The following is a 144179-nucleotide window of genomic DNA, read 5'->3' on the forward strand; positions in this document are numbered from 1 at the left end:
TGTTTGCTGATGGTTGTTTCCTGTTTGTTTTCGCTGTTTTCCCTATTTTAGTTATGGTTATTTGGGTTCTTTCGGGGTTTCTTTGGGGCTGTTGGTTATTTATTGTGATGCTTTTTTTTGTTTTATTCCACTGGTGGGTTGGGGAGTAGTTTGGGGTCCCGATGGTTCATGTGTCCGTCTTTTTCCCGCGTGTTGGGTCGAGGGGCGGGGCTCGGGTTGGAAGCGCGGGCTTTCTTCCCGTGCCGGAGGAATTGGGGGCGGGGCCGGCGCTGGTAGGGAGGGATTGGTGGCTGTGTTGCATCGGGAGGGGGGGGATGTCGTGGTCATGGCGGGAGTAGCCGGGGTCAGCAGAAGTCAGCTGACTCACGGAAGCATAATGTTGGGGGTAACGCAGCTGGGGGGGCCCTAGCTTGGGGAGGGGTGGGGGGGGGGGTGCCTGGTTGTTCCTGCGGGGACTGTGAGGGAATGGATGGTGAAGGGGGGTGTTGGGAGGGGGGTTTGCCACCGTGGGGAGCGGGCTTGGAGGGTTCCCTGGGAACATGGTGGGTTGAGGAAAGGCAATGGTTGATCGGCGTAGAGGGAAGAGGACGGCCCCTCGGGTTCGGTTGGTCACATGGAACGTGAGGGGGCTGAATGGTCCGGTGAAGCGATCCCGGGTCTTGGCTCACTTGAGGGGGCTGGGAGCGGATGTGGCTATGCTCCAGGAGACGCACCTCAGGGTTACGGATCAGGTCAGGCTAAGAAAAGGTTGGGTGGGACAGGTGTTTCACTCGGGGCTTGATGCAAAGAACCATGGGGTGGCAATTTCGGTGGGTAAGAGCCAGTCGTTCGTCGCGTCCAAAGTGGTGGCGGATAGGGCAGGTCGATATGTGATGGTGAGTGGGAGACTTCAGGGTGAGCGGGTGGTCTTGGTTAATGTTTATGCCCCCAACTGGGATGATGCGGGCTTCATGCGGCGCATGCTGGGCCTGATCCCAGACCTGGAGACAGGGGGATTGATTCTGGGTGGGGACTTTAACACGGTGCTGGATCCGGCTCTGGACCGCTCGAAGTCTAGGACGGGCAGGAGGCCGACAGCGGCCTCGGTGCTGAGGGGGTTCATGGATCAGATGGGAGGGATGGACCCTTGGAGGTTTTTGAAGCCGGGGGGTAGGGAGTTCTCCTTTTTCTCCCATGTTCATAAGGCGTACTCCCGGATTGACTTTTTCGGGCTTAGCAGGGCGCTGATCCCGAGAGTGGTAGGGGCGGAGTATTCGGCGATAGCCATTTCTGATCATGCTCCACATTTGGTGGACCTGGAGCTGGGGGACGGGAAGGATCAGCGCCCGCTGTGGAGGTTGGATGTGGGGCTTTTGGTAGAGGAGGAAGTGTGCGGGCGGATCCTTAGGGGTATAGAGGGCTATCTGGAAACCAATGACAACGGGGAGGTGCAGGTTGGGATGGTTTGGGAAGCGCTAAAGGCAGTAGTTAGAGGGGAGCTGATATCTATTCGGGCGCACAGGGAGAGGGGGGAAGAGGGTCGAGAGGGAGAGGCTGGTGGAGGAGATGGTCAGGGTGGATAGGAGATATGCAGACACCCCGGAGGAGGGGCTTCTGTGGGAGCGGCGCAATCTCCAGGCGGAGTTTGACATTTTTACCACCCGTAAGGCGGAGGTGCAGTGGAGGAGGGCACAGGGGGCGGTGTATGAGTACGGGGAGAAGGCAAGCCGGATGTTTGCTCACCAGCTCCGGAAGCGGGAGGCAGCTAGAGAAATTGGGGGAGCTACGGATGCAGGTGGGAACTTAGTGCGGGCTGGAAAGGACATCAATGGGGTGTTCAGATCCTTTTATGAGGGGCTGTACCGGGCGGTACCCCCCGGGGAAGCAGGCAGGATGGACTGCTTTTTGGATAAGCTGGAGTTCCCAAGAGTAGGGGACGAGCGGGTGGAGGGTTTGGGGGCCCAATTGAGTTGGAGGAGTTGGTGGAGGCGCTGGGAAGCATGCAGACAGGGAAAGCGGCGGGGCCTGACAGGTTCCCGGTGGAATTTTACAAGAAATTTTCAGATTTGCTGGGCCCGCTGCTGGTGAGGACCCTGAATGAGGCCAGGGAGGGGGGAGCTTCGACCCCCGATGATGTCCACGGCAATTATCTCTTTGCTCCTGAAGCAGGACAAGGACCCCCTTCAGTATGGGTCTTATAGGCCAAACTCGCTCCTTAACGTAAATGTCAAGTTGTTGGCAAAGGTGCTGTCCAGGAGGGTGGAGGATGTGGTCCCGACGGTGATTCATGAGGACCAAACAGGGTTTGTAAAGGGGAGACAATTGAATGCCAACGTGCGGAGGCTCCTGAATGTTATGATGATGGCGCCGTGTGCCTGGGGAATCAGAAATAGTGGGGTCCATGGATGCGGAGAAAGCTTTTGATAGGGTGGAGTGGAGTTACTTGTGGGAGGTGTTGCGGAGGTTTGGGTTTGGTGAGGGGTTCATTAGCTGGGTGAGGTTGCTGTACAGCTCCCAGGTGGCGAGTATGGTGACGAATGGGAGGAGGTCAGGGGACTTTCGGCTTTCCAGAGGGACGAGGCAGGGGTGCCCCTTGACTCCCCTGCTCTTCGCGTTAGCAATTGAGCCCCTGGCCATGGCGCTGAGGGACTCGATTGTGTGTGTGTGTGTGTGTGTGTGTGTGTGTGTGTGTGGGGGGGGGGGGTTCGGGATATAAGCTAAATGTGGGGAAAAGCGAGCTGTTTGTCCTTTCGAAGACGTGAGTCGGGGAAGGGAAGATCTCGGCTATTTACCAACTGATGCAGGATGAGGAGAATGCCTCAGTAGATGAGCTCAAAGCAAAATGGGAGGAAGAGCTAGGGGAAGAGATTGAGGATGGGACGTGGTCGGACGCCCTGGAGAGGGTGAATTCTTCCTCCTCTTGCGCACGGCTCAGCCTAATTCAACTGAAGGTGCTGCACAGGGCTCACATGACGGGGGCAAAGATGAGTCGGTGTTTCGGAGGGGAAGACAGGTTGTGGGAGGTGTTCGGGTGGCCCGGCAAACTACACCCATATGTTTCGGGCATGTCCGGCTCTGGAGGGGTTTTGGAAGGGGGTGGCGGGGGTTTTGTCAGAAGTGGTTGGGTCTAGGGTCAGGCCGGGCTGGGGGCTCGCGATCTTTGGAGTAGCTTCGGAGCCGGGAGTGCAGGAGGCGAGAGAGGCCGGCATTCTGGCCTTTGCTTTTCTAGTAGCCCGGCGCAGGATTCTGTTACAGTGGAGGGATATGCGGCCCCCGAGTTCGGAGACCTGGGTCAACGACATGGCTGGGTTCATCAAGTTGGAGAGGATGAAATTTGCCCTGAGGGGGTCGGTACAGGGGTTCTTTCGGCAGTGGCAGCCCTTTCTTGATTTCCTGGCAAAGGGGTAGAGCAGGGGTGGGCAAACTACGGCCCGCGGGCCGCATGCGGCCCGCCAAAGGTATTTCTGCGGCCCACCAAGTCATTAAAAAAAAAAAAAAAATTTTTTTTTTAAATTTTTTTTAAAGGTTAATGGGTGGGGGGGCTGTTGGGTTACTTACTGGTATAGGGTGGATACGTTGACTTGAGTAGGGTGATCATTGCTTGGCACAACGTCGAGGGCCGAAGGGCCTGTTCTGTGCTGTACTGTTCTATGTTCTATATGAGGCGCCCACAATCATAACCGGGTGAAGTAATTATTTTACTTAATATACTATACGGCCCTTTGTGAATTGTGAATTTCTGAATGCGGCCCTTGCACGGAAAAGTTTGCCCACCCCTGGGGTAGAGAGTGGTCGGTCTCGGCAGCAACCGGGGGGGGGGGGGTTTGGGGATGGTTGGGTGGTTTGTTTTTGCGGCGGTGGGTTTATGTTACGTTATTTTCTTCTTTCTTGTATTGCTATTTGTTATTATTTATTTTTGGGGGGGGGAGAAGAGTTCTTTTCTTGTTTTGGTGTGGAAACACACCTTGTTTGTTTTAAATTGCGGGGAGAAAATTTGTTAAAATTTGTTATTGTTATTGTTATTAAAAAACTTGAATAAAAATTATTTTTTTTTAAACTATGAGATCATTAATCAATCCTGTCATTAAACAGGACCAGATCTAGGACCGCTTGTTCCCTTGTGGGTTCCATTACATACTGTTCTAGGAAACTATCGTGGATACATTCTATAAACTCCTCCTCAAGGCTGCCTTGACCGACCTGGTTAAATCAATCGACATGTAGATTAAAATCCCCCATGATAACTGCTGTACCATTTCTACATGCATCAGTTATTTCTTTGTTTATTGCCTGCCCCACCATAACGTTACTATTTGGTGGCCTATAGACTACTCCTATCAGTGACTTTTTTGTCTTACTATTCCTGATTTCCACCCAAATGGTTTCAACCTTATCCTCCATAGCACCGATGTCATCCCTTACTATTGCCCAGATGTCATCCTTAAATAACAGAGCTACACCACCTCCATTACCATCCACTCTGTCCTTCCAAATAGTTTGATACCTTTGGATATTTAACTCCCAGTCGTGACCATCCTTTAACCATGTTTCAGTAATGGCCACTAAATCATAGTCATTTACGATGATTTGCGCCATCAACTCATTTAACTTATTCCGAATGACAAGCATTCAGGTAAAGTACACTTAAATTGGCTTTTATATGGAGGGATACGGACCCCGGAAGTGTAGAAGATTTTAGTTTAGACGGGCAGCATGATTGGCACAGGCTTGGAGGGCCGAAGGGTCTGTTCTTGTGCTGTACGTTTCTGTTCTTTGTTCTTTAAATCTCCTCCTTCCTATAATGTGGCACCCAGAACTGTATACAATATTCTAGTTGAGGTCTAACCTCTGTCTTGGATAAATTCAGCATAACCTCCTTGCTCTTATACCCCTATTAACTGCTCTCTCTATCTGTCCTGCCACCTCCAACGATCTATGCACATATACACCCAAGTCGCTCTGCTCCTCTAAGAATTTTACTCCTTACTATATATTGGCTTGCCATATTCTGCATCATCTCACACTTCTCCGCATTTACCTTCATCTACCACCTATCTGCCCACTCCACCAACTTGTCTATGTCTTTACACTGCACTCTTCACAGTTTACAATACTTCCAAGCTTTGTGTCATCCACAAACAATACACCGGATGTACTGCACGGCATAATTGGGCAAAGCGAAGAGTGGAGGGGTTTGCCTCCTCATCAACTCCTCCTCATCCTCGGAGGTGACAACCCTGGTGAACTACTGCTCCCCAGATCTGGAATACCAAACTGTGAAATGTCGCCCATACTACCTTCCACAAGAATTTACTTCTGCCATCACCATGGCGGTCTCCATCCCTCCCCAGGTGAAAGTGAAGAAGACACTTGATGAATTGTACACCACTATAAATAACAGTGAAACAGAATACCCAGAGGCCGGGGACTTCAACCAGGCCAACCTCAAGAGAGTGTACTGCCAAAATTCCACCAACACATCACTTGTCCCAACATCCTTGACCACTGCAACACAAAGATCAAGGACGCCTACCGATCCATCCCCCGACCACACTTCGGAAAATCGGACCATACGACGATGCTCCTTTTCCCGGCATACAAGCAGAAACTTAAGCTGGAGAATCCGGTTAAGAAGGTTGTGCAATGCTGATCCGAAGCAACAGAAAATCTCCTACATGACTCCTTGGAGTCAGTGGACTGGTCCATATTCAAGAACCTAAACAGGTAAGCCACCACTGTCACAGACTTCATCAGTAAGTGTGTAGAAGATTGTGTGCCAAAGAAGGTAGTACGTACATTCCCCAATCAGAAACCATGGTTTAATCGGGAGATTCACTCTCGACTGAAGGCCAGGCCTGAGGTGTTCAAGTCAGGTAATCCTGGTCTATACAAGAAATCCAGGTATGACCTCCGCAAAGCCATCAGGGATGCCAAGAGACAAAACTGGACTAAGCTAGAGTCACAGACTAATGACACAGACTCTCATTGTGGCAAGGCTTAAACATCATAACAGGCTACAAAGCAAAGCTGAGTAGAATCTCCAGCAGCAGTGCACCCCTCTCGATAGACTCAATGCATTCTCTGCTCATTTCGAGCAGGAATCCATCACAGTGCTGTCTACTGCCCCAGCAGCCTCGGACACACCCATACCTACCGTCACAGCTTCCGAAGTCAGATCGGCCTTCTTGAAAATGAACCCTTAGTAAGCAATGGGTCTTGACGGAGTCCCTGGTCATGCACTCAGATCCTGCGCGGACCAACTGGTGGGTGTGTTCGTGGACATCTTCAACCTCTCCCTATTTTGTTCCAAGGTTCCCGCCTGTTTCAAAACCACCATCATACCGGTATCAAAGAAGGACCAGACAACATTCCTCAACAACTACCGCCTGGTGGCCTTGACATCTATTATTATGAAGTGCTTCGAGAGGTTGGTCATGAGACATAGCAACTCCATACTCCCAGAATGCCTTGATTCACATAACACCACCAGTCCACAGCAGACGCCATCTCCCTGTCCCTACACCCATCCCTGGAGCATCTCAACAACAAGGACTCCTACATCAGACTCCTATTCATTGACTACAGCTCCGCCTTCAACACCATAATCCCAGCCAAGCTCAAATCATAAAACTCCAAAACCTTGGACTTGGCTCCTCCCCTACAATTGGATCGACTTCCTGACCCAGAGACCACAATCAGTAAGGATAAACAACAACACCTCCTGCCCGATAATCTTTAATACTGGGCCTCAGGCGCAGTGGGTTAGCACTGCGGCCTCAAGCGCCGAGGTCCCAGGTTCGATCCCGGCTCTGGGTCATTGTCCAGGTGGAGTTTGCACATTCTTCCCGTGTTTGCGAGGGTTTCGCCCCCACAACCCAAAGATATGCAGGGTAGGTGGAATGGCCACGATAAATTGCCCCTTAATTGGAAAAAACGAATTGGGTACTCTAAATGTTGTTTTAAATACCGGGGCCCCGCAAGGCTGCGTACTTAGTGGCGTGGTGTAACGACAAGAATCTCTCCTTGAATGTCAGCAAAACTAAGGAGCTGGTCATTGACTTCAGGAAGCAAAGTATCATACAAGCCCCTGTCTGCATCAATGGTGCTGATATGGAGATGGTTGACAGCTTCAAATTCCTAGGTGTGCACATCACTAACAATCTGTCCTGGTCCACCCAAGTCGACGCTGTGACCAAGAAAGCACCTATACTACCTCAGGAAACTAAGGAAATTCAGCATATCCACATTGACTCTTACAAATTTTTACAGATGCACCACAGAAAGCATCCCATCTGACTACTTCATAGCCTGGTGTGGCAAGTGCTCGGCCCAAGACCATAAGAAACTACAGCGAGTCGTGAACACAGCCCAGTCCATCACGCAAAACTGCTTCCCATCCATTCACTGTCTACATCACCCACTGCCTTGGGAAAGCGGGCAGCATAATCAAAGACCCTTCCCATCCAGGTTATTCTATTTTCCAACCTCTTCCATCGGCAGGAAATACAAAGTCTGAGAATGCGCACCAACAGATTCTAAAACAGCTTCTTCCCCGCTGTTACCAGACTCCTGAATGACCCTCTTATGGACTGAACTGATCTCTTCACACATCTTCTCCACTGAGTACTACACTCCGTATGCTTCACCCGATGCCTGTGTATTTACATTGTGCATTTATGAATATCCAATGTTTTTTCATGTATCGAACCACCTGTCTATTTACTATTTGCAGAGCGATACTTTTCACTGTACCTCGGTGCATGTGGCAATAAGTAAATCCAACTACGAAACTGCGTTTATCCTATATCAAGTTTGCTGTGTGGTTATTAATAAAACATTGGACCACACAAAACCCCAGAGGTTTGGGAAATATGCCAATACTAATAGAGGAAAACAAATCAAAACATCTTTCTGTTTACAGATAGGTGATGACAGGAAAAATTAGTGTGGTTTAAATTAACCTCGCTCCTGTCTGTAACATGCGGCAAGTGTGGAGAAAGAGAATTGGAAAAGGAGAAACCCGAGTGAGGTCAGTCTTCGTATTAGATGGGAAAGTTCCTAGGAAACAGCTTCTCTAGAACTTTAAAGTGTTTTTAATAAAAGACCAGGCATTCAGAGACAGCTATCCAACAGATCCAGAAAGAGAAGCTCCCAGTTATAACATAGACTGCACAAATGGCAACAAAAAAAGAATTGCTCTTGTGCACTACAGCAGGGAGCTGTCTGCATGAAAGCATCATCCCATACATTGCAAAATTGTCAGTAGCTGGCCATCTTCCTTAGGGCAGCACGGTAGCACTGTGACTTCACAGCGCCAGGGTCCCAGGTTCGATTCCCTGCTGGGTCACTGTGCGGAGACTACAAATTCTCCCCGTGTCTGCGTGGGTTTCCTCTGGGTGCTCCGGTTTCCTCCCACAGTCCAAAGACGTGCAGGTTAGGTGGATTGGCCATGATAAATTGCCCTTAGTGACCAAAAAAGGTTAGATAGGGTTATTGGGTTACGGGGATAGGGTTTCTCATAAAAGACCAGGCATTCAGAGACAGCTATCCAAGTCAGGATTGTTCTCTTAGTTGGAAGATCGGTTTTCAAAAAAAGAGTACAAGCCAGAGGACGGAACTAGTCACGGTGCCTGAAGGAATCATAAGAGGCATTTAGGAATGGCCATCTGTAGGTCTTGCACCTTAGTTTCAATGTTAGTTTCAGTGCCTGGTCCTGTTTAGGACCTTTAAAAATAAAAGATATATAAAATCAGTGGGCTGGATCGTGTATCCATTCAAAAATTATTTCACTTTTACAGATGGCGGAAGAACCCAGGGATCCTGATTTCTTTTTTTTTTTTAATCACAAAATTAGAAAAGGCTGAATAAAACTGTTAGTTCTGCTGTAAGGTCACACACTTGAAATAGTAACTGTTTCTCTGTCCACAGATGCTGCTGAATATTTCCAGTGTTTTCTGTTTATATTTCAGATATTAGGTGGTTTTACTTTCGCCACATGGAACCAGCTTGTACACTTTCTGGATCCCTTTCAAAAGACTGGTTCTTAAATGGGGCCAAAATCACATCTGATGAAATACAAGTGATTTAAGTTAATATAACATAAGCATGGTCAATGTGGACTGGTTTTGATTGCCTATGGGTGTCGCAAAGTTGCACCGAATTTTTATTTTGTTTTTGGCTCTTCCAGATTAGACGGCTGCTGGGGTGGGTACATTGGAATAGGAATTGTCTGGTCATGGTCCCCCAGCCATTCTAATTATGGGGCAGCTTAACAGACCAGTTGCTTGTTCCAGAAGAATTAGGGTAGTTTTTATTCAACTGAGGAAATTATGGAGCTACATAGGCCTTTGATGTTTTAAATTATGAATATATGGGACAGGAAAAGGTGAAGACATCAAGAACAGGAAGCTGTAGCTACAAGATGAAATGGAAGAGATATTGATCAGTGAGTTGAATAAACATTTGCAGACAGGTGATTGAGGCTGTGGGATAATAATAATCGCTTATTGTCACAAGTAGGCTTCAATAAAGTTGCTGTGAAAAATGTCACTAGTCGCCACATTCCGCCGCCTGTTCGGGGAGGCTGGTACGGGAATTGAACCCACTCTGCTGGGATTGTTCTGCATTATAACCCACTGTGCACAGCAAGGGGAGGTGGGGGATACCTTCACTTATTTTAAAAAAAATTTAGAGTGCTTAATTATTTGTTTCCAATTAAGCGGCAATTTAGTGCGGCCAATACACCTAACCTGCACATCTTTGGGTTATGGAAGGGCAGCACAGTGGCGCAGAGGGTTAGCCCTGCTGCCTCACGGCGCCAAGGTCCCAGGTTCGATCCCAGCTCTGGGACACTGTCCGTGTGGAGTTTGCACATTCTCCCCGTGTTTGCGTGGGTTTCGCCCCCACAACCCAAAAATGTGCAGGGTATGTGGATTGGAAACGCTAAATTGCCCCTTTTTGGAAAAAATGAATTGGGTACTCTAAATTTAAAAAAAAAAATCTTTGGGTTATGGGGGTGAAACCTCAGTGCTCTGAGGCAGCAGTGCTAACCACTGCGTCACCGTGCTACTCTGACACCTTCACTTAGGATGGGGGGGGGCCTTCACAGGGTGGGGGGGGGGGAAACCCCATCACTTATGGGGGGAAACCCCATCACTTATGGGGGGAAACCCCATCACTTATGGGGGGAAACCCCATCACTTATGGGGGGAAACCCCATCACTTATGGGGGGAAACCCCATCACTTATGGGGGGAAACCCCATCACTTATGGGGGGAAACCCCATCACTTATGGGGGGAAACCCCATCACTTATGGGGGGGAAACCCCATCACTTATGGGGGGAAACCCCATCACTTATGGGGGGAAACCCCATCACTTATGGGGGGAAACCCCATCACTTATGGGGGGAAACCCCATCACTTATGGGGGGAAACCCCATCACTTATGGGGGGAAACCCCATCACTTATGGGGGGAAACCCCATCACTTATGGGGGGAAACCCATCAGTTATGGGGGGAAACCCCATCACTTATGGGGGGAAACCCCATCACTTATGGGGGAAACCCCATCACTTATGGGGGGAAACCCCATCACTTATGGGGGAAACCCCATCACTTATGGGGGGAAACCCCATCACTTATGGGGGGAAACCCCATCACTTATGGGGGGAAACCCCATCACTTATGGGGGGAAACCCCATCACTTATGGGGGGAAACCCCATCACTTATGGGGGGGAACCCCATCACTTATGGGGGGGAACCCCATCACTTATGGGGGGAAACCCCATCACTTATGGGGGGAAACCCCATCACTTATGGGGGGAAACCCCATCACTTATGGGGAGAAACCCCATCACTTATGGGGAGAAACCCCATCACTTATGGGGAGAAACCCCATCACTTATGGGGAGAAACCCCATCACTTATGGGGAGAAACCCCATCACTTATGGGGGGAAACCCCATCACTTATGGGGGGAAACCCCATCACTTATGGGGAGAAACCCCATCACTTATGGGGAGAAACCCCATCACTTATGGGGAGAAACCCCATCACTTATGGGGAGAAACCCCATCACTTATGGGGAGAAACCCCATCACTTATGGGGAGAAACCCCATCACTTATGGGGAGAAACCCCATCACTTATGGGGAGAAGCCCCATCACTTATGGGGAGAAATCCCATCACTTATGGGGGAAACCCCATCACTTATGGGGGGGAAATCCCATCACTTATGGGGGGGAAACCCCATTACTTATGGGGGGGAAACCCCATTACTTATGGGGGGGGAGAGAGAATTCCATCACGTATGGGGGGAAAATCCCATCACTTATGGGTGGGAAACCCCATTACTTATATGGGGTGGTGGGTGACCAGAGGTGAGACCCCTTAAAACTGGATAGCCCGGATAACACTAGAATAGTTCTGTGTAAGTTAATTTATTAAGGATTGAGACAAGTCAGAAAATGTATGCCCAGTAATCATTAACCATTAAACATGTTTTTTTTAGGTTATAGCAATATTAAGCATTTACCTCTTGCTAAAAACAGTGGCCACAATGCACGATAGGATTTATGCTGGCTAACATGACCATGTTTTTAAATCAAACAGGATTAGACAGAAACAGTGTGGTTGGCAACAACACGGGCAGTTCAGTCAACAGTTCTTATCAGTGCCCCCAATATCCTGTCTCAGACACTCCATGGTGTAAAGAGGAACCAATTTTATAACAATATAATAATAACCTTTTATTGTCACAAATATGAAGTTACTGTGAAAAGCCCCTCGTCGCCACATTCCGGCACCTCTTCAGGCAAGCTGGGACGGGATTTGAACCCGCTGCTGGCCTTGTCCTGCATCAAACTGTCTAGCCCACTGAGCTAAATCAGCCCAATTAGCACCCTGCCCCGCAATGATCAATGAGGTGGATAGGAACTGACTGCGAAAACTAAGATGGGAATGGAAGAAAAACAACTTTATAACGGCTAAAGTATCCTGGTAGAAAGCAGGTAGCAGGATAGGTTTAATTAGGAGGTATTCATAGTCATTATGTTGCTTACATTAAATTTCACTGGTCAAAATAAAATTGACAGCTCCAAGGATTGGATCAAGTCCAACTGGGCCGCGCTATTGAATTGTGGGAAAACTGTAAATTGGGGCATCTGCACAAGTATACAGCAGAGTGGTTTTGGCATTAATCCAGTTCACTCTCCCACGTACGGGGACAAGCTTGGAAAAATAAAGCCGTCGTAACCAGAGTTGATGTGTCTGCAGGTCTGTATGCTGACCTGAACTATAACTGAGAGGGAGGAACCCCACCTAAAAGCTCAGTCCTTGGGAACGTGCCTACAGCGGAGGGTTCCCTCCATCACTTACCCGGGGGGGGGGGGGGGGGGAGCTGCATCATTTATGGGGAGTGGGGAGGGAGGGGAGAGAGCCCCACACTTATGTGGGGGGGGGGGGGGGGGGGAGAGGGGGAATTGCCCCATCACTTATTGGGGAGGAGGGAGCCCCATCACTTATTGGGGGGGGGGAGCCCCATCGCTTATTGGGGAGGGGGAGCCCCATCACTTATTGGGGAGGGGGAGCCCCATCACTTATTGGGGGGGGGGGGGGGAGAGCCCCATCGCTTATTGGGGAGGGGGAGCCCCATCACTTATTGGGGGGGTAGCCCCATCACTTATTGGAGGGGGGGGGGAAGAGCCCCATCACTTATTGGGGGGGGAGCCCCATCACTTATTGGGGGGGAGCCCCATCACTTATTGGGGGGGAGCCCCATCACTTATTGGGGGGGAGGGGAAGCCCCATCACTTACTGGGGGGGGGGGGAAGCCCCATCACTTATTGGGGGGGGGGGGAAGCCCCATCACTTATTGGGGGGGGAAGCCCCATCACTTATTGGGGGGGGGAAGCCCCATCACTTATTGGGGGGGGGAAGCCCCATCACTTATTGGGGGGGAGGAAGCCCCATCACTTATTGGGGGGGGGGGGGGAAGCCCCATCACTTATTGGGGGGGGGGGGGAAGCCCCATCACTTATTGGGGGGGGGGAAGCCCCATCACTTATTGGGGGGGGGGGAGAAGCCCCATCACTTATTGGGGGGGGTAGCCCCATCACTTATTTGGGGGGGGGGGGGGGGAGAAGCCCCATCACTTATTGGGGGGGGGGGGAAGCCCCATCACTTATTGGGGGGGGGGGGGAGAAGCCCCATCACTTATTGGAGGGGGGGAAGCCCCCACTTATTGGGGGGGGGGGGAGCCCCATCACTTATTGGGGGGGAGGGAGCCCCATCGCTTATTGGGGAGGGGGGAGCCCCATCACGTATTGGGGGGGGAGCCCCATCACGTATTGGGGGGGTAAGCCCCATCACTTATTGGAGGGGGGGGGGGGAAGAGCCCCATCACTTATTGGAGGGGGGGGGGGGAGAGCCCCATCACTTATTGGAGGGGGGGGGAAGAGCCCCATCACTTATTGGGGGGGGGAGCCCCATCACTTATTGGGGGGGGGAGCCCCATCACTTATTGGGGGGAGCCCCATCACTTATTAGGGGGGAGCCCCATCACTTATTGGGGGGGAAGCCCCATCACTTATTGGGGGGGGAAGCCCCATCACTTATTGGGGGGGGAAGCCCCATCACTTATTGGGGGGGGGAAGCCCCATCACTTATTGGGGGGGGGGAAGCCCCATCACTTATTGGGGGGGGGGGGGGAAGCCCCATCACTTATTGGGGGGGGGGGGAAGCCCCATCACTTATTGGGGGGGGGGGGAGAAGCCCCATCACTTATTGGGGGGGGGAAGCCCCATCATTTATTGGGGGGGGAAGCCCCATCACTTATTGGGGGGGGGGGGGAAGACCCATCACTTATTGGGGGGAAGCCCAATCACTTATTGGAGGGGAGCCCCATCACTTATTGGGGGGGGAGCCCCATCACTTATTGGGGGGGGAGCCCCATCACTTATTGGGGGGGGAGCCCCATCACTTACTGGGGGGGAAGCCCCATCATTTACTGGGGGAGGGAGAGCCCCATCACTTACTGGGGGGGGAGGAGGGAGAGCCCCATCACTTAATGGGGGGGGGGGGAGAAAGAGCCCCATCACTCACTGGGGTGGGGGGAGCCCCATCACTTATTGTGTGGGAGCACCATCACTTATTGGGGGGGGGGGGTGGCCCATCACTTATTTGGGGGGAAGGAGCCCCATTACTTATTTGGGGGGAGGGAGCCCCATCACTTATTGGGGGGGGGGGGGAGCCCCATCACTTATTTGGGGGGGGGGGGGGAAGAGCCCCATCACTTATTGGGGGGGGGGGGGGAAGAGCCCCATCACTTATTGGGGGGGGGGGGAGAAGAGCCCCATCACTTATTGGGGGGGGGGAAGAGCCCCATCACTTATTGGGGGGGGGGGGGGGGGAAGAGCCCCATCACTTATTGGGGGGGGGGGGGGGAAGAGCCCCATCACTTATTGGGGGGGGGGGAGCCCCATCACTTATTGGGGGGGGGGGGGTAGCCCCATCACTTATTGGGGGGGGGGGTAGCCCCATCACTTATTGGGGGGGGAAAGAGAGCCCCGTCACTTATTGGGGGGATCACTTATTGGGGGGGGCATCACTTGTTGGGGGGGGGGGGGGGGGGGAGAGCCCCATCACTTATTGGGGGGGAAGCCCCATCACTTATTTTGGGGGGGGGGGGGGGGAAGAGCCCCAACACTTTGGGGGGGGGGGGCGGGAGAAGAGCCCCATCACTTCGGGGGGGGAGGAATAAGCCCCATCACTTGGGGGGGGGGGGGGGGGGGGAGAGGAATAAGCCCCATCACTTGGGTGGGGGGATAAGCCCCATCACTTGGGGGGGGGGGGGGGAGAGCCCCATCACTTGCAGGGGGGAGGGAGCCCCATCACTTGCGGGGGGGGGGGGGGGGGGGAGAGAGCCCCAGCACTTGCAGGGGGGGGGAGCCCCATCACTTGCAGGGGGGGGGGGGAGCCCCATCACTTGCAGGGGGGGGGGGAGCCCCATCACTTGCAGGGGGGGGGAGCCCCATCACTTGCAGGGGGGGGGAGCCCCATCACTTGCAGGGGGGGGGGGAGCCCCATCACTTGCAGGGGGGGGGGGGGGAGCCCCATCACTTGCAGGGGGGGGGGAGCCCCATCACTTGCAGGGGGGGGGGGGAGCCCCATCACTTGCAGGGGGGGGGGGGGGAGCCCCATCAAGGGGGGGGGAGCCCCATCACTAGCAGGGGGGGGGGGGCCATCACTTGCAGGGGGGGGGAGCCCCATCACTTGCAGGGGGGGGGGAGCCCCATCACTTGCAGTGGGGGGGGGGAGCCCCATCACTTGCAGGGGGGGGGGGGGGAGAGTCCCATCACTTGCAGGGGGGGGGGGGGGGGGGGGGGGAGTCCCATCACTTGCAGGGGGGGGGAGCCCCATCACTTGCAGGGGGGGGGGGAGCCCCATCACTTGCAGGGGGGGGGGGGGAGCCCCATCACTTGCAGGGGGGGGGGGAGCCCCATCACTTGCAGGGGGGGGGGGAGAGCCCCATCACTTGCAGGGGGGGGGGGAGCCCCATCACTTGCAGGGGGGGGGAGCCCCATCACTTGCAGGGGGGGGGAGCCCCATCACTTGCAGGGGGGGGGGGGAGCCCCATCACTTGCAGGGGGGGGGAGCCCCATCACTTGCAGGGGGGGGGAGCCCCATCACTTGCAGGGGGGGGGAGCCCCATCACTTGCAGGGGGGGGGGTGGAGAGCCCCATCACTTGCAGGGGGGGGGAGCCCCATCACTTGAAGGGGGGGGACCATTACTTGGGGGGGGGGGCCATCACTTGGGGGGGCGGGCCCCGTCACTTGGGGGGGGGGGAGCCCCATCACTTGCGGGGGGGGGGGGGAGCCCCATCACTTGCGGGGGGGGGGAGCCCCATCACTTGCGGGGGGGGGGGGAGCCAGGGACCCCTTCTTGATTCCCCGTCTCCCCCTCCGCTGCCTTTATGTCCTCATCCCCACATGGCGAACCCTCCATCCCCAGTCTGGAGCAGCTGACACGAGTCCCGGGGTTGCGCGGGGCAACTGGTGCAGGCGGACGCACCTTGACGAGCCAGACGCCGGTGTTGAGCTTGACTCCGGTCAGATCCAGTTCCCCTCTCTCGCTCATCGCCGTTCCGTCACTGGCAGCTCGCGCTGTCCGCCGCCATCTACCCAGCAGCCTCTGCGCCACGGTGGCCGGCTGAGGACCTGGCGCTCCATTAAAATCAACGAGTTTGTCGAAATGTCTTACTACCTGCAACTGAGAGGCAAACAAACATTCAACCACACTATTTCTTAATTATTTATACTTTTAACATTAAAAGTGAGGATGTGTTGAACTAAACGGCTGATTTTAAGCTTTCAAGCTGCCCAGACCTACCACTTCAATAGGTATTGACTGTTTTACTACCCACATAACTGCCCATGTAAATGTTGATGGAATAAGGAATACAACTAAAGCAGAAGGCCCTAAGTTCTGCAATTCCCTCCCTGAACTTTTCCTCTTTCAACATGCTCCTTAAAGCCCTTCTCTTTGACCAAACTTTAGGTCATCTGTCCTGACCCCTTATTTGGCTGGAGTCAGAAATGTGTTTGATTCTTTCTTATTGAGCATCTCGGGACATTTGTTACGTTACTGTGATGAACAGTATTAATAACTGCCGTAAACGGTACCTGACCTTTAATACCTTGCCCATTTAAGATGCTTGGAACCCTGGGGGACTTCGCCTCTGGCTACGCCCCCAGGAAATGGTATATAGGATAAGGCTCCATGTGGTGAGCACACTTGTCTCGGATGCTGTTCAGTTCTCTGTAGATTAAAGCCTTTTGATTACCGACCTCGCTCTCGCGTCGTAATTGAGGGTGCCTCAGTTGCATATGCTTACTACCCAATTGCTGTTTTATCAAATTACTTTTGATCACTCCTGGGTTTTTATTTGTATCCTCATTGCTATGGGGGATTTAGATTCACCACAACATCTGCAACCGTGGTCACATGTACATGTGACAGATTCCATTTCCTGAATGGTATTAGTGAACTGGATGGATATTGAGAAGAATCTGGCAAGCTCAAAAAGCTACCAGATAGTTTTGATTTCAATTTCACAACTTGCCATGGTGGCATTTGAACCACGTTTTCTTTCATGAGATTGTGGCAAAGTGAGTGTGGTGATCCACCACTGTGTAAATATGTGTGTGCCTGTATTAGGGGATGTACAGCAGTACCTGTATTACAGGTTGGTTGGTAGCCCCTGCCGGCTTGCTCCGCCCACAGGGAGCAGAATAAATATTCATGAGTTCTCCTGAGCTGCCATTCTACCAGCTGCAGTCGGAGGATAAACATCTCACGGTAATAAAGCCTCTCTTGTACCGATTTGAGTCTTTGTGTGCAATTGTTAGCGCATCAATTTATTACCGTGAGATTTTCCGCATCATGGACATCAGAATAAAACCCGATCGCTTGCAGCTGGATCCGCAATCGCCAAACGGCAGAAAATACTTTAATCACTGGCTGGCTTGCTTCGAGGCCTACATCACCTCAGCGGACCCTGCACCGTCGGAAGCTCAGAAAATTCAACTCCTCTACTCAAGGTTGAGCTCCAGCACGTTCCCGCTGATACAGGACGTGCCGAACTACACACGCGCCATGGAACTTCTCAAAGAAAATTACGTCCAGTCGACAAACACTCTGTTTGCGAGACATGTACTCGCCACTCGCGTCCAGCAATCGGGTGAGTCGATCGAGGACTTCTGGCGGGCCCTTATCCCTCTAGTACGGGACTGCGAGTTCCAGGCCATCACAGCCACGGAACATTCCAATCTCCTCATGCGAGATGGATTTGTGACGGGGATTGCATCGGTCCCCATCCGGCAACGACTGCTGGAGGGGCCGCACTCGATCTAGCGGCGACAAAGACTTTAGCGCTATCCATGATGGTCGCTTCACGTAACGTACAATCCTTCCCGGCCCGCCGCCCGGCCCACCCATCCTACCCCTCGTGGACCCCGCAACTGACCCCCCCCCCCCCGACTAGGGCCGCTTCCATGCAATATGCCTGCGCTGCTTGCCACACCACGCACCCTGGGGGTCCCTGCTGCTACTTCTGCGGCCAGCAGAAGCACCCCCGCCAGCGCTGCCAGGCCCGCGCTGCGACCTGTAAATCCTGTGGCAAGAAAGGCCACTTTGCAGCGGTTTGTCAGGCCCGCGCAGTTGCCGCTATCAACCCCGACCTCTCCCCCTTTCCTCAGACAATCGCGCAATGGGCGCCGCCGTCCTCTGCTCCCGGGGCCACATGTAACCAGTGGGCACCGCCATCTTCCCCCCCCCCAGGTCGACGTGCGGCCAGTGGACGCCGCCATCTTGCCCCACCTCCGCAACGTGCGCTCCATGGTCACCGCCATCTTGCCCCGCCCCCACAACATGCGCTGCATGGGCGCCGCCATCTTCTTCCCCGCAGGTACTTCGGACGCCGCCATTTTGTCCTCCCCTTGGGACTCGACCATGGGACCCGGGTCGCTGCCGCTCCTCGTCGGACTCTTCGGACGATCGCCCGCTACTCGCCTCCATGACGCTCGACCAATCCCATCCTCACAACCTGGCTACCGCTTCAACGACAGTGCTCATCAACGGCCACGCGACCTACTGCCCACTAGACCCCGGGAGCACCGATAGCTTCATCCAGTCGGACACGGTAAGACGCTGCTCCCTCGCAGTCCATCCCACCCACCAGCGGATCTCATTGGCTTCCGGATCCCATTCTGTCCCGATCCGGGGTTTCTGTCTGGTCAACCTCAACGTACAAGGCGTTGAATTCAGCAGTTTCCGCCTGTACATTCTCCCCAACCTCTGTGCTACACTATTACTGGGCCTGGATTTCCAATGTAACCTCCAGAGCCTCACCCTCAAATTCGGCGGGCCCCTACCCCCACTCACCGTTTGTGGTCTCACGACACTCAAGGTTGACCCTCCCTCCCTCTTTGCCAATCTGACTGCAGATTGCAAGCCCGTCGCCACCAGGAGCAGACGGTACAGCACCCAGGACAAGGCCTTCATCAGGTCCGAAGTCCAGCGGCTGCTTCGGGAGGGTATTATCGATGCCATCAACAGCCCCTGGAGAGCCCAAGTGGTGACGGTTAACACAGGGGAGAAACACAGGATGGTCGTGGACTTGAGCCAGACCATCAATCGGTACACGCAGCTCGACACGTACCCCCTCCCTCGCATATCTGATATGGTCAATCAGATTGCACAGTACCGGGTCTTCTCAACGATTAACCTGAAATCCGCCTACCACCAGCTCCCCATCCGTAAATCGGACCGTCTCTACACTGCCTTCGAGGTGGACGGTCGCCTCTATCAGTTAACCAGTTCTTAAACACAAGGAAAAACGTAAACTTACTGTATTTACCTGCAACTAACTCCATTCCATTTAAGCAATCCAATACAGTTCAAATGTCACTTATAAATAGGGTTCACTTCGGCATCACTAACGGGGTTTCGGAATTTCAGAGAGAAATGGACCCATTTGACCCGGAATCGCAACACAATTTAAATTAATTAATATTTCTAAGAAAAAGTCTTTGGCTCTTAGCTGCCGATTAACTGCAGTCTCCAGGTTTGCAAATTCAAATACAATTAAGCTTATTAATTACAATAACTATAGGTAGATATTGCAGCAAATACTTTTTAAAAAATAAATTTAGAGTACCCAATTAAATTTTTCAATTAAGGGACAATTTAGCATGTCCAATCCACCTACCCAGCACATCTTTGGGTTGTGGGGGCGAAATCCATGCAGACACGGGGAGAATGTGCAAACTCCACACGAACAGTGACCCAGAGCCAGGATCGAACCTGGGACCTCAGTGCCATGAGGCACCTGTGCTAATCATTGCCCCACCGTGCAGCCCTAATATGCAGCAAATACAACAGGTTAACTATTATCAAATTCCTAGTCCCTCTACTTAAACCTACCCACCCTCTACACACACACATACACATAAAACAGACAAACATGCAGGGGAGAAGAGCGGGTAAAATAATAAGTAAAAGCGATAAAAGTCTTTTTTTCAGATGGTTGTCTTATAGCACACCTTCCTTCAATTTAGGCTTCCAGTTTGAGGTTTTCACTGCAGATTCATGCAGATTCTGTGTACAGCTATGCAGCTTTTCTGGAGAACTACCTGCGACTCTTCCCGATTACAGCAGGCCTACTACCTGCGACTCTTCCCGATTACAGCAGGCCAACTACCTGCGTCTCTTCCCGATTACAGCAGGCCTACTACCTGCGTCTCTTCCCGATTACAGCAGGCCAACTACCTGCGTCTCTTCCCGATTACAGCAGGCCTACTACCTGCGTCTCTTCCCGATTACAGCAGGCCAACTACCTGCGTCTCTTCCCGATTACAGCAGGCCAACTACCTGCGTCTCTTCCCGATTACAGCAGGCCTACTACCTGCGTCTCTTCCCGATTACAGCAGGCCCACGACCTGCGTCTCTTCCCGATTACAGCAGGCCAACTACCTGCGTCTCTTCCCGATTACAGCAGGCCAGCAGCCTGCGTCTCTTCCCGATTACAGCAGGCCCACGCCCTGCGTCTCTTCCCGATTACAGCAGGCCCACTACCTGCGTCTCTTCCCGATTACAGCAGGCCAACTACCTGCGTCTCTTCCCGATTACAGCAGGCCAACTACCTGCGTCTCTTCCCGATTACAACAGGCCAACTACCTGCGTCTCTTCCCGATTACAGCAGGCCAACTACCTGCGTCTCTTCCCGATTACAGCAGGCCAACTACCTGCGACTCTTCCCGATTACAGCAGGCCCACTACCTGTGACTCTTCCCGATTACAGCAGGCCCACTACCTGTGACTCTTCCCGATTACAGCAGGCCCACTACCTGCGACTCTTCCCGATTACAGTAGGCCAACTACCTGTGACTCTTCCCGATTACAGCAGGCCAACTACCTGTGACTCTTCCCGATTACAGCAGGCCCACTACCTGCGACTCTTCCCGATTACAGCAGGCCCACTACCTGCGTCTCTTCCCGATTACAGCAGGCCAACTACCTGCGTCTCTTCCCGATTACAGCAGGCCAACTACCTGCGTCTCTTCCCGATTACAGCAGACCAACTACCTGTGACTCTTCCCAATTACAGCAGGCCCACTACCTGCGACTCTTCCCGATTACAGCAGGCCCACTACCTGCGTCTCTTCCCGATTACAGCAGGCCAACTACCTGCGTCTCTTCCCGATTACAGCAGGCCAACTACCTGCGACTCTTCCCGATTACAGCAGGCCCACTACCTGTGACTCTTCCCGATTACAGCAGGCCCACTACCTGTGACTCTTCCCGATTACAGTAGGCCAACTACCTGTGACTCTTCCCGATTACAGCAGGCCAACTACCTGCGTCTCTTCCCGATTACAGCAGGCCCACTACCAGCGTCTCTTCCCGATTACAGCAGGCCAACTACCTGCGACTCTTCCCGATTACAGCAGGCCGACTACCTGCGTCTCTTCCCGATTACAGCAGGCCGACTACCTGCGTCTCTTCCTGATTACAGCAGACCGACTACCTGCGTCTCTTCCCGATTACAGCAGGCCCGTTACCTGCGTCTCTTCCCGATTACAGCAGGCCAACTACCTGCGACTCTTCCCGATTACAGCAGGCCAACTACCTGCGACTCTTCCCGATTACAGCAGGCCAACTACCTGCGTCTCTTCCCGATTACAGCAGGCCAACTGCTTGTAACTCTTCCCGATTACAGCAGGCCAACTGCTTGCAACTCTTCCCGATTACAGCAGGCCAACTACCTGCGTCTCTTCCAGATTACAGCAGGCCGACTACCTGCGTCTCTTCCCGATTACAGCAGGCCAACTACCTGCGTCTCTTCCCGATTACAGCAGGCCTACTACCTGTGACTCTTCCCGATTACAGCAGGCCAACTACCTGCGTCTCTTCCCGATTACAGCAGGCCGACTACTTGCGACTCCTCCCGATTACAGCAGGCCCACTACCTGTGACTCTTCCCGATTACAGCAGGCCCACTACCTGCGTCTCTTCCCGATTACAGCAGGCCAACTACCTGCGACTCTTCCCGATTACAGCAGGCCCACGACCTGCGACTCTTCCCGATTACAGCAGGCCAGCAGCCTGCGTCTCTTCCCGATTACAGCAGGCCTACTACCTGCGTCTCTTCCCGATTACAGCAGGCCCACTACCTGCGACTCTTCCCGATTACAGCAGGCCAACTACCTGCGACTCTTCCCGATTACAGCAGGCCAACTACCTGCGACTCTTCCCGATTACAGCAGGCCAGCAGCCTGCGTCTCTTCCCGATTACAGCAAGCCGACTACCTGCGACTCTTCCCGATTACAGCAGGCCCACTACCTGCGACTCTTCCCGATTACAGCAGGCCAACTACCTGCGTCTCTTCCCGATTACAGCAGGCCGACTACCTGCGTCTCTTCCCGATTACAGCAGGCCGACTATCTGTGACTCTTCCCGATTACAGCAGGCCAACTACCTGCGTCTCCTCCCGATTATAGCAGGCCGACTACCTGCGTCTCTTCCCGATTACAGCAGGCCGACTACCTGCGTCTCTTCCCGATTACAGCAGGCCGACTACCTGCGTCTCTTCCCGATTGCTGCAGGCCCACGACCTGCGTCTCTTCCCGATTACAGCAGGCCGACTACCTGCGACTCTTCCCGATTACAGGAGGCCAACTACCTGCGTCTCTTCCCGATTACAGCAGGCCCACTACCTGCATCTCTTCCCGATTACAGCAGGCCCACTACCTGCGTCTCTTCCCGATTACAGCAGACCAACTACCTGCGACTCTTCCCGATTACAGCAGGCCTACTACCTGGGTCTCTTCCTCATTACAGCAGGCCAACTACCTGCGTCTCTTCCCGATTACAGCAGGCCCGCGACCTGTGACTCTTCCCGATTAGTTGGTAACATGTGTTGTGTTGTGTACTCTGGGATAACACAAGCTGCAACTCGATGCAGCTTTGACCAAAAGATACTCCAGACTTTGAAGTAAGTTCAATGTGATTCATTGAACCATTAGCACAGTTCTCTAAGTGTCGCCTGTGAAAAGAGACAGAGCATGTGTGCCCTTTCCTTATTTATGGGTTGTGTAATGCCCCCTTGTGATAATGCCACCTCTGGGTGTCTTAACTGCTCATTGGTGGTGTCCTATTCTATGTGTTCATTAGCTGTATGTCTGCATGTCATGACATCTCTGGTGCTCCCTCGAGTGTTTACTTCATCGTAGTTTATTTACATTAACCCCATTTACAGTAATGCACATCACCACATTCCCCCTTTTCTTGTGTTACATATTTTCTGTACTTGGTTAAAGAAAATTGAACAAAATAGGTAGATAAGTGATGACATGTATAAGTTATGATGACATTGATGATTATACAATACCAAGTAATATTTATGAGTCCAAAGTTGATGAATTTATATGGTCGAGTGGCTTTCTTGTTTTGTTGTTGAAGTGTTGATGTTGTCATTTCCTTGTGAACGCCGTCAGTGTCCCTGTGCTTAAGGAACCAAGAATTCATCAGGAGGTGTTCAAATGGTCAAATTGCTTTGTTGTCTGATTTGGGCTTTTTTTTAATGCTTGTGGCAGCGATTCTTGATGTCATCTTTCCTGTCTGACCTGGACTGGTGTCTGTGTTTGCGGTATTGATGCCATATGTCAGATGCTTTGAAAGCTGGTCTGCTTGTTTGTAGTGTAGCAAACAAGAATTTGTAAGATGCGTTATCATGCCATGATATGTCTGTACACTTGCTATTCTCTTGAGCTGTGCTGTCACAGTGTCCTGCATTGGCAGAGTTGTACCATGTCGTACCAGTCGTTGCTCGAGTGTTGTTGTTTTTGTCATGCTTGTTGTTGACGTTGGTGCCTTTGGTACGCTTCTTGTTGTTGTCTGTGTTGTTGTTTTTGTAGGTTTTGTTGTTTTGTTTGTTGCGCTCAATGACCACACCGAGTGGAGAATTTGAGTCCCTTCACAAAGTTACTTGTGTCAGTGTCCTTTGTGGCATCTGCTGTTTGATTGAGCATTTTGTCTTTGATTCCTCGGTGCTCCCGTCTGGAGTCATGTCCAGTTCAATGGAATCACCTTCAGTTTGTTGATGCTCCCCGTCTGGAGTTAAAATGTTCAAGATTTAATTTTCTTGTGGAAAGGCTCGAGTGGATGAGGTTTCAATTGCCGTGGTTGCACTGGACACATGAGTTGTCTGACTTTGATTCTCGAGTGCCTCTGTACATACAAACTGAGATCTGTCAGTCTCGCTGTGATATTGCACATCTTGTATGGGAATTGTGATGCCTTTGTCTCGTGTCCCGGCGGATTGGAAATTAGCAAACGTGACACCACTGTTTAAACAAGGAGGTAGGCAGAAAGCGGGTAATTGTAGGCCAGTGAGCTTAACTTCGGTAGTAGGGAAGATGCTGGAATCTATCATCAAAGAAGAAATAGTGAGGCATCTGGATAGAAATTGCCCCATTGGGCAGACGCAGCATGGGTTCATAAAGGGCATGTCGTGCCTAACTAATTTAGTGGAATTTTTTGAGGACATTACCAGAGCAGTAGATAACGGGGAGCCAATGAATGTGGTGTATCTGGATTTCCAGAAAGCCTTTGACAAGGTGCCACACAAAAGGTTGCTGCATGAGATAGAGATGCATGGCACTAAGGGTAAAGTAGTAGCATGGATAGAGGATTGGTTAATTAATAGAAAGCAAAGAGTGGGGATTAATGGGTATTTCTCTGGTTGGCAGTCAGTAGCTAGTGGTGTACCTCAGGGATCAGTGTTGGGCCCACAATTGTTCACAATTTACATTGATGATTTGGAGTTGGGGACCAAGGGCAATGTGTCCAAGTTTGCAGACGACACTAAGATGAGTGGTAAAGCAAAAAGTGCAGAATATACCGGAAGTCTGCAGAGGGATTTGGATCGGTTAAGAGAATGGGCTAGGGTCTGGCCGATGGAATACAATGTTGACAAATGTGAGGTTATCCATTTTGGTAGGAATAACAGCAAAAGGGATTATTATTTAAATGATAAAATATTAAAACATGCTGCTGTGCAGAGAGACCTGGGTGCACTCGTGCATGAGTCGCAAAAAGTTGGTTTACAGGTGCAACAGGTGATTAAAAAGGCGAATGGAATTTTGTCTTTCATTGCTAGAGGGATGGAGTTTAAGACTAGGGAGGTTATGCTGCAATTGTATACGGTGTTAGTGAGGCCACACCTGGAGTATTGTGTTCAGTTTTAGTTTTACCTGAGAACGGACGTACTGGCGCTGGAGGGTGTGCAGAGGAGATTCACTAGGTTTATTCCAGAGCTGAAGGAGTTGGATTACGAGGAGAGGTTGAGTAGACTGGGACTGTACTCGTTGGAATTTAGAAGGATGAGGGGGGATCTTATAGAAACATTTAAAATTATGAAGGGAATAGATAGGATAGATGCGGGCAGGTTGTTTCCACTGGCGGGTGAAAGCAGAACTAGGGGGCATAGCCTCAAAATAAGGGGAAGTAGATTTAGGACTGAGTTTAGGAAGAATTTCTTCACCCAAAGTGTTGTGAATCTATGGAATTCCTTGCCCAGTGAAGCAGTTGAGGCTCCTTCATTAAATATTTTTAAGATAAAGATAGATAGTTTTTGGAAGAATAAAGGGATTAAGGGTTATGGTGTTCGGGCCGGAAAGTGGAGCTGAGTCCACAAAAGATCAGCCATGATCTAATTGAATGGCGGAGCAGGCTCGAGGGGCCAGATGGCCTACTCCTGCTCCTAGTTCTTATGTTCTTATGTTCTTATTGTCGCACATACAGTGGATAGACCTTCAGTGTCTTCTTGTCGGTTAGATGAGCTGGGTAGATGTCAGAGTCTTCTTCTGGTGGCTCAAGTAACCTGGGTCGACTGTCATAGTCATTTTGTTGTTCACGTGAGCGTGGTAGACTGTCATAGTCTTCTTGCTGTGCACTTGAGCGTGGCAGACTTGCATCGTCTGCTGCTGGTTGCTCAGATAAGGTTGCTGGACCTTCATGGTCTTGCTCATGCAAGGACTGCGCTCTGGAGTCTTGCGCTGCTTCCATCGTGGAATCTGTCAACGGGCTCGCTGTGGAGGCCTGTACCGCTCTCCCTGTGGAGTCTGGCATCGTTCCCTGTGTGGAGTCATGCAGTGGTCTCGCTGTGGAGTCAATCTATGCGCTCTCAACGGAGTTGTGCAGTGGTCTCGCTGTGGAGTCTTTCTGTGTTCTCTGTGTGCAGACGTGCAGTGGTCTCGCTGTGGAGTCTGTCATCGCTTTCTGTGCGGAGTCGGGAACTCTTCGTGGTGCGTGGACCACTCTCTGTGTGGAGTCGGGGACACTTCATGGTGCGTGGACCACTCTCTGTGTGGAGTAGGGGACTCTTCGTGGTGCGTGGACCACTCTCTGTGTGGAGTAGGGGACTCTTCGTGGTGCGTGGACCACTCTCTGTGTGGAGTAGGGGACTCTTCATGGTGCGTGGACCACTCTCTGTGTGGAGTAGGGGACTCTTCATGGTGCGTGGACCACTCTCTGTGTGGAGTCGAGGCTCTTCGTGGTGCGTGGACCACTCTCTGTGCGGAGTCGGGAACTCTTCGTGGTGCGTGGACCACTCTCTGTGCGGAGTCGGGAACTCTTCGTGGTGCGTGGACCACTCTCTGTGTGGAGTCGGGGACTCTTCGTGGTGCGCGGACCACTCTCTGCGTGGAGTCGAGGCTCTTCGTGGTGCGTGGACCACTCTCTGTGCGGAGTCAGGAACTCTTCATGGTGCGTGGACCACTCTCTGTGCGGAGTCGGGAACTCTTCGTGGTGCGTGGACCACTCTCTGTGCGGAGTCGGGAACTCTTCGTGGTGCGTGGACCACTCTCTGTGTGGAGTCGGGGACTCTTCGTGGTGCGCGGACCACTCTCTGCGTGGAGTCGAGGCTCTTCGTGGTGCGTGGACCACTCTCTGTGCGGAGTCGGGAACTCTTCATGGTGCGTGGACCACTCTCTGTGTGGAGTAGGGGACTCTTCGTGGTGCGCGGACCACTCTCTGTGTGGAGTCAGGGACTCTCCATGGTGCGTGGACCACTCTCTGTGTGGAGTCAGGGACTCTCCATGGTGCGTGGACCACTCTCTGTGTGGAGTCGGGGACTCTTCGTGGCGCGTGGACCACTCTCTTGGCGTCAGGCCGCTCTCTGTGGGCTTGTACTGCTCTCTGCCTCTTAGCGTCAGGCCGCAGCAGAATCCTGTACTCATGGGTCGGGATGTTGTCTATGCTGGGCTGAGGATCCTCAAATCCGAAGAACTCGTCCATGGCTGTGTCAAATGCTTCAATGGGTACTGAGGTCGCCACGTCCAATGACGAAATCATCGTCTGAGTCATAGTCTTCAAGGACTAAATCATCTCTTAGGGTGGTGCTAACTGCTTGTTGCAGGGTTCTGCGGAGGTTACTTTCAGCTACTGGTCGAAGTTCAGACATTGTGCTGTCGTTCCAGGTGAAATAATTGTGTTTTCTGGCTTTAAACTTTTTTTCTCACTATTTTGGGACATTTCCCCTTTAAGTGGGCGTGGTCCAGTACCTCTGACGCCATGATGCTTGTGACGTAGAGCGTAGGAATGGATTGCACATGTACAAATTGCTTTTCGTTTACTGTGCGCTCTTTGCGCAACTGCGCATGCACGGCTTCTCGCGCATGCACAGAACACTGGTTTGCCGGATCGCATCTTCTCGGTGACTGCGCATGTGCGGCTCCTTGCGCAAGATGGCTGCCAATCAAAATTGCCGTTTGCTTCTGTTGCAAGCCTACCTTTGCCTTGTGATGAGTATAGGCGCCAGTTTTACCGTTTTCTGTTGTGTTCACCTCGCAGTATTTTTAAAAATTGTCCAGGATTGTCTGGAAGTCTCTCTTGTCCTGCCCTGTGGAGTACTTGAAGGAGTTGAAGATTTCTGTTGCACTTTCACCTGCAATGATGAGTACAAGATCAATCTTCACAGCATCCCACGCCATCTAGGTCGGATGCTACCATGTAAATCTCAAATCTCTGCTTGAATGCATGCCAGTTGGCACTGAGATTGCCGTGGTACCTGAGCTGCTGAGGAACTGGAATCTCGATCATCTTGCCTGGGTGCTGTTGCTGGTAGTCACGGATCTTGTTGAGTTGAACTATATAGATTCAACAGGCACTACTGGTACCATGCTGTGTTATGTACTCTGGGATAACACAAGCTGCAACTCGATGCAGCTTTGACCAAATAAGTTCAATGTAATTTATTGAACCATTATCACATTCTCTATGAATACAATTCTCCTGCTAATCTTGCTATAGTAACTCAGTCTAACTAACCAGTCTGCTCTAAGCCATATGGTGGGTGTGATGCTTCTGATCTGCCCCTGTCCTACTCTCTAAGTGTCGCCTATGGAAAGAGACAGAGCATGTGTGCCCTGTCCTTTTATATGGGTTGTGTAATGCCCCCTTGTGGTAATGCCACCTCTGGGTGTCTTGACCTCTCATTGGTTGTGTCCTATTCTATGTGTTCATTAGCTGTATGTCTGCATGTCATGACATCTCGGGTGCTCCCTTGAGTGTTTACTTCGTCGTAGTTTATTTACATTAACCCCTTGTGTATTTACAGTGATGCATATCACCACAACATGGACTACAAATTAGGGGCGGCAAGGTGGCACAGTGGTTAGCACTGCTGCCTCATGGCGCTGAGGACCCGAATTTGATCCCAACCCCGGGTCACTGTCCGTGTGGAGTTTGCACATTCTCCCCATGTCTGCGTTGGGTCGCACCCTCACAACCCAGGCAACAGAACTGAACCCTGTGTACTATCTATGGGCAATGGATGGTGGAGCAATTGCGAGAGAACCTCGACCAGGTGAGCAGGGGGAAAGGGCAGCACGGTGGCGCAGTGGGTAGCACTGCAGCCTCACGGCACCAAGGTTCCAGGTTTGATCCCGGGTTTGGGTCACTGTCCGTGTGTAGTTTGCACATTCTCCCCTTGGCTGCGTGGGTTTCACCCCGCAACCCAAAGATGTGCAGGTTAGGTGGATTGGCCACGCTAAATTGGCCACGGAGAAATGAATTGGGTACTCTAAATTTATATTTTTTAAAAAAGGTGAGCAGAGGGAAAGTTCCATCCTGGATCAATGATGAGCAAATTGAATATCTGTATCGGGGGAAAAAGACACCCCAATGTCACTAACCTCCAACTGCAGCAACTGACCAGGGTCTGGTCGAACAACAGTTAGAAAGGAACCTCAGGAACTGCACTCGGGATGGTGTTAGTGATCCCAGTAATATTAAAGGACAAAGTCGAGTTGAGACTCTTTAAAGCCAGAAACATAAGAATCATTCGAGGAGAAATGAGGATGGGATATCAGGGGTCTCTACCGTATGTGATTGAGAAAGGAGGGAAATTCATAGGCACCTGGCTGGACAAGTATGAACACACAGATGAAACAGTCATGTGCTCATATCTGGTGTGTGAAAACGAATGTGCCCTGTGTGGATTCAAAACAACTACCAACCTAAATTGTACATTGGAGATTTGAAATCTGGGAAGGGATGTCACCTGGGTAGCTTACGGGGGGAGTAAGAATATTGTATCAAAATCTTGCTAGCTAAATACCAGTATGGGGCGCAACATACAACATTCACAACACCTCCTTTTGCATTCGGCCACACATACCCGTTAGAAAAGGATTGACTGAGATGGTAGACATACACAAAGTTTGGTAGAGTACTTTGAAAAATTTGACACCGGGACAACACTTCTGCCCGGGAAACTTCAAAAAATTCGGACACAATTAATCACAACATGCAAGATCTTTGTCAAAATAGTGCAACAAACAGGGGAAATTAAAAAGAACACTGGTGAGATTAAACCATATGGTAGGAAGACCTCAGGGATTGGGGTTCAAATATTCAAATTCACCCATGGATCCACCTCCTATCACACTTGACCATAACAGGCATTCTGCTTATGGGGGTGTACCTAGCCATCCTCTCACTCAAATTCGATGGAAGAAGGAACTCATATGAGGCCTGGATTCAGAAAGGCCATCCAACATCGTGAAAGACTGTACAACATGTTATGGGAGAGGTGTTTTCAGAACCCCAAAATGTATCATGGTGTTCAACCAACCCCCACCTTTAATGGATTGTTGCTTTTGAAGCACACGGCTCGTTCCCCAGGTGTAGTAATACAATTATGGACACGTGGTTTTTAAAACAAAACAATATTTATTCCATGAACTCAAATTAACCTTTTAAATAAACATTGGATCTCTTAACACCCCTTACTTCAAAGATAACCCCGGAAATAATACAACACTACCCAATCCTGCAAACTGTTCCTTTACACATCCAAAAGACTTAACAAATCCTTCAAACAGAAGCACGTTAGATTTATATTCAATACTGAGATCTTTTTACAATTCCGATTTCACCAAAGGATTAAGAGATAGTCCTTCATGGCAGAGATCACCAGCAATGCAGCTCACAGCCACAAAAACACAGCCACACCCAAGCTGTTGTCTCAAACTGAAACTAAAACTCCCAAAAAGCAGAGGTGGCTCAGCTCCCCCCTGTGACATCACTTCAGTCATATGATCAGCTTCATTTCTTAAAGGTACATTTCTTAAACATCCAATTCTTAAAGGCACTCTCACATGGCAAACAAAAAACCTTGGTACTCCCTAGTTTATGTTGCATTGTATTTAGTCATTTATCCTTTTGTTCCGTTCACTTCTCTACTTTTTTTTGTATATATATTATTAGTTCATTGCTCTGTTTTATTATCACTATTGATCTTTATTATATTGGCCCTGTTATCATCACCGCTCATGTACCCATTTGAATGTACGATTTTATTAAGTTTTGTTGATACGATTGTGGGTGAAGAAAATAGCATTGGAAGCCCAAGAATTCGATACATACTTAGTTAGTACTGTGTGATCCAGTTCCTTTACGCTCACTGGATCAAGACGAGGGATTGTGGTGACCTAGCTGGCCTAGTTTTGAGCCTGAATAAAATTGCATATCCTAAATTTTTTTTTTTTTTTTAATTTAGATTACCCAATTATTTTTTCTAATTAAGGGGCAATTTAGCGTGGCCAATCCACCTACTCTGCACATTTTTGGGTTGTGGGGGCGAAACCCACGCAGACACGGGAAGAATGTGCAAACTCCACACGGACAGTGACCCAGAGCCAGGATCGAACCTGGGACCTCAGCGCCGTGAGGCGGTTGTGCTAACCACTTGGCCACCGTGCTGCCCTGCATATCCTAAATTAAAGAATTGGCATTTTAAACTATTGTCAGCTTCAGCAAATCGCCTGCTGGGAATTTGGACTTGGCCAAGTTCAAATATACAGAACTCAGACAGGCTGCCTGGGCATGTCTGGACCTGCCCTGTCAATCAGCCATCAAGAGATCATCACACCCTATTGATATGCACCGGTCTATTGTCCGCAGCCTAGATTGAGCCAGACACCTGGGCGGTCCAAGTTCCTGCTGCTACCTTATTTGGCAGGAGTCCAAGGAAAGTGGCAAGAGAGCCCAAAGGAAAAAGGGATAAAAAATAGACACTTGGGGCATATCGATACGAACACTCGACATGGGAGGTGACCGTGACCATCCAAAGACTGACCAGAGAAGGAAGGAAGAAGCTTCTAGTGAAACCCACCTATGTTACGACGGACCAGAGTGACTCAAGAATTGGACCTATTCTTCAACCAGACCATCTTTGTGGCTGAAGGGCTAGTAACAATGATAGGGCTTCCTTTTCAATGGTGGAATACTTTCTTTGGCACCGACTTAAAAACAAAGAACAAAGAAAAATACAGGAATAGGTCCTTCGGTTCTCCAAGCCTGCACTGACCATGCTGCCAGCTTAACCTAAAACCTTCTACACATCCGGGGCCCATATCCCCCTATTCCCACCCTATTCATGTCTTTGTCAAGATGCCCCTTAAATGTCACTATCGTACCTGCTTCCACCACCTCCTCCGGCAGAGAGTTCCAGTCACCACTACCCTCTGTATAAAAAACCTCCCTCGCACATCTCCTCTAAACTTTGCCCCTCGCACCTTAAGCCTATGCCCCCTAGTAATTGAGTTTGTTTTTTAAAATCCCACTGGCCTCTCTATTCCTGCATCGTTATCGTGTAGTATCACTGCCCCTATCCCCAGGTCACTGGCACATGTAGCCATTTTAAATGACACCGCTGACCATGACGTACCGTCCCCCTGGGTCCGTAACTGTCTTGTTTCTGTAAACCTTGTCCTCTTGTTGATCAGTATGACTACTCCCCTAGCCCTCATCCCGCAAGATGAGTGGTACGTCTGTCCCACCCAGCCCTTCCTTACTAGCATTCGGTCCTTCTACCTCAGATGCGTCTCTTTCAGGTAGACTATGTCGGCCTTTAGGCTTCTTAAGTGGGTGAAGATTCTCGATCTTTTCACTGAGTCGTTAAGTCCCCGTATGTTCCAGATAAAAATCCTGGTTGGGGGTTTCTGACCCCCTCGGTCCTGCGGGACTACTTACCTGTTAGATGAGCCCTTGCACTCCGGGGTTTTGCTTTGTTAGGGGGAAGTCCAAAATGGCCGCAGTCGCCGCTCTCGCCATGAGGTCGGGCCACTGCGCTCCAGGGTTTCCCTTTGTCCAGGGGGCATCCAACATGGCCACCAACTATGTGTATGCCACATGGATGCGCCCCTGCACTCCGGGGACTCCTTCTGCCCAGGCTCCGTGTTGCCCATCCCCTTCCATCCCTTATCTTGCCTGCTTTCCTTATCCTCGCTTGCCTTGGCCTGTTCCCCCTTATCAAATTGACGGAAGAGATGAGTCCGAAAATGAGGCAGCACAATCCGTGTAAAAACATATAAACATCATTCGTATTCTTGTCTCTGTTTGCGGTCTGTCCGGTTCTTTCCTCTTCTGCCACTGCTGCTTTTAACGCTGCCGTGTTTGCTCTCCCTCTAGGTTGTTTGTTTTACCAAACCGATCAGCCTCCGCTGGGGTGTTGAAGTAAAGTTCTTTGCCCTTATATGTCACCCACAGTCTGGCCAGGAGTAGCATTCCGAATCGTACCCCACTTTTATAGAGCGCCGATTTCGATCTATTAAACTCGGCCCTCTTTTTTGCCAAGTCTGCCCCAACGTCTTGGTACACCCTTATTCTATGTCCTTCCCACAAGCGTGATATTGTCTGGCAGGCCCACCTTAAGATCTTTTCTCTGTCTTGGAACCGGTGCAGCTTCGCGATTATCGCCCTTGGCTGCTCCCCGGTTTTGGGCCTGGGGCGAAGCGACCTGTGTGCGCCGTCCATTTCTGGGCGATTTGGAAAGACCTCCCTCCTACTAGCTTCTCCAGCATTTGGGCGATATAGCCCGTTGGATCTCTTCCTTCTTATCCCCTCTGGCAGACCCACTATTCGGACGTTTTGCCGTCTGGACCTGTTTTCCTGATCCTCCACCTTCCCTTTTAGACTCCCCTGGGCCTCGTGGCACCTCAATTTTTAAATCACTTGCCAAATCGATTAGCTTGTCTTTTTGAAGACCTTTTAAATTAACCAAAGACACGTCATCCACCTGAACAGCAATCTTAGCACCTTCCAGAGCCGTGGTCTCTCTTTTTACTTTATATCATAACCAATGTCACCATCTACTGTTCCAAAGATCATGGGCTGGATTCTCCAAAAATGGTACTATGTCCCCACGCCGGCGTAAAAACACAGGTGTTGCACTCCCGAGTTTCCTGGAAAAAAACCAACCCGATTCACTTACCTTCAGGGGGCTAGCAGGGACCCGGAATGATTCACACATCTTTGGCTGCTGATACGGGCTCCCGCACTTCTGGTTCCGAGTCCGCGCATGAGCACGGCGGCGGCCTCCAGCGGACCAACACAAACAAACTAGGCCCCCCCCCGGATCGGCCGCGCATCCAAGGATCTGTCCGGCCCGATCGCTGTCCCGGCTACCCATAAGGGCCCCCCCCTCACCGTGCTCGATCCCCCCGCCCCCCACCAGGGTGGCTGTGGACTGAATCTGCAGCTGCCCCGTGAGAGCCCTGACTGGCCATACCATATAGTTCCATGCTGTCGGGAACTTGGCCGGTCGGGAGCGAAGTATCGCTGGGTGGGCCTCTGGCAATGGCCCCACAGCCGTGCGGTGTAATTGGTGGACATGCAGTTATTCCGGGCCTGGAAAATCGCCGGGACGGCGCTGGGCCTGATTTGGACGGGAACTTCAATTCTCCGCCCCCGCGCCAAAGGCGATTTTGGTACGGGGCTGCGGAGAATCCAGCCCCATTGATCTGAGCCCCCAAATTATGTTACGACGCCTTTAAAACCTATCTTAAAACTCCACACAGCTTTTGTACTTTTGGATGTAACTTCTTCCAAATTAAGTTGCCACAAGTTTTTGATAGTTATGATTGTAGGTGGTAATGTGTTTGAGTGCGAATGCATTTGAGATTTTGAATCAACTCAGAATATACGATGCCGATAAAATCAGGCATTGGAAATCGACTGGCAAAATAAAGCTTATGTTATGGTGAAGAAGAATAGAGGATTGTTTTTACTTATTTTAATCAAGGGATTGTGAGCTTCTAGTGCTCTGACTCTTTAAGAAAATATAGCTGTTAGAGAATGCTGAGAATTAACTGTTCGATGTTTACGAGCTGTGAGAATCTGTGTTTCTTTTGTATTACGTGGATGCTCATAGATTTGTGTTATTCTTTTGGGCTAGATTTGTTTTGGCGTATTTTTCTGTGGAACTAACCTTATCCTGAGTTTTTAATTTCAGGCATTTTGGAAGTATAAAAACGGAACCATAAGAATGCTTATGTAGATGCCGAAATGGCTGCAGCTTGGAAAGCCCACACATTTATACTCCGCCTACTGGGCGGAGCCAGCAGGCAGGGATCTACCCCTGTACCAGTAGTACAGGGGCCTTACCGTAATACCCTTGTATGCAGTATACACAACAGTAGTGACTACCACACATCTATCTGCCTCCCGCTTCGAACCGGCTGGTCCAACACCCCGAATGTAGCTTCTAGGGACCTGATTCGAGTCTCACCTTTGAGATTACCCTAAAAACTTTCCTCCATATACCCCTCCAGTTTTGGGCAAGACCAAAACATATGAATGTGATTTGTCTCCAGATCTTGAGCGTCGCCACTACCGCCGAACTCCCCGAGTATTTCCCTGGGGCCATTGGGAGCGCCGCTGTTGCCAACGCCCTCAACCCTGACCCCCTGCATAGACTCTCCTCCATTCTAACTCACTGGGAATCCCCACCCCCTGACCCAGCCCCGCACCCCCCCCCTCTAACCCAGCCCCGCACCTTTTCAGCATTCGCCGCCCAGTAATAATACAATAAATGTGGGAGTCAGCAACCCGCCTGACTGCCATCCACTCTGCAACAGCACCTTCTTAATCCTAGCCACTTTACCCGCCCCCCCTCCAATAAACAAGGAATCATCTTTTCTACTTCCTTAAAAAATGCCTTTTTTTTTTAATAAACAATTTTATTGAGGTAGTTTTTGGCTTTATAAACAGTTACAGACATCATCAGCAAGGAAGCAAAAAAGGCAAAAATGTGCAAACATCCACGTTCTTTCAATACTTCCACCGTAACATATTGCACAAGCCCGCTCCCCTCCCATCGGTACTACCCGCCATATTTTCCCTCCTACTCTACTCTAACCCCCCCCCCCCCCCCCCCCCCCTGCTGACGCTCACTCTCCCGCAAAGAAGTCAATAAATGGTTGCCACCTCCGGGTGAACCCCTGCACAGAACCCCTCAAGGCGAACTTGATTTTTTCCATCCCCAGGAAACTCGACATGTCCGCTAGCCACCACTCCGTCTTCGGGGGCTTTGAGTCCCTCCACGCCAATAGTATTCGTCGCCGGGCTATCAGGGAAGCAAAGGCCAGCACATCGGCCTCTTTCTCCCCCTGGACGCCCGGGTCTTCCGAAACCCCAAAAATTGCCACCCCTGGGCTCATCACCACCCTTGTTTTTAGCACCTGGGACATGACCCCCGCAAATCCCTCCCAGTACCCCCTCAGCTCAGGGCATGCCCAAAACATGTGAACATGGTTCGCTGGTCCTCCCGCACACCTAGCGCATTTGTCCTCTAGCCCGAAAAATTTGCTCATCCGAGCCACCGTCATATGGGCCCGGTGAACGACCTTAAATTGGATCAGCCCGAGCCTAGCACATGTCGCGGTCGAGTTTACCCTACTCAGGGCCTCTGCCCACAGCCCATCCTCCATTTCCCCGCCTAGCTCCTCCTCCCATTTAAGTTTCAGTTCCTCTGTCTGGGACCCTTCCTCCCTCATGAGCACCTTATAAATACCCGAGACTCTACCCTCCCCTTCATCCCTCCCAGAGACTATTCTGTCTAGGATCCCCATTGGCGGGAGGCGCGGGAAAGATGGGACCTGTCTACGAACAAAGTCCCGCAACTGTAGGTATCTAAAATCATTTCCCCTTACCACCCCAAATTTCTCCTCCAAGCTCCTCAAACTCGCGAAGCTCCCTTCCAGGAACATATCACCCACCCTTCCCGCCCCTGCTCGCCGCCATACTCGGAACCCCCCATCCATACTGCCGGGGGCAAACCGATGGTTGTCGCAGATTGGCGCCCAGACAGACGCCCCCATCTCCCCCACATGCCTCCTCCACTGGCCCCATATCCGCAGGGTCGCCACCACTACCGGGCTGGTGGTGTACTTGGCCGGCGGCAGCGGTAGAGGAGCCGTGACCAGGGCTTCCAAACTGGAGCCCCTGCACGAAGCCGCCTCCACCCGCTCCCAAATAGACCCCGTACCCACCATCCACTTCCTTATCATAGCGATGTTGGCCGCCCAGTAATAATTGACCAGACTCGGCAAAGCCAGCCCTCCCTCGCTGCGGTTCCTCTCCAACATCGCCTTCTTTACCCGCGGAGACTTTCCCGCCCAGACAAAGCTCATGATCAGCACGTTAACTCTTTTGAAGAAGGACTGTGGGATAAAGATCGGGAGGCACTGAAAAATAAACAAAAATCGAGGGAGGATTGTCATCTTTACAGTCTGCACCCTCCCTGCCAGCGACAGCGGGAGTGCATCCCATCTCCGAAACTCTCCCTTCATTTGCTCCACCACCCTGGCCAAATTTAACTTATGCAGCCTGCCCCAGTCTCGTGCCACCTGGATTCCCAAATACCGGAAATTTTCCTCAACCAGCCTAAACGGTAGCCCTCTCAATCTATTCTCCTGGCCCCTTGCCTGGACCACAAACATTTCACTCTTGACCGTATTTAATTTGTATCCTGAGAACTGGCCGAACTCCCTCAGCATTCCCAGTATAGTTCCCATCCCGGCCACTGGGTCCGACACGTACAGGAGCAGGTCGTCTGCATAAAGAGAAACCCTGTGTTCAACCCCGCCCCTCACCATCCCCTTCCAACCCTCTGCGGCTCTCAGCGCCATCGCCAGCGGCTCTATGGCCAGCGCAAACAGCAGCGGGGAGAGCGGGCAGCCCTGCCTGGTCCCTCGGTACAACCTAAAGTACTCCGACACTTCTCTGTTAGTCCTGACGCTGGCCCTCGGGGCCTGATATAATAATTTGATCCAATCCACCAATCCCTCCCCGAACCCAAACCGTCCGAGCACCTCCCATAGATAGTCCCACTCTACCCGGTCAAAGGCCTTCTCGGCGTCCATTGCCACCACTACCTCCACATCTCTACCCGCCGGGGGCATCATTATCACGTTGAGCAATCTCCTCAGATTGGCCGCCAGCTGCCGACCTTTAACGAACCCAGTTTGATCCTCCCCAATCACCTCCGGTACCCAGTCCTCCATTCTCCCCGCCAGTACCTTTGCCAGGAGCTTGGCGTCTACATTAATCAGGGAGATTGGCCTGTAGGACCCGCACACCTCCGGGTCTTTACCCCGCTTCAATATCAGAGATATGGTGGCTTGTGACATTGTCGGCGGCACTTAAAAAATGCCTTTGATAAAAAGATCGGCAGGCATTGAAAAAACTGCGGCAATACATTGATCTTGATGGCCTGCACCCGACCTGCCAGCGATAGAGGAAGACAATCCCATTTTGCCAAATCCGCTTTCACCCTCCCCACCAAACTAGTGTCGTTATATCTATGGAGCTCCCCCCCAATCTCATACCACCTGCACCCCCAGGTATCTAAAGTGGGTTACTGCCCTACGGAATGACAGCCCTCCCAACCCTGCTCCCATCCTCACCCAGGACACCACAAAATATTTGCTTTTGTCCAAATTTATAGGCGGCACGGTAGCACAGTTGTTAGCACTGTTGCTTTACAGCTCTAGGGTCCCAGGTTTGATTACTGGCTTCGTCACTGTCTGTGTGGAGTCTGCACTTTCTCCGTGTCTGCGTGGGTTTCCTCGGGTGCTCCGGTTTCCTCCCACATGTCCCGATGCTGCTAGGTAAATTGGACATTCTGAATTCTCACTCCATGTAACCGAACAGGCGACGGAATGTGGCGACTAGGGGCTTTTCACAGTAACTTAATTGCAGTGTTAATGTTAGCCTATTTGTGACAATAAAGATTTTTTTTTAAATTAAAATTTAGTTTATAACCCGTGAAAGACACAAACACTCGAAGCAGCCCCACTATACCACCCATCGACGCACTAGGTTCCGACACATGTAGTAGCAAGTCGTCTGCGTACAAGGATACCATATGCTCCATCTCCCCCCGGACTCTCCTCCTCCACACCCCCAAACGTCTCAATGCGATGGCCAAAGGCTCGATCACAAGCGCAAACAACAAGGGGGACGTAGGACACCCCTGCCTGGTCCTTCGATGTAGAGCAAGATACTCAGAATTCATATTTGTGCGGACACTCGCCCTTGGCTCCCTGTCAAGTAAATTTACCCAACCACAAATGTCGGCCCAATTTGAAAACCACTCCAAAACTGCCATCGAATACCTCCGCTCTATCCAGTCAAATGCTTTCTCGGCGTCCAATGCCACAACTACCTCTGTCTCCCTCCCCTGTGCCGGTGCCATAACTACATTCAGCACCCTCCTAATGTTTGAAAAAAGCTGCCTCCCTCTTACAAACCCCATCTGATCTTCCCTTAGCACCTTCGGGAGGCGCTCCTCCAACCTACTCGCCAATACCTTTGTATCCACGTTTCATATGGGCCAATACGAATCTCACACTGTCGGATCTTATCTTTCTTGAGCCACAAGGAGCTCGATGCTTGCCTCAAAGTCTGTGGCAACACCCCCGCACCTATCGCCTCCTCAAACATCCCCATCAGCGGCGCCAGCTTATCCCTAAATTTTTTATCGTACTCCACTGGAAACCCATCCTCCCAATTGTATCTTTCATCTCCTGTTCCCCTATCAGCCCTTCAATGTGGTCTGACCTCCTCCCTCCAACCTCGGATATTCCAAACCATCCAGGAATTCCTGCATTCCCCGACCCTCCGCGGTGGTTCTGATCTATACAACCTCTCATTAAACCTCAAAAACCTTATTGATCTCGTCCGGAACCACCACCAACTTCCTTGTCCTATCCCGAACATGAACAATTTCTCTCTCCGAAGTTGGCCTGTCAGCATGCTTTTCTCCACTCTTAGATTCCCCTTGCCCGCCTCAATTGGCCCACTGCCTTCCTTGTGGATAGCCGGTCAAAACTCACATACAACTCGTTCTCTTTTCCAACAGTGTTGGATCGACATCCTCTGCATACCTCCTGTCCACTTCCAACATCTCATCTATTAACTGTTGCCGCTCCACCCTCTCCTCCTCATCCACTGGCATAATGAAAAAGGAAAATCTTGAGATTGGATCCAAAATAAAAGTTTAAAAGGAGATATTGTGAATTGAAAATGAGTCCCAGACCGTGTTCTTGTGAGATTAGGGTGATGATGTAATGACATCCATTTGAGAGCTTTTACTCCATCCAACAAATGGGCAAATTACAATAGTTATGGACAAGGGAAATAACCCAGCTGGATATATGAACACTGAGGGAAAGGGCCGTGTATGTGACGTGCAGCCGGGAGATGAGGATGTGAATAGGGTAGAGGGGGTAAGATGTGTCCCTGTTTGTCGACGGGTCATGGCAGCGGAGAGCCAAGAACAGGACAGGCGATAGTTGAACAAGGCGAGACAAAATTAAAGGTGGTATCTAATTGGATAATGAGAACGACGATGATGAGGAAAAGTACTGACACCTAAAAGGATTTTAAGACAATAAAAATACACACAGCTTAAGTGGTTTCTATGGATACAAGAACAAAGTTTCTATTGACAAAGAGATTAAATAAACATTAATCGAAATCTGTCAGCCCAACAGTACTATTATTTGAATTTGGGACAATTCTGAGATGAGAAAAATGCAATGTAATTTTGCAAGTTACTTTTAAAAGTGTTATCATCAAAGATAAAGAACAAGCAATCAAAATATATTTATGGCTGGAATAAAAATGCTTTAAAGATATCAAAATATTTTATTGGACTGCAAGATTTCTCCACGGCTCATGATTGGGATATGATAGTAATTAGTGGGATGCATCAAACTGGATAGGATTAAGTGATTAAGGGTAGTGGAGACAGGAACTTAAAAAGCAAACGGGAATTGGGTGATATTCTTTTTTTCTTTTAAAGAAAATAAATTTAGTGTACCCAATTAATTTTTTCCAATTGAGGGGTAATTTAATGTGGCCAATCCACCTACCCTGCACATCTTTGGGTTGTGCGGGCGAAACCCATGCAAACATGGGGAGAATGTGCAAACTCCACACGGACAGTGACCCAGAGCCGGGATCGAACCTGGGACCTCGGCGGCATGAGGCTGCAGGGCTAACCCACTGCGCCACCATGCTGCCCTGAATTGGGTGAAATTCAATGGAATATTTCAATCTGGCATTGATGTATATTCCAGCAGAAGAGAAGCATAGACGAAGAAGGTAAATTGAAGCTTTCTTAGTGATTTTTGTATCCTTGTCTATGTTTATTCTAATTTAAGAGAACAAGACTTGATACCACACAAAGCATCTGGACCATATGTGGAGGTACACAATTTTAAAATCTTTTGATGAGATCACAAGGAATTCAAGAATATGTGGTATGGCACTGTGTAAGCGTGCAGGGGAATTACGTGTGAAGTAACTAAAACACAGGAAACAAATTCAAAATGGGCCCGTTAGGATACAGATGAACAGAGAGCTGGAGAATATTTTCAATCCATGCATGGTTATTGAATGAGATGGGGACTGTCAGGGAGAAAGAACATATGGCCTTAAGGCAGTTGTGCGAGACTTCAAGATTGAACAATTACTGGTATAATCTATCTCCCTCTCTTGCAATTAAAATTATCAGTTCTGTTCTCTAAATTCAAATTCCTTTGTGTCAAGAAAACAAGACATTCAGCCTGGTGCATTGAATTAGTGCAGTTTCACTTGTGATGTTTAAGTCATTGTATCTGATTTTGTAGGTTTAGAATTAAGTTCTATAATTAGCTTTTCTAACTCTTTAGTTCTTTAAATCTTAATATCTGTTCGTTGAATGCACTGTTATAGACAGATCAATTACTTTCATTGACGTATTTTATACGTAATTTGTGTAATTTAAAAAGTAACTAATTCCAAATAACCAGACAGGATTAATAGCAACCTTCAAATACCTGTGGAAAACATAAAGTCACTGATAGGGGTCTAATTTCATACCATTTAAATTAGATTTTGAGACAATGGGCTCAAGATACTGTATCAATCATGGTCGCATGCCAGCATATTTCCCCCCAATCCTGAACAAATGGGCAAGGAAGCTATTAAAACATTCTTTTATCTCAGCAAAAGGCAGTAGAAACAAACTTTAATGAGGAATGGTCCCACAAGTAATGGATACATTAGTGGGCCTGTCAAGGGTCTATGAAATCCCTGATTTTATTTATTTTACTTGGTTTTGCACAAAAAAAGGGACGATGGGAAATTACATCAATAGATGACCATCACTGTTGAGAAACCAATTATTCTAATCACAGATTGATCATCCGCCCCTTGAGAAAATAAAGAATTTGTTTCTCCTCATTTAGGTCAATTGGAATGCAATAACTTCGCTGTGTTGTGACATGTAATTAGTTAATAAGCAGCAGCTTTCACTGACCAAGTTGCACATTGAGTATGGAATTTACGTCTGTTTGTAGTACCTGCTGTCCAGGTTAGGAGAGAGGAACTGTCTACTGCTAATTTGGGTAAAGCCAATGGCCAAAAGGGGGGACTGAAGTGGTTAAAAATCATTGACTGCAGATATGCTCCTGGGAAACTGCTAGGGCGGAGTAAAAAAAAACCTGCTCAGGCGGACAGCTGCAAAAGCAATAGACAAGTACAGTGTTTCTGTAATTGGTTAAATACTGTGGGAAACATCTGTCGTTGTGATTGGATATTGATTACCTTCAAATAAGTGTACAATTTTGATTTGTGTACTACTTGTAGTTGAGCCTAAAGGTATAATTACTGTTGTATTCCGTTGTTCAGGGAGCTTGTGGGTCATGTGTTGGCAAACAAGATCACCTGCTATAGCTTGAATAAAGATCTTAATTGAGAACTCTTGTGTCGTCTCGTCTCTCAAGGGGAATGAGACTCAGCAACTGGATAGCTGATTCAGCGCCAACAGTCAGCATTTGTTACTCATTCCCAGTTGCCCTGAAGAATTCATGGAATCTTGGGTAGTCATCTGTTAGCATAACTACCAAGCCACACGACTCTGTTTTCTCTTGCCCAATCCCTCCTGAAGCAAAATCAGAAAATGCTGAAAATACTGAGCAGAAAATACTCTTCAGGTTATGGCAGCAGCAGTGGAGAGAAACAAGAGTTAACGTTTCAGATCTGTGACATTAACTCTTTCCAAAGATGCTGCACAGACTTGAAGTGCAAACTCTTTCCGTCTCCACAGAACTTGCTATGGTTCTGTATTTCAGATGTCCTGCATCCACATGATTCTGCTTTTCCCTCCTGAAGCAAATGGCCACTGCTGCGGTAATTGTCAGTCTTCTTTTGAAGTGGCATTCATGTGTGTTCCTCTGACAAATCCCCTCAGTATCACTCTACATGCAGTCACTTTATACATCATTGGGATGGGTTTGCTAGACTGAGGGAGCACCCGGTTACAAACTTCACCTTTTGGCTTAACCACAGAACAAAAACAAAGTGGCAAAGAACCTGCTAAAAAGCAAAAATAAAACTGTTTTACCTTTATTCAGATTAATCAAAATTAAACAAAAGAATATTTTATAACAAGAGACCTGCTATTCATATAACACAAGTTCGAACCATTGTAGTTACAATACAGAAATATTACAGCAGAGTTAAACTATAGACTGACTGCAGTTGCTCTATATCTGCAATTTGTCAGTATTTTTTTCATTTTTATAGGAACATGTTGCTTTTTCCATGTGAAAATCTGGTGTTCAGCTCCTTTGACTTTTTGATCAAGGCTTTCTTCTGAGCTTCATCAAACCGATGAACCTGCAGATCCTGTTCACGATCAAATGCCCGTCGTTCCTGGGGTTTGTCCTTCTCAACTTCAGCTTTTCTCTTCAACTTCTTGCTGTGCATGTCGAGGAGGGACTCCGATCGTCTAGATTCCTTGGAATCACAACAACAAAAGGTTAGCCGCCATTTCTGACATGATCGCAGCCCCTCTTCTCATCCTAGACATTCCAGCCACCTGGTGAAGGAAACCAAGGTGCCCAGCACACAAATCTCTTTAGCACCATGGTACTGCAATGGTCACAGGCTAGGAACCCATACCAACGGTAGCCGACTGCTCATGATAACTTTACAACCTGTTACATCTTGCTGAAAAGGAAAGGACGAATCTGAGAGGTAACACCCTCCCAGAAAATGGACTTGGGTTATACTAGGAATGGTGCAACAACTTGGAGGAAAGACCAAAGGTTGAAGAAATTATTCCCCCCCCCAACCGTGTACCAGTAGAAACCAATGAACCGATTCTTACTAGTCACCCATCAATCTACTCTCCTTTGATCCTGTAATTTAAAAGGTTAAAAGTGCAGGTCAATGACAAGGGTGCACAAATTGTACATTAGAACATAGAACACTACAGCGCAGTACGGGCCCTTCGGCCCTCGATGTTGCGCCGACCTGTGAAACCATCTGAAGCCTATCTGACCTACACCATTCCATTTTCATCCATATGTCTATCCAGTGACCACTTAAATGCCCTTAAAGTTGGCGAGTCCACTACTGTTGCAGGCAGGGCGTTCCACACTCCTACTACTCTCTGAGTAAAGAAACTGCCTCTGATATCTGGCCTATATCTATCACCCCTCAATTTAAAGCTATGTCCCCTCGTGTTGGTCATCACCATCCGAGGAAAAAGACTCTCACTGTCCACCCTGTCTAACCCTCTGACTATCTTATATGTCTCTATTAAGTCACCTCTCAGCCTTCTCCTCTCTAACGAAAACAACCTCAATTCCCTGAGCCTTTCCTCGTAAGACCTTCCCTCCATACCAGGCAACATCCTAGTAAATCTCCTCTGAACCCTTTCCAAAGCTTCCACATCCTTCCTATAATGTGGTGACCAGAACTGCATGCAGTACTCCAGGTGCGGCCGCACCAGACAGCTGCAGCATGACCTTGTGGTTCCGAAACTCAATCCCCCTGCTTATAAAGGCTAGCACACCATATGCCTTCTTAACAGCCCTATTAACCTGGGTGGCAACTTTCAGGGATTTATGTACCTGGATGCCGAGATCTCTCTGTTCATCTACACTACCAAGAATCTTGCCATTAGCCCAGTACTCGCCATTCCTGTTACTCCTTCCAAAGTGAACCACCTCACACTTTTCCGCATTAAACTCCATCTGCCACCTCTCAGCCCAGCTCTGCAGCTTATCTATGTCCCTCTGTATCCTATAACATCCTTCAGCACTATCCACAACTCCACCGACCTTCGTGTCATCTGCAAATTTACTAACCCATCCTTCTACACCCTCTTCCAGGTCATTTATAAAAATGACAAACAGCAGTGGCCCCAAAACAGATCCTTGCGGTACACCATTAGTAACTGAACTCCAGGATGAACATTTGCCATCAACCACCACCCTCTGTCTTCTTTCAGCTAGCCAATTACTGATCCAAACCACTAAATCACCTTCAATTCCATACTTCCTTATTTTCTGCAATAGCCTACCGTGGGGAACCTTATCAAACGCCTTACTGAAATCCATATACACATCAACAGCTTTACCCTGATCCACCTGTTTGGTCACCTTCTCAAAAAACTCAATAAGGTTTGTGAGGCATGACCTACCCTTCACAAAACCGTGTTGACTATCGCTAATCAACTTGTTCTTTTCAAGATGATTATAAACCCTATCTCTTATAACCTTTTCCAACATTTTACCCACAACCGAAGTAAGGCTCACAGGTCTATAATTACCAGGGTTGTCTCTACTCCCCTTCTTGAACAAGGGGACAACATTTGCTATCCTCCAGTCTTCCGGCACTATTCCTGTCGACAAAGACGACATAAAGATCAAGGACAAAGACTCTGCAATCTCCTCCCTGGATTCCCATTCTTTTTTTTTCTTCTTTTTTTTAAATTTTAGAGTACCCAATTATTTTTTCCAATTAAGGGGCAATTTAGAGTGGCCAATCTACCTATCCTGCACATCTTTGGGTTGTGGGGGTGAAACCCACGCAGACACGGGGAGAATGAGCAAACTCCACACGGACAGTGACCCAGGGCCGGGATTCGAACCCAGGTCCTCAGCGCCGTAGGCAGCAATGCTAACCACTGTGCCACCCCAATTGTACATTCTTGAAACTAAAATTCACTCCAAATCTTTCCTCTTCAGAATGGATGACCTTTGACGTTTAAAAAAAATAGAACTTACCATTGAGTTCCTCAGAAGTAGCTCTGTTTTGGGCTACATTATTTGAAGTAGGAGGCACAGTTTTTTAAAAACGCTATTGTAATCGTCAATGTTTTTGCACATATTGCATTATTTTTGGATGAAAAACAAACTGCTTACATTGTACGATGCCACCTCTTTGGCCATCCGTTTATCTCTTTCGGAGAAACTGGGCCGCTCAGGTTCTTTTGAAGGGGAGTCTTTGGCTTTTATTGTTTCCTGAGGGAGCAATGCAAATTCAGATGACAACAATTACCCAGGCACAAATCTCCTCAGAGGAAACGGTTTTAAAAAAAGATCACAATGAAAAGTCAGATGTGGCTGTGTATACAGACACCACGTTCCAAATAGAATGGAGATGTAGGGTGATTTCCATCTCAATCACGGCTGGACTGTTCATAAATGCACTGATCTGTATTAAGTAACTAATCTGCTCTCACCGCGGGCGAAATTCTCCGACCCTGCTGGCGGCGGCGTTATTCCCGCTCCCGTCGGGTTTTTAATTCTCCGAGCGGCCAAAAACCGGCGTTGTGCAAATCCCGCCGGCAGCCTCTGAAAACAGCTGGCGCCGGCGGGATTTCATTGATTTTTTACTTTCAACAAATCTCCGGGCCGGATGCCACGTCGGCGAAAAACGCAGTAGCTTTAAAACGGCGTCAACCATTGATGATGGTTGACGCCGTTCAGTGACCTAGGGCGAGTGCGCGGGGGAGAGGGGGGGGGAAAGAGGAGGAGGACAGAGTCCCGGTGTTTGTGTGGGGGGGGGGGGGGGGGAAGAGAGAGAGAGAGAGAGAGAGAGAGAGAGAGTGTCCCGGCGTTTGGGGGGGGGGGGGGGGGGGGGGGTGGTGTGTTGCGGCGTTGAGGAGGGTGGGGGGTTGCGGAGTTGAGGAGGGTTGTGGCGTTGAGGGGGGGTTGCGGCGATGAGAGGGGGCGTTGCGGCGGGGAGTAGGGGTGGTGGGGAGGGGAGTAGGGGTGGTGGGGAGGGGGGTAGGGGTGGTGGGGAGAGGGGTAGGGGTGGTGGGGAGAGGGGTAGGGGTGGTGGGGAGAGGGGTAGGGGTGGTGGGGAGGGGGGTAGGGGTGGTGAGGGGGTTAGGGGCGTTGGAGGGGGTAGGGGTGGTGGGGGGGGTTTGGGGTAGGGGGCAGCGGCGTGCAGAGAGGGGGGGGGGGGGGCGACGGATGCCCGGGGCCAACGCACCGTCGCCCCCCCCCTCTGCACGCCGCTGCCCCCTACCCCAAACCCCCCCCCACCACCCCGCCCCCTCCAACGCCGCTACCCCCCTCCAACGCCCCTACCCCCCTCCCCACCACCCCTACCCCCCTCCCCACCACCCCTACCCCCCTCCAACGCTGCCCCCCATCTCTCTCAACGCCGGTTTCCCCCCCCCCCCCCTCCCTCTCTCAACGCCGGGTCCCCCCCCTCTCCTCTCAACGCCGGGTTTCCCCCCCCCTCTCCTCTCAACACCGGGGTCCCCCCCCCCTCTCCTCTCAACGCCGGGTCCCCCCTCTCCTCTCAACGCCGGGTCTCCCCCCCCCCCCCCCCTCCTCTCAACGCCGGGTTCCCCCCCCCTCTCCTCTCAACGCCGGGTCCCCTCTCCTCTCAACGCCGGGTCCCCCCCCCTCAATGCCGGGGTCCCACCCCCCCCTCTCCTCTCAATGCCGGGGTCCCACCCCCCCTCCTCCTCTCAACGCCGGGGTCCCACCCCCCCTCTCCTCTCAACGCCGGGTCTCCCCCCCCCCTCTCCTCTCAACGCCGGGTCTCCCCCCCGCCCTCTCCTCTCAACGCCGGGCCCCCCCCCCTCTCCTCTCAACGCCGGGTCCCCCCCCCTCTCCTCTCAACGCCGGGTCCCCCCCCCCCCTCTCCTCTCAACGCCGGGTCCCCCCCCCCCCCTCTCCTCTCAACGCCGGGTCCCCCCCCACCTCTCCTCTCAACGCCGTCCCCCCCCCCTCTCCTCTCAACGCCGGGTCTCCCTCCCCCCCCTCCTCTCAACGCCGGGTCTCCCCCCCCCACCCCTCCTCTCAACGCCGCCCCCCCTCCCTCTCCTCTCAACGCCGGGTCCCCCCCCCCCTCTCCTCTCAACGCCGGGTCTCCCCCCCCTCTCCTCTCAACGGCAGGTCTTCGGAGAATTTCGCCCCGTATTTTGATGGAGAAATGATCCAGCTTTAATCAGGAGACTTGCTACAGTTTTGGTCATGTGTTTGGTATGTTGCACTTTACAGAACCTTTATTTAAATATGCTCTGCTGAGTAAACAGACTGCAATACGACCTGCACTGTCTTTAACTCATTGGTTAACAAAGTGCTGCCAAATATCCACTTCAAAGAAAGTTACCCTGCAACAGGTGCTTTAAACTCAAGATGGCCTACAAGCTTGAGTGGATGAGGTACAAAAATGCCCTCTCAGAAAATCTTAATCTTACGTCAATATTCAGATCAGAAAACTGCAGACATAAATCTGCAATTAATCCTCATTTCATACTAGCCACCTTCAAAAAACAAGGATACAAAAGTGGTCTGAATTCTTTTTGGGGCTCTCCTTGCTTAACCAGAATATGGCTGGATGGATTTGATTTATTTCCTCTTTCCCCTCTTTTTCTCAATGAGTGACATATTCCAGAGCACCACCTAATCTTAAAATAGTGCTGTATTCAATCTAAGCTGCCAGGAGTGCATATTTTCCTTCCCTCGTACAATAATGTCTCTTCAACACTTTGTGGCTCAATTTGAGACTGCTGGCCCAGGCAAGGCAGAGGAGAGAGTGACTCCCAGAAGAACCTTGCTGACACAAAATTAATAGCAAGGTCTTCGTAATGGAGTTGGGGTTGGCTGTTTTCTGAAACTGAAAACAAATCTACAAAAATGTTTAAAAATTTGCACCCGTTTCCTCTAAGTGTCTAAGTATTATTTCCTGTGAGACTTTTCTTGCAACACTTTGTTGAGACCACCTGTATCGTGAAACCAGGGATCCAATTCAATTTACTGAGCCATTAAAATCTATCAGGGGCAGGTCAGCAATCAGTAATACCGAGACGAAAGAGAAAATGCAGAAAAATCTCAGCAAGTCTGGCAGCATCTGTCGGGAGAGAAAAGAGCTAACGTTTCGAGTCCGATGACTCTTTGTCAAAGCTGACAAAGCTTTGGTATGTTGTAGTAATTTTCTTTTATCCAGTAAAACCGAGTCTCTACCTGAGCTTTCTTTTCCTTGTCAGCCGGAGTATCTGTCCATGTGGAACGGTCGGATGACTCTCCGTTCGCACGCCTCTTAAACGTCCTCGCGCCCAAACCTATGTTTGTAAAACTGGTGGAAGCTCAGTCATCCAGCACTCTCTGACCTGTTTCTGGGCATCATCCTGACAGATAAACATAGTGGGAAAAGACAGAGGAAACTTTTAGTCCTTGGATGAAGCAAATGATTCCCACCTGAAGACTGAAATGTAAAGCTTTGTCCAACGCACATTGAGACCAGAACTGGGCCGAATGAAATAAGGTAATTTCTCAGTGCTAAGGATATGCTGAGTTTTAGACTAAGTGCTTGATCCTCCAATATGATTATAGAATATGATTCTGCAGGGTTCTCAAGTCTGGTTCTGTACCAGAATTTGTTTGATCCAGGAGAATGGAGGAGGCTAGAAGAAAGGCTATTTTTCATTCTGCAGCACGTAACATGCGGTGACACTGGTTAGCACTGTTGCCTCACAGCGCCAGGGACCTGGGTTCGATTCCGACCTCGGGTGACTGTGTGCAATTTGCACTTCCTTTCCATGTCTGCGTGATTTCCTCCATGTGCTCTAGTTTCCTCCCACAGTCCAAACATGTGCAGGTTAGGTGGATTACTGGGCGGTACAGTGGCTAGCACTGTTGCCTACAGCACTGAGGATCCAGGTTCGATCCCAGATCTGGGTCACTGTCCATGTGGAGTTTGCACATTCTCCCCGTGTCTGCGTGGGCTTCACCTCCACAACCCAAAGATGTGCAGGGTGGGTGAATTGGCCACACTACATTGCCCCTTATTGGAAAAAAAAATATTGGGTACTCTAAATTCTTTTTTAAAAAGTATGTTAAATAAAAAAGGTTAGGTGGATTGGCCATGCTAAATTGCCTCTTCGTGTCTAAAGGTTAGGTGGGGTTATGGGGATAGGGTGGGGAGTGGGCCTAGGTAGGGTGCTCTTTTGGAGGGTCGGTGCAGACTCGATGGGCTGAATAGCCTCCTTCTGCACTGTAGGGATCCTATGACACGGGGTATGGGAAACAAATATCCATGCCCATGTAGTAACTGTAGGAAGAAGTTGTTCTCTTACCGCATCACCAGAGACAAGCTTTTCTTTCATTCTGTTCGCTCTGCGTTCAATATCTGCCGCCACGTTGCTTTCAGCAGCATCTGTTGAGGGCATCGGACCGATTAGGGCCTCCTCATCACTGTCTTCTTCTGCACACTGTAAAACACAAAAGAGTGGGAAGTCACTAAGCTGGGTTCTTACATCAGTGCTTTTGTTGACAAGGCGCGACATGGGATCAGTAAAAGGTGGGGGGCGGTTTGCTTTAAAGACCTGTGGAGAGTCGACCATTGATTCTGGATCCCATGATATCTCATGGACAAGGAAACCTCCTGTTGATTACCAACTGGTGTGCTCCTTCAGCTGATAAGTCAGTACTCTTCCACGTTGAACATCACTTGGAAGACGCAAGGGTGGCAAGAGCACAGAATGTACTTCAATGCCCCTTATCAAAGAGTGGCACCACAGCACCACTACTGACCGAGCCTTAAGGCCACAGCTGCCAGACTGGTCCTGCTACAGATAGTGAGAGAACAATCACAAGGAGGAAAAAAACAACTTGATCTTCTAAACTCCCCAACAGAGATTCATCTATCCCATAATATTCACAAATGCAGGAACTGATGTAAATGCAGATTTTCTTTGATAGCGGACCTCACTTAGCATGTTACGGTGCTATGTAAATTTCAATACCCATTCCAAGCAAAGTGAAGTGTGACAGTGCCAGCTAAATCCCTAACCAACACGAGCCACAACAGCTTAATGTTAGCATATTGCTCATAACCCTTGCTAATCATTAGGAAAAGTGCCTTACGATGAGACAATTTCATAGTGGTCACAGACTGATCACGATCAACTGATCCCTGCTGGAAAAGCATGTACATGGACAGCGGGTGACCATGGAATTGAGCGCACTGGTGACACCACATGCGGTTGAATAGCTCGTCATTTGGAGTGGCCTCTCTGGCAGGTTTTGAAGATTTTCTGTGTCATACCCAGTGCTTTATAGAAAATTAAGAGAATAATTGAATTGGGTCTTAATTTACATACTCGTCTGCTTTCTTACGTTTCACAATTTTCTGCAATTAGGCCTCATACACCCACTGCATCTCAGTCTCCATCCCAAGCCTTGACTGACATTGCTCCATAACTAGCAGGGGATCAGCTTCAGAGGAACTCTGGTTTTCCCTCTGAATGAGGCAATCTTCACTCTGCACGATGAAGGATGGGCAGGAATTGGAGAGAACACTAACTCCCCTCTCGCTCCTCTCTTCCACCAAACTGCTGTAAAATTTCTTTGGCAGAAACTAGGTGATAGTGAAGCAGATTTACAGAACAGCAAGAACGATTAGGTTTCTACCCTGCTCAGAGAGCCGCAGCAAAGTATTACGGGTAGCAATCTACCAAAAGTCAGAGAAAGGAGATTTCTGTAATTCAGTCAGTGACAAGTAATATTAAATCAGCAGCAATGCATGTTACATTAAAAATAATTGAGAGGGAGAGGTTTCTTAAATCCTACTTACCACTGTGCTCAAACTTAAGGGTATAGCTGGTTCTCTCTCTTTTTCTGACCGACTGAATCCAGGTGGTAGTGCGGGGCCTATAAAAGGCCTAAAGAAAAAAAGTGCAACAAGTGAGCAAAATTTTAGTTCATGGAATAAAAGGGAAATTAGCACTCAGAGAAGAAATTTGGGGCAGCACGGTAGCATTGTGGATAGCACAATTGCTTCACAGCTCCAGGGTCCCAGGTTCGATTCCGGCTTGGGTCACTGCCTGTGCGGAGTCTGCACATCCTCCCCGTGTGTGCGTGGGTTTCCTCCGGGTGGCTCCGGTTTCCTCCCACAGCCCAAAGATGTGCAGGTTAGGTGGATTGGCCATGATCAATTGCCCTTAGTGTCCAAAATTGCCCTTCGTGTTGGATGGGTTACTGGGTTATGGGGATAGGGTGGAGGTGTTGACCTTGCGTAGGGTGCTCTTTCCAAGAGCCGGTGCAGACTCGATGGGCCGAATGGCCTTCTTCTGCACTGTAAATTCTATGAAATCTATGAAATTGGCTGAGTGATAGGAAACAGAGAGTGGTGATGATTGGTTGTTTTTCAGATTGGAAAAACTTTTGTAATGGTGTTCCTCTGGGGCCAGTGTTGGGACCCTTGCACTTCCTGATATATATTAATGACCTGGACTATGGTGTTCAGGGCGCAGTTTCAAAATTTATAGATGATACAAATGTGATGAGGATAATCTTGCACTTCAAAAGGACATAGACATGTTAGTAGATTGGGCAGACAAAGTGGCAGATGAAGTTCAACGCAGAGAAGTGTGAGGTGATTCATTTTGGCAGGAAGAATATGAACAGTATAAAATAAAGGAAGAAACTCTAAAGGAGGTGTAGAAACAGAGGAACCTCGGTGTTTAAGTACACAAGTCATTAAAGATGGCAGGACAAATTGAGAGCAGTTAATAAAGCATACAGCATCTTAGGTTTTATTAAAAGGGGCATTGATTACAAGAGTAAGGAGGTAACATTAAACTTGTATAAGACATTAGTTAGACCTCATTCTGAGTACTGCGTCCAGTTCTGGGCCCCATTCTTGAGGAAGGATATGATGCATTAGACAGAGATTGGAGGAGATTCAAAAGAATGGTTCCAGGGATAAAGAATTGTAGCTACGAGGATAGATTGGAGAGGTTGGGACCCTTTTCCTCGGAGAAAAGACCGAGAGTAGATTTGGTTGAGGTATTCAAGGTCCTGAGGGGGTGTGGGCAGGGTAAAGAGTGAGAAACTGTTCCCACTCAAGGGAGCATCAAGACCTAAAGGACAGAAATTCAAAAATAATTGGCAAAATTAGGGTGGACAGTGAGAGTCTTTTTCCTCGGATGGTGATGACCAACACGAGGGGACATAGCTTTAAATTGAGGGGTGGTAGATATAGGACAGATGTCAGAGGCAGTTTCTTTACTCAGAGAGTAGTAGGGGTGTGGAATGCCCTGCCTGTAACAGTAGTAGACTCACCAAATTTAAGGGCATTTAAGTGGTCACTGGATAGACATATGGATGAAAATGGAATGGTGTAGGTCAGATAGGCTTCAGATGGTTTCACGGGTCGGCGCAACATCGAGGGCCGAAGGGCCCGTACTGCGCTGTAATGTTCTATGTTCTAAAAGGAGCAACTGTGGTGTAAGGAAAAGTTTTTCACCCACGGGATGGTTGGAGTCTGGAACAAACTTCCTGGGAGGGTGGTGGAGGCAGGTTCGATCAAGATGTTCAAAAGGAAATTGGATTGCCTTGTGAATGGAAAGAATGTGCAAGGTTATGGGGAAAGGCAGGGTAGTGGGACTAGGTAGAATGCTCTTTCAGAGAGCCAGTGCTGACTCAATGAGCCTCAAAGCCTCCTTCTGCACTGTAAAGATTCTGTGAAGTGAATCTTCAGATCACGTTTCAGGATTAGTCTCTGGTAGTACACAATCAAAGGCTTCAGTCTTCTCCTATCAGGCCTGGCGATTTGGTCATGAGAATGGAGTCCCAGTGAAGCTGCTAGCTCAGCAATATTGTCCCTAGGTTTACCATACCAGGAATACAACCCACCATGATGGAAATAGAAAAAAAACAAAAGTCATAAGAGTTTGTTCCTTTTTGGAGAGGGATGAGGGTTTGCATGCCCAACACAATGAACAATCATTCAAAGCTTACAAATGCAGCAGCATTCTTCGACCGAACACTGCACTCATTTTTTTGAAGATGAAGCTGTCACAGTGTTGTTAATGAATGTTACCCTACAAGGAACTCCAAGGACATTTCTTGTCCTCTTTTAGATCATTTTTATTGTTCACAAACCTCTGGTTTGTGTTGCCCGGGAACCTCACACAAGATAGAGCCCACTGGGAAATGTTTCAGCATCAGGCAGGGACATGAACAAACAATTGGCTAGGTTCCTGCAAGCAGTCGGGAAGATCTGCAGCCTTATTAGCTGTGGCTTAGTAAATAGCACTCTCCCCATAGTCTCACAAAGTTGTGGCTTCAAGTTCCACTTCAGAATTTTGAGCACAAATACCAGGTTGACACTCCAGTGCAGTACTGAGGGAGTACTGTATTGTCAGAGATGCTGCCTTTCCTCCAATAGAATAAACCAAGGCCCCATCATGAATGTAACAGATCCCATGACAATATTTTGGAGTACAACAGGGGTGTTATACCCGGTGTCCTGGCCAATACTCATCCCTCAACCATAGGAACACTGGAGCAGGAGTAAACCATTCAGCCCACTGAGCCTGCTTCACCATCCAAAATGATCATGGATAATCATCCACCTCAGTGTCCTTTTCCCACACTATCCCCATATCTCCCGATGTCATTGGCATTTAAAATCTGTCAAGATCTGCTTTAAACACACTCACTGATTGAGCTTCTACAGTCTCTGGGTAGAAAATTCCAAAGATTCACAGCCCCCCCGAGTAAAAACTTATCTCCTCACTTCGGCCCGAAGCGTCTTTTCTCTTATATTCACTGGTTCTAGACTCCCCAACCAGGGAAACCTCTTACCTGCACCTAAACATCTCATCTGAATTTCCCGCCTATTCCTTAAGTATTTTGTAGGTTTCAATGAGATCACCTTTCATTCTTCAAAACTCTAGAAAACAGAGGCTCAGTTTGCCTAATCTCTCTTCGTTGGACAGTCCTGCCATCCTGGGAACAAGTCTGGTGAACCATTGTTGGACTCCCTCTATGGTAATAATATTCTTCCTAAGGGAACCAAAACGACACAGAATACTCAAGTTGTGATCTAACTAAGGTTCGATATAATTGAAACAAGGCTTTGCAACTCCTGTATTGAAACCCTCTTGCAATAAAGGCCAATATAGCATTAGCCTTCCTAATTGCCTGCTGAAACTGCATGTTAACCTTCAGTGACTTAATTCATGAGGACACCTAGGTCCCTTTGTTCATCTGCACTTTCTAATCTCTTATCATTTAAGAAACACTCTGCGCATACGTTTCTCCCAACAAAGTGGATAACCTCACTCTTTTCCACATTCTATTCCATCTGCCATGTTCTTGCCCACTCATTAAGTCTGTCCAAAACCCCTTGAAGCTACTTTGCATCTTCCTCACAACACACATTCCCACCTAACCTTGTGTCACCTGCAAACTTGGAAACATTACATTTGATCCTCGCATCCAAATCATTGATATATATTGCAAACAGCTGGAGCCCTGTGGTATCAAGAAGGATGGTGTTGGGGACCTCTAGTGGCAGAAAGATTGTAGCTTCTGAGTGATTTTGACCTGAATTTGAGGGACAACAGTAATATAACAACTTATTTATTTCATGCTACAGTATACCATTTACCGTTCAGGCGATTGCTCTCGTTTTGGAAAACCTGGGGGAAGAGCAGGACCAAAAAATCCATCGTCCTCATCATCATCTTCATCCTGCGGAGCAGCAAGCTGCTTGCTGATTAAGAAAAAGAAGACATCGTCACCATGTAATCAGCACGTGCAAGACCCTTGCCATGCAATCAATCCCGTGGGCGTGCAGGACCCTCGCCACACAATCAGACATGTGGGCAGCAGGGGCGACGCTACGCAGACGCATGGGCAGTAGGGTCAACGCCATGCATACGCATGGGCAGCAGGGTCGACGCTATGCAGACGCATGGGCAGCAGGGTCGACGCTATGCAGACGCATGGGCAGCAGGGTCGACGCCATGCAGACGCATGGGCAGCAGGGCTGACGCCGTGCAGACACGTGGACGTGCTGGACCCTCACCGCACAATCAGACATGTGGGCAGCAGGAACGAAGACATGCAGACAGATGGGCGGCAGGGCTGACGCAGCGCAGACAGATGGGCGGCAGGGCTGACGCAGCGCAGACAGGTGGGCGGCAGGGCTGACGCAGCGCAGACAGGTGGGCGGCAGGGCTGACGCAGCGCAGACAGGTGGGCGGCAGGGCTGACGCAGACAGGTGGGCGGCAGGGCTGACGCAGCCCAGACAGGTGGGCGGCAGGGCTGACGCAGACAGGTGGGCGGCAGGGCTGACGCAGCGCAGACAGGTGGGCGGCAGGGCTGACGCAGCGCAGACAGGTGGGCGGCAGGGCTGACGCAGCGCAGACAGGTGGGCGGCAGGGCTGACGCAGACAGGTGGGCGGCAGGGCTGACGCAGCGCAGACAGGTGGGCGGCAGGGCTGACGCAGCGCAGACAGGTGGGCGGCAGGGCTGACGCAGCCCAGACAGGTGGGCGGCAGGGCTGACGCAGCCCAGACAGGTGGGCGGCAGGGCTGACGCAGCGCAGACAGGTGGGCGGCAGGGCTGACGCAGCGCAGACAGGTGGGCGGCAGGGCTGACGCAGCGCAGACAGGTGGGCGGCAGGGCTGACGCAGCGCAGACAGGTGGGCGGCAGGGCTGACGCAGCGCAGACAGGTGGGCGGCAGGGCTGACGCAGCGCAGACAGGTGGGCGGCAGGGCTGACGCAGACAGGTGGGCGGCAGGGCTGACGCAGCCCAGACAGGTGGGCGGCAGGGCTGACGCAGCCCAGACAGGTGGGCGGCAGGGCTGACGCAGCCCAGACAGGTGGGCGGCAGGGCTGACGCAGCGCAGACAGGTGGGCGACAGGGCTGACGCAGACAGGTGGGCGGCAGGGCTGACGCAGCGCAGACAGGTGGGCGGCAGGGCTGACGCAGCGCAGACAGGTGGGCGGCAGGGCTGACGCAGCGCAGACAGGTGGGCGGCAGGGCTGACGCAGCGCAGACAGGTGGGCGGCAGGGCTGACGCAGCGCAGACAGGTGGGCGACAGGGCTGACGCAGACAGGTGGGCGGCAGGGCTGACGCAGCCCAGACAGGTGGGCGGCAGGGCTGACGCAGCGCAGACAGGTGGGCGGCAGGGCTGACGCAGCCCAGACAGGTGGGCGGCAGGGCTGACGCAGCGCAGACATGTGGGCGGCAGGGCCGTTGCTTTGCATGCAGCACTGTCAGTGGTATAGTCAGGTGGGAGCGGCTCTGAGAGACCTCAATTGACTCCAAACCCATGGCACCAGGTCAGATATGGGAAAGGAAACCTCTTGCTGATTACCAGCCAGGGCACAGAAGACACGCTGGGTGCAGTCCTCCATGTCCATCACCAAGAATGACTCGTTATTACTACAAACAGACCAAATCCTGAGGATATATCTGCCTGGCTGGGCCCGCAGCAGTTAATGAGAGGACCAAGAAAGAGGGGAAAGGGGAAAACCAATTAGACCTAGTCTTCAGCAATCTATCTGCCGCATCTGTCGATGATAGTATTAATAAGGACTGACAACTGCACAGTCTCTTGTGTCAGCCATGGTACAGTTAATAATACTCTTGCCTCTGAATTCTAAGGTTGCAGGTTTAGGTCCCACTCCACGAACACAAAATCTACATTGACACTTGAGTGCAATACAGAGGGAGTGCTACATTGTCGGAGGTGCTACCTTTTAGATGAGACATTAAATCATGGCTCCACCAGCCTGTCCGGTGGGTGGAGCAGATCCCACAGCAGTATTTTGCAAAAGAGCAGGGGAGTTATTCCTTTTATATTTATCGCTCAAACAATATCACAAAAACTCAAATTATTTGGTGATTACACATTGTTGATTGTGGGAGCTTGCTGTGCATGATGTGGCTACCATGTTTCCTACATTACAACGGTGACTAGACGTCAAAAGATACTCCATTGGTTATAACCCGTTCTGAAACATCTTGTACGGTGCTATATAAATTTAAGTCTTTCTTACGAAGGGCACCCTACCGTGCTGAATGGGATAGATTTTGAACAGATCTAGAAACTCAAAATTGCCCATCCATGAGGCACACTGAACCATTGGTAGCAGCAGATTTGTTTTCAACCACACAATATGTAACCTCATGGTCTGGCATATTCCCCCTTCCACCATTATCATCAAGCCAAGGGGTTGAGTACAGCAGACCGCACCAGGAGCAGCACCAGGCTGATTTAGAAAGGAGATGCCAAACTGATAAACCTACAACATAGGACCAGATATATTTTAAGCAACAGAGACAACATGTTAGAGACAGAAACAAAAGCAGAAAGTACTGCACAATAGCAGATCTGACAGCATGTGTGGAGAGAGAACAGAGCTAACATTGAGTCTGGATGACTCATTGTCAAAGCTGGAGAGAAGAACTGGAAATAGAACATATAACAAACAGTGCAGAAGGAGGCCATTCGACCCATCGAGTCTGCACCGACCCACTTAAGCCCTCATTTCCACCCTATCCCCCTAGGGTCAGATTTATACTTTAACAGCTTTGACAAAGAGTCATTCAGATACAAAAGGTTAGCTCCCTTCTCTCTTCCACAGATGCTGTCAGACCTGCATCTGTCCAATATTTTCTGTTTTTGTTTCAGACTCCAGCATCTGCAATAAGTTGCTTTTAGGTTAATGACAGAACTATGCAATCCCACAATCAATAGATCAGATCTAAGCTCTGCACAGTGCTGCCACATCCAGTTGTGAATGATGGTGAACAGTTAAACAATTAACTGCCGTTGAAGGCTCCACAAGCATCCCTATCCTCAACGATGTGGATCCCAGTACACCAATGCAATAGACATGGGTGAAGTATTTGCAACCATATCTCCAACCAGAAGTGCCAAGGACTGATCCATCTCCGTCTCCTCCAGAAGTCGCTCGTATCACAGATGTCAGTCTTCAGCCAATTTGATTCACTCCATGTCAAATCAATGAACGGTTGAAGGCACTGGATACTGCAACGGCCATATCTGACAATATTCCAGCAATAGTACTGAAAACTTGTGCTCCAAATCTTGCTGCACCCGTAGCCCACCTGGTGCAGTACAGCTACAACACTGGCATCTACCCGGCGATGCAGAAAATTGCCTGTACACAAAAAGCAGAACAAATCCAATTCCCATCAGTTTACTCTCCATTATCAGCAAGTGATGGAAGATGCCATTGACTGTGCTATTGACAACTTGCCCATTAAGCTGCATCACACTTTAGAGTCCAAATGCCTTAATGATGGGACAGAGAAGGAAAGAAAATAATCCTGCATTCCAGATCCCACTGCATCATGGGACACCCTGCTTCCATTTGTCCAAAGATCAGTCACATGCAAACCCATGGCAGCAACTTGTGACCCTCAGTAGATGCCTTTCTTATATCGAGGGACAGCTGATGACAATACAGCAATAAGCTGCATACCAAACCTCAGCTTGGGTTCCGCCAAACCACTAGGCCCTGCTCTCCTTACGGCCTTTGGTTCAAACATGGGCAAAAGAGCTGAACTCAAGAGAAGAGTTGTGGATGACTGTCCTGTCATAAAAGGGAATATTTGACCGAGTGTGACATTAAGGAGCCCTCGCAAAACTGGAGTCAGTGGGAATGAGAGGGGAAACTCTCCATTGGCTAGAGTCATACCTGGCACAAGGGAAGATGATTGTGGTGGTTGGAGGTCAATCATCTCAGTCCCAGGAGATCACTGCAGGAGTTCCTCAGGGTAGTGTCCTAGGCCCAACCATCTTCAGCTGCTTCATCAATGACCTCCCCCCTTCCATCACATGGTCAGAAGTGGGAATGTTCGCTGATAACTGCGCAATATTCAGCACCATTCACGATCCTCAGATACTGAAGCAGTCCAAGTCCAATACAATATACAGGCTTGGGCTGACAAGTGGCAAGTTTGCACCACCCAACGAGAGAGAATCGAACCATTACCCCTTGACATTATCATCCCTGAATCCCCAATATCAACATCCCGGGGGTTACCATTGATCAGAAACTGAACTGGACTAGCCACATAAATAGTGTTGCTAGAAGTGCATTTAGCACAAAGAACAATGGTTGCGGTTGCTGGAGATCAATAATTTCAGTCCCAGGAGCTCTTCAGGGTAGTGCCCCAGGCCCAACCACCTTAAACCACACTTTATCAATGACCGTCCTCCCATTGGGGCAGCACTGTGGTTAGCACTGTTGCTTCACAGCACCAGGGTCCCAGGTTCGATTCCCGGCTTGGGTCACTATCTGTATGGAGTCTGCACGTTCTCCCCGTGTCTGCGTGGGTCTCCTCCGGGTGCTCCGGTTTCCTCCCACAAGTCTCGAAAGACGTACTTGTCAGGTGAATTGGATATTATGAATTCTCCCTCTGTGTACCCGAACAGGCGTCGGAATGTGGCGCCGAGGGGATTTTCACAGTAACGTCATTGCAGTGTTAATTTAAGCCTAACTGTGACAATGAATATTATTAGCATAACATTAGAGGTGGGATGGTTAGTTCAATTTGCAATTCCTCAGTAATGAAGCAGTTTTGGGATTCACATGCAGCAAGACCTGGAGAATATCCAGGCTTGTGCTGTTCAGTGGCAAGCAACATCTTTGGGTTGTGGGAGTGAAACCCATGCAGACACGGGGAGAATGTGCAAACTCCACACGGACAGTGACTCGGGGCTGGGATTTGAACCAGGGTCCTCAGCGCCACAGCCAGCAATGCTAACCACTGTGCCACGTGCCGCCCCACCACCTTCTCAATGGAAATTTGGGATGGGCACTAAATGCTGGCCTCACTGTAGATGTCCACACTCCATGAATGAATAAAAAGCAGACCGCACAATTAGCACTGTCACTAAGCAATCAGCTCGATATACAGGACCATAACAATACAATCAACACCAGACACAGTACTGCTGCCACAAACGCAATGTGGTCTGTTATGAACAAAGATGCACGTCCAACATGGTCAGGTCTCTTGATCGATCAGCACTCATTTACCTGTCTCCCGACTTGCCGTTACACTCCTCTATAGTTGAGTCGGCGGATTTCCTCAACTCCAGCGGTGAGCTTTGCTGCCCCTCGTCAACGCAGTGAATAATGGCTTCCTCATCACCTGAACTGTCCGAGCTCTTGCTCGCCTGAAATCCTGGAGGCAACGCTGGTCCTGCAACTGTTACATAATGTTGTAACAAAGAATTCATCACATATCAGAATAAAACCTTAACCATCAAGTGACCAATCAATCCCCGCACCAGCACTTGTGACCATCACTCACCCGGCTTTTCCAGCAGCTTAACTGGAGAAAGGACCGGGAGGACAAGATAAAATGATCCAGTGAATTTTCTTTATTGAAGGCTATTTACTAGGGCTAACAGGGTTCAGTAGCACAATGGATATTTTAGTAATTCAAGGAACTCGAGTTCAAATATCATACTGATTTTTTTTAAGTTCTAGAAATCTAAAGTTGGTATGAATAGAAATGAACTACAAGGCTGTCAGATTGTTGTTATAATCTAATGGGTTCATTAATGTTTGTTAGAACATAGAACAGTACAGCACAGAACAGGCCGTTCGGCCCTCGATGTTGTGCCGAGCTTTGTCCGAAACCAAGATCAAGCTATCCCACTCCCGGTCATTCTGGTGTGTTCCATGTGCCTATCCAATAACCGCTTGAAAGGTCCTAAAGCGTCCGACTCCACTATCACAGCAGGCAGTCCATTTCACACTCTAACCACTCTCTGAACCTACCTTGGACATCCCTCCTATATCTCCCACCCCGAACCTTATAGTTATGCCCTCTTGTAACAGCTACATCCACCCAAGGAAATAGTCTCTGAACGTCCACTCTATCGATCCCCCTCATCATCTTATAAACCTCTATTAAGTCACCTCTCATCCTCCTTCGCTCCAATGAGAAAAGCCCTAGCTCCCTCAACCTTTCCTCATCGGACCTACCCTCCAATCCAGGCAGCATCCTGGTAAATCCCCTTTGCACCCTTTCCAATGCTTCCACATCCTTCCTATAATGAGGTGACCAGAACTGCACACAATACTCCAAATGTGGTCTCACCAGGGTCCTGTACAGTTGCAGCATAACCCCACGGCACTTAAACTCATGCCCCCTGTTAATAAACGCTGACATACTATAGGCCTGGGAGGGATGCCTGCTGTCTTTACCTAGCTCCAAGGTCCAAGGTTCAATTCCTGGCTTGGGTCACTGTCTGTGTGAAGTCTGCACGTTCTCCCTGCGTCTGCATGGGTTTCCTCCGGGTGCTCTGGTTTCCTCCCACAAGTCCCGAAAGATGTGCTGTTCGATAATTTGGACATTCTGAATTCTCCCTCTGTGCACCTGAACAGGTGACAGAATGTGGCGACTAGGGGTTTTTCACAGTAACTTCATTGCAGTGTTAATGTAAGCCTACATATAACACTAATAAGGATTATTATTATTAACCTGGCCTTCATGTTGTAAGAGTCCTTCCTTTGCTTCCATTTTTTCTTATTTTTTGGTCCATATTTGGAACGTGCCTTTAAGCAGAGGACTCAAGCTGAAGCAGCCTGTCTGTCAGGACATTGTGTTCCTAAGTGCTGTATTTTGGAGAGGAGAAACATACTCGTCAGCACCGAGTGAATCTTGGGAGCCAGCTTTGGAGGAAGTTGGTTCTGAATGGCAAGCTGGCAACCTGTGTGTTGGCCAGGGGCTGTGTTCTGCCTGATAAGCGTCAGTGAATGGTTCCTGCATGATGCTTTTTGAGAGAACTGGGCTTAAGTGTTTAGACCTTACAAGTCCCAGGGGCAGAGATTTAAGGGTGGGTCCCAGGGGAGGGAGATGAAGTGGGAGAAGAATCCCAGGGGAGTGGCATGGTAGCACAGTGGACAGTGGTTAGCACTGTTGCTTCACAGCATCAGGGACCCATGTTCAATTTGCATCTTGGGTCACAGTCTGTGAGGAGTCCGCATGTTCTCCCCGTTTCCTCTGGATGCTCCGGTTTTTTCCAACGTCCCGAAAGACGTGCTGTTAGGTGAATTGGGCACTCCCTCAGTGTACTGAGACCAGGGGCTTTTCACAGGGCAGGGTTCAGGGGGGAGGGGATCAGGGTTCAGGGGGGGGGAGGGGATCGGGGTACAGGGGAGAGGGGATCGGGGTACAGGGGGGAGGGGATCGGGGTACAGGGGGGAGGGGATCGGGGTACAGGGGGGAGGGGATCGGGGTACAGGGGGGAGGGGATCGGGGTACGGGGGGGAGGGGATCGGGGTACGGGGGGGAGGGGATCGGGGTACGGGGGGGAGGGGATCGTGGTACGGGGGGGGAGGGGATCGTGGTACGGGGGGGAGGGGATCGTGGTACGGGGGGGAGGGGATCGTGGTACGGGGGGGAGGGGATCGGGGTACAGGGGGGGAGGGGATCGGGGTACAGGGGGGGGAGGGGATCGGGGTACGGGGGGGGAGGGGATCGGGGTACGGGGGGGGGGAGGGGATCGGGGTACGGGGGGGAGGGGATCGGGGTACCGGGGGGGAGGGGATCGGGGTACGGGGGGGAGGGGATCGGGGTACGGGGGGGGAGGGGATCGGGGTACGGGGGGGGAGGGGATCGGGGTACGGGGGGAGGGGATCGGGGTACGGGGGGGGAGGGGATCGGGGTACGGGGGGGAGGGGATCGGGGTGGGGGGAGGGGATCGGGGTACGGGGGGAGGGGATCGGGGTACGGGGAGAGGGGATCGGGGTACGGGGGGGAGGGGATCGGGGTACAGGGGGAGGGGATCGGGGTACAGGGGGAGGGGATCGGGGTACAGGGGGAGGGGATCGGGGTACAGGGGGAGGGGATCGGGGTACAGGGGGAGGGGATCGGGGTACAGGGGGAGGGGATCGGGGTACAGGGGGAGGGGATCGGGGTACAGGGGGGGAGGGGATCGCGGTACAGGGGGGGAGGGGATCGGGGTACAGGGGGGGAGGGGATCGGGGTACAGGGGGGGAGGGGATCGGGGTACGGGGGGAGGGGATCGGGGTACAGGGGGGGGGGGGATCGGGGTACAGGGGATCGGGGTACAGGGGGGGGAGGGGATCGGGGTACAGGGGGGGAGGGGATCGGGGTACAGGGGGGGAGGGGATCGGGGTACAGGGGGGGGAGGGGATCGGGGTACAGGGGGGGGGGAGGGGATCGGGGTACAGGGGGGAGGGGATCGGGGTACAGGGGGGGGTCCCGGGGGAGACGCGGGGTCCGTGGGAGGGGGGAACTGGGTTGGGGGGGGGTTCCTGGGTTGGGGGGGGTTCCCGGGGAGGGGGCGGCGGGATCCCGGGGGGGGGGGGGGGCGGGGGCGGCGGGATCCCGGGGGGGGGGGGGGCGGCGGGATCCCGGGGGGGGGGGCGGCGGGATCCCGGGGGGGGGGGCCGGCGGGATCCCGGGGGGGGGGGGCCGGCGGGATCCCGGGGGGGGGGGGGGGCCGGCGGGATCCCGGGGGGGGGGGGGCCGGCGGGATCCCGGGGGGGGGGGGGGCCGGCGGGGTCCCGGGGGGGGTTTGCAGCCGCGGATATTCCAAAACCGTGTGCGCGCGCACCTGTCTGGTCGAAAGCCGCTGTGGAGGGCCGCCGGCGGCCGCATTGGGAATCCTGGTGCTGTCCTCGCGCTGTCCGGTAACCGGGGGGCAGCGCGGGCCCGATCAACGGCACCTTCTCCTCGGACATGACGCACTGCAGCTTCCAGCACTCCCCCCTGCCCACCCCCTCTGAGCCGCGGCCGCTGAATTGTCCTCGCCACCAACCGCCAGAGACATTTACAATTCAACAAACAACAATAAAATCACTACTTATTGGACTTTCTTTTAAAAGCGGCATCGAGGCGGTCGGTAATAAGTCAACGCTGAAAGCTCGGTTCTGCTTCACTCCGACAACAATGAGCGATCGCGAGCGAGAAGATGGTGTCCTCCAGACCCAATCCCCTGGTCCTCCCAGTGATGCGCCCCCGCTCGGTGGGAAGATCGCGATCCACTTGCGCGGAGTGACGCGTTAAGGAAGCGCCAACACATGGCTGGAGTGTTGGCTCGACGGTAACTTTGAACAGCGAGGTCGGTCGGGATGAATCAGTACGGGTGTTACCCGCCGCCGGTTTTCAACCCGCCACCAGCCTTCATGCCGCCGCCAACCTTTACCCCGCCACCAGCTTTCCCGCCGCCAGGCTTCACCCCGCCGCCTGCTTTCAATCCTCAGTTTCCGTTGCTGCGACCTCCAGTTTTCTTGCCGCCGCCACCGCCTGTGGCGTGGCAGCCGCCCCCCTGGAACGGGCCGGCGACGTCGTGGGGAACGGGGGGCTCGCCGCGTCGCTCATCCTGGTTACAGGGCTGTCACAACAACAGCCAGCTTCAGGGTAAAACATGAATTTAAGTTATGTTTCGGTGGGAAGAAAGTTATTGAAAGAGTTGTCTAGGAAACCTATGTCTGCTAGGGTGATCAACTCTTCCGTATTATAAGTGGTTGTGCCTCATCCCTCGAGGGTTACCCTTTGCGCCATAATTCTGGAAAACGTGGAGGAGACTAGTTGCCCATCAGAAGGTGGTAAGCTGCCTTCTTAGAACATAGAAAAATACAGCACAGAACAGGCTCTTCGGCCCACGATGTTGTGCCGAACTTTTGTCCTAGATTAAAAACAAATTAATCTACACCCCATTATTCTACCGTAATCCATGTACCTATCCAATAGCTGCTTGAAGGTCCCTAATGCTTCTGACTCAACTACTTCCACAGGCAGTGCATTCCATGCCCCCACTACTCTCTGGATAAAGAACCTACCTCTGACCCCCCCATACCTGCTGCACAGTGGCTGTTTAGCACGCTGGGCTAAATTGGTGGCTTTGAAAGCAGACCAAGGCAGGCCAGCAGCACGGTTCGATTCCCGTAATAGCCTCCCCAAACAGGCGCCGGAATGTGGCGACTAGGGGCTTTTCACAGTAACTTCATTGAAGCCTACTGGTGACAATAAGCGATTTTCATTTTCATATCTTCCACCATTCACCTTAAATTTATGTCCCCTTGTAATGGTTTGTTCCACCCGGGGGAAAAGTCTCTGACTGTCTCCTCTATCTATTTCCCTGATCATCTTATAAACCTCTATCAAGTCGCCCCTCATCCTTCGCTCTAATGAGAAAAGGCCAAGCACCCTCAACCTTTCCTCGTCAGACCTACTCTCCATTCCAGGCAACATCCTGGTAAATCTCCTTTGCACCTTTTGCAAAGCTTCCACATTCTAAAATGAGGCGACCAAAACTGCACACACTACTCCAGATGTGGTCTTACCAAGGTTTTGTACAGCTGCATCATCACCTCACGGCTCTTAAATTCAATCCCTCTGCTAATGAACGCTAGCACACCATAGGCCTTCTTCACAGCTTTAGTGGCAACTTTGTGGTGACAATGGTGTTTGGGAGGGTGTTCCAGGATTTTGACCTAGAGACAGTGAAGGACAGTCTGGGTGGTGAGTGACTTGGAGGGGAACCTTTAGGTGGTGGGGCTCCCAGGTTTCTGCTGCACTTGTCTTTCTAGATGGTAGTAATGAGTTTGGAACGTGTTGTCCAAGGAACCTTGGTGAGTTACTGCAGTGCATTTTAGATGATGGGTTTGAATGTTTGTGGAAGGGGGAGCAATCAAGTGGGCTGCTTTGTCCTGGATGGTGTCGAGCTTCTTGAGTGTTGGAGCTGCACTCATCCAGGTAAGTGGAGAGTATTCCATTACACTCCTGGCTTGTGCCTTGTAGATGGTGGCCAGTCGTTGGGGGAGGGGTGGTGGTGCCAGGAGGTGAATTACTCACCGCATGATTCCTAGCTTTTGACCTGCTCTGGTAGTCACAGTATTTATTTGGCTATCCTGATTTAAGGTCTGGTATCCACCAGGATGTTGGTCGTAGGGGATTCAGCGTGGGTAATGCCATTGAATGTCAAGGGGTGATGGTTAGTTCTCTCTTGTAGATGATGGCCACTGCTTGAAAACTTGTGTGGCACAAATGTTACTTGCCAATTGTCGGCCCAAGGATGGATATTATCCAGGTTTTGCTGCATTTGGACATAGAATGCTTCAGTATCTGAGGCGTCGCAAATGGTGCTGAATTTTGTGCAGTCACCTGTGACCATCCCCACTTCTGACCTCACGATGGAAGGAAGGTCATTGATGAAGCAGTTGAAGATAGTTGGGCCGTGGGCACTACCCTGAGGAACTCCTGCAGTGATGTTCTGGCATTAAGATAATTGACCTCCAACCTCCATAAACATCTTCCTTCGTGCCAGGTATGACTCCAGCCAATGGAGGGTTTTCACCCTGATTCCCATTGATTCCAGTTTTGCGAGAGCTCCTTGAAATGAAATGAAATTGCTTATTGAAGTAGGCTTCAACTGAAGTTACTCTGAAAGGCCCCTAGTCGCCACTGTTGCACGTTTTGCTATGGGTGTAAAACGCGTTTATTGGAGTGTATTAACTTGCCTCTGTTAAAGGCCGTGTGCTTAACACTACTAGGCTCTGTATATGTATTTTTCAGCTCAGGAGTCGCCAGATGCCGTATAGACACCTCACAAATATTCCAAGGTCAGGTTCAAAGTAATAAACGATACACCGATTAGTAAGTTCCAAACGATCAATATTTATTATACAATACCTAGTGGTTAGCACAGCTGCCTCACGGCGCTGAGGTCCCAGGTTCGATCCCGGCTCTGGGTCACTGTCCGTGTGGAGTTTGCACATTCTCCCCGTGTCTGCGTGGGTTTCGCCCCCACAACCCAAAGATGTGCAGAGTAGGTGGATTGGCCATGCTAAATTGCCCCCTTAATTGGAAAAAATAATTGGATAATCCAAATTAAAAAAAAAAAAATATTTATTATACAATTATAATAAATACGCATGCACACACTAAGGGACTAAGCTATGACTAAACTAAGCAATCAGAATACTTAACTAAACAGGAACAGGCAAGGTCAGGGAGCGAGGCCTTCGTCCCGGTCTTGATCTGCAACCTTCAGAAAGCGTGCTGGTCACTGGGGGTCTAGCGGACTTGGTTCGCGTAGCGAGCGTCGTATTGGCACTTACGGTTCGGCGGCTGGTGCTCAACGGCTGGAGTCAGGATACACGTTCAAGGTCTTGGTCAAAGCCGGAGCACGAAACAACAGACAGGACCATGTGTGGGGGTCTACTTTTATAGGGGTCCCCAATGTCCTTGCCTTTTCCTGGGCGGGCTTTACCTTCAGGTATCGATTGGATCGCTTCCAATCGATATCTTTTGAATTCCTCCAATGTGAGGGTCTTTCTCGATGGTGGGGGCGGTTTCTATAGTGGATACTTCTGGTGCCGCTCTGTCTGGACATCCACTCAAGTATCTTATTCAAACCCAAATGTTGCCATTGTGTGTGCCTAGATCTGGACTGCCTCATTAGTATGTAAAACGTTCTGCCATTATCACCTTTGGTTTGGGATCTTCCACCTGGCCAGAAACTAGTTTTGCTGCTTGCAAAATGCTAATGAGTGTTTGCAGGCTGCTTGCCTTGGCTAAACTGTTTTTCCCTGCAGTCTTAGCGATTCTCCATTTTGTTTAGTTCAGTGTCCATTTTAGGTGGCTACAGTGGCTACACCACATTCCGGCGCCTGTTCGGGGAGGCTGGTACGGGAATTGAACCGTGCTGTTGGCCTGCCTTGGTCTGCTTTCAAAGCCAGAGATTTAGCCCTGTGCTAAACAGCCACTAAGTGATGTCATACCCGGTCAAATGCTGCCAAGATGTCAAGGGCAGTCACTCTCGCCTTCACTCTTACATTCAGCTCTTTCGTCCATGTTTGAATCTAGACTGTAATGAGGTTGGGAGCTGAGTGACCCTGGAGGCACGGTGGCACAGTTGTTAGCACTGGTGCTTCACCGTGCCAGAGACCCATGTTCAATTTTGGCCATGGGTGATTGGAGTTTGCACACTCCCCATGTCTACGTGGGTTTTCTCCGGGTGCTCCGGTTTCCTCCCACAGTCCAAAGATGTGCAGGTTTGGTCGATTGGCCATGCTAAATTTTCCCTTGGTGTTCAAAGATGTGGGGTTATGGGGCTAGGGTGGGGATTGCGTCTATTTAGAATGCTCTTTCAGCAGGTCGGTGCAGACTTGATGGGCCGAATGGCCGCCTCCTGTACTGTAGGAAATCTATGGAACCCATACTGGACATCCATGAACAAGTTATTGCTGAGTAAGTGCCGATTGAAAGCACTGTGGATGACCCCTTCCATCACTTTGTTGATGATCAAGAGTAGACTAATGCGGCAGTAATTGGCTGGGTAGGATTTGTCCTGTTGTGTACAGGAAAAGAATGGCAATTTTCCACATTGCCTGGTAGCTGCCAGGATTGTAACTGTTCTGGAACAGGTTGGCTAGGGGTGCAGCAAGTTCTGGAGCACGTCTTCAGGCCCATAGCCTTTGCACCATCCAATGCGTTCAACCATTTCTTGATATGGGGCTGGTTTTGCACAGTGGGCTAAACATCTGGTTTGTAATGCAGAACAAGGCAGCAGCGCGGGTTCAATTCCCGTACCATCCTCCCGACTAGGGCTTTTCACAGTAACTTAATTGAAGCCTACTTGTGCCAATAAGCGATTATTATTATATCACGTGGAGTGAATCAAATTGGTTGAAGATTGACATCTGTGATCCGAAGGCAGCCCAGATGGATCATTCAGTCAGCACTTCTGGCTGAAAATTGTTGCAAATGCTTCTGCCTTGCCTTCTGCACTACGTCATTGAGGATGAGGATATTTGTGGAGCTTCCTCCACCACCATTCATAACTGGATGTGACAGGACTGCAGAGCTTAGATCTGATCCGTTGATTGTGAAATCTCTTGTGTCTGTCTATTACTTGCTATTTATGTTGTTCGGCATGCAAGTAGTCCTGTGTTGGAGCTTCACCTGGTTGACGCCTCACTTTTAGGTATACCTGGTGCTGCTCCTGGCATGCACTCTTCATTGAACTAGGGATGAACCCCTGGCTTGGTGGTAATGGTAGAGTGGGGAATATGCCAGGCCATGAGGTTACAGATTGTGGTTGAGTACAATTCTGTTACTGATGATGGCCCACAGCTCCTCATGGATGCCTAGTAAGGAGCTGCTAGATCTGTTCTGAATCTGTCCCATTTGGCACGATGGAGGATATCCTCAATGTGAAGGCCGGAATTTGCCTCCACTAGGACTGACTGTGGTTGCTCCTACCGATACTGTCTTGGACAGATGCATCTGTGGTGGGCAGGTTGGTGAGGGTGAGGGCAAGTATGTTTTTCCCTCCTGTTCCCTTACCACCAACTGCAGTCCCAGTCTAGCAGCTATGTCCTTTAGGACCCGACCAGCTCAGTCTGTGGTGGTACTACCGAGCCATTCTTGGTGATGGATATTGAAATTCCCCGCCCAGAGTACATTCTGTGCCGTTGCCATCCTCAGTATGCATCCTCGTTGCTTCCTCCCAAGTGGTATTCAACATGGAAGAGTACTGATTCATCAGCGGAGTGTGGACGGTATGTGGATATCAGCTGGAGGTTTCCTTGCCCATGTTTGATCTGAAGCCATGAGACTTGATGGGGTCCAGAGTCGATGTTGAATACTTCCAGGGCAACTCACTCCCGCTTTCTGGGACATGATCTGTAATATATGATTCAGTGAGTATGACCATATCAGGCTGTTGATTGACTAGTCTGTGGGACAGCTCTCCCAATTTTGGCATAATTTTTGGGTCTGGAGTCACTTGTGGGCTGGACTAGGTAAGGATGGCAGAATTCCTTCTGTCAGGGGCAGCACGGTGGCATATTGGTTAGTGCTGAGGACCCAGGTTCAATCCTGGCCCCGGTCACTGTCCATGTGGAGTTTGCACATTCTCTCAGTGTGCCTGTGGATCTCACTCCCACAACCCAAAAAGGTGTGCGGGTTAGGATTGGCCACGCTAATTGCCCCTTAATTGGAAAAAAAGAATTGGTAAATTTATACTTTTTAAAAATTCCTTCCATAATTCCTTCCATATGTTCCCTCTTCTCTCTTGTAAAAAAAAATAATGGGCAGCACGGTAGCATTGTGGATAGCATACTGGCTTCACAGCTCCAGGGTCCCAGGTTCGATTCCGTCTTGGGTCACTGTCTGTGCGGAGTCTGCACATCCTCCCCGTGTGTGCGTGGGTTTCCTCCGGGTGCTCCAGTTTCCTCCCACAGTCCAAAGATGTGCAGGTTAGGTGGATTGGCCATGATAAATTGCCCTTAGTGTCCAAAATTGCCCTTAGGGTTGGGTGGGGTTACTGGGTTATTGGGATAGGGGGAGGTGTTGACCTTGGGTAGGGTGCTCTTTCCAAGAGCCGGTGCAGACTCGATGGGCCGAATGGCCTCCTTCTGCACTGTAAATTCTATGATAAAGGGCAGGAGTGAACCAGATGGGTTTTTACAGCAATTGACAATGGTCATCAAAAGACCTTTAATTCCAGATATTTTATTGAGTTTCAATTCCAACATCTGCCGCGCTGGGATTCAAATACAAACCCAACGGTTTGCACTGCGTCTCTGAATTACTCGTTCAGCGACTATACCACTTTGTCATCGCCTCTCGTCTGGGCTATATCTGACTCCAAGCTCACAGCATTGTGGATGACGCCAAGTCGCCCTCTGAAATGACCTAGCAGGCCATTCAGTTGTATTCAGGGAGGCTCACCAGCATCTTCTCGAGGCCAATTAGGGATGGCCAGTTAATGCTGACTTCCTGTCGATGAATAAAAAGACTTTGGTACCAGGTTGACACCTAACGAAGCACTCTCATCAAAAGATTCTTGCACCTGTTTGCTTAACCCTTGGCTCACTGGACCACGCTCAACAACCCTGCAAACCGATGACAGCATCAGTTCCTGATGACGCACCTCACATTTGAGTGCAAACCTCACTGACTGTAATCCCTTAACTGACCCGAGGGGTGAGGTTCCAGGTTGCAACCTTCCACAGAAAACCTGGGCAACCTGCAACCGCTTGAGGACAGGCCAGGGACGATGTGGCCACTCGTTCCACAAATAACATGAGGGACAAATTATGATCAGGCCGTCCAAGTCGAACTATTGGCCACAAACGGAACATCTGTACTGATATCCATTCCTAGTTGCACCAAATCCACTCGGTGCCGTGAGGCAGCAGTGCTAACCACTGTGCCGCCGTGCCGCTTGTAATATTTCCCCCATCGTACTCTATGAGGGTGGTATGGTGGCGCAGTGGTTAGCAGTGCTGCCTTGCGGGGCCGAGGACCCAGATTCAATTCCGGTGCTGGGTCACTGTCCATGTGGAGTTTGCACATTCTCCTCGTGTCTGTGTGGATCTCACCCCCACAACCCAAAGTTGTGCAGGATAGGTGAATTGGCCACGGTAAATTGCCGCTTAATTGGAAAGCGACGGATAATTGACAGCTCTGCCCGGCATGTGCAGAAATGATAAAACATTAAGTAAACAACTCTGTTAAGTCATGCAACCCCTCCTCGTCTTTTGTGTACGCGAGACCTATTTAAAGATTCCGAGTAGATTTGATTGAATCTCCAACAATAAGTTTGTGTATTCTACTCTGGGTGCAGTTGATCCTATTGACCAGCCTCCTGTATTGAATAATCAGTTATCATTGTTGGCTGTTGACTTGAGTTTTGGATTTATTTAAGCTGTTTTAAGCCTGTATAGGGGACTAACTAGTTTTCTTTCCACTCTTTGACCCCATCCCACCTATTTATAAATCAAACCAGGTAACCATGACCAGAAGTGGCCAAACCAGCAAGCTTCAACCCAGTGGTCTCCAAACACCAACCAATATGATTGCAGAAAACACAAGGTAATGTTGATATCCCACATTTCAACTCTGCTATTTTCCGAAGCATGTTTGGGCGGTGTTGAGGGGAAATTTTACAGCAATTTGACGGCAGTGTACTTCACACTCACGAGAGACCAGACAAAGACTCTTGGAGTTATGAACAAGGCCTATTTTACAGCTACAGCTGGGCTGATGAGGTTCCAAGCTGGCATGCCAGAGAGCCTTGATTCAAGGATTGTACAGACCGATATACTTCAGATTCAGTTACAAGAAATTAGCATATACCAACCGTTTGTAACAAGTTATCTATGTCCACGCATGACTATCGATTAGATTTACGTCATGCATAGTATATGAGAACAATTAACCAATTACAAGTATACGCTTAATTATAATATCTGATCAGTGAAACGACATATTTCTGTTTTTTTTAAAACGCATTTTATTCAAATTTGTATCAAAGTAGTTACAGCAAATAAACACCCCGGGAAACATTCTTCCCAACAATCAACTATACAGTTTGTACAGATTTTTCTCCTTTTTCACCCCCCCCCCCCCCCCTTCCCTCTCCCCATCACCCACCCCCCAGTGACGAACAGCTCCTCAAACACGGTCACAAACATCCCCACCTTTTCTCAAACTCCCCTGCTGAGCCCCTTAGCTCACACTTTATCTTCTCTAACCGCAGGAAGTCATACAAGTCACCCAATCATGCTGCTACCCCCGGTGGCGATGCCGACCGCCACTCCAGCAAAATTCTTGCCGATGCAATCAGAGAGGCGAAGGCCAAGACATCGGCTTTCCTGCTCTCCATGAGCTCCAGCTTCTCTGAAACCCCAAATATCGCCACCAAAGGGTCCGGGTCCACTCCCTCCTCCACGATGCGCCCTGTGCACCACCTTAAACTGTATCAGGCTCATCCTTGCACAAGATGAGGTCACATTTACCCTTCACAGTGCCTCACTCCATACTCTCCAATTGATCTCCATTCCCAACTCCGCTTCCTATTTCTCATTAATCTTCACCACCCGCTCGCCTCCCTGCTCCCCCAGCCACTTAGATATATCCCCAATTCTTCCCTCCCCTTCCGCATCCGGAAGCAGCAGTCGCTCCAGCAGGGTGTATCCTGACAATCTAGGGAATCCCTTCCAGACCTTTCGCGCAAAGTCCCTAACCTGTAGATACCTGAACTCACTCCCCCTCGGCAGCTCTACCCTCTCCCTTAGCTCCTCCAGACAGACAAACCCTTCCTCCAAATACAAATCCCTCACCGTGACCAGCCCCACTTCCCTCCACCTTCCCCGTCCATACAAAGTCAGAGATGATTGTGTGCACTTTCCGAAAAAAAAGGCCTTTTGTATAAAGATCGGGAGAGCCTGAAAGATAAACAAGAACCTCTGCAGAATATTCATTTTCACCACTTGGACCCTCCCTGCCAGCGTTAAGTGCAGTGTATCCCACCTCCCTGGCCTCCTCCACCAGCTTCGTTAAGTTCCACTTATGGAGCCCCATCCATTCCCTCGCTACCTGAATCCCCAAGTACCTAAACCTATCCCTCGCTACAGTACATGGCATCCCCCCTAAATTAGCCCGCTGTGCCAGCTCATTCACTGGGAATACCTCGCTTTTCCCTACGTTCAGCTTGTATCCCGAGAACCCTCCCCAGCAGGCCCATAATCCTTCCCATACTCCAACATACACCAAGAGGTCATCGGCATAGAGCGACACCTGATGCTCCCTCTGTCCCCTCATTATCCCCTGCCACTCTGCCGATCCCCTGAGAGCCATCGCCAATGGCTCTATGGCCAGTGCAAACAGCAGCGGTGACAGCGGGCACCCCTGCCTCGTACCCCTGTGCAAGTCAAAGCTTCATGCACTCATATCAGTTGTCCTCACCCTCGCTCTTGGCGCCACATACAGCAACCGCCTGCGCTTCACAAAGCCTGTTTGATCTTCTGCAACCACCCCCGGGACACAATCCTCCATCCTCTCCACCAACAACTTATCCATATCATATCCATGTTCAATAGTGGTATGGGTCTATACGACCCACATTCCACCGGATCCTTGCCTTTTTTTGGGATTAGTGTGATTACTGCTTGCTTCATCGTCTCCGGCAACTCCCCCTTCTCCAGTCCTTCATTAAATGCCGCCAACAGATGTTGTGCCACGTCCGCCGCAAATTCCTTATAAAATTCTGCCGGGTACCCATCCGGCCCAGGGGCCTTCCCCGACTTCATATCCCTGATACTATCCCTCAGCACCTCCTTCAGCCCCAGGGGCTCCTTCAACGCCTGCCTCTTTGCTTCCTCCACCTGGGGAAATTCCAGCTCGTCCAGAAACCACCCGTCTCCCCCTCCTCTCCTCCTGGGTCTGCCTCATAAAGTCCCTGGTAATACTCTCTAAATGCCTCATTTATCTTCCATGGCTCTGACACCACAACCCTAGCCCTAGTTCGGATCTTCAATATTTCCCTGAATGCAGCCTGCCTCCGCAGCTGGTGCGCCAGCATGCAGCTCGCCTTCTCCCCATACTCGTATTGCACCCCTCCTGCCCTACGTTGTTGCCCTACTGCCCTCCCTGTTGTCAGCCTATCAAATTGCCCTTGCAACTTTTTCCTCCTCGCCAATCCCTCCACGGTGAGCACCCTCGAATATTCCCTGTCCACCTCCACTATCTCGCTCACGAGGCGTCATGTTCCGCCCTCCTTTCCTTATTCGCACAAACCGTAAATGAAATAATTTCTCCCCGGAAAAATGGCCACCGACACCTCCCCATTCTGATTGAACTCCACATAATCCCTAATCGGCAACCGCACCTTATCACAAAAACCTCCATCCGCCAACAACCCCGAGTCAAACCTCCACCCCCGCCTCTGCTCTCGTCCCGTACTGAACCGAATATCCAGCCAGTGGGGTGCATGGTCCGAGATAACTATCCCCGCATACTCTGCCCCCTCCACCCCAACCAAAATCTCCCGACTCACTAAAAGTAATCAATCCTCGAATACACCTTATAGACGTGTGAAAAGAAGGAATGCTCCCTTCCCCCTGGCTTCTGAAAGCGCCTTGGATCCACCATATCCATCCTCTCCATAAACACCCCCCCAATCAGCTCCCTTGCCATTTGTACCCTACCCATCGACCTGGGGCTCGATCTATCCATCCTCGGCTCCAGGACACAGTTAAAATCTCCTCCCATGATCAACTGGTACGTGGCCAAATCCAGGATTGCTGCTAGCAACCCCCTATAAAACCCACATCATCCCAATTTGGGGCACACACATTTACCAACGCTACCAGTGCCCCTTCCAATACCCCACTCACAATCACATATCTCCCACCTGGATCCCTCACCTCCTTCGCACTCGTGATTCCCATTTTTGCTCCTTAAAATCACAACACCCCTCGATTTCAAATCAAACCCCAAGTGAAAAACCTGCCCGACCCACCCCTTCCTTAACCTAACCTGGTCCTTCACACGGAGGTGATTCTCCTGCAAAAAGACAACCCTCACTTTCATGCTCCTGAAGTGCGCGAACACCTGCGACCTTTTAACCGGCCCATTCAGTCCCCGGACGTTCCACGTTACCAACCTTACCGGAGGCTTGTGCCTCCAATCCTCTCTACCGTCCGTCATCTTCCCCACTTAACTCCTGCCCCATTAATTTCACCTAGCCCATCCCAGATGGCCCCTTTCTTCGCCCTTGACCATGTCATCTCTCACCCCCTGCTGCGTTGCAGAAACCCCCTCCCCCAGCTTTTTCCCTTCTCCTTCTTCCCCCCCTCCCCCAGCCACCCCTCTTGACCTTCTCCCCCACCACCTCACTTCCGTTCCCCGGTATAACCTGCTAGCGCGGCTGCCCCTGCCCAAAGGCACCTCCTAATTACCTCCCCCCTCCTCAAAGAAGAAAGCCTTCTGCTGGCCTTACCCTCCCCCACCCAAACAAGGACTTCTCCTGAACTCCAAGTAGCCTTCTCCAAAAGCAAACAAACAGATGTTAAACACAAACAGTCCCATGAAACAGGAGTGGGGATGGGAACATCCTTCTCCACATAAACCTTTCACCCCTACAACTCCTTACAATCTCAACATTGAGCAGAAACCACACCCCGACAAAAAAAGGCGAAAATCCCCCAATCCCTACACCCACTTCAACCATGCTACCGACCATTACATAGTGTCAGCACCCCGGTTCCCAAGCATTGTCCACTCAGTTCTCCCCCAGTTTATGCTCCTTAATGAAGTCTTCGGCCGCTTCTTGCGCCTCTAAATAATACTCTCGGCCTCCGAACGTCACCCATGATTTTGCCGGGTGGAGCACCCCAAACCTGATCTGTCACCGGTACAGCACCGCCTTGGCCTTGTTGAAACCTGCCCACTGTTTTGCCAACTCGGCTCCGATGTCCTGATAAATCCAGATGTTATTTCCCTCCCAGTTGCAGCTACGCTTCTCCCTGGCCCACCGTAGAATTTTCTCTTTCTCCACAAATTTGTGGAGTCTCACGATCACCGACCGTGGCGGCTCCCCAGCTCTAGGATTCTGCCTCCGAGACCTAAGCGCTCAGTCCACTTCAGGTGTCTTATCTAGCACCCCTTCTGCCAACAGTCCCGCCAGCATCCTCGAGACGTACCTCGTGGCGCTCACATCTTCCACCCCAGGCAGGCCCACTATTCACAGGTTCTGCCTTCTCGAGGCATTCTCCTGCTCCTTCACCTTTGCCCTCAGCGTTTTACAAAGGTCTCCTAGGAGCCCCATCTCCGCCTCCAGAGCCACCACACGATTGCTGTGGTCCGAGATCACTCCTTCAATCTCCCGAATCTATGACCCCTGAACCTCCAAACTCCTCTCCATCCGCTCCAAAGTACTCTTCAGGGGTGCCACAGCTTCTGCAATGGCCTTTGGATGATCCTCATACATTTCTTTCCTCTGTTTATGGAATTCCTCATTGATAAAAGTCATCAGTTCCTGTATCTGGAGCCTTACAGCTTTCCCCTCCCCTGCCTGCATGCTGGAAGAGACTGTCTGTGAAGCACAACAATGTTTCAACTTTCCAGCCAAACCCCTCACTTTTTTCTGCCGTGTCCGGTGATCAGAAGACGTACCATTCCAGGGGTAAACTACTCTAACATTCACCTACGCCTTTTCATCAAAATTCCACCCAGATCTGGGTAAAAAGAGCCCTTTTGTGTGACTTTGAACAGGAACAGCCCTTTATGTGACCAATCATTCCATGGTCACAAGCAGAAGTTGACATATTTCTGTTATCTTACAATTATCTATATTGGTGATCCGTTATCTGGCTTGTGCCCATCAGTCACCCACCCTGTCGAGATTCCTTGCTGTTTAATGGCTCTTCTCGATATATGGATGCTGCAATAGACAAACAGCTCCACTTCCCCTTCGAATATTGCCATAGGAATGATTGGTCACATAAAGGGCTGTTCCTGTTCAAAGTCACACAAAAGGGCTCTTTTTACCCATGTATCAGAACAGGGAACTGGATCACAGTTTAACATCTACAATATTGTATCATTTGTGACAGTGCAACAGTCTTCGGCCTTCACTGAGGTGTTAATTCTTTGCTCAAGTGGGACCTTAACGTCCAACTGAGATATGCGACCATCACCAACTGAATCAAGCTGACATCACTCCACGTGAGTTGCTTTCAGTATCACGGGGAGACTTGCCGTGCCTCCTGGTGGTCAGCTGAGGAGCAAAATTAGCAGCAGCCTGAAGATAAAAAAGGGGGAGACTAAATCTGGTCGCCTTCCCCTCACGGCCATTTTAGCGTGTTATGCACAGTACACACAATATCTTTGCTCAGATTTATTATCGTGCTCAAGATTCAGTATTCTGTAATTTTATTTTGCATTGGCTGGTTAAATTATCCAGTAATTAATAATGATTTTCTTCACCCAATTGTGGGGAATTAACATGAATCATGAGGTTGAGCCTGGAAATGCTTAGTGGTGGTTTACAGTTGCCCTTCTTGTAATGTGGAGTGAGGCACTGAACTAATTTATTTTTCTGATTTGATTTCCAACGGCAGAAAATGAAAAAGGAGCTGGTGTACACTCACTACTGCGATACCTGTGATCGGGGCTTCAAAAAACAGGAGAAATACAATGAGCATTTGTCTCAGCACATCCAGGTGAGAGGGGCTCCGGTTGGGGCAAGCATGGTAGTTTTGTCTGAATTGCTTCCTAAGACGAGCTGCACCCACCTGAACCAAAAGCATTAAAAGCATGCAAGTGTTCAATTTGCCATGTTTAGATTCTGGGTGCAGGACAGTGAGCTGGATACTGGTCTTTGGCCTTGGGGACCTGAGTGCACATCCATCCCAGGCTGATGGGATGAAACTATCTTCTGCATGCTGGCCTTTGGGTAACTTCAATTGAGATGTAAGTGGACACAGGTTGGGTGCATAAAATTAGCAACTGGTGCAAAATGGGGATATTGTCTTTCAGATATGCTTCAGCATCGTTGGTGTGGAAATTAAGGTGAAAATACGACACTTGTGCAGAAAGAGAGATCTTTTCTGCAGTTGGGGTTGAACAGCTGTTTTGACCTGGCGTGCAGAATGCTTCACTCTGTATCTGGCTGTTTAATCCTTTGCATCGGGACTGAATTGACTCTGAATGCCTGAAATGTGAAAACTTCACTTGGTTGACATAAATTCTTGGCACGTACCGATCCCCAAGGGACAGAACATACAATTTGGGGAGGGCTGGAAGAAAAATTCATGCTGATTTGTAGAATCTTGAAGCTGATAGCAGATTGCAAAGTTCAGTGACAGAATAGTTACACAAATTGACCTTTGTTGCACTGTATCAAATTTTCTTGGTAATTATTCTGACCAGTTGAAATCTGCCCGGACAAATCCATCAATTTGTGCAACTATTCCGTCACTAAACTTTGCAACCTACTGTCAGTTTCAAGATTCCACAATTCAGCAGAAATATTTCTTCCAGCCCTCCCCAAATTGTACGTTTTGTCCCTTGGTGGGAGGTACGTGCCTTGAATTTGTTAACCTGCTCCTGCTGTATTCCCAGTTTCACGATTTGATCGAGAGCCCTCAACAAGATTCTCATAATGTCCAAAATGAATTAGATTGAACCGTCCCAACGCGAAGCAGTCCGCTTGATCTGCATCACATCCACTACCCTAAACCTGCACTTCTCTATCAGCAGTGCACACTGGCTGTAGTGTGTATTTTCTAAATATGCTTTGCAGCAATTTGTCAAGACTCATTCGAACAAGCACCCAAACCCGCAACATCCAGACCCAGGAGAACAAGGACTGAGGGCTCATGGGCACACCACTCTGACTCACTTCCTAACATGCATATATTGCATCATTACTTCTTTGTCACTGGGTTAAAATCCGCAAACTCCCTCTCTAAAAGCACTTGGAGTGTTACAACCCAATGGACTACAGCGCTTCAAGAAAGTGGTGTACCATTATTCTCTCGAGAGCAGTTAGGGCTGGGTAATAAATGCTGACCTTCTCAATGATGCGCACATCCCATAAATAAATTTTAAAAAGTGGAGGCACTGCACATTTTATCTTTTAGTTGTGAATGTTGTAACAAAATGTGAGTGCACAGATTGAAGACAATGAAGCTATTTGGGGACAGGCGAGCCCAGCTGCTGTGTATCAGACTTTCCCTAAAAGTGCTTCTACGGTCTGTTTATTTGTGTTAACATGCAGACTCTTACACAGAGAGTGGTGGGTGTGTGGAATGCACTGCCAGAAGAGGTGGTGGAGCCTGAGTCATTAGGGGCATTTAAGCAACTCTTGGACAGGCACATGGACAGCAGTAAATTGAAGGGGTGTAGGTTAGGTTGACCTTAGATTAAGTAAATGGTCGGCGCAACATCGTGGGCGGAAGAACCTGTACTGTGCTGTACTGTTCTATGTTCAATTTCATAGTGAGGTCTCAAAAATCTGTTCCATTCACTTTTCTCATTTCCATCTGGACAGTCAAATATTTTAAATAGGATTCTGGCTGAGGGCATGAGTAGCTTCTTTTCACCAGATCATGCCACCCAAAAGCTTTTTGTTTAATCTCTACAGATTGCAGAAGGCTCTGTGAAGGGTGAATGCATCCTCTTCGTGCACTAGTCTTAGCCTCATCCAATTTACAATAGTTCACAGGGTGCATATGACGGTGGCCAGAATGAGCAGGTTTTTTGAGGGGGTGGAGGATAGGCCGGGGCGGGGGGGGGCACGAACCATGTCCACATGTTTTGGGCCTGTCCGAAACTGGAGGGATTCTGGCAGAGGTTGGCTGACGTGATGTCTGAGCTGCTGAGACTGAAGGTGGTCCCAAGTCCAGAAATGGCAATTTTTGGAGTGTTGGAAGACACGTCAGTCCAGGGGCTGAGAGAGGCTGACGTTTTGGCCGTTGCCTCTTTGGTAGCCCGGAGATGGATCTTGTTGGGATGGTGGGACTCGGGGCCGCCGAATCCGGGGGTGTGAGTCAGCGACCTCGCGGAATTTCTTAGGTTCGAGAAAATCAAGTTCGCCTTGAGAGGGTCTGTGGCGGGGTTTGCCCGGAGGTGGAAACCATTTATAGATTTCTACCAGGTTAGTTAGGTCGGAAGGGAGGGGGGGACCCTTGGGGTTAAAAAAAGAAGGCAGAGGGTGGAGGGTAACAGCAGGGAGGGTGGGGCGCGGGGGTGTTGGTTATTTATTTGTTATGAGATTTCCTGTTCTCTTTTTGGTTTTGGTTGCATATGGTGTATGTATAGAAATGCCTTAATAAAAACCTTTTGAAGGCCAGAACACCGGCCTCTTTCGCCTCCTGCACTCCCGGCTCCACGGCAACCCCAAAAATTGCGAGTCCCCAGCCTGGCTTGACCCTGGATCCCACCACCCTCGACACCGTCCTTGCTACCCCCTTCCAAAATTCCCCCAGCGCTGGGCATGCCCAGAACACATGGGCATGGTTCGCTGGGCTCCCCGAGCACCTAGCACACCTGTCTTCGCCCCTGAAAAACCTACTCATCCGCGTCCCGGTCATGTGGGCCCTATGTAGAACCTTGAACTGTATGAGGCTAAGCCTCGCACAGGAAGAGGAGGAATTCACTCTCTCCAGGGCATCCGCCACGTTCCCTCCTCAATCTCCTCATCCAGCTCCTCTTCCCATTTACCCTTCAGCTCCTCCACCGAGGTCTCATCCACCTCCTGCATGACGTGGTACACGTTCGAAATCCTCCCTCCTCCAACCCACACCCCCGAGAGCACCCTGTCCCGTATCCCACGTGGGGGCAGCAGAGGGAACCCCTCCACCTGCCGCCTGGCAAACGCCCTAACCTGCATGTACCTAAACATGTTCCCCGGGGGGAGCCCAAACTTCCCCTCTAACTCACCCAGGCTCGCAAACCTCCCATCCACAAACAGGTCCCTCAACCTCCTAATACCTACCCTGTGCCAGCCAAGAAACCTGCCATCAATACTCCCTGGTACAAACCGGTGGTTCCCCCGTATCGGGGACTCCATTGAGCCCCCCACCTCTCCCCATGCCGTCTCCATTGCCCCCAGATTTTGAGGGTAGCCGCCACCACCGGGCTCGTGGTATACCTCATTGGAGGGAGGGGCAACGGCGCCGTTACCAACGCCTCCAGGCTCGTGTCCACACAGGACGCCATCTCCATCCTCTTCCATGCTGCCCCTGCCCCGCCCATTACCCACTTACGCACCATCGCTGCGTTGGCAGCCCAATAGTACTCACAGAGGTTGGGCAGCGCCAGCCCCCCTCATCCCTGCCCCGCTCCAAAAACACCCTTCTCACCCTCTGAGTCCCATGCGCCCATACAAATCCCGTAATACTCCTGTTGACCCTCCTAAAATGGCCTTTGGGATAAGGATGGGGAGGCACTGGAACAGGAACAAAAACCTCAGGAGCACCGCCATCTTGACTGACTGCACCCTGCCCGCCAGCGACAGCGGCAACATGTCCCATCTTTTAAACTCCTCCTCCATTTGCTCCACCAGCCTAGTGAGGTTAAGTTTGTGTAGGGCCCCCCAGCTCCTATCCACCTGGACTCCCAGGTACCTAAAGCTCCTCCCTGCCCTTTTCAGTGGGAGCCTACCAATCCCCTCCTCTTGATCCCCCGGGTGCACGACACACAGCTCACTCTTACCCAGGTTGAGCTTGTACCCTGAAAAGCCCCCAAATTCCCTACGAATCTTCATCACCTCCGGCATTTCACCCACTGGATCCGCAACATATCGCAACAAGTCATCTGCGTATAGTGACACTCGGTGCTCCTCCCCACCCCGCATCAGACCCATCCAATTCCTCGACTCGCTCAACGCCATGGCCAGGGGCTCAATTGCCAACGCAAAGAGCAAGGGGGACAGGGGACATAACTGTCTCGTCCCCCGGTACAACCAAAAGTACTCCGATCTCCTCCTATTCGTGGCTACGCTCACCATCGGGGCCTCATATAACAGCCTCACCCAACTGACAAACCCCTCCCCAAACCCAAACTTTTCCAGCACCTCCCACAAGTACTACCACTCAACCCTATCAAAGGCCTTCTCTGCGTCTAATGCTACCACTATCTCCGCCTCCCCTTCTACCGCCGGCATCAGTATAACATTCAGAAGCCTACGTATATTGGTGTTCAGCTGCCTTCCCTTCACAAATCCCGTCTGGTCCTCATGAATGACCCCCGGCACACAGTCCTCTATCCTTGTGGCCAAGATCTTCGCCAACAGCTTGGCATCCACATTTAACAACGAGATCGGCCTTTATGATCCACACTGCAGGGGGTCCTTGTCCCGTTTAAGGATCAAGGAAATCAGCTCCCGTGACATAGTCGGGGGCAAAGCCCCCCACCTCCCTTGCCTCGTTAAAGGTCCTAACCAACAGGGGGCCCAGCAGGTCTGCGTACATTTTGCAAAATTCGCCCGGGAACCCATCCGGCCCCGGCGCCTTCCCCAACTGCATGCTGCCTATCCCTCTGACCAGCTCCTCCAGCTCAATCGGCGCCCCCAGCCCCTCCTCCACCTTCGGAAATCTTAGCCTGACCAAAAAGTGCCCCATTCAATTCCCCATAAAAGTCCCTGAAGACCCCATTAATGTCCACCCCCCTTCGCACCACATTTCCTCCCCTATCCGTCACTCCACCAATCTCCCTGGCCGCGTCCCGCTTACAGAGCTGATGCGCCAGCATGCTACTCGCCTTCTCCCCATATTCGTACACCGCTCCCTGTGCCTTCCTCCACTGAGCTTCCTCCTTTCTGGTGGTCAGCAAGTCGAACTTGGCCTGAAGGTTACGCTGCTCCCTCAGCAGTCCCTCCTCCGGAGCCTCCGCGTATCTCCTGTCCACCCTCACCATCTCCCCCACCAATCTTACCCTCTCTCTTTGCTCTCCCCTCTCCCTATGGGCTCGGATGGAAATCAACTCCCCTCTAATCACCGCCTTCAATGCCTCCCAAACCGTCCCCACCCGGACCTCCCCATTATCGTTGGCCTCTAAGTACCTCTTGATACACCCCCGAACACGCCCGCCCACCTTCTCATCCGCCAGCAGCCCCACCTCCAGATGCCAGAGCGGGCGCTGGATCCTCTCCTCCCCCAGCTCAAGGTCTACCCAGTGTGGGGCATGATCCGAAATTACTATGGCCGAATACTCGGCATCCTCCACCCTCGAAATCAGCCCCCTGCTCAGAACAAAAAAATCGATCCGGGAATAGGCTTTATGCACGTGGGAGAAAAATGAACACTCCCTGGCCCTCGGCCTCGCGAACCTCCAAGGATCCACCCCTCCCATCTGATCCATAAACCCCCTCAACACCTTAGCCGCCGCGGGCCTCCTGCCCGTCCTGGACATGGATCGATCCAATGGGGGATCCAACACTGTATTAAAGTCCCCCCGCCCAGTATCAGGCCCCCCGTCTCTAGATCCGGTATGCGGCTCAACATGCACCGCATAAAACCCACATCGTCCCAGTTTGGGGCATAGACATTCACCAGCACCACCCGCTCCCCCTGCAACTTGCCGCTCACCATCACAATCCTCCCTCCATTGTCAGCAACCACCGTTGACGCCTCAAACGATACCCTTTTCCCCACCAGAATCCCCACCCCCCGATTTTTTGCATCCAGCCCCGAATGAAACACCTGGCCTACCCAGCCCTTCCTCAGTCTAACCTGGTCCGCCACCTTCAGGTGCGTCTCCTGGAGCATAGCCTCGTCCGCCTTCAGCCCCTTCAGGTGCGTAAACACCCGGGCCCGTTTGACCGGCCCATTCAGCCCCCTCACATTCCAAGTTATCAGCCGGATCAGAGGGCTCCCTGCCCCCCTCCCCTGCCGACTAGCCATAACCCATCCCCTGCCCGCCCCAGACCAGCACCCCCCGCTCGGCCAGTTCCCCACGATGGCAGCCGCGTTACTCCCCCATAGCACTCCTGTGAGCCAGCTAACTTCTGCTGACCCCGGCGGCTCCCGCCACACCTCCGACCCCTCCCAACATGGGGCTACTTCTCCCCATACATATCAGCAGACCCTCCTCCCCCTCCCGCTCTCGCGCGGGATAGAAGCCCGCGCTTCTCAGCTCCGACCCCGCCCCCATCCACCCTCCGCATGGGAAACAAAAGAAAAGCCCGCGCTTTCCCCCTGCCTGACCCCGCGGCCACGCAAAAAAGACAGCGCCCCACCCGCCCTAGAAACAACACACAACCAGCTTGAAACAGCATAAAACAGAGACCCTTCCCACCAAAAGTTAACACAGTTATTTACAAACCCTCGACCCTCAGTTAGAGTCCAACTTCTCGGCCTGCACAAAGGCCCACGCCTCCTCCGGGGACTCAAAATAAAAGTGCCGGTCCTTATAGGTAACCCACAGATGCGCCGGCTGTAACATGCCAAACTTCATACTCTTTCTGTGGAGCACCGCCTTCATCCGGTTGTACCCGGCCCTCCGCTTAGCCACCTCCGCACTCCAGTCCTGGTAGATCCGCACTCCAGTCCTGGTAGATCCGCACTCCAGTCCTGGTAGATCCGCACTCCAGTCCTGGTAGATCCGCACTCCAGTCCTGGTAGATCCGCACTACTGTGTTCTCCCACTTGCTACTCCGCTCCTTCTTGGCCCACCTAAGCACGCACTCTTGGTCAACAAACAGGTGGAACCGCACCAGCACTGCCCGTGGCGGCTCATTCGGCTTGGGCCTCCTGGCCAGTATTCTGTGGGCCCCCACCAGCTCCAGGGGCCCCTGGAAGGACCCAGCTCCCATCAGCGAGTTCAGCAAAACGACCACATAGGCCCCCAGGTCTGACCCCTCCAGCCCCTCCGTGAGGCCCAGGATCCGCAAATTTTTCCACCTCGACCGGTTCTCCATCTCCTCGAACCGCTCCTGCCACTTCTTATGGAGCGCCTCATGCATCTCCACCTTTACTGCGAGGGCCACAGCCTCATCCTCTCTTTCGGAGGCTTGTTGTCGGAGCTCCCGGATCTCCACCCCCTGGGCTGTCTGTGTCGCCAGCAGCTTGTCCGTATTCGCCTTCAGCGAGTCTCGCAGCTCCACTTTTAGCTCCCGAAAACCGCTGGAGAGTCTCCTGCTGCTCCTGCGCCCACTGCCTCCATTCCTCAAGGCCTCCGCCGGCCGTCGTCTTGATTTTTTTCCCCCGCTTTTTCTTAGGCGCTGCCACCACTATTTTGCTGGCCCCACTCCTGGTCCAGACCATAGACCACTGGGGATCCGCTACAGACACCTTCCCACGTCGGGAACCTTCGAGCAAGTACCGCTGGGGGCCCTTAAAAGAGCCCAAAAGTCCGTTCCTGGCGGGAGCTGCCGAACGTTCAGCTTAGCTCCACATAGCCGCAACCGGAAGTCAGAATTGTCAAGTCTAAAGGTATCAAAGGTGTGAGCGTGGTTTCAGCAGCAGATGAGTTGAGGTACGGACAGAACTACGGAGATAAAACTGGTCTACAAACATGTCTGCCTTCCATAACGGCACCATTGCCTCTTATGACAGGGGAATTCACCCACATTTGTGGATTTCTATGTAATTTAAGTCAAAAGCATCTAGGTTGCATGATCTGGTGACAAGGCTTTTAATGGCGTCAGAAGGAATCCTATTTAAAATATTTGACTGTCCAGATGGAAATGAGAAAAGTGAATGGAGCAGATTTTGGAGACCTCACTGTATGAAATGAAGCTGCATGTTAACACAAATAAATAGACCGTGGAAGCACTTTAAGGCAAAGTCTGATACACAGCAGCTGGGCCAGTCTGCCCCCAAATAGCCTGATTTGTCTCTCACTCGTGTGCTTACATTTTGCTATAACATTTCTCCTTGGCCAAGCTTTTGCTTATCTTCCCTAATATCTATTTATGTGGCTTGTTGTCAAATTTTGTTTTATAATTCCATTGCAAAACGCCTTGGATGTTTTATTACATTCAAGACACAATATAAATATTTGTCGCTGTTGACAGGCAGCAGTTCATGTATGCCAGGCGTGGGGCCTATACTTCAACATGCCAATTAAAATAACATACAGGCTGCACAAGCACAGATCCAGAAATTCCCACTGGGAATGAACTCTATTGTGCTGACTTTTGCCATTTAATAGAACCAGTGAGAGGATAGACCGGCAGGTGTTAAATAGGAATTTGATCTTTTGGGGTTATGAGACTAGGTTTTGTAGTTGTTGGTGTTTTCTTTTTTTTTTCCAGAGTGTTGTATTTTGCGAATGAGAATTCCAAAGGAACAGGAGTCGGCCATTCGGCCACTCGAGCCTACTCCACCATTCAATAAGATTACAACTGATCTGGTTGTGGTCTCACCTCCACTTTGCTTTAACCCCTGACTCCCTCACCCAACAATTTTGCCCCAAATAAATTCGAGGACCCATCCTCCACTACTCTTTGGGGAAGATAATTCCACGCACAATGACCCTTTGGGGTCAAGAAAAAAAGAGAAAATATTGAAATATGATGCCATGCTCCTTTACCCCAACCCCCTTTAGCTTAACAATTGCACGCAGATTTTGTTTGATACATTTAAAATACCCAATTATTTTTTTTCCAATTAAGGGGCAATTTAGCGTGGCCAATCCACCTACCCTGCCCATCTTTGGGTTGTGGGTATGAGACCCACGCAGACATGGGGAGAATGCCAACTCCACACGGACAGTGACCGGGGCCGGGATTGAACCCAGGTCCTCGACGTCATGAGGCAACAGTGCTAACTACTGCATCACTGTGCCGCCCCATGCACGCAGATTTTAAGATTAACATGGATTACAAATGCATCTGAAGCTACAATGGTCTCATTAACACAAAGTCCCTTAAGCACACAGATTGACTGCGGTTACACTCCGTTCTAAATTCAAGTTAATGCCAGTGGATTTCTTCTCAGAATACCTCAAGGTGATTTGCATGTTAGTTTCCAAACTCCATTTCTAAAGACGCTTTAAAATGTTCTCTCTCAATAATGCTTTCCACTAGTGGTTTGCATTCTGAAATCCAGTCCATGTTTTCCAGATGACTTAAACAAAGCTTCCACTCCACTTTTAACAGCGGATCCAATATCCAGGTTTTACAGCACTCCTGTTAGGAATTCTTTGCCTTGACTGTTGTATAAACTGTTCAGAATTGCTTTAACTCTAGATTCCCACATTCTATTAAGATGGCATCAAACTTTTGATTTACCTCTCAAGTCTTCTTTCCCTTTTTAAATCTGGTTACTGCAATCCCCTCTTTAACTCAGAAACTTTATTTACTTTTCCTTGAATTCTTTTGAACAATACCTTGGTCTATCTCTTAACTTCGGTCGTCATAGGATATTCTTGTCCCAATTCCCTGGTTATCTAGACTAAAGCTTGTTCTTTGGGAGGCCTACCTCTTTGCAGCTCTCGTTATGTCCAGTCTTCTGGCAGAGTTGAGAGATGTTCACCCCCTGGTGTCCTTCAACGATCAACAAACTCAGCTAAATTAAGAACAAAAAGCCATCCTACTTTAATAGTATCTCCAATTGCTAGGCAACATCTGCATACTTCTGACTTATTTACTCTTCATATACCTTTAATCACAATAGAAACGCAGTTAGAACTTCACCAACTACCACACATGTAATCACCATTGTCCAGCATGAATCCAACTATTGGCTTCACCCTCCTTTCCACAGAAACACTAAATATTTCTTATTTCTAATGTTTACCAATCCAGATATAAATTGCTTAAATCTACCTTTGTTATCCAAACACCTTTGATTTGGGACATTATCAAATGCGTTTTGGATATTCAAGTACACCACATCTACAGGTTCCCCTTTATCCACCTTGAATATTACTTATCAGATCAGTTAAACACTTTTCCTTTCACAAAGCCATGTTGACTCTGCCTGATCAAATTGTTCTTATGTAAGTATCCTCCAATAACCTCCTTAATAATGGGTTCCAGCACTTGCCCTATGACAGGTGTTAGGCTAACTGGCCTTTACTTTTCTGCTTTTTACTTCCCCCCCTCTGTTACGTTGGCTATTTTCCTATCCACTGGAACTTTTCCAGAATCTATGGAATTTTGGAAGATTATAATCAATGCACCTACTTACTATCTGTGCCATCACGTCTTTTAAGAGGCTAGAATTCAGGTTATCTAGTCCTGGAGACTTGTTTCGGTCTAATAGTTTTCCTAGCACCCTTTTTCTGCTGCTGATGATTGCATTAAGTTCATCCCTTCCTATCATTCACTTTTCAAAAATTTTTGGGAAGTTTTCAAAGTCCTCTACCATGAAGACAGACACAAAATACCTGTTCAACGCTGTCAATATTTTTTTGTTTTTGATCACCCGTTCCCCAGACTGGCTTTTTAGAGGACCAACACTAGCTTCAATTACTTTTTTCCTATTCGAATATTTGTAGAAATTTTTACTATCAATTTTTATACTATATTTCTTTCATATTCTGCTTCCTGCCTCTTATCATTTAAGTCATTCTTAGTTGGTTCTTAAAATCTGTCCAATTCTCTAACCTACCACTAATCTTTGCAGATTTGTACAGTGTTTAATACCCTTAACCTCCTTATTTAGTCACACATGATGCATCCTTCTCAAAGAGCCTTTCTCTCTCACTGGGATAAATCTTTCCTGAATGTTGTAAAATATCTCCTTAAATGTCTGTTACTGCAACTCTACCATGCTACCTTTTAATCTAGATTCCCAGTTCACCACAGTCAACTCTGTCTTCATACAGTTACGGACGCCTGGTCAGCTCTCAGTAGCTCAGAGACTGGACCAGAAAGATTTAAGACAGTGCGGAAAGATCGATTGTTCCAGGGATGGTACTATAGGAAATCGTACTTGGTTATTTTATAAACAAACATTATTAAAACAAAAGTAAACACAATATTTAAACTTCAACCCTAACAATCACATTACATGTAGTTTCTTAGCCTTAACACACTAGTTCCTATTAAATACAGCTGTAATGGCACCGCGGCGTCAATGGCCGGCGTCCTGAAGAAAACAACTGACTTAGTGGGTCTTGCTGTGGCGCAGAATCCTCATGAGAAGTTAAGAATTGTGTACTCCAGAATTCTTACTGTCCTGCAATCAGTCCCTCAGGATGCAGCCTAAAGGAAGTACACCGAGCAGACCATCAATGACAGGTTAAACATGGTAAAATTGGAGCAAGATGTTCAAAAACTAGTGGACAAAATCAACTGGGCAGTTAGAGGAAGTCATTTTACAGGCTGAGGATGAACTTTCTCTGGCATAAAAATTGGTCAAGTGGAAACCTTGGGAAGCATTAATCGAAGAAGCCCCTCACAATCAATGGAAATGGCCACTTTAAACTTTGTGAATTACACTGCTTTATTTGGCAAATCATACTGTCTGTTCTGACAATTCCAACCTGTATAGATGTTATTAAAATGAATCCCTGAAACAAAAATAAATCAATAAATAAAGCTGTAATATAACATGGAGCTCTCATGCTAATTTCGTAGACAGAAAGGCAATACTTGCATTTACGAAGCAATTTTCCTTCTGGTAGGGATATTTGGTAGCACAGTGGTTAGCACTGTTGCATCACGGCGTCTGGGACCCGGGTTTGATTCCCGGCTCGGGTCACTGTCTGTGCGGAGTCTGCACATTCTCCCTGTTTCCTCTAGTGCTCCAATTTTCTCCCACAAGTCCCGAAAGATGTGCCTGTTAGGTGAATTGGGCATTCTGAATTCTCCCTCAGTGTACCCGAACAGGCGCCGTAGTGGAGACTAGGAGATTTTCACAGTAACTTAATTGCAGTGTTAATGTAAGACTACTTGTGACACTAATACAGATTATTATTATTCATTTTGTCCAAACCCTGCCTCGATGGCAACTTTCTTGACTTTCTCCGTCGGTTTCCAATGTCTTCTGTCTGTAACTGTTCAAAACAGTATTCCTTCTCTTTCTCTGTCTAAGCTCTGCCCAGCCCCTCAAGCAGTCTCAGCGTTTCCAGACTTGAGCTTATCATCGTTATCTTAGCTGATTGCCCATTCCCATTTATACAAAAGAACAGAGCCATGCTATTGATATGCAACTAACCTCCCATTGACGGACAAAGAGACCACTGGACTCTAATGGGCTAGTAGCTGGTCAGAAAGGATGGTCCCAAAGAACAATGGATCTGAGGCATCCTGTGTATTCCCACTAATGAGTTAAAATCTCAATAGGACAATAACTCAGTCAATTGTGGGGGTATCCCTCTTTCTCTGTGCTGGCAGGTTTTTTTTCACTTTCAGTCTGTTAAACCCCTAAATTGCCTGCTACATAGGGGTCTTATTTCTGGATCAAATTTCCTAATATCTCCCTCACGTGACAATACTCTCATAGTTACCTTAATTTAGGTTTAAAACACTAGTCGTGGACCCACACTTCATTTCAAACTGAATATGAAATTCCATCATGTTGCAATCACTGTCACCTAAAGGCTCCTTTGCCCTGAGGTTATTGTCTCATTGCACAGTACTAGGTCTAGGTTAGCCTGTTCCCCGATTGGCTTTAGAATGTACTGCTTTAAGAAATAATTCGAAAAAACATACTCTAAGCTCATTTTCCAGGCTACCTTCGCCAATCTGATTTTCCCAATTTACATAATATTAAAGTCACCCATGATGAGGGGGACACGGTAGCACAGTGGTTAGCACAGTTGCTTCACAGCTCCAGGGTCCCATGTTCGATTCCCGGCTCGGGTCACTGTCGGAGCGGAGTCTGAACGTTCTCCCCGTGTCTGCGTGGGTTTCCTCTGGGTGCTCTGTTTTCCTCCCACAGTCCAAAGATGTGCAGGTTAGGTGGATTGGCCATGATAATTTGCCCTTAATGTCCAAAAAGATTAGGTGTGGTTACTGGGTCACGATGATAGGGTGGAGGTGTGGGCTTAGGCAGGCTGCTCTTTCCAAGGGCCGGTGCAGACTTGATGGACTGAATGGCCTCCTTCTGCACTGTAAATTCTATGAACCGTGAACAGTTGGGAAAAAAATAACTATCATGGTACCTTTCTTACACAGCCCATTTATTTCTTCCTGTATGCTCTGTCCTAATATAACTACCATTAGGGGGCATACAAACTACTCCACAAGTGACTTCTAGTCTTTACTACAGTATTTTATCCAAACTGATTCTACATCTTGTTCTTTCAAGCTAAGGATTTCTCTCAGTACTGAACTAATGCCATCCTGAATTAACAGAGCAGTCGTGTCGTTTTGATATGTCAAAAAAATCCTTGACTATTCCCCTCCCACCCGTGGTCACCTTTCAACCATGTCTCTGTAATGCAGCAAGTCATACATATATCTTTTTACCTGTGCTAACAATTCATTCTATTTGTTACAAGTACTACGTGCATTCAGATACAGGTCCTTCAACTCTTTTTTTTTTTAACCCATTTCGGCTTCATCTGCTGGTGTTCTGTCCCTTCCTGTTGCACTCTGGAACACATCACCCAATGGCTTCTCTGTTCCATTACTTTGTTGTTTCCTTTTGCTATGTGGAGGAGCTATTCCTTTGAGTTAGTTGAAGGGTGAGAAATAAGAGGGTGAAAGACGATATGACCAAAGCAGACTGTCCACAGCCACGTGTCCTACATCCCTACCTGGGAATTTCTGAAGGAGAACAGCGTTCCTGACCCTTGATTTGACAAGGAGGTGGCCATGGGGACCTGCTGACATGCTGCACTGCTGGTGGATGATTCGATATCACTTATTCTACACCAGGGGTGGGCAAACTTTTCCGTGCAAGGGCCACATTCAGAAATTCACAATTCACAAAGGGCCGCATAGTATATTAAGTAAAATAATTACTTCACCCGGTTATGATTCTGGGCGCCTCATATCGAACATAGAACAGTACAGCACAGAACAGGCCCTTCGGCCCTCGACGTTGTGCCGAGCAATGATCACCCTACTCAAGTCAACGTATCCACCCTATACCAGTCAGTAACCCAACAGCCCCCCCCCCCATTAACCTTAAAAAAAAATTTTAAAAAAAAAAAATTTAAAAAAAAAAATTTTTTTTTTTTTAATGACTTGGTGGGCCGCAGAAATACCTTTGGTGGGCCGCATGCGGCCCGCGGGCCGTAGTTTGCCCACCCCTGTTCTACACTATCATCCAAGGCCAGGGTGATCCGCCTCGGAGTTAAAGTCTTTTATTAATGAATTCCTCTTTGTTGTGTGTGGCACGTTAGAGGTGCATTCTTTTATAAGGACAGAAATCCCCAAAAAGTGAAATATACCATTGATCAAAGTTCTTACGGTTACATGATATAATTTCCTTGCGTTCTTGGAATGAATGGTTTCAGTTTGCAAACATGATTTTGTTTAATTAACAAGTCAATTAAAGAGCGAGAGAGGGATGAGACAGCAATTTAACCTTGCATTGTGTCTGTAAGAGAGAAAACTAAGTGCATGATAATTGTTTCATTTTAAGCTTTCCCACATTTACACCCAGTTTTGATTACTTTTCATCTGTTTATCTATTTCTTTTGGTTCTGCTGTGAAAGTGAAGCCTGGGAGCTATTCATTTGGGAAGAGTGTCATAGAATCCCTGTCAGTTTTATAGAATAAATTTATCTTGGCCAGATAAGGCTTTTTATGTAAGTGATACCACAAGGCCAGGCCACAATGGAGATGGGTGGATGAGCCCCCATCAATCATTTATATTACACAATTCTTTGCTGCATTTTGCTGGAGGAATAATCCTGCTGTTATCAGGAGACTTGTTGTGGTTTCACTCTAGTTCTGTTTGCTTCATTTCTAGGGATTATTTAAATAGAAACAAAAACAGAGAATGCTGGATAAATGCAGCAGGTCTGGCGGCTTCTGTGGAGAAAAACAAGAGTTCAACTAAGAAGGGTCATTTAGATCTGAATCTAACTCTGTTTCTCTCTACATATGCTGTCAGATCTGCTGAGTTTATCCGGCACTTTTTCTTTTTATTTCAGATTTCCAGCATCTGCAATATTTTGCTTTCATTTTAAGCGACCATCAATTATTTGAGCGACTATTTAAATAGGTGCTATGTGCCTTGTGCATAGATTTTGCTGTAAAAGAAACTGTTCACTAAGAATCCCACCTAGCCTCCAACTAAATTGGCCGTATTGTGCCAAAACTCATTTGGTCAGAATAAATTTGCCTGTAAGCAAGTGTGACCGAGGCTACACCACAATACTACAGTAATACATTCTGGAGGATGCATAATAGGACAAAAGTCTGCCATGAAGAGCATTGGAAAAGAAGACAGCTTAGCGGGAGAGGGCCGAGAGGCTTCTGGTGGCCAGATATTTAGGGCGGCAGAGTGGTTAGCACTGCTGATTCACAGCTCCAGGTTCCCGGATTCAATTCCAGCCTCAGGTGACTGTGTGAAGTTTGCACTTTATCCCCGTGTTGGGTGGGTTTACTCCGGGTGCTCCAGTTTCCTCCCACTGTCCAAAGATGTGCAGGTTAGGTGGAAGATTATACGGGGATCGGGTGGAGGCATGGGCTTAAGTACAGTGCTCTTTCCAAGGGCCGTTGCAGACTCGATGGCCGAATGGCTTCTTTCTGCACTGTAAATTCTCCGATTCTATTATTTTTCCCAGGATCTCATTGTGTCAATTTAGTGGTTTTAGAAAGAGGAGCTGTTGGATTCCAGCCTCAGCTCAGCATGTAAATGAAATATTGATTTGGAAACTTGTGTTTGAATCAGTTGGTTTTACTTACACATGAAAAATATGCTTGTGCTAAGGGCTAGAGGTTTGCAGTGTGTATCAATTATTATAAAAGATGATTGACCTATAAAGCAGATGAGGGTTATGGGGGGTGGTGTAGGCAGGAAAGTGTAGTTAAGGCCAAAATTTGATCAAGCATGATATTGCATGGTGGAGCAGGTTGGAAGGATCAAATTGCCTTCTATTTCTTGTGATCTTATTTGTTGAATTGAGCTGAGAGTTTCCTTTCGAATGTATCCTGAGAAAATGCTTTTCTGTTTGAGACAGCATTGATGCTTTTGAGGACAAGATTACTTGCTGCAGTTAACACTGACACACCTTTTGCACCCCCCTCTAGCTCTGCCAATTAGGCTGCCCTAATCCTGGGGAACGCACTGTGAGACCCTTTCTGGCTTGTGGAATGGATTGGTGGATCACTCCCTGATCTTGATCCTCCCATTCATCACAGGTTCAAAATAAATTGTCAGATCGACTCTAATTTGTGTATACCCTCAGCCAATTGTACTCCTAATAACTTACAGTAAGAAATCTTACAACACCAGGTTAAAGTCCAACAAGTTTGTTTTGAATCACTTGATTTCGGAGCGCAGCTCCTTCATCAGGTGAGTCTGAGGAAGGAGCTGTGCTCCGAAAGCTAGTGATTCAAAATGAACCTTTGGACTCTAACCTGGTGTTTTAAGACTTCTTATTGTGCCCACCCCAGTCCAACGCCGGCATCTCCACATCATGGCTAATAACTTATAATTTGGCTATTGTTAATCCTGTGACCGGTTTAGCCCACTTGGCTAGACAGCTGGTTCGTGATGCAGAGCAAGTCCAGCAGCACATGTTCAATTCCTGTACCAACTGAGGGACCGACTTCTCAACTTTGCCCCACACCTGAGGTGTGATGATCCTCAGGTTAAATCACCACCAGTCAGCTCTCCCTCTCAAAGGAGAAAGCAGTCCATGGTCATCTGGGACTATGGCAATTTTACCGTTACCGTTTACCTATTAATCTTGGTAAGAATTCTTCCTCAATCAGGAAACTCTGTTTTCTCATGTATCATTCCTGCTGTTGTGGTACAGTGGAATCTTTTAGCCAGATGTCTCAGGATGGAAGGATAGTGACATTCATTACAGGTCGATGAGCAAAATAAGTGAAAACCACGGGGGGGGGGGGGGGGGGGGGAACAAATAATTGAATGTCATGCTCATGAAGTTGGAGGGGCATAAACACTGACATAGGCCAGTTGGACCAAATGACATATTTTTCAGCTATAAAGTCTACACATAACCTTATTTCTGTAAACCGTATGCTTTCAGATACAGTGCTAGCACCCCATCCAAGAAAATATAATCCACAACTTGGCCCCGTAATGCAGTATACTATTACGATCCTAGACCAGATCCCAACAGGCTCGGATACTGGGCAGCAACCCCAATATTTTATTTAAATTTTCTAAGGCTGTGAGGAAAAGATACCTCGCTCTAGGAGTGATTTCATGCAAAATAGGGATATGGTATATTGAAACAAACTTTATTACTAACACAATATTAAAATATCTTAAACAGCACACAAGAAAATAGCTTAAAATTACACCTTAATGCTAATCAATACAGTGAGACAATAACCCTTAACCGCTATCTTTATTTCCACTCAACAAAACTACCTTGGATCTCAATCCACTTTTAAATACAGTTAGCACTCAGGAATACTTGCTGTCAAGAGATGTCTTGAAAGGGCAGCATGGTGCCGCAGTGGTTAGCACTGCCGCCTCACGGCGCTGAGGTCCCATGTTCGATCCCGTCTCTGGGTGACTGTCCATGTGGAGTTTGCACATTCTCCCCGTGTTTACGTGGGTTTCGCCCCCACAACCCAAAGATGTGCAGGCTAGGTGGATAGGCCACACTCAATTGCCCCTTAATTGGAAAAAGTGAATTGGGTACTCTAAATTTATTTTTTTAAAAGAGATGTCTTGCATACTCCACTTTGATAAAGAGGATCTTTTGAGACTGCTTAAAGAAAAAGACCTGGCGCTCTGTCAGAATAATGCAGAATCTCTGACTGTATTTCTTCAGAAACCTTCTTAGCTCACCTTCCAGCCCAAAATCTAAAACAGAACCTCAACTCCTGACTACTTCAACCCCTGGCTCCTCTCATTTACTACATTATCTCACTAAACTGAGCACACTGTCTCTAATTAATTACTCCGCAGGGAACCCTCTTAATACAAATGAGCCCAAACTTTTATGATGTTTTAATTACACCTCTGGCTCCAAAAAGTATGGCTATCTTTCAAACCAGGATTTTTTAGAAACACTACTGCAGCAGTCATACACACACTAACACAGGCTTTGAATCCTTACTGCACCAACGACACATAATACAGTATCTCTGAAATTCCTACATTCATCACAATACTTTGCATGAAAATTTGTTTTATGCTTTAAACAAGTCTACCAGGTGTCGTGATAAAGTGCGTGTATAATTAATTTTTAAAAAAATAATCTTTATTGTCACAAGTAGGTTTACATTAACACAGCTATGAGGTTACTGTGAAAAGCACCTAGATGCCACATTCCGGCGCCTGTTCGAGTACACGGAGAATTCAGAATATTCAAATGACCTAACCTATTAATTTGAAATATTGCAATTAGTGTTTATGAACAATACGTCATATCCACTGCTTGTCAACTGCAGCCTGGAAGTTATCCAAATACTTCCGTAGGCTGGCATGGATATTAGAATGTGTTTCAATACGGAACACTGCAATAGTACATTATGAGTATCAAGTGTGTTCGTAAGTTTTGAAAGTTAAGAGCTGCCTGTTGAAAAGAAATTACACATTTCATTTCCCAGTTTTGAAGCTCTGAGTCAGCAGGTAAACCTCCTGTGTTGTTCTGCGCAGCAGTTGCCAGTAGGGCCATGGTTAAGGCTTTTGTAATCTTAGTACAACCTTCAAACCTCCTGTATGGTTTGGTTAAGTTCCCAAAGCGTTTTGTTAATGGAACAACTAAAGGGTATTGACATCATGCAGGATGATCTCATTTGAAAATTTGTGACAACTTTTAGAGGGGTTTAAGACACATTTTACAGAGTTGCTGAAACTACAGTTCCAACAATTAAGACCATTGATATAGAAATCACAAACAGAATAAAAGGATTGTAATTTATACTGCTGTACTTTTCTTTGTTCTTTGTATAACCACTTGCATGACTGCAGAGTACTTTCAAGCTCTTTGTTGCCAGTGAAGTACTTTTGGCATGTAGACATGCAGGGAAATTCAGCAGCCAGTTTGGGTCCAGCACACTTCCCAAAACAACAATGAGATAAATGACCAGGAAATCAGTTTGTGATGTTGGTTGAGGGGTAAATATTTGTGGGGACATCTGAGAACTGCCCTGCTCTTTCAAAATAGCCCTCGAGATCTTTTTCATCCACCTGAGTTTTAAATTCTCCTCTGACAATGCAGTACACTCTCGTGGCATGGAGCCCAGATCATGCACTCAAAGCCCTGGAGTTGAACTTTAACTCATGCTTTTCTGACCCAGAGATTAGTGCTATCATTGCAGACACATCTCTTGTGTTGACTGGTGTGAAATGAATACAATAGGCATGCGTTGTTTCCAATAGAATTAGTAGATGTAAAAGAAAATAGGAAATGGGGGTAAATGTCGACCATTCCACCACTCAAACATCATGGCTAATCTTTACCTTAATGCCATTTTCCTGCACTGTCCCTTGATGTCTTTGCATAGAAATCTATTGATCTCTGTCTTGAACATAATGATTGTGCCTCCACAGTCCTCTGGAGTAGAGAATTCCAAAGATTTACAAACCTCTGTGTGAAGAAATTTCTCCCCATTTTGGTAATGGGCAAATTGATGGGATTGAAGGTAGGTAAATCCCCAGGGCCTGATAATCTGCATCCCAGAATACTTATGCAAGTGGGTCTAGAAATAGCGGATGCATTGCTGGTCATCTTCCAGGATTCTATAGATTCCGCAACAGTTCCTGCAGATTGGAGGGTAGCTAATGAAACCTCACTATTTAGAAAGGGAGGTAGAGAGAAAACAGGGAATTATAGACCAGTCAGTCTGATGTCAGTAGTGGGGAAAAGTCTAGAATCTATTATCAAATACTTTATAGCAGAGCACTTAAAAAAACAATGGCAGGATCGTGGAAATCATGCTTCACAAATATACTGGAATTCTTTGAGGTTGACAGTGGGGGGACAGTGAATGTTGTGTATTTGGATTTTCAGAAGGCTTTTCACAAAGCCCTGCATGAGAGATTAGCGTGTAAAATTAAAGTGCATGGGTTTAGGGGTAGTGTATTGAGATGGATAAAAAACTGGTTGGCAGACAGGAACCAAAGAGTAGGAATAAACGGGACTTTTTCAAGTTGGCAGGCAGTAACCGGTGGGGTATTGAAGGGATTGGTGCTTGGACCCCAGCTATTCACAATGTATATTAATGATTTAGATGAGGGGAAAAAATGTAATATCTCCAAATTTGCTGATGACACCACTTTGGGTGGGAGGGTGAGCTGTGAGGAGGATGCAGAGATCCATCAATGTGATTTGGACAAGTTGAGCGAGTGGGTGATGAATGGCTGATGCAGTGCAATTTGAAGTAATGCAAAGTTATCCACTTTGGTAGCAAAAATGAGAAGGCAGACTATAACCTGAATGGCCATAAATTAGGAGAGGGGAATATGCAATGGGACCTGGGTGTCTGCATACACCAGTCACTGAAGGTAAACATGCAGATGCAGCAGGCAGTGAGAAGGCAAATGGTATGCTGGCCTTCATACCGAGGATTCAAGTACAGGAACAGGTACTGCCTCACGGTGCCGAGGTCCCAGGTTTGATCCCAGCTCTGGGTCACTGTCCATGCGGAGTTTGCGCATTCTCCCCGTGTTTGCGTGGGTTTCTCTCTCTTCTCTCCCCCCCCCCCCCCCCCCCCCCCACACACACACACACACAACCCAAAGATGTGCAAGGTAGGTGGATTGGCAATTTAGTCCCTTAATTGGAAAAAAATAATTGGGTATTCTAAATTTATTTTTAAAAAGTACAGGAACAGTAATGCCTTACTGCAACTATACAAGGCCTTGGTGAGACTATATCTGGAATATTGTGTGCCGTTTTGGTCTCCTTATCTGAGGACGGATGTTCTTGCTCGAGAGGTAGTGCAGCAAAGGTTTACCAGACTGATTCCTGGGATGGTGGGACTGCCTATGAGGAGAGATTGAATTGGTTAGAATTGTATTCGCTGGAGCTCAGAAGAATGAGGGGGAATCTCATAGAAACCTATAAAATTCTAACAGGACTAGACAGGGTAGATGCAAGAAGGATGTTCCCAGTGGTGGGTGTGTCTTGGACCAGGGGTAACCTGAGGATAAGGGTAGGCCATTTAGGACAGAGATGAGGCAAGATTTCTTCACTCAGAGTGGTGAGCCTGTGGAATTCCTTACCACAGGAAGTAGTTGAGGCCAAAATATTGTCTGTTTTCAAGAAGGAGTTAGATATTGCACTTGGGGTGAAGGGGATCAAAGTTTATGGAGGCAAGGTGGGATCAGGCCATTGAGTTCAATGATCAGCCATGATCATAATGAATCGTTAAGCAGGCTCAAAGGGCCGAATGGCCTCCTCGTCCTATTCTCTGTTTTTATTTTAGTCTTAAATGGCCTGCCTCTTATTCTGAGATCGTGCCCCCTGGTTCTAGACCCCCCCCCCCTCCCCCCAAGGAAACTTTATTCCTACATCTACCCCAGAAGAATTTTGTATGCTTAAATGAGATTGCCTCTTATTTTTCTAAACTCTATGGAGAATTAAGGCCCAGTATCCTCAATCACTCCTCATAAAACAATCACACCATTCTAGAAGTCAGTCTGGTGAACCTTTGTCACGCTCCCTATATGGCGGTATGGTAGCATAGTGGTTAGCACTGTTGCTTCACAGAGCCAGTGTCCCCAGATTCGATTCCCGACTTGGATCACTGTCTGTGCAGAGTCTGCACGTTGTCCCCGTGTTTGAGTGGGTTTCCTCCGGATGCTCCGGTTTCCTCCCACAAGTCCTGAAAGATGTGCTTGTTAGGTGAGTTGGACATTCTGAATTCTCCCTCTGTGTACCCGAACAGGCGCCTGAGTGTGGCAACTGGGGGCTTTTCACAGTAACTTCATTGCAGTATCAATGTACGCCCACTTGTGACAAAGATTATTTTAAAAAATTATTATATGGCAAGCATATCTCTCCTTAGATAAGGAAATTAAAACTCTACACAGTACCCCAGGTGCAGTCTCACCAAGACTCTACAATGGCAGTAAAACATCTTTACTCCTGTACTCAAATCCTCTTGCAATAAAGACCAATATAGCATTTGCCTTTCTAGTTGCTTGCTGCACCTGCATGTTAGCTTTCAGTGACGAATGAACAAGAACACCCAAATCCCTTTGGACAATAACACTTTTCTAACACACTCTTTTTAAGAATTACTCTGCATTTTTGTTTTTCCTACCAAAGAGGATGACTTCACATTTTTCCACACTATTCCATTTGTCATGTCTTGCACGCTCATTTAGTCTGTCTAAATCCCCATAAAGCCTCTTTGTATCGTCCTCACAAACTTTCATTCCACCTTGTTTTGTGTAATCGGCAAACTTGAAAACATTGCATTTGGCATTTGGTCCCCATATTCAAATCATTGGTATAGCTTGCGGATATAAGGGACGGGATCTACCTGTCGTGTCGCGCTCGAACGGGGTCATGACGCGGCCAGTAGATGCGGGGTGAAACCGCCTGCAGCCTTCCCAGCAGCCGGTATGCCTCATGTGATCTACTCCGATCCTGTGAGGCATCGAGATCAGGATCCCACCCACAATGGGCGTGACCAAGCAATGCTAGCTTAAGTAGGTCTTAAAACTACTGAGGCCCACTCACCCGGATCTATTGGCTTCCCGGCATCTTTAATCTTTATTGTCACAAGTAGGCTTACATTGCAATGAAGTTGCTGTGAAAAGCCCCTAGCCGCCACATTCCGGCACCTGTTCGGGTACACAGGGTGAATTCAGATGTCCAAATTACCTAACAGCACGTTCTTTGGGACTTGTGGGAGGAAACCGGAGCACCTGGAGGAACCCCAAGCAGACACGGGGAGAACGTGCAGACTCTGAACAGACAGTGACTCAGCCGGTAATTGAACCTGGGACCCAGAACACTTTGTGGGGTGGTAATGCCCATATGTGGGGGGGGGGGGTGACATTGGCGGCCCAATCTCTGAGGAGCCGGTCTGGCCAGCAAGTTCAGCTTCCCAATGATGAAAATAATTCAAAGCGTTGGCTAAACCGGTGAGAAACTCCCCAGGGCCTAAATACGTGACTACGTGTCATTGAATAGAAGTGGGAAACTCACCGGCAGAGCCGATGGGAAACTCCCAGCAAAACCGGACACAAATGACACTTAGAAACTTTTCCGGTAGACCGTGCCTCAGGATATAAGCGTTTTTAAAATCTAGCATGTAACGCTATGGAATCTTTCTGCAGTGAGCTTTGTTCAAGAGTTCTGGTACAGTATTTCTGTCTGTGTTGCACTTAGATGTTAAAATGCAAATGTCAGCTGAATTTTAAATTTATGCATTTCTGGCATTTATTCACTCATAATCTTGGTCTGAATCTGAGTGTGTATTATGAAAACACAAATGGCAGCCTCTAGACTGATTCCTGTGTTGAACTTCAATAAACAGTTTTAAAAAGTAACTGAGGAGGTAATTCAGTTCAGTGTACCTTGCTCAGAGCAGCTTTTGAACTGGAGCTCTCCGCCTTAATCCTCTTTCCCTGTATACTTTTATGTTCTTTTTTTCAAATGTTAATTCATTTTTAATTGTAATTTTCACGACCTCAACAACCACTTGTGGTAATCACTCCCATGTTCTAGCAAACCCACTGTGATTTTTTTTGTAACTTATTCCTTCGTTTAATGTGCAGTCAGGACTTTTGTCCAAACCATGAACTGACCAGTGACAGGTTTGTGCTGGCTTGCTTTGGAACAGACATCTCTTGAACTGGACTGACTTTCCCTTTATTTCCATGAGGTGGAGGCTCCCACTGTTGGCTGATTACAGCCAGATTGAACTAGTGTGTATAAAGAACGCGCTATAAACAGAGTTCAGAGGAAATGTTCATCTGGCTAACATTCGACGAAATCTCTCCACTGGGAGCAAGTGAGAAGCAAGGCACGGTTTTGTTTAGGACTGCATTAACAACAGTAACAGTACAGTAAAGGGAAATTAATTGTTTTATTAATTGAAAAGGAGAGTGAATTCATCTTGTGGTTTTAGTATCAAGGTCAGAGAGGGCACAACTCTTCGTGGGTAAGAATAATATTTGATGAGGCAGTGCACTATACTATTAACTCAGATTGTTCTGTCTGTTTCTGCCAGTGCAAAGTCAAGGACTGCAATTTCAGTGCTCACGAGAAGCTGGTTCAGATTCACTGGAGAAATGTAAGTGTTGTACTTAATCTATTGAATGAGTGTTGCTTGAAGTATTCAAAAAATGTAAGTGATTTATTGCAGTGGTCCTCAGAATGTGGCCTGGGGAGTGTTGGCGGCCCGGGGAACAGCCCAACATGCAAGTCATTGACACGCAACCAGGGCCATACGAGAGGGCAGGCCTGAACCCTCACCCCACCACTCATGCAGCAGCACTGGGCTCCATGGGGTATTTTTCCCTGCCTAAGTGGTCCACAGACTGTGTGTGTGTGTGTGTGTGTGTGTGTGTGTGTGTGTCCCAAATCGACACAAGTGTGAACAATAACAATGTCGGTTTATAAGCAAGACGTATGGTATTGTTGCAATATAACAACTGCAAGCTCAGCTTTTTAACACTGTAGGGCTGAAAACAAAGAGAAGGAACCAGCTGACCATGGAGCTCGAAATTAGACTGTTGCTCTGAAGAAGAGTCATACGGGCTGGAAAAGTTAACTGTTTCTCTCCCCACAGACCTGCTGAACGTTTCCAGCATTTTTCGGCTTTTATTTCCGATTTCTGGCATCGGCGGCAGCATTTTGCTTCTGTGAGACAGAAGCCCTCCAGTGTGGAACCAGGCATCACCTCATTGATGTCTCATCAAAAGCAGCTCCATTCTTCCTTTAATTCTGGACGGCAGGATGGCACAATGGCACATTGCTGCCTACGGCGCTCAGGACGCTGGTCCAATCCCGGCTCCGGGTCACTGTCCGTGTGGAGTTTGCATAGTCTTCCCGTGTCTGTGTGGGTTTCACCCCCACAACCCAAAGATGTGCTGGGTCGGTGGATTGGCCACATTAAATTGCCCCTTATTTGGAAAAAAAAATAATTGTGTACTCTAAATTTTTTTTTTTTTAAATTTGAATCATTCTTTTGCAGTGGCAAGTGGAGCAGATGAGGTAGCACTGGGCTCTATGGGGTATTTTCCCTGCCTAAGTGGTCCACAGACTGAAATGCTTGGTGTTTTTCAATCTCTTGCATTGTTTTGAGAGAGTAGCTTGGATAATTGTGATAAAATACAGCCTGATCTTTGTTTGCTCCTTTGTTTTCTTTTTTGTGCACAGGCACATGGGCCAGGAGCAAGAAGAATTCAGCTGGATACGCCAGAGCAAATTGTCAAGTGGCGTGAGGACAGAAAGAGGTGAGCTCTTTGTTCGTGTGCCTTCAAAAACATCAGAAGTTAAGGTGCACTTTGGCCTGTGCGGTAGGCAAGGCATTCTTCATGAGCATCATCCCTGCAAGGAACATGCTGAGGCCTAGGTTTTCCGACCAGACAAAAGAGTTTCCATTTGAGTTTGGGCTTGAAAAATCTGCTGATAGTGAGAGGTTGGAATGAAGTGAGGAGTTTTATAGTTTTGTAAAGTTCCACTGTTGTTGAAAATAATGTGTTTGAGTAGGAGAATCGAGTTGAAGGCACTGGATGTAGGCAGGAGGAGGAATATGCCAGACAGGGTATCTGCAACCTGGAAGGAACCGGAGAGCAGAGTTTGGAGGAGCAGTGAGTTGGTGATGAGCTCTTCACCCACCTGTACTCCTACACTCTCACCCTGGTGGATGTTTCGGGGTCAGGCTTATTTGAATGTTCTGTCGCGATCTCTAGGTTCTTCTCCAGAACGGAGAGGAAAACCACAACCTCGTGGTGTAGCGTGATGTGATGATCAGACCTTCCGTTGGTTAGACCCTGACTGTTTTCAAATTTCAATCTGTAAGAGGAAGAAAGCCCTTCTGTTTATGCGATAATCATGTCTTCAGCTGACAACTATTGTTACGTTGCACTAAAGACCAATGCCCGGTTTCTAACTATGTAGGTTTGTAACAGCTGTTATTTTTAAATAGTACCTTATCGTGTTCTCAAGACATTCCAATGTGCTCCCCACATGATAAGATGGTTTTGAAGTGAAGTTACTATTAATTACGTAGCCACTTTGTGCACACCAAAGCCCCACAAACAGTAAATAATTAACTGGTTATTCTGTTTGCGTGAAGTTGGTTGAAGAAAGAATGGTGACCAGGCCAATCTTCTCCTATGGAATCATTATTCCAAAAGGTTGCATCCCTGACCATACACACTGAGGCTGGATTCTCCGTTTCAGCGGCTAAGTGCCGGCTCGAACGGAGAATTCGCGGGAGGTTTATGATGAAAAAATCGGCGGAGACCCCTCACCGATTCAGGGACCGGTGAGGGGCTGGCAGCGGTGCCGGGTGAAATTCCCGCCTCCCGCACCGGAAACGGCTGGAGAATGGCCGAGTCTTTGGCCGTGCATGTGCAATGCTGACTACCTACAACGGTCACGCCATCCACCATGGCGCCAGCTGTGCGCGGGCCCGACCCACCATCCACAGCCCATCCCTTCACCAATCCCCCCGGCCAGCGGCACGGATCCTGGCCGCGTGTGGTGTCGCTGTCAGGAACTCAGCCCATCGGGGGCGGAGTATCGCAGAAAGTACAGCACAGGAATAGGCCCTTCGGCCCTCCAAGCCTGTGCCGACCAAAGTAAAATCTTCCACACTTCCGGGTCCGTATCCCTCTATTCCCATCCTATTCTTGTATTTGTCAGCATCCAGCGTGGATTGGGTTTTGGCCTGTTCTACATGTTGTGTTTCCAGAAGTTGTTGAATCAATGCCACATTTATATTGGCAAAACAGAAGCCTGATTTATTCCGAAATGTGATCTCTTTGTTTCTAAATCATTCAGATTATATACTGGCACCAGCATAATCCATGCCCACCTCGGCGGTAAGACTCATGCTTTGTAACCACAGATTTCTTATTGTTTTGTTTGCCACTCTCCCCTCTCCAACTTAACATTTAAAGTTATGTCAAGAGACAATACCACTACCTTGCCCCGAACATCATTCTTCATGTTTCAGCCTAAATCAAACGGGGTATTTAGCAGTGGAGGAGGTATCATTGAATAGAATCACTATAGTGCAGAAGGAGGCCATTCAGCCCATCGAGTATGCATCAACCATCTGAAAGGGTACCATACCTAGGGTCAGGCTTCCACCCTATCCTCTTAACCCAGTAACCCCACCTAACCTAACCTTTTGAATACTAAGGGGCAATTGATCATGGCCAGTTCACCTAACTTGCACATCTTTGGACTGTGGGAGGAATCCAGAGCACCCGGAGGAACCCCACGCAGACTTGGGGAGAAAGTGGAAACTCCAGGCAGTCAGTCGAGGCCAGAATTGAACCCGGATCGCTGAAACTGTGAGGCCACCATGCAGCATGTGCAGGATCACAATTGGGAGTGGGAGCCCTTCCCTCCTTCCTTCTCTCTTCCAACTTGATGACTTTATGTAGGTCAGGAATTGGACCATCAGTGCAGCACGGTGCCACAGTGGTTAGCATTGCTGCCTCACGGCGCCGAGGACCCAGGTTCGATCCCGGCCCCGGGTCACTGTCCATGTGGAGTTTGGACATTCTCCCTATGTCTGCTTGGGTCTCACCCCCACAAACCAAAAGGATGTGCAGAGTAGTTGGATAGGACACGCTAAATTGCCTCTTAATTGGAAAATAATAATTGGGCACTCTTAAATATATTTAAAAAAAGGAATTGGACCATCAATTGATTTAATTATTTTTTAAATTTAGAGTACCCAATTATTTTTTTTCCAAGGGGCAATTTAGCATGGCCAATCCACCTAGCTTGCACATCTTTGGGTTGTGGGGGTGAAACCCACCCAGACATTGGGAGAACGTGCAAACTCCACATGGACAGTGACCCAGGTCCAGGATTCGAACCCGGAATTGATGTGATCTTTACTAATCGTTATTAGTGCACAGCCCCATAAATCAATTTGCACACACTCTGGTCGTAGGAGCAGCAATGTGATAATGACCAGATTAATCAGGTTTTTAAATGTAAGCTGAGAGATAAATATTGGTCAGGACCACAAGGAGAGAGCTTCCCTAGTCGTCTTCAAAATAGTGCCATGGGGCCCAAAAGTCACTGCTTCTGACAATGCAGCCTTCCTTCAGTGCTGCTTTGGGAGTGTCAACCTTGGATTTAGCACGCCAGTCTCTGGAGTGGGGATTGGTGTGATACCCATCGGAATCAAAGACAAAACACAGTTACAGGGCCTGCAGTGATGAATTGCATTCACTTAGATCAACATGATGTTGACATGTAATGCTCTCCCAGCGTTTCAGCTGAAGGCTTCCTCGTTCAGGTGTGCGGTCGTATTAACTTAGCGTAGATAGTGTTCTTTTGAACTGGCGACAAAGAAGTGATGTTTAATACTTGTCTGGTGCAGTTTCTGCCTCATGATCAGGACACTCCAATGATCGAGTGGAGCATCCTCTCAACTTTCTGACAGTAGCGCCATTATTAGTTCACGTCAGCTGCAGTGTCATGATGCAATTGTAAAGTTGCAGTGAAGCAGGTTGAAAGACTGAAATTATATATTTTTAAATGGTTATTAAGGCAATCTTTTTTTAATTTTCAGGAACTATCCAACTTTAGAAAATATAGCAAGAAAGAAGAAAATGTGTCGAGAGAAAATGGAAAGAGGAGAGGTGCTGCGTACACGGCACTTTGGGTAAGTGTCCATTCTGGGCTTCCTTTCCCCTTCCTGAGTTTTGCTGTGTGTAGAAAATCCCTCCCACTATACTGGAGGTCGCACATGTCTCTGATGATGAACCTTGGTGGTGAAAGTGTTCACCCCACTCTAACCTTAAAACAAAGTTTTGCTAACACTTTCTCTGCCATTTCCCAAAAGTACAAGCAGAATTACATTAGAATTTAGTAATTAGTAATACCAAGACCCATCAAGCGTTCCATTGTACTTAGGTTTGTAGCTACTATTGGCTGTTGTAGTATTACATCTTTTGCAGTACTGCAGCAAAACATCACATTTGTCCATTGTAGGCACCCCTGCTGAGATTGGGTATTGAGTTCCATCGGATAGGTAAGTGAATGATATTGGATAGTCAGATTAAGAAGTGTCAATCGCAATATTACACACAGGAGCTTGTTTTAATTAAATCAATGTATATTGCAGTATCAATTTAATTCATTCTTGGGATGTCGTTGCTGCTGGCAAGGCTGGTGTTTGTTGTCTACCCACGGTTGCCCATGGAATGGTGGTAATGAGCCACCACCTTGAACCACTGTGCCATGAGATGAAGAGGCACAGTGCTAATAAGGAGGGAGTTCCAGGGGTTTGACTAGTGATGATCAAGTGATAGATGGTGTGTACCTTGGTGCTGGTTTCATTACTAATGTTTCACAGAGCATTCCAAGAGGGTCGGGGGTTGTATTTTGTAAAAAATAAATGCTTGTCTGCAGTTAAGAGGTAATTGATCAACATATATGTGGAGGGTTTAGCTCCATACATGGGGCCAGTTTAAGTCAGTTGACTGGACATATGGTTTGTGATGCCGAGTGAGGCCAACAGCGTGGGTTGAGACCCTGTACTAGCTGAGGTTATTCATGAAGGCCCCGCCTTTTCAACCTTGCCTCTGCTTGAGGTGTGGTGATCCTCGGGTTAAATCACCACCAGTCAGCTCTTCCCCTCAAAGGGGAAAGCAGCCTTTGGTCATTTGGGATTATGGTGACTTTATATGGAAGGTTACAATGAGTGATCCTGCAGGTATTTCTTTGCATCTATTTATATATTAAGGAAATATTTTCTCGGGCGGCATGCGGCACAGTGGTTAGCACTGGGACCATGGTGCTGAGGTCCCAGGTTCGAATCCCAGCCCTGGGTCACTGTGTGGAGTTTGCACGTTCTCCCCGCGTCTGCGTGGGTTTCACCCCCACAGCCCAAAGATGTGCAGGTTAGGTGGATTGGCCATGCTAAATTGCCCCTTAATTGGAAAAAAAAATAATTGAGTACTCTAAATTTATTTTTAAAAAGTAAAAAAAAGTATTTTCGCAAGTGATGTTTAGTACAATTTTCTTTTTGTTTCTTGGGTGACCCTTTTAATTTCAGTAAAATGTCATGAAGAGTTTATTTTTTTCTTTCATATCACAAGTTAGGGGTTTAACTTGCTTGGCAAGCTAGCACTGTTCTTTACTTTGCAGCTGTAGACTAGTGTGGATTTTTTTGCTGTTGAATTATGGATTACAGGGCAGTGATGGCTTGTTTCTAGTAACCCTCTCTTGCCAGCAAAATGAAGGGAAAATGGAAAAGCCCTTGCCTCAGGCACAGAGGAAGCTTTTGCAGAAAGTTTGAAAGAGAAGATGGACGACACTTTGGAACAGATCAAAATGCAAGGAAGCAGGCTTGCCCCGCACAGCCCAACGGGACGTGCAGTAAAGTACCAGAAAACCAGGAAGCTTATGGAAAAGACGTAGACCCTCTCAGCATTTTGGTGAAAAATGATGCAGGTATGAAATGGAGACTTCTGAATGTATTTATCAATAATAATTGTGAAACTCTTTCAGGATGAAAAGAGAACATAGAACATAGAAAAATACAGCACAGAACAGGCCATTCAGCCCACGATGTTGTGCCGAACATTTGTCCTAGATTAAGAACAAAATATTTATAATTGTACAGCATCTATCACAAAGCTCAATGTCATGGTTTACTATGAATTAAGCATTTTTGAATTGTGATCCTGAAAGAAAACCCAAGCCACTTTTAAGCACAGCAAGCTACCACAAATAATAATGAGATAGCTTAACCAGTTAAATTGTCTTTGTGGCTTTGGTTGAGGGATGAATAATGGCTCCTGCTGCTCTTTAAATAGCACCATTTGAAGATCTATGGATAGCACATGTGTATACTTGCTTTCTGGCCTGTCTGGTGTTAGCAGCTACATCAAACTTGATTAGAATATTTTAGTATCAAATCTAGTAATTAAATAATCTTTACGTAACATGCTGTAAAGAATGTCAGTAGGTCACTTCACTAGCTGCATTTTCCCTAGCGTGTCAGCAAAGCCACTAACTACGTAGCACTCAGCTGGTTCGTTCTCAATTTTATTCATATCATTATAACTGACATTCGGTTATTGCTAACCCGACTGGTTCTTAGTCACGATGTTGGACCAAACTAATGTCACTGTGGGAAGATGAGGAAAACCAGCAAGAGAGAGTGGTCGTTAATGGCAACTATGGAGAGGTATGTGGTCTGTGCTCAGTTGCCATCAGAATACAAACTCCACGAGAACAAATAGGTGAATTGAACCGGGAGCTTAAAGGGCATTTCTACAAACTATATCAGCACAGTGTATGTCCATAAGTATAGATGAGCAGGACTTGGTGTGGGATTGGATCTCTCTCTTTAGGTACCATGCATTAAGTAGACATTGGCAACCATGAACTTCCATGTTAAGTTTTGCTCTGGACCATCTTCATTGGTAATCCAGTCATCCAGTGTGTGAGGCTCTTGAAAAAGATCATTCTTTGTCTACCTTGATCTTGTTTACCATCGATCGTTCCCATCAGCATCAGATTTTCTAAGACATGATTCCTTACTACATACGCAGGAAATTCCAACTGTCTCTTCTCCCCGATCTTGTTCAGCAAGAGGTCTTTTGCTCTCCGATTTTACTAACACTTCTTCATTAGGTGTGATTTGGCCAAGATATCTTCATTATTTGCCTCAAAAACCACAATTCGGCTGTCCTAATTCTTCCCTGCATTGCTTCACTGGTCATCATCCCAACATTGTGGGCAGCATGGTAGCACAAGCGTTCGATTCCCCACTGGGCCACTGTCTGTGCGGAGTCTGCATGTTCTCCCCGTGTCTGCATGGCTTTCCTCCGGGTGCTCCGGTTTCTTCCCACAGTCCAAAGACGTGCAGGTTAGGTGGATTGGCCATGATAAATTGCCCTTAGTGAGCAAAACAAAAAAGGTTAGGAGGGATTATTGGGTTACGGGGATAGGGTAGAAGTGAGGGCTTAAGTGGGTCAGTGCAGACTCGATGGGCCAAATGGTCCCCTTCTGCACTGTATGTTCTATTGCTTCTCTACGTCACAATTGGGGCAATGTAGCATTCCAGAATCCTCAGCTTTGTTTTCATGGCTAACGTTGTGCTTTTTAAAATAAATTTAGAATACCCAATTCATTTGTTTTCCAATTAAGGGGCAATTTAGCGTGGCCAATCCACCTATCCTGCACATCTTTGGGTTGTGGGGGCGAAACACACGCAAACACAGGGAGAACGTGCAAACTCCACATGGACAGTGACCCAGAGCTGGGACCTCGGCACCATGAGGCAGCAATGCTAACCGCTGCGCCACCGTGCTGCCCGGCTAATGTTATGTTGATCATAAATGTATCTTTGGCCATTCTAATCCTTTGTCTTTTTTCTTGGTCGCACTTTCCATCTGATGTTAACGTACTTCTGTGGTACCAAAATTTGTCTACCTGTTTGATCTTTTTCATTCTTCACTGGATAAGAGAAAGGCAGCAGAATGTCGGATGAGCTGAAGTTTTACAGAGTGTGTAGGATGGTAAGCTGCTCGGGAGAGCATTGAAATAGTCTGGCATTTCGAGCTGACAACAGCTTCGCTCATCTAACAGCACCATGACAGATTGGTGTAGACATTAGCTGCTTGTGAGACCTAGCAGTTTGCAAATTTGGCTGTTGCGTTTGTTGTCACATTGACATAAATTGCTCGGGCATGGACCTTGATAAACGCAAACTCTTTCTTGTAACCATAGCAGCACCTTGTATTTAAATTTATAATTGTAATTAAAAGTGTAATTTGTGTTTAAAAATTTTTTTTAAGTGCCTCATCTATTTGAGTCATCCTGTAGGAAAAATAGCAAGCCATCATTATAGGTTTTCAGATGTCAAGTGAAATGTTTGTTAAATTGATATTTATCCTTTTGTATGGAAAGTTCAGCCTCTGAAATCTGAGCAAGTAGCCAATTTTAAATGGTTCTCTTTTAATGGCAGCTAACGCTGCCCTGCACCATCTTGGTGCTTTATCTTAACATCAAAAGATTATACAAGAAATTAACTTATATTTAAACTAAATTTACTTTGCTGTCGGCTTGACCAGTGAACCAGTGGCAAGACGTGACCGGAATGGCAAGGCAGCTGGTGGCTGAAGAGTCCAGGATGTTTGCCAGTGTTCTGCATCCCCATTAGGCCTCCTACAGAGCAGCCTTGGCATCCCAGCTGTGAATGAGTTTGCAGTTTAGCCTTTTTGTTGGAATTGCTATTCTTTTTGTACTTTCAGATGAGAATTCCTTCCCGTTGTACACTTCATCCGTGACGAGAATTATAAAAAAACACTATTTTGGAAGTTGGTTATTCAGTGCCTATAAAGAAATGCATCCAGTTAATGATTGATGGGTGTACCCTTTATCAGAACTCCGATTACTCGTCCAATGCCTGAAATGTTAACTTGTCCTTTTCTCATCGGAGATGCTGACAGACGTAGCACATTTCCGGTGTCTGAAATTTGTTGTCTTTGCTGAGAGGGTTGAGGTGAAGTAGGGTGGGCAACATAAGCATTGACATTGGCCAGTTGTTTCTGTGCTGTGATTTCTACATGTAACCTAGTTTTTCCTCCTTCAAAGCTACTTCAGTATCAAGATCTTTTCATCCACTGGTAAAACGTTTGTTTGGCTGATGTTCCTGCAAACCATTCATTTCTTTTTACTAAATTGTTCATATGTTCTGATTAATTGTTAGTGGATTTACAATCTAGTTTTGTGTTGAAAACAATGGCACTCTCCTATTTGCAGAGTCCTGTGTTATTTAATTCTCGCCCCCTCCTTTTAAAGATGTTGGGGCAGAGTTCCTCCAGTGCCAGGAGCCTTTCATTACCGATGACTTAATGACTATTCCAAGCCTGTACCCCTGTACTAGTTGGAGGGTCAATGAGAGAGGACGATAGATGAATCCGGTCCTGTCCTCTCCTCCCCCCATTGTCCTGGCACATCAGTGCAGATGTGAACACCTGACAACAACCCTACCCATTCTTTGGAAACCACAGGGATGCTGAGGTCGGTTGTGAAACCCCCACTGCAATATTACTCAAGATGATTGAACTCTCAATGGGTTCACATTGAAGGGTGGAATTCCCTGATTTTGTTTTTTGTGGTTTCCCCAAGCCACTCACCAAGTCAGCAGTATCTTTGCAGCTTCAAATGTGGTGTGATTCAGCTCTCTGGCTGAAGTGACCACAGCATCCCAGGCAACCTGTCAGGCCCCATTGATCAAGGTCAAACATTGTTTTCAAATGGTGGACGATGTGTATGTGTGTTTGAAAGAGAACCCATCATCACACCACTGAGTAAGGGTCTTCGAGTTAATTCATGTTGCGAGGAGTCATTTTTTAAAGAGTTCTTTGCCAGACTGACTGGATTAATTATGTACAGCTTGCACCACCCCCTGTTGGGGGAAGTGTCTGCCTAGTGTTGGGTTCTGGCTGAAATGTGAAAGTGATGAAAGGTTGTGTTTGGCCTTGCAGAGTCTGACAAGGACGAGGGCCAAGTTGACGCTGAACAAGCAGAAATCTTCGTTGTGCCAAAGCAGATAACATCAGGCCTGAACTCACTGATGAACAATTACAGCAGCTCATCAGACAGTGAAAGCGACCAGGGGCCAGAGGGTAAATCTGAATAAATAGCATGTTTCTTCTCCTTGTGAGGAAAATTCCAACTTTGGTATTTTGTTTAAAAGATCTATCATCACATTAAATTAAATTGTAAGATTTAAGAGTAGCTGAAAATATGTAGATTTCAGGTTTTTTTTAAAAAACAATCCTAACGCCATAATCACAGTGTCAGAGTAGATTAGCACAGTGTTCTTTCACCTTTGACCTGGCTCTCCATCCAGCTCAGGCTGATGACAACCTGATGGTTATGTATAGAAGTTACTATTCTTACTGCTGACTTGTAACTTGCGACTTGTAACCCTTCTTTGTCTTTGATATTTTTTTTTTTAAACTCCCCCCCCCCCCCCACCACCATCCTTAAAGTTAAAAAGCCAACATGCAGAGTGGACAGGACTAACCCTTCATTCATCTCAATTTTTTCTCCGAAAAACAATTCAAATTTAAGTCAATTCATGGTCTCCTCTCCACAAGAGACACATACACGATCCAAGCTGACAAGAAAAGGCATTGCATCTCATCTTAGGCTTGATATGATGCTTGATCTTAGCCAAAAGGCCGAGAAGCGTTTTCTTAGTCTTTGATCAACCACAAGTTTCATGTGAGCACCTTGTGCCTGAGGATATTTTTCCACTGTGTAATTCAAATTTAGGCTTTTGTGAGCTTTTTTTTAATTATAAATTTAGAGTACCCAATTATTTTTTCCAATTAAGGGGCAATTTAGCATGGCTAATCCGCCTACCCTACACGTCTTTGGGTTGTGGGGGTGAAACCCGCGCAGTCACGGGGAGAATGTGCAAACTCCACACGGACAGTGACTCAGGGCTGGAATTCGAACCCAGGTCCTGAGCGCCGTAGGCAGCAATGCTAACCACTGTGCCACCATGCTGCCCGGCTTTTGTGAGCTTTAAAAAGTCAAATTGGTAAGATAAAGCCATACCTGCTGAGATAGAGTTGCTTCCAGCTGCCTCACATTTTTTGATTCTTATCTGAAATGAATAGTTTTGGGGGGTTTCGCAGAGTATATATGTCTTCATGATCTGTGTAAAAACAAAGACCTCACTGAAGGTCACTTGAGACCTGCCGACTAGATAGAGACATCTGGTACATGAATGTCGAATTAATGTTATGGGTTCCTGAATACTGCAACTGTCAAGCTATGACCTTCTTACATTAATGATCTGGACAGGAATGTGGGTGGTATGATCAGTAAGTTCGCAGGTGACACACAAATTGGTGGTGTCGTAAATAGCGGAAAAGCCTGAGATTTCAGGGCAAAATAGACGGGCCGGTCAGATGGGAAGAACATTGGCATATGGAATTTAACCCTAAAAAGAGTGAGGTGATATATTTTGGGAAGACTAACAAGGTGAGGGAATACAGAATGAATGGTAGATCGCTCGGAAGTACAGAAGACCAAAGGGATCTTGGGTTGCAAGTCCACAGATCCCTGAAGGCAGTAGGACAGGTAAATAAGTTGGTTAAGAAGGGATATGGAATACTTGCCTTTATTAGCCGAGCATAGCATACAAGGCTACGGACCAAGTGCTGGAAAGTGGGATTAGAATAGATAGGTGTTTGATAGCCGGCACGGGCACAATGGGCCGAAGGGCCTCTTTCTGTGCTGTAAAACTCTGATCCTCAGCTTCACAGCACTGCAAAGTTTCCACATTTAGAATTGTTACTGTTCTTCACATCATCAAAATGATGCAATGTTAGAACGTGGAGCTTAATCTTTGCAATATTTCTGTTAGAAATCCCCCTACAAACCGTTGCCAAAGCTGTGGAAGAAAACACTGTGTTACAGGGACCTGCCCCAAGAAGTTCAAATGAGCAGGAAATTAAAGGATGTTCAAGTAAAACTTGGGACTCAGCGTCACATCACAAGTTCAGTCCCAGGGGTAGAAGAAAAGATCAAGGCAGAGGTCATGACATACGAGGACGGAGAACTTTCCAACAGTCATTAATACGTCGGCCAACCCTGCTTGAAATGGTGAGAGTCTTTCTCTGTCCACTTTCTGATATGTCATGGTTACGTTTAAAGTAAATCTTGCATGTTCTTCATTTTTTAGAAGTGTTTAAAGCAAATCACTGGACTAAAATATTAAAAGGTCACATTAATTGAGTGTAAAAGTATTGTCATGTAATTTGTTCTTTTGCAGATTTTTTTCCGATATCCCTTTATTCTTTCCCTCTGATTCTGCTGATGTTTCTCCCCTCCCCTAATCTAGAGATCAGTTGGGCAGTCTCTTTATTGCTACCCCTCCTGAGGTCAGTTAGCTCAGTACAGACTGAGCTCAAAGTTCTTGATATGTTATCTCCGTACCATCCATAGAGCTGCTGGTTTATTACCAACTTTAAACATCCCGAAGGAAGTCCCTTTGTTTTAGCTGTTTAAGGATGGTCAGTAAGCTGGAAGAAGCATTGGCTACAGGAGGCCCACTGAGTGCAAGTGATGTCCAGTCTGAACTCTCCAATTGTGGTAAAGTTAAACCATTTGGTGCTGTTGCTGACTGGAGCAAGCGGTTCTCCTGGTAATGAAGTGTGTTCAGACACGTGCACCAATCTGCTGCCCAGAAACTACCATCTTTAACCATCACCCACCGACTACCCTTGGCTGTGGCGAGATTTGGAGATTGTTTCATCTTTGAGGCCTGTATTCAAAAATGAAAACAAGTGAACTTGTATCATGTCTGAGTGTGAAATATTGGATTGGAGAGGGTGGATTAATAGGATATAAATTTTGATACAAACATTTGTAATATTGGGTAGGACAGTTGGAGCTAATATTGACAGAAAACATTCATTCTGAAACCTTCAAAAGATTCCTTATGGTGGCACAATGTGTTAAAACTGGGTCCGTTGTCAATGGGGGTTGGTTTTGCATCAACCAGAGTGATATATGCGTGCCATGTTCCCAAGTCAAATAATCTTTGACAATCTCAACTCAATGGGTATTAGCCAAATTAAAGGGTCAGTCCCTTGAAAGGAAACTGTCTTTTAAAAAAAAAGCGAATCACAATTGAGACTTAAAATATCACGCAAATAAGGCACCCCCCCCAGCCCCTGTGGTGCCCAACGAGCACAGAATGTCTCAAGTGTACCTGTGGACAACTTATGCTCCTACTCCAGGGACACCCGACTGTGAATGTAGCCACAGTAGAGGGGAACGCAGACAATCCAGAGCGGTCTATAACTAGGGGCAGTTAACTACAATTTACCAGCTGACTTGGGCTGCAACAAAGATGGCGAACTGGAACAATTCACACCAATGCAGCGTGGAGTATGCTTTAATATATGCAAAGGAGGTAGAATTCTGCATTGCCAAAATTGGTGGTCTGTTCCCTTCTTCAACATTGACACCTTTCGCAATGACCTGAATCATCCTTGACTAGTAAAATAGGGGGTTGGGGGGAGAGAAACAAAATGATTTCAAATAACACACATTGGAGTGTCAGAAAGCAGTTTCAAGGGGAAGCACCAGACACCAGAGGGCTTTAGCAAACTGGAGATTTATAATTTGTCTTTAACGCTTTAGCATGTTTGATTTTTAAAATGAGGTATTTTTGGTGAAGTAGTGTTACCATTTTTTGCAATCTTTTGTTGCAGTTGTTGGCCCGTGACATACGGCACGAAAGGAATGTAATCTTGCAGTGTGTTCGGTACATCATAGAAAACAAGCTTCTGGGCCTTGAACAAAATGGAGTGACAGTGACCCCTGTCTTGAGAACTACTTCATGTAAAGGGGCAGTTGATGCACACATAAAAGCTGCAGAATGCGGTGAGACGCACAGGCTTGAAATATGTGCTCCTGAACTCGAGGTACACGCTGCCGAGAAGCCTAAAGCTGAAGGGATTGGGGGAGAAGCCACAATATCCCCAGCAAACACACAATTGGTATCGGCAACAGAGGGGCCTCGAGCAGCATGGGTTACATTGCCTGCTGTGGATGATGAAATTTGGGAATTACCACAAGCTACATGCAAAGAAAGATGACTGACCAGAACGTGGACATTTTACACAGCTATTGGAAGAAGATTCCTGGCAGAAACGAGATGAACTTGTACAAATCTCTGTAGACTTTGTGCTTCCTTTGATATTTTAAGAAATGGGAGAGAATACAATGGATTTATTTCTAATAAATGGTTAATTTTTTGCTATTGACAGATGTCAGAATGTCTATTTGCCAAGTTCGAAATGTACACTGGATATTTTATATAGGTAAGGAGTTGGAATTTGTATGTCATTCATGTTGACTGCAATCTCTCACTTTTACATTAATTGTTAATTTTATGAAAGTGTGAAGTTCAACATCTTCTGGCCTCTAAATGATAGCGCTCTCCACTATTCCTGTGAATAGCTGCACACAATGATGCCTTGAGTAAAATAGCTAATGGAATAGCTAAGATCAGACACCTCTCCTGCCCCACCATCCCCAAAAAGTGGTTAGTCTATTAAGAGTTGCGAAGTGGTTGGGAAGCCCAGTTAGAGTTATATCCCAGTTAAGGTAAGGGTAGGGACCCTTCACCCCATGTAAATGCATTCAGACAACTTCTTCTTAGCCTCCAGCCCCTCTGCAAACTCCCTCACACCTGATTTTAAATAATTTAAAGAAGTTGGGGAGAAAGTGTGAACGCTGCCAGAATTTGGTTCTAAACATTAAAAGCTTTTCTTTTACCCTGCAGCTAAAACACATACTTACCAACTGGTGTGGGACAAGTGTACAAACTGCCTCTCAACATGTCCATCAGCATCTGTGGGGATGGATAAATGGTTACTGAACTGAAACCTTCTGTTTTTCTCTCTCGCTCTCTCTCTCCCCATAGATGCAGCCAGACCTGCTGAGAATTTCAGGTTTTTTTCTGGTTTTGACCATTCTTGGCATTTTTCTACTGTTTTTGCCCACCTTCTGTGGTCTGTCTCCCAGTTTGATGGTCCAGAGGATAGGTGTCCCAGCACCTCACGCCACCTAACATTTCCACGTTTGAAACATTTCTCCACTCTCGGGTTAAAGTCTGCAACCTTCCCAACTCTGCAGGAGCAGGTTTGATGTAAAACTATGGGAAGGAGCGAAGCAATGCATAACATCGTGGGGAGTCAACTGTACGCGAGTGATTTATCCACAAATGGAAATTGGTTCTAATAATCTCGCTGTGCTTTCCAGCAGTTCCGGGATTGTTAAAGACACCACCTGTGTGCTTGGACTCTGGATGTGGAACTGAACCAAATGCAGCAGCGTTATAAAACGTGAGAGGGGAGCATGTGCAATTTTTGCTAAAGACAGACATTAACCAGTCGCCTATGTGACTACATGCTGAAAGACCCAGGGAGGTGCAAGTGATAAAGCACAATCAGTTGATTTTTGGATAGACTATGAAGTTTGAGTCGAGATGATTAGGATCGGTGTCCAATGAAGATTGGAGAGATCATGCAGAACAGCTGTTGAGACTTGAATGGAATATCCATAATTTCTATTTCAATCATGTTCATGCAAGAAAAGCCAACGGGGAGTGGAGGCGGGGGGGTGGATCTTGCCCAATTAACTGTGGCCTTAAAGGAGAATTCCCCAGGACATTTCCGGTGTGTATTTTTAACATCGGGTTAGTTCCGATGCATAACACCTGCCTTAATTTGTCCAGCATATTTTAATCTTGGGGCCCAACTCTCAGAAGGTCACTGTGACTCGTAATGTGCAATTCTTCAAAAATATTCCAAATGCCAATTGTAATGCTGAATTCTCCTGCAACTCCAGCATGGAAATTATTTGCACTGACAACTGTTGTAACTAAATATATACTCATCGTTAAATATCTAAAGGGACAAATCATTCGGTGCAATATTAACGAGAGACTGGGTGTAAGAACGGGAGACCACACAGAAGGACAATGACAAAACTCAAGCCCAATGAGGATGTTTTTTTTTTTTTTAAATTTAGATTACCCAATTATTTTTTCCAATTAAGGGGCAATTTAGCGTGGCCAATCCACCTACTCTGCACATTTTTGGGTTGTGGGGGCGAAACCCACGCAGACACGGGGAGAATGTGCAAACTCCACACGGACAGTGACCCAGAGCCGGGATCGAACCTGGGACCTCAGCGCCGTGAGGCGGTTGTGCTAACCACTAGGCCACCGTGCTGCCCTCCCAATGAGGATGTTAATCGTTATTTACTTGTCTTTTGATTCAAATCTTGATTCATGATCCTGCCGTCTTTTTTTGATTCAGGCAGAACAGATTTTAAAAAGTGACGTTATGAAGTGCTGCTGCACACTCATTACAGATCATTTTGTGTTTACATAAATCTGCAGAAACCAATTTGACTGTCTACAGCACACCTTTTGAAGATAATGGCTTCTTGTGTGTCATTTATATTAAATTAGAAAAGTACATAAAGTTGTCATTGTCTAGGACAGCACGGTGGCACAGTGGTTAGCATTGCTGCCTCACGGCGCCAAGGTCCCAGGTTTGACCCCGGCTCTGGGTCACTGTTTGTGTGGAGTTTGCACATTCTCACCGTGTTTGTGTGGGTCTCACCTCCACAACCCAAAGATATGCAGGTTAGGTGGATTGGCCACGCTAAATTGCCCCTTAATTGGAAAGAATGAATTGGGTACTCTAAATTATTTTTTTTTTAAAAAGGTGTCATTTTCTCATTTCACATGTTTCTTTTGAATGCACTGCAAGTTTGATTGGAGCATCAAAACCCATCGGGCTGAGTTCACTTTTCCTGTTGTATAAAGATACAATATAGTTCTCGTGACCCTGATGCCAAAAACTGAATTCCTTGATGTGGCAGCTAGATTATTTTAATGGTTTATTCGGGCGTGGCTAAATGAAGATCGTTATCAGAGTTTGAATAAACTTCTTTTGGGTCATTTCTTCCATGCTAAGAACTAGTCTCTCCACCCTGCCTCCTCCCCTTGTTATATCTTGCTGTAGAACATCTCAAACTTTTCCTGCATCAGAGTAGAAAATTGCAGAGCTCTGTTCAATTATGTCTCTGGCACTGCCTACTACCCTCCCAAATGCAGTCTGTTTCTACTGATCTGAGCAAAGCTGAAGGGCTGGTAATTGAAACGTAATCTCTTGTACAGCCAGAATATAAGGTGGGGGTTAGCGGGGTAGGAGGTACAAAAGCTTCATTATCATCCTGGTTACAGCACTCTCATACCAAACCCTCCACCACCTGTACACCGTGAATGCACTTCGTACTACCTACACCCCACGATGAACTGCAGTCATTCACAGTGGCTCCTTTGACAACCCCAATGTCATGGGACCACCCTCACCACCTCATTACTTTTCAAGCCACATGCCATTCTGACTTGGATGTATATCACCATTCTTTCATTATTGAGTCAAAATCCTAGGATTCCCTGCTATTGTTTGAACGCCACCATTACAGGACTATAGTGCTTCGAGACGATAGTCCACTACCTCAACACAACTGGGGTTTGACAATAGGTGAGGCTTTACTGGGTCCATGTCGAGAACAAAGAATAATTATTTAAATCTACAGAATTTAATGTTCAGTGCTCTTTGATCAAACCCATCTTGTCCCCAGATACTCAAGAAGGATTTTGACCAAGGTTCAGAGTGAGTCTTATTTGCACATGTCTAGGTGAATAACCTCTGAAGGAAGCTTAGGTCACCATCATCTGTGAACAGTTATAAAAGGTGTTCAGAGGAAGATGCAGCTTGAGTGTATCACAGCTGTGAATTGAACTCTACTCTGGGTCTGACCAATTTTGGATAGTTACCCAGATCACTTGCATGAGAGCTGGTTGTGGCCATTTATTAACAGTTCAAGCCAGAATACAACAAACATAAAGCTTCCCATTTGATTTTACACTGCACAACATTTGGGATCCCAATGTGTACTTATTTGTGGCCCGAGAATCCCATTCTGTAATGAAGCAGTGTTATTGTGTCAGTTATTGGGCTCTGATGGCATTCATTTGAGACCCTGTTGAACAATTCAGGGAGCAGACAGCATCAACGCCTGATTTATCTCCCCTAAATTTTTAAAATAAATTTAGAGGACCCAATTAATTTTTTTTCCAATTAAGGGGCAATTTAGTGTGGCCAATCCACCTAGCTTGCACATCTTTTGGGTTGTGGGGGCGAAACCCAAGCAAACACGGGGCGAATATGCGAACTCAACACGGACAGTGACCCAGAGCCGGGATCGAACCTGGGCCCTCGGTGCCATGAGGCAGCAGTGCTAACCACCGTGCTGTCCTGCTTTGTCGCCCCTAAAGATATAAATTGGCACATGGGACTAGACAACAGCTAGTGGAATACTATCTCGGGAAAGGACAGCAGACTATACTAGGCAACCATGTAACAAAAAAAAATGTTGGCAGAAGATACAGGATGATGGGGAGTGGGTGTAACATGAAGCCGATCTTCTATTATTTACTTTTCAGACAATGGTTGAAGATGTGTCAGAGGCAGAAATTAACATTTAACTTTTGTACTTGATGCTCAGCTGCACAAATCTGCATTGTGATACTGAATTGAATTTGCTTTTTGGTGTCCTGTTACATAGAATCTTACTTGGTGCCAACACATACCAGAAGAGTGAAAGTTTGAGGTGGCCATTTAAACCCTTGGGCCAAATTATTGCAGCCAGGATTTTTTGGGATGTCTCTTCTGCGTACGAGCCAGACAGTCATGCTGAATCTATGTTTGTGGTGTAAATAGCTGCAAATAATCATGCATCATGAAATCCACTTTCTTCGTTCATAAAAACTAATTGAGTCAATTAGTCTTGATAGCAGGGGAAAATGATGGCGCAGTGGGTTAGTCCTGCTGCCTCATGGTGCCGAAGTCCCAGGTTCGATTCCGGCCTTGGGCCACTGTCCGTGTGGAGTTTGCATATTCTCCCCATGTCTGCGTGGGTTTCACCCCTGCAACCCAAAAAGGTTCAGGGTAGATGGATTAGTCATGCTAAATTGCCTCTTAATTGGATACTCTAAATTTTCAAAATAATGTCTTGCTAGCAAAGTCCTGATTCAATATAATGAGACTTAGTTGGGATGCAGTATACTAATGATGCAGCGATTGATCGGAAATGGATAGTTACAGTATTAATTCAAGTCAAGTAGTCCCTTGTTTATATTCTATGGCTCCAATTGCTCAGCAATGGCACACGCAGGAAAAATCACAATATTTGGACGATGTGTACAGGAGCATCTGCACTCCAAACATTTAAATGTCTTATAACCAAGTTTTAAGGATCAATGAGGGTTTTCACAGGCCCTCGAGCACTTAAAAAAAATAGGTTTGACATAGGTTGTGTTGCCAAGTAGTGTGGCAGAGGATCTTGCAACTCCCTTGATCCAGAGTCAGATGATTGTGGAGCAGAAACTACTTTGCAATGATCGCAGAGTAAATGCAGCCAAGCTGCCTTAGAATTCAGCTTCACAATGCTGGGGTTTGAGATTGTTTCAGCTGCTGGCAGTTCTTTAATTATTACATTTTTTCCCAGTTGCTTGCCTGTCACGATATGGCGAGATTTAATACTGCAATCTCCATCGATCTGACCAAGTGCTGAATCCCTGGAGAGTCTTTTATCTGAATTCTCTTGAGATTGACCAGCAATGTGCAGAAATGATCCTATTATGACTCACCTATGCTTTATAGTCAATTTGTAACTGTCCTCCTGCACCATCTGACTCACTGCTGGATTTCTATTTTTCAATAAATTTAGAATACTCAAATTATTTTTTTTCCAATGAAGGGGCAATTTAGCATGGCCAAGCCAATCCACCTACCCTGCACATTTTTTGAGTTGTGGGGGTAGGACCCATGTAGACACAGGGAGAATGTAGAAACTCCACTCGGACAGTGACCCAGATCGAACATGGGTCCTGGGCACTGTGATGCAGCAGTGCTGACCACTGTGCCACCATGCCACCCATTGCTAGATTTCTGCAAGTTTAAGAGATGCACCTTATTGGTCTAGTTATAAAATCTCAATTCCGATGTTTGCAGAGCTTGAACAGCTGCATAAATTAGCAAGACCTGACCTAACCTTTAGAGGTCCATACTGACTTATTTGTTTGAGGTAATTTAGATCAATTGTCAAGATTGCACAATCACAGACAGCTCAATACATTTAAAGCAGAAGTGATTTTTACAAGTTCACACAGCCTGAACATATTTATGAGATCAAATGTTTGGTGTGAAGGTGCATGGAGTACTGATGCCATTTTTATATCGACTTACATCCAGTTTGTATACGTTGCGCAGTGAGACCACTGCCACTCTCAGGTTAATAAAGAAGTTCTTCCACGAGTACTACTTCAAAAACTAGGAGAAAAATGTCAACCAGCATCATGCTTTAACAGGCTTCAGTTAACAGTGGTTTACAAAAGCAAGGACACTTGGTCCAGCTGTATCATTGGTGCGGTGCTTGGCTTTATCACCCAGAGAAAGACAGACAGATTTGTCTTTATGTAACTCCTTTCCCCACCTCTGGAACATCCCAAAGGACTGGACACCCAATGAGGTACTTTTCAAAGTGTGATTTACTTCATGCCATAAAACCGTGGCTGAAATTTAGCCTTGTTGCAGGAAAGAATAGCCACCCTCCTCACAATATGTTCAGTTTATATAGTTGGCCTCCTTTTTGAAAAATTGTGTTAAATGTGGATCCTTGTTTCTGTGAAGCTCTAACAACATGGAAAATAGAAATTTGGAAAGGGGGCTACCATTGCACAAATTGAGGTAGCATTGACTTTTTGTTAGTTCTAACCTTCCTTGGAGGGCATTCAGGCCTGTTTTGTTGCTCATCTTAATGGTTTCCTATCCCAAGCCCTGAAAGTATGACAAACAGCTTAGAATCAAAGGAAATTTAGAGGCCATTCAGCCCATGTCGTCTATGCTGGCTTTTTTTTTAGTTTTTTAAAATAATTTTTATTGGAATTTTTTACAGAAAATATAAAAAAATGTAACAACAAACAATAATATACAACAAACTACCCCATAACAACCGTAACACCCCCCAAACCGTATCAACACATGTATCCAATCCCCCCCAACCCCAACAAGAGAACTTAACCATAAATTAAAATTAAATAAATCAAATTTAAATAAAATAAACAAACATAGTCCTCGTCGTCGTCCCACCCCGCACCCTCCCGGGTTGCTGCTGCTACTGTCCCTGTACCCTATCGTTGAGCCAGAAAGTCGAGGAAAGGTTGCCACCGCCTGAAGAATCCTTGTACCGATACTCTTAGGGCGAATTTGACCTTCTCTAGTCTAATAAAACCCGCCATGTCATTGATCCAGGTCTCCACACTCGGGGGGCCTCGCATCCTTCCATTGTAGCAAAATCCTTCGCCGGGCTACTAGGGACGCAAAGGCCAGCACACCGGCCTCTTTCGCCTCCTGCACTCCCGGCTCCACCCCAACCCCAAAAATCGCGAGTCCCCATCCTGACTTGACCCTGGATCCCACCACCCTTGACACCGTCCTCACCATCCCCTTCCAGAACTCCTCCAGTGCCGGGCATGCCCAGAACATATGGGCATGGTTCGCTGGACTCCCCGAGCACCTGACACACCTATCTTCACCCCCAAAGAATCTACTCATCCTCGTCCCAGTCATGTGCGCCCTGTGCAGCACCTTGAATTGAATGAGGCTAAGCCGCGCACACGAGGAGGAAGAATTAACCCTCTCCAGGGCATCAGCCCATGTCCCGTCTTCGATCTGTTCCCCCAGTTCCCCCTCCCACTTAGTTTTCAGCTCCTCTACTGACGCCTCTTCCACCTCCTGCATAACCTTGTAGATATCGGATATCTTCCCCCTCTCCGACCCAGACCCCTGAAAGCACCCTGTCACTTACCCCCCTCGTGGGGAGCGCAGGGAATCCCTCCACCTGCCGTCTAGCAAATGCCTTTTGCTGCAGATACCTGAACATGTTTCCCGGGAGGAGCCCAAATTTCTCCTCCACCTCCCCCAGGCTCGCAAACCTCCCGTCGATAAACAGGTCCCTCAGCTGTCTGGTTCCCGCTCTGTACCAACCCTGAAATCCCCCATCCATGTTCCCCGGGACGAACCTATGGTTCCCCCTCATCGGAGCCTCCATCAAGCCCCCCACATCTCCCCTATGTCGCCTCCACTGCCCCCAAATCTTGAGGGTAGCCGCCACCACCGGACTCGTGGTATACCTCGTGGGAGGGAGCGGCCACGGCGCCATTACCAGGGCCCCCAGGCTCGTATCCCCACAGGACGCTCTCTCCATCCGTTTCCATGCTGCCCTCTCCCCCTCTCCATCCGTTTCCATGCTGCCCCCTCCCCCTCCATCACCCACTTGCGCACCATCAACACATTGGCCGCCCAGTAGTACCCCAAGAGATTGGGCAACGCCAGCCCCCCCCTATCTCTACCCCGTTCCAAAAAGATCCTCTTCACCCTCGGGGTGTCATGCGCCTAAACAAAGCCCATGATGCTGCTGGTCACCCTTTTAAAAAAGGCCCTAGGGATAAAGATGGGCAAGCACTGGAAGAGGAACAAGAACCTCGGGGGAACCATCATTTTGACGGACTGCACTCTACCCGCCAACGACAGCGGCACCGTGTCCCACCTTTTAAATTCCTCCTCCATCTACTCCACTAGTCTGGTGAAGTTAAGCTTATGGAGAGTCCCCCAACTCCTGGCCACCTGCACTCCCAGGTACCTGAAACTCTTCACTGCCCTCCTAAAAGGGAGTCTCCCAATTCCCTCCTCTTGATCTCCCGGGTGCATTACAAATACCTCGCTCTTTCCTAAATTTAGCTTATAGCCCGAGAAGCCCCCAAATTCCGTTAACAGCTCCATCACCCCCGGCATTCCCCCCTCTGGGCCCGCCACATACAACAACAGGTCGTCCGCATACAGCGATACCCGATGTTCCTCCCCACCCCGCACCAAACCCCTCCATGTCCCTGACTCCCTCAACGCCATAGCCAGAGGTTCAATCGCCAGTGCAAAGAGCAAGGGGGCAGGGGGCACCCCTGCTTGGTCCCACGGTAGAGCCTAAAGTACTCTGATCTCCTTCCATTTGTAACTACACTCGCCATCGGAGCCGCGTAGAGCAGCCTCACCCATTTGATGAATCCCTCCCCAAATCCAAACCGCTCCAGCACCTCCCACAGGTACCCCCACTCAACTCTATCAAACGCTTTCTCTGCGTCCAGCGCCACCACTATCTCCGCCTCCCCCTCGACTGCCGGCATCATGATAACATTTAGCAGTCTCCGCACATTCTGGCTTTTTTTTTAAAGAACTAACCAGTTAATCCTCTTCCTCTTCCTTTCCCCTTAGTGCTCCAAAGTTTTTCTTTTCAATTCTACCTTTAATTTTTTTTCTACTATTCTGCATATTATTCAATAGTTGCTATTGAATCTGTTTCCACCACTATTGCAGGTAGTCAATTCCAGAGCATCGCAACCCACTGTGCCAAAAATGTTTCTTCATGTCACCTCCAGTTCACTTGCCAGTTATCTTAAATCACTCCTATCCTCTGATCATTGACATTCCTGGCAGCAGAAACAATTTCTTCCCATTTACTGTTTTAAGACCCTTCATAGTTTTAAATACCACTATTAAATCTCCCATCAATCCCCTCTACTCCAAAGAGAACAATCCCAGCATTTCCAAAGTCTCTTGGTTAGTTGAAGTAAATTTCCTCTAACACTGAAACATTGTTTTGTAACAGTTCAGCCGAACCTTGCTTTTGTATTCAATGCCTCTATTTATAAAGCTCAGGGTCCTGTACGTATTTCTAAATAGAGGCAAAGGAAACTTGCCCCAGGGACACACCTGGTGTGATAATTGGTTCATTGCCCAAAGGAAGAAAGACTTGAATTTGCATTGCACCTTTCACTGCCATGGGAAGCACAAAAACACTTTACTGACAAATACTTTAAGTGAATATTGTAGATTAAGAACCACGACATTTGCATTTATGTTAGGCCTTTAACATTGTCAAACATCTCAAAGCATTTCACAGGAGCATTCAGACAGAATTTGACCACAAGCCATATAAGGAGATATTAGGACAAATGACCAAATGCTGAGTCAAACAGGTTTCTTGGAGCATCTCAATATTTACTCATTTACGGAATGTAGGCGTCACTGGCTTGACCAACATTCAGTGCCCATCCCTAATTGCCAATGAGAAAGTGGTGGTGAGCTGCCTTCTTTACCGCTGCAATCCCTGAGCTGTAGCTACATCCACAGTGCTGTTAGGGAGTGAGTTCCAAGATTATGGTCCAGAAACAGTGAAAGAACGGCAATATATTTCCAAGTCAGGATGGTGAGTGACTTAGAGGGGCACTTCCAGGTGGTGGTGTGTCCATGCATCCGCTACCCTTGCCCTTCTGGATGATGGTGGTCATGGGTTTGGAAGATGCTGCCGAAGGAGCCTTGGTAAGTTCCTGCAACGCATCTTGTAGATGGTTCACACTGCTGCCACTGTGCAATTGCGGTGGAGGGTATGAACATTATTTGTGGAAGGGGTACCAATCGAGTGCTGCTCTGTCCTGAATGGTGTCAAGCTTCCTGAGTGTTTTAGAGCTGCACATATCCAGGTAAGTGGAGAGTATCCCATCACACTCCTGCCTTGTGCTTTGTAAGTGGTAAACAGGCTTTGAGGAGTCATGCCGTGAGTTACTCGCCGCAGGATTCCTAGCCTCTGAACTGCTCTTGCAGCCACAATATTTATATGGCTAGTCCTGTTCAGTTTGTGGTCAATGGTAACCCCAGAATGTTGCTATTGGGGGATTCAGTGATGGTCATGCCATTGAATATCATGGGGCGATAGTTTGATTCTCTCTTGTTGGAGATGGCCATTATTGTCAGCCCAAGCCTGGATATTGTATGGGCCTTGTTGCATTTGGACATGAAAGAAAGACAGGGAGACATGCAGAGAGTTTTGGAGAAGGAATTAGAGTTTTGGGCCCAGACACAAAGGCATAGTTAACAATAGTGGGGTGATGGAAATCAGAGATGCACAAAAGCCAGAATTGGAGGAGTGTGGAGTTCTCAAAAGTTTTGTAGGGCTGGAAGTAGTTACAGAGATAGAGAGGTGAAGCCTTGAAAACGTTTGAAAGCAAGGACAAGAATTCAACTGGACTGGGTGTCAATTTCTGAGCACAGAAATAATAGGTAAATAGGATTTGGTGTGAGTTAGGATATGGGTTTCGGATGTGTTTAGGTTTATGGAGGGTGGAAGTACAGGCTGGCTGGGAGATCATTGGAATGATCAATTCTGGAGGTAACAAATATATGGATCAGGGTTTCAGAAAGAAATGAGCTGAGGTAGGGACTAAATTGGGTTACATTATGGAGATAACCTCTGTAATGATTGGAAATTGATTTGGAAACTCAACTCAGTGTCACAGAAGATGTTGAGATTGGAACAATCTTGCTCAATCTGACACGTAGCCTGGCTGGGGGTGGAGTTAGTGAGGGAACAACATTTGTAAGAACAAAGCCGAGGGCAATCGCTTCAACCTGCCCGGAAATTAATTGAAGGAAATACCTGCTCATTCAGTACTGGGATGTTGAACAGCCAAGCTTGACAAATCTGATGCAGTGGAGGGGTCAAGGGTGAAGTTGAACTGGGTGTCATCAGCATTGAGGTGGGACCTGACATGTTTTTAGATGTCACTGACTTGCAATGTGTAATTGGAAAATGTTAGATATTCATGGAAGGATACTTGGGGGAACTCCACAGGTAACACTACAAGAAGAGAAACCATTGCAAGAGAGATTCTCAGACTATGACTGGACGGATTGGAATGGGACAAGCCAGTTTTCTACAGCAGGATGCCAGAGACAGTAAAGTGGGAGTGACCACTTTGGGAATCTGTCTTATGGTGGTTGGGAGATGATCGGTCAGGACACCAGGGAGAATGCCTGTTTTCCTTCGAATAGAGCAACAGTATCCATTATATCCATCCGATTTAACATTTCATGTGAAAGATAGTGGGCAGGATTCTCCCTTGCCCGCCACCAATATCTTAATCAGCGATCGGGCAGAGAATCCTTCCAGCACTCAAATCAGGGCCGGCGCCGATTTGGGAGTCTTTGTCCTGTCCGAAATGGCATCATCGTTTCACGCGCCGCACACCCTTGCAGCAGGCATTGGCACATCATCGGCAAGCCCTTCCGCAATGCTCCGCCCCCGATGGTTCGAGTTTCCGACCGTATGGTTGATGTGTGGTCTGAGCGGTCGAGAACCCGGCGTGGTGGCTGCGGACTGTGCCAGCGTCACCACACTCATCCGGAATCTGTGTCGCTGGCCAGGGGGACTGGTGGGGGTGGCCAGGCTGTGCCCTGTGGGGTCGTGGATGGCAGGTCGGGTCCACGCATGGCCGGTGCTATGTTGTACAGAACGACCGGTGCAGGTCATTGCCGTGCGCATGCGCGGCCAGGGATACAGCCCAGGTGCAGGAGCCAGGAACTTCGGCCAGCGCCACTGCTAACCCCTCACCGGTCCCGGAATCGGATAGGGTTCGGCACCAATTTGGCGTTGTAAAACGCCCACGAATTCTCTGTTTTAGCCGCTGAAGCGGAGAATCCAGCCCAGTATTTCTAATAGTGCTACACTCACCTCAGTACTGCACTTGAAAGTCAACCTAGATTTTGTGCTCCACTCTCTGGAGAGGGATGTCAACCCATGGTCTTCTGACTCTGAGGTAAGTGTTTTACCAGTGAACCAAGGCTGACACCTGGAGCTCTGGAATGTGACCGAGTCGGGACTCCCCATCTTAATTTCCCGTTACCCTCAGTGTTGGATCTCTGCTTGAGCCTAGTTGAACCCTTGAGTTCCATGTTCCAAGCTACTGCTCTTTTTTGCTGAACATTACAGATACTACTTGAGGACAGAATCTACAAGCAAAACGATTCTGTCGGTTTCCTTCATATTTATGTAAAATGCTATGCAAGCCAAGTAGGCATTCTTACCAAACCACAATAGAAGATATTAAATATTTTTATTTACAGCAGTTCTATTATTTACTGCAACTGTTGGTTAATAATACCACAGCTCTAATGTTTTACACATGAACATCTGAATGATTTTTGTGCTTTTGGAAGAATGCAGATCCTTTCCTGTTGTGCTTTTGCAACATGGACCCTGGTTGGAAACCATGTTTAATATGTTAATAAACTAAAGTCATTCTGTGTATTCCAAGACTATTTGAAGACGAGATAAAGAACAGTGTAACTCTGAATGCTGCAGATAAACACATTCCTGATCCAAGCCAAGAATTCCAGTAATCTAATGGTTATCTTTGATTTGAGGGGGTTTACGTTATGTGGTTTTAAAAAATATGGATGTAATTTTAATGATTGTCCAACGGTATATTCTATATTATTAATTGGATAAGGATCACGATATCCTGACTTCGAAATATATCGCCGTTCCTTCACTGTCGCTGGGTCAAAATCCTGGACCTCCCTCCCTAACAGCACTGTGGGTGTACCTACACCACACAGCCTGCAGCAGCTCAGGAAGGCAGCTCACCACCACCTTCTCAAGGTTCAATGAGTGATTGGTAATAAATGCTGGCCTAGCCAACGACACCCACATCCTGTGAAATAATTTTTTAAATGTCCAGTGAAACAATGAGATTTAGAGTATTAACTTTCCCTCCAACAGCAGGATAGAAGTGGGAATGTTCGCTGATGGTTGTGCAATCATGGAATCATAGGATCTCTACAGTACAGAAGGAGGCCATTTGGCCCTTCGAGTTTTTACCGACCCTCTGAAAGAGCACCTTACCTAGGCTAATTTCCCTGTCCTATCCCCATAACCCCATCTAACCTGTACACCCCTAACACGAAAGAGAAATTTAGCGTGGCCAATCCACCTAACCCGCACATCTTTGGACAGTGGGAGGAAGCCAGAGGACCCGGAGGAAACCCACGCACACACGGGGAGAACGTACAAACTCCGCACAGACAGTTACCCAAGGCTGGAATTGAACCCGGGTCCCTGACACTGTGAGACAGCAGTGCTAACCCCTGTGCCACCATGCTGCCCTTGTTCACCATCCATGACTGCTCAGATACTGAGACAGTGTGTCTCCTTTGCAACAAGAACTGGACAACATTTAGGTTTGGGGTGATAAGTAGCAAATATAATTTGTGCTACACAGGTGCCAGGCAATGGCCATCTCCAATAAGAGAGAATCTAACCATCGCCTCTTGGCATTCTTTTTTTTTAAAACGCATTTTATTCAAACTTGTATCAAAGTGGGTTACAGCAAATAAACACCCCGGGAAACATTCTTCCCAACAATCAACTATACAGTCTGTATAGATTTTTCTCCTTTTTCATTTTCACCCCCATCCCCCAGCAATGAACAGCTCCTCAAACACGGTCACAAACATCCCCCACCTTTTGTTTTCTCAAACTCCCCTGCTGAGTCCCTTAACTCATACTTTATCTTCTCTAACCGCAGGAAGTCATACAGGCCACCCAACCGTGCTGCTACCCCCGGTGCCGATGCAGACCGCCACTCCAGCAAAATTCGTCGCTGTGCAATCAGAGAGGCGAAGGCCAAGACATCGGCCTTCCTCCTCTCCATGAGCTCCGGCTTCTCTGAAACCCCAAATATCGCCACCAAAGGGTCCGGGTCCACTCCCTCCCCCACTATCCTGGCTAAGACCGCAAACACTCCAGCCCAGAATCTTCCCAATTTTTCACAACCTCAAAACATGTGCGCATGATTCGCTGGTCCCCACTCAAACCTCTCACACTCATCTGCTCCGCCCTGAAAGAACCCACTCATTCTCTCCCAAGTCATATGCACCCTGTGCACCACCTTAAACTGTATCAGGCTCATCCTTGCACAAGGGGAGGTCCCGTTTACCCTTAATAGTGCCTCACTCCATAATCCCCAATTGATCTCCATTCCCAACTCCACTTCCCATTTCTCCTTGATCTTCACCACCTGCCTGCCTCCCAGCTCCCCCAGCCACTTATATATATCCCCAATTCTTCCCTCCCCTTCCACATCCGGAAGCAGCAGTCGCTCCAGCAGGTTGTATCCCGGCAATCTAGGGAACCCCTTCCAGACCTTTCGTGCAAAGTCCCTAACCTGTAGATACCTGAACCCACTACCCCTTGGCAGCTCTACCTTCTCCCCTAGCTCCTCCAGACTGATGAACCCTTCCTCCAAATACAAATCCCTCACCTTGACCAGCCCCACTTCCCTCCACCTCCTGTATACACTGTCCATCCCCCCCGGCACAAACCCATGATTCTCGCACAGCGGCGTTAGCACCGACATCCCTTCCACCCTAAAATGCCTCCTCAGCTGATTCCATACCTTCACCGTGGACTGCACCACTGGGCTCCCTTAATACCTACTCGGAGCCATTGGCAATGCTGCCGTCACCATAGCCCTCAAACTAGATCCTTTACAAGATTCCTCCTCCATCCTAACCCACTCGACCCCTTCTCCTTCCCACCACCGCCGCACCTTGTCCACATTCGCCGCCCAATAATAATGAAGCAAGTTCGGCAACGCCAACCCCCCTGCTGCCTCTGCCTCTGTAGCAGGGTCCTCCCCACCCTCGGCACCTTCCCCGCCCATACAAAGTCAGAGATGATCGTGTCCACTTTCCGAAAAAAGGCTTTTGGTACAAAGATCGGGAGAGCCTGAAAGATAAACGAGAACCTCGGCAGAATATCCAGTTTCATCACTTGGACACACCCCGCCTACGTTAAGTGCCGTGTATCCCACCTCTTAAGATCCTCCCTGGCCTCCTTCACCAGCTTCGTTAAGTTCCACTCATGGAGGCCCATCCATTCCCTCGCTACCTGAATCCCCAAGTACCTAAACCTATCCCTCCCTACCGTAAATGGCATCCCCCCAAAATTAGCCCACTGTGCCAGCTCATTCACCGGGAATACCTTGCTTTTCCCTACATTCAGCTTGTATCCCGAGAACCCTCCAAACCTTCCCAACAGGACCATAATCTTTCCCATACTCTCCAACGGATCCAAAACATACAGCAAGAGGTCATCGGCATAGAGTGTCACCCGCTGCTCCCTCTGTACCCTCATTATCCCCTGCCACTCTGCCGACACTCTGAGAGCCATCGCCAATGGCTCTATGGCCAGCGCAAATAGCAGCGGCGACAACGGGCACCCCTGCCTCGTACCCCTGTGTAAGTCAAAGATTTGTGAGCTCATATCATTCGTCCTCACCCTCGCTCTTGTCACCACATACGGCAACCACACCCATGCCACAAATCTCAGCCCAAACCCAAACCTTCCCAAAACCTTGAACAAGTACTGCCACTCCACCCGATCAAATGAGCTCTCAACGGATTCATCACCACATTCAACAGCCGTCTTATATTACTCGCAAGCTGCCTGCCCTTCACGAAGCCTGTTTGATCTTCTGCAACCACCTCCGGGACACAGTCCTCCATCCTCCCCGCCAACAACTTCGCCAATACTTTCACATCCGTGTTCAATATTGATATGGGTCTATACGACCCACATTCCACCAGATCCTTCCCTTTTTATGGGGTTAGCGTGACTACTGTCTGCTTCATCGTCCCCTTTGACATTCAATGGCATTACCATCGCTGAATTCCCCACTATCAACATCTGACCCTTACCTGGACTGAAACTTACCTGGACCAGCAATATAAATACTGTGGCTACAGGAGCAGGTCAGAGTCTTGGAATTCCTGCAGTGAGTAACTCACCTCCTGACTCCCTAAAGCCTGTCCACCATCTACAAGGCACAAGTCAGAGGTGTATTGAATACTTTTGATTTGCCTGGATGAGTGGAGCTCCAATAACACTCAAGTAGCTCAACACCATCCAGGACTAGGCAGCCCACTTTATTGACAACCCATCCACCAATATCCACTCCCTCCACCACCAATGCACAATGGCAAGAGTGTGTACCATCGAGAAGATGCACTGCAGCAACTCACCAAAGCCCCTTCAACAGCACTTTCCAAGCTCACGTCCGCTACCATCTTGAAGGACAAGGGCAACAGATACCTGGGAACCCCATCATCTGGAGGTTCCCTTCCAAGCCACATACCATCTGACTTGGAAATATTCCTTCACTGGGTCAAAATCCTGGATCTCCCTCCCTAACCGCACTGTGGGTGTACCTACACCACATGGACTGCAGCAGTCTGCACCTTCTGCACCTTCTGAAGGGGAAATTCGGGATGTGCAACAAATACTGACACCCACATTCTGTGAAAGAATAAAAAACTGGTGAAACAGTGGGATTTAGATTATTCACATTAGAGGTAAAGAAATGTTTATATAATCACAAGCAGAACCAGGATTAAAAGGTGGCAGCACATACTAAGCTAATCAAACTATGTATTTAATGTATTATGAGAGCCTGGTTATTAAGTAAACATGATGGGCCAGAATTTACTGTCGGTGACACCAGCCCTTTTAATTTCCACATTATGTTTCACTACATGATGGTGCATGTGGGAGATGGAAATGGCACAGCATACTCTACAAGGCATCGGGGATCTGTGTCAATAGGGAAAATAACAGTATCCCCTTAATTGGATTGAAAAAAATGTGAATTTTACAATACAGTGAAATAAAGAGAAGGAAAAAAATGTTTGGATTAAGAGATAGAAATTAAGTGAAAAAAGTATATATTTTTAATATCTCTAAAAGCTAAAGAACTGAGACCTTTCACTTGAAATAGTCAATTTGCAATGCCAGCGAGGATGCTTGGCAGTAATTAAGACTCTGCAGTGTGTTACAGATCACTCAGTGAATTAAAAATTGCTGTGGCAGCATGTACTTTTACTTAATAATAATAATCTTGATTGACACAAGTAGGCCTACATTAATAATGCAATGAAGTTATTGTGAAAAGCCCCTCGTCGCCACATTTCGGCGCTTGTTCGGGCACACAGAGGGAGTATTCAGAATAGCCAATTCACCTAACAAGCACGTCTTTCGGGATTTGTGGGAGGAAACCGGAGCACCCGGAGGAAATACATGCAGGCACAGGGAGAACATGCAGACTCCGCACAGACAGTGACCCAAGCAGGAATTGAACCTGGGACCCTGGCTCTGTGAAGCAACAGTGCTAACCACCGTGTTACCGTGCCATGTTACTGCATGTTGTAGTCTGGAGATATGGATAGTGACGGTAAAGGCTCCAACTTTCTTTTGATCACATGGCTGACCAGGAATCTCTCCCACTTTACTGCCTGCCATTGGCGCGTAATGACAGGATTTGCAGTTAGATAACCTGTTTGGCTACATTTGGCCATTGCCTCCTGAAGTGGGACTCAAAGCTGGATCATCTGGCTTGGGGGGTGGGCGGGGGGTGCATTACCCGCTGTGCCATGAGACCTTCTTCAATTAAGAGTTAACATGCGATTATCAAGGGTACTTAGACAGGAATGGGATTGCCCTAACTTTGTGGTAAGTTTAGTTTGTATTTACCATGCATGCAACTAGGGGTTATTCAGTGCATTGGCATGGTGAGTCAGACAGTGACATGCCATTTCCATGAAGTTAACGGCTGAGCAGCATATCTCAAACATCAACTGTTCCAGATTTCTGCATCTAACTGCGGTTCTGCTGTTGCCTGAATTTGCTGTGCAATGTCATGTCAGTAACAGTGAGCACCATTAACTTTGCAATTTGCACAGTGAATTCTGACCCGATATGTGATAAGCATCTATTGCATCGCCACTGAGCTGCATTTTAGTAATACTGGAAAGTGGATAGTTTCTACCTCATTCCTTCAATCTTCAATGTATCAGCATCCATATAAAAATAGAAGGCTTTCTAGGGCCCCAATTTCTTACGAATGTGATGCACTATCAATTACGATGAGAGTAGAGTGTAATTGAGGCTTTATTATGCAGAGATGTGTAGCCTCCCGCAGCGGCTGCCGAAATGGCTGCAGCTCAGAGAGCCCACACATTTATACTCCACCTACTGGGCAGATCCAGCAAACAGGGATTTCCCCCCGTATCTGTAGTACAGGGGCCTTACCGTAATACGCCTCATATGCGATATATATACAAACAGTGGTGACTATCACATTCACCCCTGTTAAAAAAGAGTCCAGCGGGGGTGGTGGAAGACTAGTTACAGGTATAGGTTAATATTTTAGGAGATGTTTACAAATTCAGATGATCAGGCACTTTGATCCTCCGTTGTGAGCGCCGCAGTCCCGGTGGCGATGTCGGCTTGGTCGCCGGTGACTCCGGGAGCGTGTAGATCTCATCTTCATCCCCGGGTGGGACCAAGGGGAGGACGGATCGTCCTGGAGCGGGGGCTGTGGTGAGGTGCGCTGGGGCAGAGGGGTGGGGCGGGGGCTTGTGGGGACTCAGCTGGCACCAGATCCCTGAGGGAGACTGTGTCTTGGCGGCTGTCGGGGTATGCTACGTAGGCATACTGTGGGTTTGCATGGAGTAGTTGTACCCGCTCAACCAACTGGTCCGCCTTGTGGAGCCGCACGTGCTTGCAGAGAACGGGTCCTGGAGCTGCAAGCCACGTTGAGAGCGAAACCCCGGAGGTGGACTTCCTGGGGAAGGCAAGAGACGTTCATGTGGGGTTTCATTAGTCGCAGTGCAAAGGAGCGACCTAATGGAGCGAAGGGCGTCGGGAGGACCTCCTGCCAGCGGGAGGCGGGAGATTTCTGGACCGTAGGGCCAGCTGGACAGTCTTCCAGACCGTCCTATTCCCCCGCTCAACCTGCCCGTTTCACCGGGAATTGTAGCTGGTCGTCCTGCTCAAGGCGAAGGCCTTGCTGAGCAGGAACTGGCGCAGCTCATCGCTCATAAATGAGGATCCCCGGTCGCTGTGGACGTAGGCGGGGAAACCGAACAGAGCGAAGATGGTGTTGAAGGCTTTGATGACGGTGGCGAACGTCATATCGGGGCATGGGACGACGAAGGGGAATCTGGAGTATTCGTCGACCACGTTAAGAAAGTACATGTTTCGGTCGGTGGAGGGGAGGGGCCCTTTGAAATCCACGCTGAGGCGTTCAAAGGGGCGGGAGGCCTTCACTAGGTGCGCTCGATCTAGCCGGCAGAAGTGCAGTTTGCACTCCACGCAGACCTGGCAGTCTCCAGTGATAGCCCTGACTTCCTCGATGGAGTAGGGCACATTGCGGGCCTTTATGAAGTGAAAAAACCGGGTGACCCCTGGGTGACAGAGATCGTCATGTAGGGTCCGGAGTCGGTCCACTTGTGCACTGGCACATGTACCTCGGGATAGGGCATCTGGGGGCTCGTTGAGCTTCCCAGGACAATACAAAATCTCGTAATTGTAGGTGGAGAGCTCGACCCTCCACCTCAAGATCTTATCATTTTTGATCTTGCCCTGCTGTGTGTTGTTGAACATGAAGGCAACCGACCGTTGGTCAGTGTGGAGAGTACATCTCCTGCCGGCCAGGTAATGCCTCCAATGTCGCACAGCTTCTACGATGGCTTGGGCATCCTTTTCGACAGAGCAGTGCCGAATGTCGGAGGCATGGATGGTGCATGAAAAGAATGCCATGGGCCTGCCTGCCTGGTTGAGGGTGGCGGCCAGAGCGACGTCTGATGCAGCGCTCTCGACTTGGAAGGGGAGCGTCTTGTCGACTGCGTGCATCGCTGCCATGGCGATGTCGGCCTTGATACGGTTGAAGGCCTGGTGAGCCTCGGCCGTCAGTGGGAAAACAGTGGAGTGAATGAGTGGGCGGGCCTTGTCCGCATTGTTCAGGACCCACTGGGCGTAGTACAAGAAGAACCCCAGGCATCGTATGAGGGCCTTGGGGTAGTGGGGAAGAGTGAGTTCCGTGAGGGGGCGCATGCGATCGGTGTCGGGCCCTAGAACTCCATTTTGCATCACATGGCCGAGGATGGCTAAGCGGTTAGTGCTGAACACGCACTTCTCCTTGTTGTACGTTTAGGTTGAGTAGTATGGCGGTGTGGAGGAATTTGGAACGGTTAGTGTCGTCATCCTGCTGGTCGTGGCCGCAGATGGTGACATTATCCAGGTACGGGAAGGTGGCCCGCAGTCCTTATGGGTTAACCATTCGGTCCATCTCTCGTTGGAAGACCGAGACCCCGTTAGTGACGCCGAAGGGAACCCCAAGGAAATGGTAAAGGTGGCCGTTTCGAATGCGGTTTACGGGCGGTCCGCCTTGCAAATGGGGAGCTGGTGGTCGGCAGATTTCAGGTCCACTGTCGAGAAGACCCGGTACTGTGCAATCTGATTGACCATATCAGATATGCGTGGGAGGGGGTACGCGTCGAGCTGTGTGTACCGATTGATGGTCTGACTGTAGTCAATAACCATCCTGTTTTTCTCCCCAGTTTTCACAACTACCACTTTGGGCTCTCCAGGGGCTGTTGCTGGCCTTGATAATGCCTTCCCGCAGCAGCCGCTGGACCTCAGACCTGATGAAGGTCCTGTCCTGGGCACTGTAGCGTCTGCTCCTGGTGGCGACAGGTTTGCAATCCGGGGTGAGGTTTGCAAACAGAGAAGGTGGATTGACCTTAAGGGTCGTGAGGCCGCAGACAGTAAGGGGTGGTAGGGGCCCGCCATATTTCAGGGTTAGGCTCTGGAGGTTGCACTGGAAGTCCAGGCCGAGTAGCAGGGCAGCGCAGAGGTTGGGGAGGACGTAGAGCCGGAAGCCGCTGAACTCTATGACCTGGACAGTGAGGGTGGCGGTGCAGTGCCCCTGGATCGCCACAGAGTGGGATCCGGAGGCCAGGGAGATTCTCTGGTTAGCGGGGTGTACCGCGAGGGAGCAGCGCCTTACCATATCGGGGTGGATGAAGCTCTCAGTGCTCCCAGAGTCCAGAAGGCATGATGTCTTGTGCCCATCGACCTTCAGTGTTGTCGACGTGGTCGCGAGGTTGTGCAGTCGAGACTGGTCGATCGTGATGGAGGCGAGATGTGGCTGGTGTTGAAAGGCCCCTGGCTGGTCGGCGGCGGTTGCGGGCGATGAGCGGCCCAATGAGGTGCCCGGTGAGCAGGGGTCCTGATGGAGGGAAGATGGCGGCGCCCACCGGCCACACGTGTCCTGAGGCAAGTAAGATGGTGGCGCTCACAGTCCGCATGTGTTCTGAGGCGAGTAAGATGGCGGCACTCACGGGCCGCACGTGGTCTGAGGCGAGGAAGATGGCGGCACTCACAGGCCGCACGTGGTCTGAGGCGAGGAAGATGGTGGCACTCACGGGCCGCACGTGGTCTGAGGCGAGGAAGATGGCGGCACTCACGGGCCGCACGTGGTCTGAGGCGAGGAAGATGGCGGCACTCACAGGCCGCACGTGGTCTGAAGCGAGGAAGATGGTGGCACTCACGGGCCGCATGTGGTCTGAGGCGAGGAAGATGGCGGCGCCCACGGGCTGCACGAGGTCTGAGGCGAGGAAGATAGCGGCGCCCACGGGTCGCACGTGGGGAGTGCTGGGACAATGGGCCTGGTTACAGCGGCGATCGAGCGGGCCTGGCACACAGCAGCGAAATGTCCTTTCTTCCCACAGGCCTTGCAGAGCGCGCTCCACGCCGGGCAGCGATGCCAGGAGTGCTTTGTCTGTCCGCAGAAGTAGCACTTCGGTCCCCCGGGGTTGGTTGGCTGCCGCGCGGCGCAGGCTTGGGGTTGGCTGGGTTCGGTCGCTGGTGGGGTCCATGATGGGGTGTTCGCTGGCAGGGTCATGATGTCCAGGAGAGGTGCGCTGTGCAGTCAGGGGCATTGCAGGAGGCGACTGTTAGTGAGATCACGAGTTTCTTGGTCGCTGCGAAGTCAAGGGTAGCCCCTTCTAAGAAGCGCTGGAGGATGTACGCCGACCCTATGCTCGTAATGAAAGGGTCTCTAATTAGAAGTTCAGAGTGTTCAACAGCCGAAACGGCCTGGCAGTCACAGTCCCTCGCCAGGGCATGCAGGGCACGCCAGAAATCTTCCACAGACTCACCGGGGAGTTGCTGCCGCGTGGACAGCTGAGTGTAGTTCTCCTGCAGTAGCGCCATGGCCTCAGCATAGGTAGGCGCGTCCTGGATGAGGTGAAAGATATCGAAGCTCAGCCGCGTATACAGGATCTGGAGCTTCTGTGCCTCTGAGGATTGTTCTATCGCAGATCCGATGTGTGCTTCAAAGCAAGCTAGCCAATGTGCCAAGGCCGACTTGGCGTTGTCTGCTTGAGGGTGCAGCTGCAGGCATTCCGGCAGCAGCTGCGGGAGGCTACACATCTCTGCGTAATAATTGATGCACTCTCAATTACGATGAGACGAGAGTAGAGTGTAATCGAGGCTTTATTACGCAGAGATGTGTAGCCTCCCGCAGCTGCTGCTGAAATGGCTGCAGCTGGGAGGGCCCACACATTTATACTCTGCCCAGTGGGCAGATCCAGCAGGCAGGGATCTACCCCCATACCTGTAGTACAGGAGCGTAACCGTAATAGACCTCATATGCGATAAATATACAACAGTGGTGACTACCACAGAATGTTACCATTGCAAAAAAACAGTGCAGTCCATGGGATCATGCCAACATCTCCTATCACTTCTCCCACTGCAAGTCAAGCCAGGCTCGAGATTGACACCTCCATTCTCGTGAAGAGTCCAAGTAAGTACAACAAAGTGTGGTAAAATGGGCAGCCGCCCAAATTTTAGGCCCGATATAAAATTGGACACTCTAAACTAAGAGTTGAACATTTTAAATTAAACCACAGCCAGCTCCAGGCAGGATGCTGGGAATTCGAACTTGGCCTAGGTTGAATACACTGAACTCAGACAGACTGCCAAGACATGTCTGGACCTGCCCTGTCAACAACACATCCGACACAAGTGAATGCCCAGCTACAGAGCCAGCAGCCGTAGCCTATGTGCTCAGCCACCCTGGCCAGTTCCCCACACCAGCAGACATACACTCTGACTGCATGTATGTCTGCAATCGTTTAACTGACTTCCTGCCACTGTGGAAAGTGAGGGATTCGACTCGGCAGACGGGAAACCTTTACCCTTGCACCTCTACTGGAATTTATTTTCCAAACTGCCTAATTCCGTGAGTATGAGTTCATTAACGTTAAGGGCCACCATAGAAATTCCCCAATTGGGAATATAAGGGCAGACAAATTGACCAAGCAGGGTGCCCGGGAGGGAGAACCATAGCAACCCCCATTACCGAACAAATCGATGCCATGACTGTCTGCCAGACCAAGATCGAAGGCGTAAACCAGCCCAGAGCAGTGACCAGGACCTGCAACAAATTCAGGAAGGGGCATATCCTGCCTTCTTTCACAATTGGCGGGACACACTCACCATACAGGATGGGCTAGTCCTTAAAGATTGCCTGTACTTGGTCCCAACCAAGGGCTGCAACCAAATCATATATAAAAACCACAATGTCCAGGGCCACAAAGAGGCAGGAGCCACGAGTGAGTGCATTAAGGGATTATGCGCGACTTCCACCAAGACAAGCGTCATTAAGTTGTTAACCGCATAGTCTGTGCCTGAAACAATCTCAACAAATATAGTCGTAAGAGAGAACTGAGGCACACCCAACCCTGGAAGGCCCTGGACTAATTTACAAATTGGCTACATTGGTCTCCTACCACCCGACGAGGGAGATTACGAATACATCCTGACCGTCACTGACATTTTTACAATGTTAATAGAAGCATTCCTACTCGAACCAATACGGCCAAGGTCACGGCAGATATTGTAGTGCAGCAAGTCTTCACTAGGTGGGGTCTCTCTCGTGGTATAGATTCAGACCAAGGCACTCACTTCACTGCCCAGGTGATGCAGCAGGTAATGAGGTTATTTGGTATCCAACAAAATTTCCACATTGAATTTCCTCTTCAATCCAGCGGGATAGTGGAAAGGATGAACAGCATCCTCAAAGAAATTACCCATAAGACCATCCAGCAGAACAATCACAAAGTCCTGCCTTTGTCCTTATGATAGCGCAGAATTCAGTTTACAGTTCCACCAGGTTCACCCCCATATGCTCATGGCAGGGCGGTCCATCTGAGGGATCAAACGCCTGCTAGGGCTGGACTTATCTATACCTGAGCTTGCAGCTCTTAGCCATGAGACCAGTCAAAGCACTGCTGGAGAACGTTCAGGCTGAACAACTGGAAACAGCTGTTAAATGGGGAAAGGAAGGAAACAAAGTAAGGTAAACATTAATGGCATGGTGAACCCCATCAAGTATGAAGTTGGGCAGAAGGTAATGCTCCAAGTCTTCCAGCCCGGCACATTCCTATCCCCCAGATACCCGGGACACTACCCAGTGGTAGATCAGACAAGTCCATCCATTTATCGGATGCTGACGGATTCTGGAAAAGCCAGATGTTACCTTGTGAATGACATGAAGGCATTCCCAGAACATCTACCACCAGTATCACCTCACACTCAAAGGGAGGCAGTAGATCCTGACCCCTAACCCTGGGATCCGGACCTTGATGCCTTGTATTCAGTCCTACTTAAATGAACCCCCGGCGCAAGGCTCTACCTGATGTTGTGGCGGACAAGGAAATGAGTCACAATTAAACCATACAGACTCAAAGACATCTGGCACCAGGAGTTTCAGAAGCACCTGGTACAATGCTCCAACAGGGAGCCAATAGAAGGACAGGTTCCAGGTAGCTAGCACTCACCCACATAAATCACCATCTCAAAAAGAATACAGGGACTCTGCTATCCCCAACTGTGAATATACAGTATTCACTGGGAATGCTTGAATTTTAGGCTCTGGGACCAGTCCCTTGCCACCTTACACTCCCCACATTTCCTTCTTCCTCTAGTTTCACGGAAGACATTCTCGACACATACTGTGAGAGATCCGATCCAAACCCTGGAACCACCACGTCCGATGCAAAAGGACTGGTATCCATCCTGGTTATATATATCTCCTAAGGTAGGTGGGCCTTCACTTCCCCATCGTTTCTCATCTCGTCATTCACACGGCTTCAGCCTGCGTGACTCTGCGCCTTATTATTTAGCTGGGGCTCAGTACCAGAATATTCTGCCCCTCCAGTGCAATATGATTGGTATCCATCATTGTCGTACATACCAATCTTGCTCATACAGAAACGCCGTCTCCATGATTCGACAAGCACGCTTCGCCATATCTTCTCATCCTT

The 144179-nt window shown here is 48.6% G+C and overlaps 3 protein-coding genes and 1 pseudogene across 5 annotated transcripts in view; 2 read left to right on the forward strand and 2 right to left on the reverse strand.

Annotated features, from left to right (window-relative positions):
* Nucleotides 1–16172, reverse strand: part of gtf2f2a (general transcription factor IIF, polypeptide 2a) — a 206009-nt gene extending 189837 nt beyond the window's left edge. Inside the window, exon 1 of one of the 2 annotated variants that reach the window (XM_038802690.1) lies at nt 16050–16172. In XM_038802690.1, coding sequence (XP_038658618.1) covers nt 16050–16115 — 66 coding nt within the window. In that variant the 5' untranslated portion in view covers nt 16116–16172. The remainder of the gene's footprint in view (nt 1–16049) is intronic. The other variant, XM_038802689.1, reaches the window with a different exon arrangement.
* A 27093-nt stretch (nt 16173–43265) lies between these two features.
* gpalpp1 (GPALPP motifs containing 1) lies at nt 43266–64762 on the reverse strand. The gene is given in 9 exon segments (XM_038802697.1): nt 43266–43674; nt 46092–46190; nt 49155–49261; nt 49264–49318; nt 50267–50401; nt 51766–51853; nt 55591–55695; nt 61011–61182; nt 64568–64762. Coding segments are annotated over 9 exon segments (1107 nt in total). The 5' UTR covers nt 64695–64762; the 3' UTR covers nt 43266–43455.
* Nucleotides 64763–64875: 113 nt separating this feature from the next.
* On the forward strand, nt 64876–118232 carry nufip1 (nuclear FMR1 interacting protein 1). 2 transcript variants are annotated; one of them, XM_038802696.1, is made up of 10 exons: nt 64876–65056; nt 72755–72840; nt 78873–78974; nt 103451–103513; nt 104602–104678; nt 107990–108082; nt 109655–109875; nt 113925–114065; nt 115823–116061; nt 117678–118232. In XM_038802696.1, exons 3-10 carry the CDS (start codon nt 78876–78878, stop codon nt 118062–118064), a joined length of 1320 nt encoding a protein of 439 aa, XP_038658624.1. In that variant the 5' UTR covers nt 64876–65056; nt 72755–72840; nt 78873–78875; the 3' UTR covers nt 118065–118232. The 2 variants fall into 2 exon arrangements, with proteins under 2 accessions (XP_038658624.1, XP_038658623.1); XM_038802695.1 differs by having other exon boundaries at nt 64966–65373.
* Nucleotides 89787–90646, forward strand: LOC119969284 (annotated as a pseudogene).
* Nucleotides 118233–144179: the final 25947 nt, after the last annotated feature.

Source organism: Scyliorhinus canicula, chromosome 7 (assembly GCF_902713615.1).
Source record: "Scyliorhinus canicula chromosome 7, sScyCan1.1, whole genome shotgun sequence".
Classification (NCBI taxonomy): domain Eukaryota; kingdom Metazoa; phylum Chordata; class Chondrichthyes; order Carcharhiniformes; family Scyliorhinidae; genus Scyliorhinus; species Scyliorhinus canicula.

Bases quoted from the DNA above. Each gene is read 5' to 3' on its own strand.
- nufip1 (XM_038802695.1), top strand. From the start codon at position 65,085: ATGAATCAGTACGGGTGTTACCCGCCGCCGGTTTTCAACCCGCCACCA. The intron at 78,975-103,450 runs GTGAGAGGGGCT...TGTTTCTGCCAG, and splicing joins ATTTGTCTCAGCACATCCAG to TGCAAAGTCAAGGACTGCAA. The intron at 104,679-107,989 runs GTGAGCTCTTTG...TTTAATTTTCAG, and splicing joins TGGCGTGAGGACAGAAAGAG to GAACTATCCAACTTTAGAAA.